This window comes from Toxorhynchites rutilus, chromosome 2 (assembly GCF_029784135.1).
Source record: "Toxorhynchites rutilus septentrionalis strain SRP chromosome 2, ASM2978413v1, whole genome shotgun sequence".
Lineage (NCBI taxonomy): Eukaryota > Metazoa > Arthropoda > Insecta > Diptera > Culicidae > Toxorhynchites > Toxorhynchites rutilus.
Genome location: NC_073745.1, coordinates 263,950,777 through 264,094,955, shown reverse-complemented (window position 1 = coordinate 264,094,955; position 144,179 = coordinate 263,950,777). Strand labels below are relative to the sequence as shown.

Genomic DNA, 144,179 nt, shown 5'->3' with positions numbered 1-144,179 from the left:
AGCGCTCCTTGTTGGCACAATAATCCGAAGTGTGACAACTGACGAAGTGGCATTTGTTGCAAGTCATGGGCTTTGGCACGAAGAGTCGCACAGGTAGTCTCAATTTGTCCACCATAACGTAGTCAGGGAGGGCGGCACCAGCAAAGGTGACTCGAAACGAGTCGGACGGCGTAAATTTAGTTTGGTCCCCATCATGGGAAAGTTTCCCGAGTTGGCGACAGTCCAAGATTTTCACTTCCATTGAGGGGAGCTTCTTGAACTTGCCTTTTCCTTCTGCTTTTATTTGTTCGCTCGTCAGACCCGTTTCAGTTATCACCCCCTCAATTTCTACGTTATGGGAGGGTATAAATGTTCGATATTCGAGAGTGAAATGTTGATCAGCAACAATCTCGTTTGCGTGTTTCCGTTCATTCACGACAACTCGCAATTTGTTCGGTCTAACCCTGCGAATTTCAGATACAGAAGTGTATCTGGCCAGATCTTTCATGATCTGAATCACGTTAAGGTTTTTTCCTTTCGGTTTTGGCCGGAGGAAAACAACCCAAGGGCCAGTTCCAGGTGCATCTTCTGGATAAACTCTGACACGTGGAGCGGAGACAACAGAGGGGGAAGACGAGGACGAGGACGAGGACGAGGACGAGGACGAGGACGAGGATTGGGTTGGATCGGAAGCATCAGAAGGGGGAAGCGAAATCGATGATGGGAGAGGGGGAGTGGAAGTAACAGTGGGTTGAGAAGGGAGGCTTGCAATTTTCTTAGAGGGGGGCTTGGTAGGATGAGCAGATTCGTCCCCAGAAAAATTATCTTCCTTATGAGGGACTCGTTAATGTTTTTTCCCAGATCTTATATGAGATTCATTATCGGAGATCTCCATCCCTGGAGATCCTCCACTATTCTCCATTTTACAAAAATTTCTGTCTTATTTCTAAATTATTATTGATTTTAACAATAATCTTAAAAAAAATAGCAAAAAAAAAAAATTATGATAATTGGGAGTGGTTTTATAATAATGGTTTGATAATAATATCAAACAATGAACAAATGAATTGAATAATAATATTAATAATAAATATGTGTACCTTAATATATAAGTTGTTCCAATAATGCGCTCTACTGCCCTAATCAGGGAGAGACAGAGGCTACGCGCTACGGAGACAACACAATAGCGCAAGAATAGCTTACGCAGCCACGTGATGATGAATCCCGTTTGCGACAGTCACGCGATGGCGATCCCGTTATGCCGAATCAGTTCAACAGCCGCAATCCGGCTCGCTGCAAGAGCGCTGCTTCCTTTGTTCCTTCGTTCCACTTCACAAAAGGTCAGGTCGAAAGCGGACAGCAATGACCTTCACTCGTACCAATAGCACAATAGCAAAAGTGGCAACGCACAATACCGACACTGAACTTTACTCGTCAAGAGTTGGATAGCGAATGAATGCTTTCTTTTGTTAAAGACCTAATTTCGCAACGAGTACAGTCAGCTGAATTACTAGAAAAACTAAATTTCTATGTACCTGGGCGTCAACTAAGAACGCGAAATTTGTTTCCAACCAAAACATCCAGAACAAATTATGCAAATAACGCCCCTATCAATCGCATGATGCGTATATACAATCAGCACTGCGAAATAATTGACACAACAATGAATAAAAAACAACTAAAAAGAAACATGTACCGCAAGAATAATATTTAACCTAAGAAAACATTGTAACATTAGTGTATAAGTGTGTAGTCTACATTTGTTTGACGAAAATGAATAAATAAATAAAAACTACAGTAAAGTAAACATCTCAGAGAACATTTTGAGCCAGAAATATTTTTTAGGGTTATTTCAAGTTTCCATAGTGTACTACCCTCTTAAGTGGAAATATGCATCTAGAGCTTGACAGTTATTCTCTAGACAAAAACTGCTTTCAACAAAGCTGTCATATATGATAGAGCACTATTGTTTTTGCTGTCGAAAATAGAGTGACCAAATTTGTTGACGAAATCAAAAATCTAACTTTCTTATCTTTATAGATAGTGGTGAACATAGTTGAACAATGTTCTAGCCCCAGTTATTTTTAGCAACTTTGTAGGAAAAAGGTTTTTTTCTATTTTTTGATATAATCGATTTAGCGTTCTTTTTCTAAGATGCATTAGGGTGACCATGAAACAACGATTTTTTTTTTCTCTAACTTTTATATTACATTTCTACATTCTACATCAAAATTATCTTCAGACGACTTTTAGAGCCGAACAAGACGAACATTTTGCGATGCAGTAGGGTAAGTTGAGGTGATTTGGACATACAGGATGATTTAGATCACCCCTTTATCTCGAAAAGTGCGACTCTACTTGAATTTTTTTTTTAAATGTCATCTCCTTTCATTGTTGAACCGTACGTACCTAGCGTAAAAAAACTTTGATAAAATTTACCAGGGTGAAGGAAACGGTAGCATGAACAAAGTAAGCACATTAATTGTCAAAAAATGTAAGTTTTTTGATCGTGGTTTCAAGGTTTTTTCCGCTGATTGAACAAACTTTTCGTGTCTTGTGCAGTAAAGTTCTGTTCACCTACAGAAGAGGAACAAATGCAGCGAAACTGTAAGTTTGATAACGATAAATGAAATTAATTGCATTTTAATTTTAGCATGTTGTGTGGGTGTGCATCCGTGCATCCACGGCCGAGTGGTTAGCGTCTCACATTATCATGCCGGGTGTTCGGGTTCGATTCCCGTTCTGGCCGGGGGATTTTTTCGTCAAAGAAATTTCCTTCGACTTGCACTGTGGTCACACGTATTCTAGAGCTTGTCCCTCGGAATACATTCAAGGCGTGTTATTTAGTTTAAGAAATCTCAACTAAGTATTAATAAATGACGCTAGTTAATGCATACGTTGAGACGACAAAAGTTCCACAGGGAACGTTAACGCCATTCAAGAAGAAGATGTTGTGCTGGGTGACATGGACTATTTTCTGTGGGGTGAATTGGTCCTACAGATTTGAAGCTTTTCTTTGGTCTTATTGATTCTATATACCGTTGAATTAAAAAAAGGATGGGCAGACAACGTTGGAAGTAGGAGGAACTAAGGAACTCTCCGCTTCCCTCACTCTCGTACAAATTACGGTTACAGCGAACCCGTATCGAGTATGTCTCGTGTTTTTAACCGTTGCTACTTGTTTTATGACAGTCACTTATCTCGCGCAAGCTTGAAAAAGGCATACTTGACCGCTCTTTCCAGCTAGGTATAGTTTTAAGTAGATATTAGATGTTGTAGGATAAGTATCATTAGGGCGCTTATGTTCAGGCCTGTTGATAGTAATAAATGAATGAATAAATGAATAAAAGAGCAACGCAGACCATCAAGGACGGATATTCTTTGACCAAACATCGAAAGTGTTTGAAAATGCTCGAACAACAGTGAAAAGATCCATGCAAAATTCGAAATGGTTTCAATGCAATTTTTCTGGTCTGAAATGTGGCCAAGACACCTTGTATCGATCCCAGAACACTGTTACTGATAGTAATATTATCTTGAATTACTTTACATAAACATAAGTATGTTTTTTTCGATGAAACACACACTGGACGAAATCACCCCGCATTGAATTTTAATGTCCAACAATCATCTCTTTCGTTTTATGATATATTTGGTAATTTGATGCTTGATATAATGATTAAACATTATTGATTGAGAGAAAACAAGTGTAGCTCAGTGTACAATGCAACAATTTTTATTTAGACCAGGGCTTCTCAAAGTGGTCGATATCGACCCCTTGGGGTCGATTTCTTTTTCCCAGGGGTCGATATAAACAAAAACTGATTTTGGAGGTCAACGCGGTCTAAACATCGACCTCTATTAACCAGTTAGCTGTGGCGTCTCCATTAAAAAGTGTGCACAGTTTTGTGTCGCCAGAATCGAGCCATGACGAGTATATTCGTCAATCACAGAGTAAGTTGCGCTGGTAAAATATTGTATGAAAAAGATGGGTTTATTCCATAAAATTAAATTTTTTATTACTAATATTTACTTCTTTGGTTAACATAAGCTTATATTACATACATATTGAACTAAAAATGCAATGAATTCAATTAAATATTATGCATATAAAATTAAGAATTCGAATCTTGCTGTGGAGTGATATTCAGCGAAACAGGGTATTATACATAATGGAACTTTACAAATCGAACACCAGTAACATGATTCCTTACTGATCTTAAGTTTTTAGCAATGCGAACATCTAAAATCATTATTATCGCAAATAATAAATTCATTATGGGAACTGGTAAACTTATTCAACCTTTTTCAACCAGTGCATACGGGGACGCATCACATCATCTCGAACTGTTTATATTTTCTATTTGTTTGTTTTATTCCGCCATAGCTTTAAAATATTCTGAACATCTTGAATTTTGAGAATATGTTTTGTTTTTCTCAAAAATTTCAATTTAAATAGCTAATGGTCTCTGATTTATACGCATGACGAGTATACCTGTCAATCACAATTAACTGGTGCTGGTGCAATTAACAATTGCTAATCATATTTTAGTAGCAAGTATTATGATTGTAATTTGTATTAATAATTACCAATTACACTTCATATTTACTAAATTTATTTTATTCTAAAATACATAATAAACTTGAATGTTTCTATCAACCAAGTTAAATCTTTCTAACCGCTCTTCAATTCCTTTTTTTATGAAAATTAATTTCTCTGCAATATCATTTTAAATAATTACTGTCGAATTTTCAACTAGAATCTACTAAAACCACGACTTTTACACCTCTGCACTCATAATAGCCAAATAATTTTAACTTTGACTCTGAAATATTTAATTTTCGCTTGAAACAAGTCATATTTGAAAAAAAGTAACTGTATATACATAATCGAGTCTAAAATTGTATATAATTGAATTACATACAACCGAAAAAGAAATTAGAGGAACAGAGTGCGAAGCAGAGCAGCAATTTGTCACTGTCACTGCATATATTTGGGCTACTATGTAGGATTGGGCGATCTCGGATCGATTCTTAGAAGATCGATCTTTTCCATTCCGATTTTCGATTTTTTGGATCGATCTTTTGTGCTCGAGAAAATCGAGAAAATCGATTTTTTTTTTGCTTTCCATCTTTTCGATTTTAAAAAAACTTTTTGAAGATTTGTTTTTCAGTATACAGGATAACTTCGATATAACGTACATTTTACTTTCAAAATTGTACGTTGTATCGAATTGTACATTATATCGAAGCATAATAAAGAACTCAGAAACGTAGCTTATATTACTTTATTGTGTTGCTGTTTGAGTTAGGTTAATGAGAAAATTCAACTAGAAGACGAAGCTAATCTTTCTCGCGGTTTCCCTTCGTACTGTAAATTAAAATTTGATTCATTTAGAAGCTGGAATCCCAAAACAGTTGTACTTCGGAATTGATTAAGTGTACAAATCAAGCTTTAGTATCAAAATACATATAATTTATTGTTCTTTCAGAAAAACTATAATCAAAAAAATATTCCTTTGGACTTTGAAAATGTGTACGTTATATCGAGGTAAAATGTACGTTATATCGAGTGACGTTATATCGAGCGAACGCTATAACGAGGGTACGTTATTTCGAAGTTTCCCTGTATATCGATTTTTTATCTCATCAAAAGCCAACTAACTTTTTTTTGAAACATAATGTCAACATTTGGATCACTTCTTCTACGATTTATTTCTGTACAAATGCTGACAGAGACAGAATCAGTGGCAGCTACTGAGGGGATGTACCTGATGCGCATAGGATCACTGAGCCTGATGCTGACAACAATTAGAGGCGAAAGGTTGTTTTTTAGAACTGGCCACAGAATCAAGAATCGGCTTCGAATAAATGACATATGTATGGCACGATTGGCTTGTATGGGATCAGTGTAAAATGAGCTCTGGGCGGTATCGTTTTAAGCTGTTGTTGAATCTAATAATGCTTTTTCAATTAATTTTTTTAAATAAAACGACTGCCTGGTGGGAAAAGATGAATACATTATGTCCTTCATGCTGATGAACAAAATAAAATGTTTTTGATGTTTGAATAGAAATATAAAAGTACAGGGTTTTCCAACTTTAAATTCCGAAAGTAAATTGAAATAAAACACACTCAGAATTCGAATTTCGATGAAACTTTTATTTCAAATTAAAGTTTGGTTTATGCCATTATGTGTGAAATACAACATCATTCAAATGTCCACCTAGAGCTTCCTCGCACAGCTTGATCCGGAACAGGTAATTTTCGATGACTTTTCGGCACATATGGGGCGGTATCTCGGTCATAACTTCACGAATGTTGTCTTTCAAATGTTCAAGAGTTGGCGGACAGTTGGCATAGACACGGTCTTTCGCATAACCCCACAAAAAAAAGGCTAGCGGGTTCAAATCGCATGATCTGTACGGCCAATTGGCATCACCAAAACACGAAATTATGCGTCCCTCAAATTTCGTTCGCAATATGGCCATGTTCGGTCATGTTGTGTGGCACGTGGCGCCATATCTTCAATTTGTGGCAAAAAAATCGGTTAACATGCGGCCATAGCGCTCACCATTCACAGTTACCATCTCGCCGTCCTCATTTTCAAAGAAATACGGCCCGATGACTCCACCAGACCATAATGCGCACCAAACAGTGACTTTTGGCGGATGCAATAGCCTCTCAACAATCACATGCGGATTTTCTGAGCCTCATATACGGAAATTTTGGGTGTTCACATAGCCACCAAGCTTGAAATGTGCCTCATCGCTGAAGAAAATTTGATGCGAAAATTCAGCATTTCGCTGCTGTTGTTCGTTCACCCAATCGACGTATGCCCGACGCATTCCATGGTCACCACGCTCTAATTTTTGTACCAGTTGGACTTTATATGGATGTAGGTGTAAGTCCAAATGCAAAATTCGCCACAATGATGTGTTTGACAAGCCCAATTGCTGAGCACGCCGTGGAATCGAAACATTCGGGTCATCCTCCACACTGGCAGCAACAGCAGCAGTATTTTCGGCCGAACGCACATTACGATGATGCACAGGTTTCACAATATCCGCTACGGATCCAGTTTGTTCGAATTTACGCACTACATTAGCGATTGTGTGCTCTGTAGGCCGTCCATGACGAACAAAATCCGTCCGTAATGCTCGAAAAACATTTGCCGGTTTTTCATCATTTTTATAGTATAATTTAACAAAATTAACACGTTGTGCGATGCTAAAACGATCTATATTGTAAAATGGCAGACATTCAACTAACGATATGACGCTTTGGTTGACAGCTATGTCAAACGGTTGTCAGCGCAGGGCTGTTAACTTTCGGAAGCCCGAAATGGAAAACCCTGTAGTATTCCCTGTTTAAAGAAAAAACGACATTCATAAAGAATAAACAGATAAATAAAAAAAAGCTTTCAATTTTTCAAAGATCGATTCAGTAAAGATCGATTCGGCGAAGATCGATTCTTTGGTACCGATTAAATCAGTGGACCGATTCCTACGCCGTTTGGAAAATCGATTCGACAAGATCGATCTTTTCGAAAAGATCGCCCAATCCTACTACTATGACGACCATTGCAACATTACCACCAAACGACGTGCAACAAAACATAAACCGACAAAACAAATTCCTCACTCTTCGATGCTAAATAGTTTGCCAGAGTGTTTTGACCATCAAAGCATGTTGCAAGTCAGCGCACTATGATCGTCAAGACAAAAAATACCATCACCTGATGTAATGGAAGTTTACACGTTTACCAGGATGCATTTGTTCACGTTGCTACCTGAATACCATTCTTATATAGAATGCTAAAACTTCGAGAAGAGCAAAGGCTATAAATGAGTCTAAACGGACTTTCAAATACGTGAATTTCGATATCGGGCAGAAAATTCAACGAAAAGAGAAATTTCTTCATTATTTCAGCATGTAGAGATTGTTCAAGCTTTGGTCAATTATATATTCCGTTGCCTAAATGGTTTGCAATCGCTCACACGTTATCGCGTGTTCGACATAGTATTTACTTCGATAACTACAAGAAACAACAACCGGAATGAAAATCGAAATTTTGTTCGATGAAAATAAAATGCAATCTGCGACAATCATCAATTCATTACGGACAATTTTACCGCCTTTTTGATCGGTCAAAGCGTATTGACAAAGTTCAGTAACAGGCAAAATGTTGCATCGTACTCTATCAGTCACCTTTTCACCGAGATTTTTGTCAGTAGGCAGTGACTAACGTGCCTCGTCAGTTGTCAGTGACAGTGACATTCATTTGTTTTTTAGAACGCTTCTGTAGGACCTTCCCACGCAGAGATATTTCCGTTTGAATTAAAAATTACCCTTTTAGTCTTTAATGATGAATAATTCAAGAGGTAATGATCGCACCACAAATCGAAAAAGAATTTTGAAAACTCCAATTAATTCTGTATAAAGTTCATTTATTGTATTGACGAAAAAAAAAAATTTAAAGTTTTCGCAAAAAGTTTCAAAAACTGGTTTTTTTGTAGTGTTTTAGAAAATTGTATAAATATTGCAGTAAATTCTAATGTTTGCTGGCAAATTTAAAAGCTAGTATATCCCTTACATTCTTGTGAACGCTTCATATTGATACGTTCAGCCGTTTTTTCCTAACCGAATTTGTAAAATTTGGAGTAAATTAGAGGAGCACTTCATCGCTGTTTGCGTTAATTTTTCACGAAGTAACAGCATGTCAAAAATTCCTTGAAGTTTTCGTTTTCACACTCTGTTTCTCTATATTTTTTTTTGTCGAGTGTATAATTGAGTCAGTATATAATCGAGTCTGTATTTAATCGAGTCCGACCTGCATTTTGCATGAATAAAATAAATAAAATAGTTTAAAGAAATTTAGCGATAGGGGTCGATAGTATCACTTTATTCTGGAAAAGGGGTTTCTTGTCCAACATAGTTTGAGAAACCCTGATTTAGAGCGTATTGGTTTGGCAATATTAGGCGATTTGCTTAGGGAGTCCAAATACCCCCATTTCCCCTACTTGTTATTATCTTAATCCTTTTCAAAGTTATTGATGGTTTTTCGCCCAAAAACTCGTGGTTTCAATTTTAGTTTACTCAAATACAAAAAATAACATAGTTTTTAAAGTCTCACATTATGTAGAGTTAAATATGCTCTAAATATATGCCGCAACTAAATATTTTTTTATGTTTGCCCCAGAAAGAACGACAAACAAATGATAGAGCGTATTTTTATCGATAAAAAAATATCGATAACTTTGAGTAGAGTTGAGGTATTAACAAATTTTGCATCGCAAAAATGTTTGTCTTAGTAAGTTCTAAAAGTCTTTTGAAGACAGTTTGCATGCAGAATTTGAAATATAAAAATTAGTGCAAAAAAACTTTTTTTTTCATGGCGACCCAACGCAACTTAGAAAAACCGCTATATCGATTATTTTAAGAGATAAAAAAACTTTGTTTTAAAAAGTTGCTTAAAATAACTGGGACTATATTGGACTTAATGTTGTTGAACTATGTTTATCTTTGATTATAAAGGTAGGAAAGTTAGATTTTTTATTTCATCGTGAATTTCGGTGTCAGCACTTTGGAGCTAACCCTACCCATCAAATCCTGGACAACACTTGCGATTTCTTACACACTTTAATCCACTCTTGCTTCCAATCCGGTTTTCGGAGCATCGGTCAGAATTTTTCTATTGGGCGAAGTTCTGGCGATTTTGGCAGATTTACCTTTTTCGGCACAAACATAACATCCTTGGCTTCGTACTACTTCATCACCGGTTTCACGTAATGACACGATCCGGCCAAAATGGAGTGTCACCTTCGTTGGACCGGAGGAAGGGCAGCAGGCGCTTCTGGGCGGCTAGTACGGCTTGCTGAATTTGTCACGCCCACAGATCGCCTGCCACACCAAGTACTGCTTGGTAAATTTGTCGACCTTCTTCTTCTGAAACTTCTCCGGAACAGGAGTAAGAAGTGGGGGTAAGAGGGACATCCTAAGAAAAACTTCAATTGTATCTTTGGAAGCTTATGTTTCCCAAAACATGAATGTAGTTTCCTACAATTCAATATTCTTTTTTTCGAAATAATCGGCCAAATGTTTTACATAAATTTGTTTTTCAATATTTTTTACTAAAAATAAAACTGACCGAAAGGTACACAATTTTTTCGATGCGGGTAATATGGGCAGGTTAGTAATATACGAAGCGTAATGGCGGGTTTACATTAGGGAGATTTATAGCTCTAGATGGATTTATTCACGTGAAAATAGGTGTAAACGGGTGAGAATAAATATGATACACTTATTCGAGGTATATATAACTTGAATAAATTCAGCATATGTAAACGCTTGTGAATTTCTCACTGGTGAGAAATCACTAAAGTGGATGCAGTTCTACTTCAGGAGAATAAATTCATCGAAAATATGAATATATTCATTATAGAAGTTCACGCTAGTGTAAACGGTTGATGCGATTTCTATAAATCTCATCATATTTCATCACATGAATATATCACTAGTCTAAACCCACCATAAAGGTTTATCGCTCATGAAAGGAATAAAGTCATTGAACTGAGCTCGTCACGAATATCCGTTAAATCATGAATAAATAGAATTTATCCATCTACAATTGATATTGTGCTTTTCAGCAATATAAACGAACAATTGACTCTCAACTATTTTGCTTTTGGTTCCAGTCAGCTTCTAAACAGTCCACTTTTGGCAATTTGATATCCGTTCATAGACGCAAGGCATTCCTTAGGAATAGATTGAACAGACTTTTCACAGCTCATACCACTCCCACTGGCAACTGTCCGTTTCATCCTACCAGTACAATTATTTCAGTAATTCAAATTTTCCACTCACAAATGAATTCACTTTTCCGTAAATACCTAATATCGCTTCTCTGTTAACTTATATACTGAAATATAACCATCAGCGAATTGTATTCTTATAATAGACAAAATGCTCAATTTCGAAGCCGCTTAAATTACATCTACACTCGAAATCATGTATGATTTTCGGATTTTGCTTCTCTTTTCCACTTTTGATCAGTATTCATTCTCTGTGTTTGTTTGTTTCGGTCCATGGCCCTCGGTCCTTTCTGATGAGCGATCCCGACCATATGGAGAAATGAAAAATACCTCGATAGCGGAACCGCCTCAAAACAACCCGAATTCTACCAGTCTTGAATCCATGTATTTCCTGAAAGATGGACCAAAGTCGAGGCATCCGACAATGATTGATTCAATGATTCAAAATACGGTGTTTGAATAAAGTATCAGTAAGTTTTGTGCTTCAAACGAATAGCTGTTTGTGCCTGGATGTAGTAGACAAGAATATCGGGAAAAACCAAAAATCGATTGTTTCTGTTTATCCAAAAAATTGGTGGACTACTACAATTTTTCGCCAACTAAGTCAATAGAAAATCTATTTAACCTTATCAATCAGATTCATTTGATCCCTATAACGTTTCTGTGGGATCTTTCAACACAAATACATTTTTATTTGAATGAAAAATCTCCCTATCGTGTTTGATGATGATTTTTTTTTCATGCTGTAATATATTATAAACTTTTTTCGGGAGCTGAATAAGAACACGTGTGATCTTGTTAACGGTTGAATGTTAAACTGACTCTATTGTTCCATCCAATATTTGTTTTTAAGAGGCTGTAAACTTTGCAGTTCATTCGCCTCTAAAAAACTTTATTGTCAAATGTCTCTGACATTTATCAGTTGACACAGGCATTACCTGCGTTACTAATGGAGTCCAGCTCCAACTACACTGTAACAATGTTATATATTAAAAGTAGACATAACACATACATTTGTATGTATGAGGATTGCAAGGAATGATGATACCGTCAATCAAAATTGTAGACCGATACATTCCTTATACTACTTAAAACCAGTGTTGAAAAAAATCATCTTCGCTAAGCTCAAATGCATAGATTTTCGGGCTAGTTTGCATCGAAAACATATATATTCCAAACGAAAATCAAAATGACAGGTCCATACAACCAGTGAATATGAGCAAATGACTTTTGTTCTTCAATATGTTTTGAAGTACATTATTCCACCCAGTGTCATCTTCGTCTTGATTGTTGAAAACGTCAGAATTGAATTTCATTTTAGCCAAATGAATATCAGCCGTTGTTTACTTTCAACCTGAGGTAGCAGTGTGCGGTTAGTGTTTATTTATGCCGTTGTTACCGTCTCGCCAAACAAAAACCTGCGCGATTCCTTGCAAAATTCGTTTCATCGAACTCTGGCGTTTTTGTTCTTCAAATGGTCCAGCCTGGCCATTTTGACGTAGGATTACGTCTTTCGGGAACATATTGGGGTACAAATTGAAAATCGAAAATCGAGCACATCGTGAAAATTCTCCAATTTCAAACGCTTATTGCTCAGTCATTTCATGATGGATTGAGGAGATTTTTGCGTCAATCAATTTCGGCACTCCATAACAATTTTTTACATTGAATCAAATAACATATGTCATGAAACTAACTATCGAATAATTGGAAAATCTCAACCCCTATCATAACTGAAATACCCACTTCTGATTGGTCGAAATTGACGACACATGCGGCGGCTCATGTACTTACAATTATTGGTCAGTTATTTCCTGATGGATATTTGAATCAATCGATCTGAGCACTCCATAACAATTCATCACAATTGATACAATAATATATCATATAAAACTCACTAGCAAACAATCAAAAAATCTCCAAACAGAAATACCTCGTTCTGATTGGTCGAAATTGAAAATACGGAGAAATTTGTTCCCACCGAAGTGTATTCCCTAACAGAGACATCAAAGCCAAGCTCTAACAGAGATTTAAAATCCAAGGTGTCCGGGAGAAATCAGCATGTAAATACCTTCGTGGTCGATAGTTCAACTAACGACGCGCGCAAATGGATAGTGCTCATTGTAACTAGCGTGGGCATTGCTGATTGCATACGTGCTGGCGAATAAGTAGGGAGCGATGAACGAGTTTTTTTTTTTTAATTTTCGTTCCAATAAGAATCATTCGATGGATTAGTTGAAGAATGATATTTCAATGAACTGAATAGAACTTATGTTTGATAGAATATGAATAAAATTTAAATTTGGAGCTTTTATGTTGGTTGCTTTGTGAAATTTCATATCAATGACCGATATCAATGTCAAATTGAAATTCGCATTGAATTTCATATCAATGACCGATATCAATGTCAAATTGAAATTCGCCTTGAGGCATGTAGCATCGTGTTCCGTTGGGTTTAAAGCAAAAATGGAAATGGGTTGAGTAAACACTCAGAAAGTAAAAATAATAAATCAAATTACCTTTTCCATTTCAAATATTGTTCGCGCCCAACGCTCCGAGTGCCGAACAAATATTCAGCAACCTAAACCACGCCCACCGAATATGCGCAACAATGCAATCCGCTATAAAAGTGGCGAGCACGATGCGCTCCACGTTCAGTTTTCATTCCACCACCAAGCAATATTCCGAAATCATCGTGCAGAGTGCAGTTTGACGACGACCACCATTAGTAAGCAAAAGGGATACAGTTGCATCTCTCCGACGGTACAGCTATCCGTGCGAACGCAGTGGTGAAATTCCAATCCGAAAATAGAATACTTTTTATAATTAATCGAGACACCATTCGTTCGTCCTTATAACGTTGAATTCCTGAGTCATAATTATCACGAGCAGTTCATTTAAAAACTACCTTTAAAGAGTTTAAGTTTTCCAGCGAGTGATAATTGTGCAAATAATTTGACGGGGTGCGCCTGCGCCCGAACAAATATATTTACTCTATAATAAAATAACTTTTTTTTCTGGTGAGAAAACTTGATAATTGTGTTCGATAATTATAATCACCTTATATTACATTGATGAGTTTGTTTTTTCTTTATTTCATCCATACATAACACAAGAGCCAGCTCGTCCAAGGCTTTCATCATATCTCATTCCACTTAGGTATCTTCTGTCGTGATACGCACCATCAAATGACTAATCACCATCTTTCTATCATTATCACTCGGGTATGGACTTTGGTGGAGTGAACCAAGAATACCTAACAACCAGACAAAACGGCCCTTTTCAGGGCCACCAAATCACTATCGAATAGTTTAACAATGTAATTCTTCAAACATATCCAAAATCAGCATGTAAGAGAAAACCTAACGGAATCCTACGTCAACTATGTGGTCGTGTCTCGGACACAACTCTCCTGTGACTTTTTTTTTTATTTTTGAATTTTGAACTTAAATTCACTGCCAGAACGAATATCGTTTCGGATGTGATGAATATCAATTTGTTGCTTTTGATATTCAAAGTATAAATAAAAGCGAAGTTATGAACCCCACTCAATGCCGCATTCATTCATTATAGCGAATTTGTTCATGCATCAGCGATATGAACAAAATGAACTCGTTTGTTATTGTCATCATGAGGGCAGTGTGTTTCAAGCTGAAAAAATTCATTTACACTGAAATAAAATCATATTCGTTACTCGTGAATATTTGTTGATATTCTAAGATACTGCTTAAAACTAAAAAAAAACTAAAGAGAGCTGGCTGGATAATGTATCCGTTTAATTTAGAAGAGGATTTTAAGAAGTTACGTAATCAAAAAAAATGTTTTTTTTATTTCATCAAACCAGCGTAGACTAAATATGCTGCCCAAATATTACAGTGAAATTTAACTATATCTTATTCTATTCAGATAGTCTTCAAGCATTGACCTTGACATTGCTACATCAATTATTTCACTGTGTTCGTTACAGAGGCTCATCACACGATTAATATGACTATATTTGGCATAATTCGTTCTTCAGTAATCTATGTAGAAAATGTTAGGGTTTCTCAATAAAAAAATTAGGTTTCCTAATATTCCTTCTGAGTCCACTCGTTGTGATATGATATCAATAATAAATAGAATCATGGCAGAGTTCCGACGTTCTTTTAGGCTTTTAATATTGATTAGCATACAGCGTGCTTCATATGGAGGGAGATGATATGAAGATCAGCCTAGTTTACGAAGTGCAAATAATAAAAATAGTTTTTGTGCAGATTCAATTCTGTCTTCGTGTGAAGTTATATAGGGGGACCATACAATACTACAGTATTCGAGAATTGATCTGACATATGTAATATACAATGTCTTTATTGTGTACGGATCGTGGAAATGGTAACTAAAACGTTTGATGAAGCTCAACATATTATTTGCTCTATGGACGATTGTATTATAATGATCAACGAAGGTTAGTTTCGAATCTAAGACCACGCCTAACATATACATTCATATTCCCATACATACACACACTTCTTGCCCACAAATTTTTGAACACGAAAGTTTTGAATCGTTCATTCTGAGGGTACGCTTAGCAGTTTGTACTTCTGGTACCATTTGCGATGAAGTCTAATTAATTCCAAACTTTGATCGATCGGCTAAAAAAACGGCTGAAGGTATCTATATGAAACGATAACAAAGGGTTTAAAAATATAAAGGGGATAAATAAGGCTGAAAGTTTGTCTGGAAACATAACTTACTGCAATATTTGCAGGCTTACATAAGATTTTGTAAAACACTACGAAAAAAACCTGTTTTTGACTTTTTTTTTAAATCGATGCGATGAAACTTAAATAATGTTTTGTCGTCAAAAAATCAATGAACTTGTACAGAATTTATTGGAGGTTTCAAAACTACCATGCTATTTGCGGTGCAATTACTATTTATTAAATTATTCATCATCAAAAACGAAGGTGAAATTTTGCATTCAAATAAAAATATCTCTGTTTTGAAATATCCTACAGACACGTTATAGGGAACAAATGAAAGCAGGTTGATAAGGTTAAATGTATTTGCTATTGGCTTAGTTGGCAAGAGAAATTGCGTTAATTCACAAAATCATTGAAAAAACAGAAAGATATCAATTTTTTATGTATTCCCTAAATATTTGTTCACTACATCTACATATATAAAAATAAAAATATGTTCATAAAATATACCAAAATTTGAATTTGAAGCTTTAAAATGATGTGCATATCGTTATCTATGTAGGATTTCCTAAAGCTTGTTTTCAACTTTCAAAAGTAGCGAAAAGAGATCTGCATGGTGATGTACGAACTCGAGTTTGAGTCACTGTATTTCTTTATAAATTTTACTTATATAGATCTAAGCATCAATAGAAACATTCGTTGGTAAAACAGCTGCTGTAAGTCGCTAAACAATTGTGAAGTAAAATTTAGATCGATGTTTATCACATAATTGCTTCGATTCTCGTGTATACAGCATATTTCAAGACTTTACATCCACTCAATTTTTTTTGATTTTCCAGCAATGATAGAAAATCTCAGTTGGAATGATGTATATAGAAAACGAAATAGCAACTATATTCATCTATTAGACTAGACTAGCTTGCAATTAATGATATTTGCTTTACAATTTACATTCAAAAAACATTGCTTAATCAACGAGAAACGAGATACAAATTTCCACATTCCACAGATTGCTTGAAAGCATGTCGAATAAATTATGGGAACCGATTAAGAATAAAGAGGACTTAGGCGTTATTAACATGCTGAAAATCTTAAATTAAAGGTCTAAGTAAAGGAGTTCTAATGTTCAGAGAGGAGTAACACCTGATTCACATATCGCCAATGTCAGAATATTAGTTTTCAATTTAAACACGATCTTTTGCGTGGTCCCTCAAGAAAATATCCAGCAGCGTCAACTCGTATAATCTCGATGGCCATTTATCATCACAGAACCATGAAGTTACGCGAATAAAACGTGAAATCCTTCCAAGGCACGTTGTTGAAAAAATCACATATTGAATATCATCCAAGTTGGACAGCAGTGTAATTAGGAGGCTACATTTAGCGAACCATGAACTAGATAACCCTGTAAATAATTTTACAAAATGATGGAAAAATCTTCTGAATGATCAAAACAAAATCATGAGCTTTCTTCGGAAATAACTGTAATTACAGACATAATGACACGTGTCATGCGGATGAACGGAGAAGAACTTGACAATCAACAACATCTACCTCATTAACGGGTCTCGTGGTCACATTTCTACATGACAAACAGCGATAATCGCCTTTTTATTCGTTCCTAATGAATGTCCATCACACCAGCTAGTTAATGAATCGTTTAAAACCGCATAAACGATCGTGCAATCGGTAGTTACGTTTATTTACAGTAAATTTAATACCATTTACAGCTTTCTTCACACGTTGTTTTTCGTCTTCCTCCGCACGAATGCACGCAGTGTCGGTCGAAGACCATTCAGATCGGAACTGAAATACCTCCAAATATGCAAACCATACCCCGAACCTCGCGAACGACTCTCGGCGACTTCTCGACCCATATGTTGAATAAACACAAATAATGATTTTGATGATTGTTATTATCCTCATCAAAGACGATAATCATGGAACCATAACTTTATCGCTATGAATTGCTGTGGTTCGCGCTGGCAAACAAGCAGCTCCGTGGTAACATTTCGCTCCCTGAATCAGTCAGCATCAGTAATACGGTAGACACGAAACCAATCATCCAATTCACAGCAAAACCATCCGCAATGCCATGATGCAAGCAGTCGAACCATGAAAAATTCGCCCTTCGCCGCGCAATTTGACGATCAAAAATGACGATCGTCATGTGCCGTTTGACAACGACAACAACGGATACCTCGCGAGCGGGTGCGCACATTGGGCCAACGTTTCCATGGTAACGCGGTCGTGATTGGTGCAACTCAGCACGGAGCGTAAACTCCTCCCATCGCATCTGTGCGCGTTTCCACGGTTCGCGTCTGTTGATAAACCATATTCCGCTTTGAGCTTTACAAAAATGGCCTTCAACAACAGCGAGTCCAACGGTACGGTTAGGTTTCGCAGAAGAAATATGTAAATCACCCCAAGAAGGCGCGCCAAATGCTACCGCTCGCTCCGTTCGAAATTGGCGTGTTCTTGTAGTGGAAACCGTGAAAATAAGCTATTGTAATCGTTGTAAACAATCCTCCCAAAATTTTCAAGATTGGCGAACGGTTTGTATATTCAGCGTTATTTTTCTCACTTTGTTGTGATTCATTGAAGAGCGAAAAAAAATCAATAAATGAACGAATCAATGAATGAGACGCGATGCTTATGAGTATTATAAAATTATTAGCCTTGCATAAGCTCCCGGAATTACAGACAGCTGTTTCACCAAATAGCGAATAACAACTGCTAACGGGTTGTAAAAAATGAAAGCCATAATAGGTACCTTCAAGCTATCATGTAATTTGATAAAAATTAGCGAATGATTCGTATTGCATTCGACGAATGCACTCCATGACATGGTTGCTCTGTGTTGTGTAGTGAGAAATGAAGGTATTTTGAAAGATAAAATCGAATTACACATGCAAATTGTATTATGAATTAATGCATTCATGTAAATTCATTCTTTTTTTAAATGAAAAAAATCAAAACAGAGGCCTCATTCTGCACGTATACATTTACCAGGTGTGCAGGTTCAAGTTGTCCGGTTTTTTCGATAGAAAAAAAACACGTAGCATCCAAGAAAATCTCAAAATATTTTTATTCAAAGTAAGTAATCCATTTCATTCTACGCATTTGGCGAACTGTGAATTCCGTTCAAATAAAACTTTTATTTTGATTCGATGAAAAACGTATGCCGACCCATTTTTCTCTGCCGAAGTGCTGCTCTGCAAGTCCATGTCCCATTATAACAAAAAGGTGATCATCCGACGAGGCCAGATCGGAAGGTTACGGTGGATGCGATAGCGATTATGAGTTGAGCGTTTTTATTGTGTCCTTCGCGGGTTGAGCGATGTGCGCTGTATGTTGTTATCCTGCAATAGCCTTTCACCGTGTCCGCAGGCCCATTCCGGTCTTTTTTTTTTCTTCAATGTAAAGTTTAAATTTATCATTTGTTAACGGTAACGATCTGTATTCGCCGTTTTATCAGGTGAAAACTATGATCTTTCGCATTTAGGGTTCTCTGAACGATAGATTTTGTTTAAAACAAAAGTAGCGAATGCCTAAGTGTTTTTCATTCGGAACGAAACTCGACATCCTTTAAACGCTGAGCATCCAAGTTAATTTGCTTTTTTACAAAATCACTCTAACATATTTTGGAAGTTTAATGTCAAATAAAAAATTGATATGACAACATTTAAAATGCATATAATCCTGGCTACATTCAAAACATCAACTGGATAACTTCGACTCGCACACCTGGTACAAAACCTTGGCTCAATGGATACCAGCCGCTAGATCCGGAGACACATTATCAATGAGAGTCGTACCTACTATGGTCTCTACAAACACTTACGGTCAAACAGACTCAGCAGTCGTGCGAAATGTTCTTTGTACAAAACGCTCATAAGACCGGTTGTCCTCTACGAGCACTTACTCGAAGAGGACCTGCGAGCACTCGGAGTCTTTGAACGGCGGGTGTCAAGAACCATCTTCGGCGGTGTACAGGAAGACGGCGTAACTCACAGGCGAACCCAGTATCCAGAAAGTGATCAAAGCTAGAAGGATACGCTGGGCAGGACATGTTGCAAGAATGTCGGACAACTATCCTGCAATAAATGGTGTTCATCGGGAATCCGGCTGGTACGAGACGAAGAGGAGCACACCGAGCAAGGTGGTTAGACCAAGTGGAGCATGACATGGTGAGCACGGGATGCCCGCAGAATTGGAGAAAGATAGCCACGAACCGAGTTAATTGGAGAAAAATTGTGAATCAGGTCATGTTGTAAAGACGTCAAGCCGAACAAATAAAAAAAAAATCTGGTACAAAACAAGCGGTGTTCAAATTTTTCAAATGCACGATTAGAAGAAATACATCAAGTTTAAGGCGATCAAATTTATATCGTAGCAATAAAAGCCAGAAAAATCACTACCTAATTTTCGCATATTCTCTAACTCTAACTAATTATTGTTCAGAATGAAGTTATGCTGTTCGTAACATTCACCAAATCTGATATCTGATAGAAAACAGTTATTTATGTTATTTATATTTTCGAAGGATATGTCGCAAACGACTAAACACTCGCAAGCAGAGATGCCAACCTTCCTGATTTTTCAGGGTTTCCCAGACTTTTTAGCACGATCCCTGATATCCTGATGAACACTCAATTTATCCTGATTTTTCTGAAATGATCCTGATTTTCCCTGATTTTTGTACTCTTTACATTATTCGTAATAGATATACTGGTTTCCATGCTAAGTTTTTTGTCATGATAGTTCTCCACTTGTATCTATTTTACATTAAATTAAACTTTGTACTTAACCTTTTTTATCTCTACCCACAATTGTTTCGTGGCTTCCCAAAACAGTGCTAGAAAAATTCATGAAATCAGATTGTCTGACCAATTTATGAAGTTACAACGAGATTAAGTTTGAGGAACAACATTACTTTATTGAGGATAATGTGTATGTAGATGTATTCCAGAGTTATTAATGTAGCAATACGTTTTAGAGTGTAAAATTACTCAAGAGAAAATTTTTGAATTCACAGTCAATATAAAAAGATTTTATATGTAATTTGTTCGTCAAAGTAGAATAAACTTTAATGATGGGACTATGGTAAATATTAGGCTGTCCTGCGGTATTTCCGCGAGGTGTCGTTGTAAGCGCGTAATTCTAGTTGTATTCATTGTATCGAGTCATACTATAGCTTGTTGGAAAGGTATTTTTGCGCGCTATAATATAGTCCTTGACAGTGTTTTGTTTGGTTAAGTCGTTCGTGAGTTATAGTGTCGCAAATATGGAGCAAAATAAAGAGAAAATCCGACATATTTTACAGTACTACTATGACAAAGGCAAAAATGCATCTCAAGCTGCCAATAAAATTTGTGCAGTTTATGGATCCGATACAGTTTTCATTTCCACCGCACAACGATGGTTTCAACGTTTTCGTTCTGGTGTAGAGGTCGTCGAAGATGCGCCACGCTCCGGAAGGCCTGTCGTCGAAAATTGCGACAAAATCGATGAATTAGCCGAGAAAGACCGGCATAGTAGCAGCCGTAGCATCGGCCAAGAGCTGGGGATAAGTCATCAAACCGTTATTAACCATTTGAAGAAGCTTGGATTCACAAAGAAGCTCGATGTATGGGTGCCACACACGTTGACGCAAAAAAACATCTTTGACCGTATCGACGCATGTGAATCGCTGCTGAATCGCAACAAAATCGACCCGTTTCTGAAGCGGATGGTGACTGGCGATAAAAAGTGGGTAACTTACGACAACGTGAAGCGCAAACGGTCATGGTCGAAGCCCGCTGAAGCGACTCAGACGGTGGCCAAGCCCTCATTAACGGCCAGGAAGGTTCTGCTGTGTGTTTGGTGGGATTGTCAAGGAATAATCTATTATGAGCTGCTTCCCTATGGCCAAACGCTCAATTCGGACCTGTACTGTAAAAACTGGACCGCTTGAAGGTAGCACTCATGAAGAAGAGGCCATCTTTGACAAACAGAGGCCGCATTGTCTTCCATCAGGACAACACCAGGCCACACACTTCTTTGGTGACGCGCCAGAAGCTCCGGGAGCTCGGATGGGAGGTTCTTTTGCATCCGCCGTATAGTCCGGACCTTGCACCAAGTGACTACCACCTATTTTTGTCCATGGCGAACGAGCCAGGTAGTCAGAAGTTAGCCACAAAAGAGGCCTGTGAAAATTGGCTATCCGAGTTTTTTGCCAATAAGAAAGCGAGCTTCTATAACAGGCGTATTATGAAGTTGGCATCTCGTTAGGAACAAGTCATCGAACAAAACGGCGCATATTTGACTTGAAACAGATGATTGTAACTAATTTTATGAACAAATGAAAATACAAAAAAAATACCACAGGACTTTTTTGACAGCCTAATATATCTATAACCGTACTAAATATCATAAAAATTAGGAAAAAATCAACAAGTCTTCCACTGCTGATATACTTTTTTCATTTTTGGAATTAAGATTTATTCCAAAGCATGGATTATGAATTCAGTGAAAATTTGAATATTGATTTCTCTGTAATTGACTGTAGTGATGCTGGAGGTTTTTCGGAAAAGTCGATCAAAAAGTCAGGCGAAACACTAGCATTTCCGCTTATGCGAGGATTTATACCATGCTTATTATTTATTTTACATATCCGGTCTTCGCCCGAAGAAAGATATACTCTGTTTCTGGTGGAATTTGGAATGGATTCTTTATTATGAGCTACTACCAAGCAACCTGTTTCTCACATGTATGGCTCGCAGCAGTTTTCGACGAGGAAGCAAACATGTTCTGGGAAAATAGAATATTTGAGTTGTGGGAAAGATGGCGAAAAATTGTGAAACGGAACTATGGATATAAAATTAAATTATAATGCTTTGATTGAAAGTGATGTTTATGTTTTCCCAAAAATCGCTTTTCGAACAAAAAAAAAACATTCAACTCTTCGGACAACCCAAAATGAGCTATCCTGATTTATCCTGATTTTTATTTTCATTCTTCCTGATTTTTTCAAATTATAGTTGGCAACCCTGCTCGCAAGACGAAAACCGGTAAATTGGAAGAGATTAAGTAGATTTCGTGAATAAATTGGAAACAAATCTCTGTCAGTCGTTCATTATAACTCGAAAACAATTTGAAAATTATTCGAACACTTACCCTTCTTCTTCACGCAGAGTCGTAAACACTTTCACACGCTCCTTCAATTTGGTCCAGAGTGAATAATCCAGTGGATTGAGGCCTGAGCTACCGGATGGCTAACCATATGCCTGATCTGATAGGTTTGATGTGTTAAATGTTTTTCATGTTTTTGCTTGGTCATGTTTTTGAACAATTTTTGATTTTTTTTGTATCGTTCCAATCTTTTTTGTTTTCTATCTGGGCGTCTATAAATGGCTCACGCGTCGAACGCATTCACGAACGACATGATGGACATTGTGCAGACTACATAGGAAAAGCATTGTTATTAAAAGTAAAAATAATCAGACGAAATGAACGAACTATTTTTTTTCCCTCAATCAATACTAGCGTTCAAAATCATAAGGGCCCAACTGACATTTTAGTAGAAACTGAAATTTTAGTATCATTGAGGTTTGGGGTTTAGTTTAGGTTAATTTCTGTATATCCTCTTTCAACGTTATTCGTTGACACATTCAATTTTGTACCATTTGAGTAAATGACTGGTATGCCTAATATGTGAACTTCCCATCTTCCTGGCTACTAATACAATCAAAGTTTAACACAACCAAAATCCGTAAATCTTCCCACCTTCTATTCTTCATCTCAACACGAATCATTCATTGACAGAAAGTGAATTGAGCAGCGAGTAGATATGTTCCGCCCAAGACGGGTCTATGGTACTAGGTGAGGCCGTTTCGTCACTAAGTTGGTTAGGGGAGCGGTATATGAAAACAGTACGGAAGAAAGCAGAAGGGGAATTACTTGCTTGTAGCGTGAAAGAGACAGACTGATCACGAGCGAGCTTCGGCACTAGCGTATTGTGTTTTGTTTACAAACAAAACACAGTAGACTTCCAAGATGGCTGAAGAGTGGTTTTAGCAAGTTGGCCCACCTTAGGATATACTTCTAGGCGCCTTGGTTCCGCCCAGGGTACGTTTATGACAAGGTAATCTGGACTCGAAGTGTGTAGGACACGATTCACTTATACACTCTCAACTATGGCATCTTAGCTTTGACGTGTTTTGTTTTTTTTTTTTGTTGCAAATATTATGTGTTTTACAAACAAATTATTATCCCGAGGGATGTGATTCTTCGGACAGGACCAAAACAGCAATATCAAAAACATGTACATTAGCTTGCTTTACTCCAGTCCAGATTATTTCATGCTTATCAATGGTTCGGAAATACAATATCGTCGAAAACTGATACCAACAGGTGAATTTTTACAAATCCAGATTATACAATTAGCACACAAACAGTTTATTCTTAGTTGGTCCTATTGTCAGAAAGGCCAACGGTTCTCATGCCTCGGGAAATCAAAACCAGACGGCTCGCCGAAAGGTTTTGATTGACATCAAGCAAAAGTTGAGTCCAGTGAAAACATCAGTAACATCTACGGAATCGGTCCAGTTCTTTAATGGGATGAAACAAGACTATCCCGAGAGGGATATTCCGTCAAAGGAAATCGGGAGCAGCACCATTAACATCTCTAATGAAATCCTAGCTATTCGGTCGGTTCTGATAGCTTAATTCAGACACTGAGGCAGGATGTATCAGAGAGCTACAACAGAGGGCTTCAGAAAGCTAAAATCCGAACTTCCGAACCACAATTTCCCCTAGATTTTGATTAGGTTTTGAATCTAAATAGATTATCTTTACGCTGCAATAAAGAAATATATACATTAAGCAGAAATACAATAGAAATAAACTAATTTAGACAAATTTACTATACCACTCTATGATACTTGCAAAGCTAACACGTCACAGCCTCACTTTTACTGATGCACTAGTCAGTCCAGACTACCTTGTTATAAACGTACCCGGTGTTTCGCCCATCTTCTCGCACTCAAGGGGGGTAGTCTAGTCCAAGGCGTTGTACTATAGGTGGACCGCAATGTCAAAATTGTTGTTCGGCCATTGCTCGTGAAAAAACAAATCGTATATTTTGGGAACAAATGCAGCTCGCGCTTTACTGTCAAATCATAACAGTGAAGCAAAATGTTTTTAGTATATCTTTTCGCTTCTAGCTGCGCAATCAATGCCTTTCTTTCCAAGCGAAAAAAAAAGAGTACTATCAGCTTATGGCGATGATGACAAGAAATAACGCTGATTGTGACTCCACTGATTTTGCTCAGGGAGGAGGAGAATACTGTGCTTATACCGGGAAGGAGATTACCAGATCCAGAAGATCCGGAAAGGGCCGTTACAAGTAATTGGCTAGAGCAAAAGGAGGTTGTGCACTATTTTTCACGAAATTCTCAGCGAGTTGCTATACAACCCTAACCACACACCCAAACAAAAAGTAAATAATTCTGAAATTTACGTCTCGCAACTCGTCTCACGTCATGTCCTGAAAATGTCAAGAACGAAACACCTATCGTTCAGCATCTTGGTCTAGTCTGGAATTTTTTAGACATTCAAAAATATATACTAGAAAGGTTTTTTAGAAAATCCCATTACTACCGAACAGTGTTGCCACATTTTATTCTGTACCAGAGAGGTTAAAATTCTTTCTCATCTGTACTTTTTCGTCTAAAAATCTGTACCATCGAAAACATTCGTTGTGGAAATTTAGCATGAAAAAATTCTCACTTATTTACTACAAATACTACATTTACATTTGTAAGTCCTTCGTGTGTTTTATAATATAAGCATAGTTTTTTTGAATCTATATTACGAACTATCATGAATTAAAATAAAAAAAGTCGCTCCAAGCAATACTGCGGCGTAAAAGTCGTCATGTACCTTAATGTTGCTTTGTTCGAATGTAAGAAATTTCACACGCGGAAAAAAACCGGTATCAATCTGTACTTTTTGACGAAAATCTGTTTTCTGTACCGTGCAGAATCTGTACCAAAGAAAACGAAAAAAGTTGTTCCGTGTGGCAACACAGCTACCGAGTTTTTTAGTGATGTGCTACCTAATCTAGTACAGCTTTGGCACAAAACTTCACAATTCGATACAGGACAATCGGACTAGACCCACACAAGGAATATGGACTAGAGATTGAAAACTCATGACATGAAACTATAAGGCCGAGGACATAGTAAACGCGGTGCGGTGCGATGCGATTTGGAGCGATTAATTGGAGCTCATCGCATGATATGACATACTGCCCAGCAAACATTAAATCGTATAATTTTGCACGTGCTAAGTCTTACAAGAAATCAGAATAAATCATAATCGCATATAATATCAATCAAAGTATGTATCGTGTATATTTGAAATCGCATAAAATGTAAAAACTCGATTTTATATACCATTATCAAATTAAGTCGCAATTCGGTATAATAAACATCAATTTTATCATGTACATTGTCGTAAAATATACTTAATCCGCATCATATGCGTATATTACGCTGATGCACTTTGTGTGTCGTATAAGCATATAATTTAAATCGATTCAGTACTGTAGTAAATCGTGTTGCATGCTGAAGAAAATCATGAAACAGTAAATCATATTAGATCCTAATAAAGAACATATTACATCATATTGAAATGTCAATGAAATGCTGATGCACTCGAAAGTTTTAACCGCTGTTGAATTAAATTTCAGATAGCCGCGCGAGATAGCTGGTGGATGATAATCCAGACGACCGGAGTTGGAACCCACATCGGAGCAGTTTTCACCAAACATCAATCTGTGCCATTTTAAACATTCATATTCCACTCCCAACACAAGTCAATTAAACAATTAAAATTTCTACAAACATAAATACTCATATATAAAAATGGCGATTCGTGAGGCTATAATAAACATTTCACGAAAATATTTTGCGCCATTTTTTTTTCTATGTCTGTAATAAATCGTATATGAGTATGGAAAAAGTCGTATTTGGTGCTTTGACAATTCATGAATATATTCATATTAGATCGCAATTCAATTTCAACATAATCGCTATTATAGCCGGTCAAAGTTGCATATTCATCCAAACAAATTCTGTAAGCATTTGCCATGTATGTATATGGCCTCCACTTTTGCATGCATATGCCAGTTAGGCGCATTATATGCCAACCAAATTTTAGGGCATATGATGTTATATATACGCTTATTATACGATTTAATGTTTGCTGGGTGATCGCATTAGATCGCGCGTTTTTTTATGTTTGATCCCAATCCATTCTACATGTAAACAACCCAGCACAAAGATGTCAGATATGCTAACATATCTTCATTTTGTAAAAATTTGAATTGTGAGAAATTTAATTTAGTAATAAATTGTATGTATGCGATACTTTTCTCGAAAAAGCTTCAACCGAACAATTTAAAGTACAGCAAATGAAACATTTTTCTCAGTGGCATTTGGTTACTTTTTCTCTATTGCCTTATATTATTTTTATTCATTCAATCAACAGCAAATTTTCATTTTCATGTGCATGTGTTTTCCTGAATGCTCGTGTTTTTAGGACTCATTGCAATACATAGAAAAAACAGCAAAAGTGGTTTTCATTATGTAAGATAGAATAGAGTTTTATGATTTACCGAAAAAAACGAAAATAATAATTTAACAAATCAATTTTCATTTTCGCTCGATGAGTTCGAATGTGAAAATATTTATGAAAATCGTCTAGCAATCATCACTTGCGTTCACTCGCCTCAAAACACTTCACAAAAAAGTTTCGCCGCATTCAAATCCGCATCGCATCGCGTTCACTATGTACTCGGTCTATGTCTCTCAACTTTCTTGTGAGCAACCGAATTATTTCGGCCCGCCTCAGAAAGTGCTGGAAAGGTTCGATGGTGCGATCTTTTCAAAGTGGCTATACCAACTACCAGAACTGCGGCAACACACACGAGCTGGGTAGAGCTTTCATCGTGATGGGGGAGGTGCAGAAACGGGTGATTGGCTGGTGACAGATCAACGGAAGAATGTGCAGACTAGGGATGCGAGCTCACTCCTTCGACATTAGTATTATCAACATGATGTGGACCATCTAGTTAGTACCGATGACGATAAAGAAGAATTCTACGCGCAACTAGAGAGTGAATTCAATCGCTGCCCAAAACACGACATCAAAATCGTCATCGTGAACGCTCATATCAGCCAAGAAGAGGAATTCAGACCGGTAATTTATAGGTTCAGCGCCCATCCGCGAGCCAACGTAAACGACCTAAGACTTATCGACTTCGCTGCCATTCGTTGCAGTTTCTTCCAGCACAGCCTCCAATACCGTTACACCAGGTGATCAACTGCTCCCCTCTCTGAATGCTGGACCACTTGAAAGCAGCAGCACAGCAGAGACCGTCATCGGGTATGAACAACGAGGACACCAGAACGAATGGTTTGACGACGAGTGCCGAGCGCTTCTGAACGAGAAGGATGCAGCACGCGCAGCCATGCAGCAACGAGCGAATCGACAAAACGTGAAACGATACAGCCTGAAGCGAAGGCAGCAAACACATCTCTTTCGTCGCCTGGAAGAGAAAGATTTGGAGAAGATGGGGCTGCTTCACCGTTCTCGAGAATCGCGGAAGTTCTTCAAGAAACTGAACGCCTCGCACAAAGACTTTGTGCCGCGGGCCGAACAGTCCAAGAACAAGGAAGAAGGCATCTTGACGAACGAACACGAGGTGATCGAAATGTGTAGGAAGCACTATGATGAACACCTGAACAACCCGCATACAGGAAACCAATACGGTGTTGTTAAGGACTACACCGGTGCAATGAACAACGACGACGTACCACCCCCGACGATGGGTGGAGTTAAGTAGTTCTTTAATCAGCTAAAGAACCCCAAAGCAGCTGATAAGGGTGGTTTTGCAGTGGAACTCTTCAAGGGAGGTCCGGGAAAACTTGTGCATGCATCTGTTGAAAGCGAGGATCTGGGACACAGAACAGCTACCGGAAGGACGGGATAATCTGCCCCATCTACAAAAGGGAGGACAAGCTGGATTGTGGGAACTACCGTGCAATCATGATCCTGAATGGTGCCTACAAAATTCTTTCTCAGATCCTCTTTCGCCGTCTATCGCCAATAGTAAGTAGATTAGTGGGAAGTTATCAGGCCGGATTCATGCCCGGTGGCTCGACGATGGACCAAATTTTTACACTGCGGCAGATCCTCCAAAAGTGCCGCGATTATCATCTACGCATAGCATCTTCGTCGATTTCAGGGCCGCATATAATACAATCGACCGACGACAGCTATGGAGGATAATAGACGAACACAGCTTTCCCCGAATACTAACAAGACTTATGCAGGCAACGATGAACGGTGTGTGGTGCAGTGTGCGGATCTCAGATGAGCTGTCGGAATCGTTTGAGACTCACAGGGTACTTCGACAAGGCGATGTACTGTCCTGTCTGCTCTTCAACGTGGCACTGGAAGGTGTCATGCGGAGAACGGGCTTCAACATGTGGGGCACGATTTTCAACAAGTTTAGTTTATCTGCTTCGCCGACGACGTGGACATAATCAGAAGAACACATACGATGGTAGTGGACTTGTATACCCGACTGAAACACGAAGCAGAGCTGACTGGGCTTGGGATCAATGCGTTAAAGACTAAATACATGCTAGCAGGATGAACTCATCGCAACAGAGTTTTTCTTGGTAGTAGTATTGTGATCGACAGCGGCAAGCTCGAGGTTGATAACAACTGACAACAACAACAGTCGTGAAATTCGAAGAAGCATAGTCGATGGAAGTCATGCCTACTATGGGCTTCGCAAATCCTTAAGGTCCAACAAACTCCGACCTCGTACGAAGGTAACCTTGTACATATCTCTAATTCGACCGGTTGTTCTATATGGACACGAAGCATGAACAATGCTCGCAGAGGGTTCACAAGCACTTGGTGTTTTCGAACGCCGAATGCTCAGAACAATTTATTGTGGTGTACAGGAGAACGGGGTATGGAGAAAGAGAATGTATCACGAACTGGCGCAACTCTATGGCGAACCCAGCATCCAGGAAGTCGCCAAGACTGAACGAGTACGATGGGCAAACATACCACCCTTATTCGTTGAATTGTTTACTTGGTTTAATATCCTCAATGTTTGTGTTTTAATCTAAAAAATTGCTGAACAAATTTCCTATTTAATGGAACAGTAGAATCCCAATTACCCGCAGAATAGTCTGACAAGTTCACCGCGAATAACTAAAATCGCGGATAACGCAATAAAGAACTAAAAATGAAGTGCAAAATACGATAAAGATGATTCAGCATGAAAAATATGTTTTATCAGTACTGAAATCATTAAACTATCCATCTATAAGGCCGTGTACAGCAGTGGCCAGGTAATTAAAAGGCCATAACCAAAACAAAAGAGCATGATTCTGCCACACAATGACGAATTCTCGGAAGCCCTATAAATTTACTATGGAATATCGATAATCGGGGTTCTATTGTGTATAGTATTAATTTCTCGTTATATTATTAGGAGAATGAACCCCTTATACAGGGTGTTCAATAAGTTGGAATACACTTTAAAATGTGTAAAAAAAAATAAAAATACAAGATATTCTTTTCTGTTTTTCTTCTTTACTGTGAAGCACCTCACCGTGCTAGCGTGTGAAACGCCAAACGCGGTCGCGCGGATTTCACACGGCCCTTGGCCGAGTCCGTCCGTCTCATGGTACGAAAGAACTAGTTCGACAAAAAGAGTGAACGAACGGTCGCTCTTTTTTGAAGAACGGTAATTCGCCCCACGAACTGATTGCGAGTGAAGTTTGTGAGCGAACTGATTCCGAAAGAACTGTTTGTAAGTGAACGGTTTGTGAACTGTTTGAGAACGAACTGATTGAGAGTGAACTGTTTGTGAACGAACTGATTCAGAACGAACTGTGTGCGAGTGAACTGCACTGTTTGAAAACGAAGTGTTTGCGGGTGAACCGTTTGCGAACGAACGAGTGCAGCTGAACTGATTTGTGCTGGATGGAATGGATGAATATAACGCTTGTAAGAAAAATAAAACGATATTGTTATTTACGAGCAAAATGCATGTAATGCAGGATTTATTTTGTTGATGTATACTCAATTTTGGGTTAAAAATAAATTTTGATTTTTAAAGGCAAAGCTATATATTTTCAATTTCATGTGTTTTTTCAATTTCGCGTAACATTCATATACTTCCTGATTATCAAAAAAAAATCTGAGGGAAGCTGGTGCGATTCATGGATTAGGAAAACATAAAATCTTCTAGTGAGGGCAAGTTAAGAATTTTTTTTTTTTACAATTTAATCAATGTTTTTGTCATGCGAAAATAATGTCAATTTTATTCGGATGTCCCTCACAGCAAATCTTTAAATTGAAAACTGCGTCAATGGTTTACGAAATTCTGCTTTTTAACCCCTTCCCTTCACTGCTCTGCTGAACGTGCAAGCGCCCTATGTTATGCGAGTACACTACAAGTGACACTCGATGTTGTACGGGAAAGGGTTAACTGGTGCAAAGACCAGTTAACGTTCGCCCAGTTAAAAAGCAGTCCAGTTAAATCAGTTTCAGTTATCGAATGATTACTGTAGCGCTAGTATTGAAAGAAATGAAACCATATTTAACTTATATCAGAATTTTATATTCAACATACACAAACAAATAAATTATTTAAAATTGTATTACTACACCAAAGAACTTTGTGCCCATTGGGATATTTCAGTCGGTAGGTTCTGCGAGCGCATTACCCCTTGATTAATCTGACCATACGTAAGAAGTAACCTTTGCAGTTGATATTCTTTTTGTACCTTAGATGTCACTCCGCTAACGGGAGCAATAAGTTCCAAGTGTTTGATATGTTCGAAGGCCTTCAGTATAACGCTTCGTTCAATACCTTGCATCGTTGAGCTCGAGTTAGCAAATTTGTTATAACGCGTGAGTATCATTTCGAAGTTGAATGGATCGCGATCGTAAATTTCAGAATGATGTTTCATCGCTATGAGCAAGCACAACTCGAGCACCGATAGCCCACAAAGCATGTTGATTTTTTCGTCACATTCAAATTGCTGTCCAAGTTGCTGGACACTCTCCACGGTGATCAGAGTATTATCTTCGCTCAGCTGGGAAACTAATTCAAACAGCCATCCTTTGAATGTACCTTCAATAACATCGTATTCGTACAAATTTTGCATAACTGTTCTCACTTTGGGACTTGAAGCAAGTTCATCAATATGTTTATTCCACTGAGTGATATATTTGGAGTCAAATGAATACATGTTTGGGTTGAAGACACGTCGCAAAAGTGGAAGTTCACGGTTTTGAAGTGCCTCCACAGAAATGGGTTTGTGAAGCTTAATGTATTCCTTCCGTTCCTAAAAAAGCAAGATTGGTATGATTTGATTCTAAAAAAATAATTGTAATTTGATCAACCTTATCTGTCGACAATTTCAATAACTTTTTAAATAGTTCAATCCTTCCTTCGAAGTCATTCATTGGTGGGAGTATGAATATTTGGCGATGAGAAAATCTAGACTTAACACGCTTTTCCAGAAGTTCAACGACATCCAGCCTTGCCGTTATTCCTACAGTGAAAATAATAGTTTTCAAATGAGTTAAAAATAAAACAACCAGGTTTTTTTTATACCTATTACACAGATGGGGGCCTGCGCGGACTGTGCAACATCGAATAGATTATACAGTAAAGTTTGGTTGTGATGGGAGCAAAATAAATCAAACTCCTCCAAAATGAAAACCACACTTTTGGACTTTCTCTTGTCGCCCGCTTTAAGACAGTCCAAAAGGAAAGCTAAATTTTCCGCAAATGAACCAAACACCTTTCCGTCTACGGCATTTTCCAGATTCATCTGGGCGGTAGCGGATTTTAGCGCTGATCGATCGTCCGTGTGCAAATACCCATTCAGGTATACAACTAGAGTATTTCTATAGAAGTTCTGGTCCGGCAGCAAGTCTGCTAAAACGGACGTAATTAGCTGCAATGTGATAAATTGTACTGAAATTGTTATGCTGCTCAACAATTACACATACCGTCGTTTTGCCACAACCTCTAGGACCCAACAGAAGCGCGCTATTTGATTCACCATGTTCGGCAGTCCGGAAAAGCAAATCACGAATATGGTCCCATTCCGTGCGGAATCCGTGAAAATTTGTCATATCCGTTTGAAGACGGCATTTCAGAAACTGACGGGTCTTTGTAACACTATTCGGTGAAATGGGCATAATATAGAATAAGCTTTTGAATGTTCCAATAATATTGTGTACAAAGAAGCTCACGAATTTAAATGCAAACAAATAAACAAACTGTTGCTGTATTGCGCCAAATAAAAGTCGACTAATTTATCGATATTGAGGCGAATGTTGACCGATCGACCGGTGGCACCAGCTATACGCGATGACAGATGCACAGTGTTGACGTCTGGCGGAGATATTCGTTTAGGGAGGCAATTTATTTTCTATCAGATTATCTGAACCGAAGGTAATTTTAAATTTTTCGAATTTTGAATGAAAATTGTTACTCTATGTAAATAACATACTACTTAAAAAATACCTTTATAACCTTTACTTATATATTTATCGATACATTTCGTAGAATTTTCACTAAAAATCTTCATTGTTATATAAAACATCATCAAACACATTTTTCGCTTGATATATTTCTACAATTTACGAAAAAACTTACTTTTCATGCATAATACATATTTGACACAGAAAAGTCAATTTTCATTCATAATTTTATTTTAAAAGTATGTTCATTCCACCGAAAAATCCGTATTGTTGTTGTCACTTCCCAAACTCGGGAAAACGAAGCTCAATGCTGTCAACGCGAATACTGCGAACACTGATCGGTTATTCACGTGGTGCAACAAAAGTTAACTCTCATTTTTTTTTCAAGTACAGTAGAACCCTGATTATCCGCGAAATAGTCGGGATAACAAAAATCGCGGATAACACAATGTTCGGACCAGCCTGGGACACCAATTTCAACAGCAGCGTTTTGTTGTTAGCAGCTTCAAACTGAAACATTTTTATTACTTTCTATTTCTTTTCAGGTTCTTATTTTTACTAACATTTATAGTTTTTTATCTAATCCTTTCTTTTCTTTTATGTTTAGGACAGCTATGGCGCTCGTGATTACGGTACAGCTATAATTTTTCTTGATGTCAATAAAAACCAATAAAGCAAACGCACCGTGTTTCGGACTCACGCAACAACCCTATAGCTCTACTTTTACCACTTCTTCGCAACTTTGAAGTTCTGCGATTTCCACAAACTATTCAGATCAACTTTTAATTCTACGCTTCCCAATTCACTTTATATAATTCAATTAACTTGCGATCATTACAATCTATGTTTTGTTTTTGTTTATATGGTGCTCGGAGGTGGGAACACACAATGAAGGATTAAAAATGTGGTGCACAAATATATTTCAGCATGAAAACTATGATTAATCAATATAGAAATCATTAAACTATCCATCTAGAAAAACGCGTACACCTGTTGGATCACACCATCGAGGAAGTGTCGGATCCTTCGGCTGAAGGAGACCTGGATGTTGATATCTCAGGATTTTTGGAAACTTCTATCACTTGGAAAGTTAAATACAGGAATACTTTTTAGCACTGGTTTATTACGCGATGTTACTCGGTTACACGTTGGAATTGGAATGTCAAATATTGCATTGGTAGGGATCGGTTCGTATGTACTTATTGTTTATATGCGTTTTATGTTGCACTTCGGGTTTTGCTTCTGTTTGCAGTTGTGTCGGACACTACACCGTGCATTGATGATGGGTGGGGAATTGATTGGATGGGAATAAGGATAGGGTTCGATATGGGAATCTTTTCCATAGGACACATGTTTCACATTTACGCTGTCAGTCGCGAACAACACCAGTCAAATGATGGAAAGCCATGACCAAAAACAAAAGAGCATGAGCTTACCACTCACTGACAAATTACGGGGCTGTCGTGAATAATACGCACCGCGGATAGTTGGGGTTCTACTGTATCTGAATCATCCACAAATTTCGATTATATATTCGAGAATGGTATGTAGCATGACACATTGTGGTTCATTGGATATTGAAAGATTTCCAAACACTGATCGATACATAGAATACGTACTTGATACGGAAAAGTAAATTTCCATTCCATTTTTTTTAACTTTATTTTAACTGTAACGGAGCGTAAACGTGGCTTGAGCGGGGCGTAGGCATGTTTCGCCACTATATTTTACGGCTAGGCGCAAATGGAGAAGCGGATAGCGCTCGTAAGCGAACACTAGACTACCAACACGACTCATGCGTGCCACAAATGTAGCGTGCTAGTGGTAGCGTGGTGGTGCGCATATGGAGTCGCAAATAACGTGCCACTCGCATACAATGTCTGATTCACACAGAATTGCGCGATATATTTATTTACTAACACAACCACCCGACCGGCACAACCATATAGTGTCAGACTCCCGGTGCTACATGATTGTTCTCCAACACATATGCAAGAGAGAAGCGGAGAAGTACAAATATCGCCTGCGTGAAGTGTTTTCGTTTGCACGCGTTTGCAGCGGGGCGTGTGACTCTTATGATTAATCGTAACTTCTCCGCTTCTCTCTAGCATATATTTGTTTGTAGTAGTGACACAATTTATTTTTTTTGTTTTTTTTTATTTTTTACGTTTTTCACCCTCCAATTTTTTAGTCGGATACGTCAACGATGTTGAAATATTGAAAAATTAACCAATTTTCATTTTTTCATTCAAAAATACACATTGACAATTTTCATAGAACACAGAATGTGAGTGAATTAAAATATCGTGGCGAGAAGTGAACACGCCAGGCTCGCGCCACGTTGACGCCTTATTGTCATTGCCGTTAACACAAATTCAAACTAGAATATAGTGCGATTCACATACAACATCCACGTCACGTTCACGTTCCGTCCCGTCACGTTGCGTCAATGCATGCAATTCCTATTGAAGCATTCACATACACCAGCAACGGCAAGTCGAAGTTGCCGTTGGCGGTGTATGTGAATGTTTGCATAAAAACTGCTTGGAAGAATAATGTGCGATTCACATAGCACGTTACGGAGAAGAACGTCTACGTTCCGTCAACGTCTCCACCAATTCACACATGCAGTCAATGCTTCCACCAGCACCGTCACGTCAAATTCCAAACGAATGATTTATTTAATTTTATTCATGGTGTCGCCACCTACAACAATTTTAAATTGCAATGCCCTCTTTCAAATCAGCATGCCTAGAATCAGTTCTAAATTTAGAAAAATTCAATGAGAATCATTGAATTCAATTATTTAAATGCTTAAACCCCGTAGTCCGACCCTTATGCAACAATAATAATAAATAGAATGATTCTTTCAACTAGTCGCGAATGATTTTCACTCCGAATGACTTAGCTCCAAAGAGATATGTTGGCATAAAAAGTACAGTAAGTTACTTATAAAGCGATATGCTGAGGCACCACTCAGTGTCGCATTGGAGTCAGTTTCGACCAGTGATTGGACATTTGCGACTGGTGGCGACTTTCAATGTGGGGCCATAATTTGGGCCCCGAACTCAATGTTTACAAAAATGTCCAACTAGAGGTAAAAATGTCTAATGAAACGTGTTGCATCACAGATCTGTTCAATTAGCTTAATGTCGATGTAGATGTAAATTACTGTGCAACCAAATCAAAACAAAAGCCCAGACAAAAATCAAACGAGCCGTCCGTCTCCGTCAATTATTCTTTTCTACAAACCCTGCCGGTCGTTTTCGTTGAACGTATGCTGACGGGTCGTTACGTTGCTGGTGTATGTGAATGTTTTCATGAGAATTGCATGGTAGAATCATTGACGTATCGTGACGTGACGGGACGTGAACGTGACGTGTATGTTGTATGTGAATCGCACTTAATTGACGCAACGCGACGGGACGGAACGTGAACGTGGCGTGGATATTGTATGTGAATCGCACTTATATCCACAAACGGGCATCATTAAGTTTAGATCCGTATGTCACAAAAAGTTGATAGTGCGAACGCACCATAAGATATATGAACAAGCAACGTTGGTTCCTCTTGCAACACACATACAACAGAGCGGCTAACTGACAACTGGACTGCCTACGTGTAGGGAATAATATAAACTTGTTGGATTTTGCTTCTTATCTGTTAGCAGTAAAATTCGTGTACAAATTCATTTGTTTACCATCCTTGAACGACGAAAAGGTAATTACCGTGATTGCGTACTTCGTTCCAACAGGAATCAAGATCAGTAATCGACAATTTAATTTATCTAGATCGTTTTTGCTGTGTACAACCCAGGACAAGTCGCCGAAAATGGTTGAACTGAGTTCCAGTAGCGATCCATTCCAGCATGGATTCCCGAATGTGGTATTCGTCATTCCAGCCATCGTAGTAGTCGGATTATCAGGTGTGTAGTTTGTTTTGACTGTGCCTCTAGCCGTAATAAGCAGAAAATTGGAAACCGGATATGGAATCGAAGCATTCCATATGGTAGCGTTGATTTACAAAGTATTCTTTAGATTGCTAAGACAGCCTACAAATTGTATTCAGGTTCGGAATCGTGCTTGAATCGTCAGTGAAGATTTTTTATGTCTTCCTGGCGGTCACAAGGAACGAAACATAGATTCAATGTAAGATGCACACAGTCTACACAATGTGTTCTCAGTTATTTGTCAGTATAGGTACCTCTGCTTCGCACTTTGAGCGATTAACGTGCGAAATGAATGTGAATTCGGCAACATTCAAATTGCTAAATCTCGTGCAATTATCTTCTATGCGATAACCGTTTCATAAAGGTGGTCCTTATCACCAATGCTCTCGGCGATTTTGTCCATTTTCTTCAGTATGTGATGTACTTTGGATCAGTTCGATCCAATAATTGACTACTATCATTGGTTTCATACGTTCGAAGTGATTTCTGAGTGAACATGGAAAACGTGGACGAGGACGTCGTTCCGGACTTGTTCGGTCAAGATGTACCGAAAGAGGGCTTTGGCGGTGAAAACAACTTCAAGCTTCCCAGCATGGACGAGTTTATGAAGATGATGGAGCACCTAAACGGGATGTCTGATGAGCAAAAAGAGCAATTCAAAGAGAGAATGTTGAAAAATTCGTTAGACCGTAAGATGGCAATAGGATTTTCCGAGTATCTTATATTCTCGACAATGGTCATCATTATTGCTTTAGTTTTTGGTAAGCGATTTGTACAGTTTTTCTTCATTGCAGTCCTGAGATTCCTAAAAGAATAGTCTAACTTATTGCTTAATATGTTAATGTTTTTTTTTTGTATAAAAATTGAACCTGAACTATCTATGTCTGTCATGTAGTCTCCCACTTTCCCATCTTAATTTTTGTTCCGAAATCATACTAATAATGGAGCAGAAGTGAACATTACTTGAAGTGAGTTCAGAAAAAAATATTGGCAAGTATCGACCCACCAAAAACAAGGGTTTTCTCGTTTTCAGGTATAAATTACAAGATTTCCAAATGGTAAACAATGTAAAAGTGAAATTGAGAACATTTCCTACAAGAATCTTCAGTTGGAGAATATTTTATAGTTGAATTCGTTTGCTGTCAGTCCAATACTTTTGTGACGAGACAATATTGGCAAGTATCGACTTTTCACGGTTTCCGACTGTTGAACATTAATGTTAAATTTTGAGTTCCGTTTCAAAACATACAAATTTGCCAACAAAACGAGAACGTAGATTTCGGTTTATTGAGTTTTTCAAAAAATCGCAAGAAGCTTGCAAAGATCGACATGCATTTTGTAACGGGACAACACGCTATGTGCGAAAAACAGTCTCCACGAAGCGTTGTCACGTCACAAAATCAATAAAGTGTATTAAATGTGAACTTCACCGTATTCGCGTTGACGGCGGAATGGTGTCGACATCTGGATACGACGTTAGTTTGTATGAGGCCAACTATTCTTTATCAGATTAGTCGGTCCTGAGGCAGTTTTAAATTGCTAAAATTTGTATGAAATTTTTTTCTTGCAGTTATTTACCTACTAGAAGTACGTTATTCTGACCCTAATTTAAACTATTTTCTATGATTTTTCAAATATTCTCTCCAAAACTTACCATTATAATATAAAATTATCTTTAGACACAATTTTGGTATGATATTTTTTCACTACTTGCAATCAAAAGTGATTTTAATTTACATGGGGTACTAATTTCATTTGGAAAAAATAATTTTCATTTTAAAAGCGTGTTCATTTCTTCTGCAAACCCATGCTGTCATGCCTACTCCTCCATTTCGTATACCGCTATACGCTTGTGTGAAGAAAAATATCTCAACAGAGAGAGCAATCCAGTTTCAAGCACGCGGTATAGAAATACGGCGCAAGCACGGCGCAAATTTCAGCGTAAACCTCAGCTTAACACTGGGTACAAATCTCTGCGTAAGAACGGCGCTGACAATCAAACATTTCATCTGTGTTTCGGAGCGTGCTCATTCGCCAGAGCGCAAGTGTGCACAAGGAGTGGGAGCGCAACTGGGTGCAAAAATCTTGTTGCGCATCAGCACCGAGTTGCATTCTGAAGACTGTTCAAAATCATAAGGGCCAGACTTTTTAACAGAAACTGAAATTTCAGTATTTTTGAAGTGTTCTAAACTTAATTTCAATTCAATTTTACTTCTCGTTACGTTGACCAAAAACGTAAACGAACAAAGTCAGAGTCACACAATCTTTTGTTCCTTTGACGGATAAACATTTGACAGTGCATGAGAAAAAATGTTGCAAGTTTTTTTTCATGTAAAATGAACTTGAAAAATAAATTTAAGTGACTCCGTATGACTTAGATTGAGACGAAAAGTTTTCCGCGTGCGTCTTAGTTTTCTGGAGTTTTCAGCACTCTAATTGTGAAAAAAGTAATAACAATTGCTAACAGAAGTCAAACTTCCATGAAGTTGCTCTAGAATTCAAACATAGTAGACATTAGAATACTATTTCTGAAATCGAAGAATAAATTAAACATTTTAGTTCGTGATATGTTCTGTTTTTTTCATAATGCGAAAAATATGATTCGGAAATCTGTAATTAGCTTCTGTATATCCTCTTTCAACGTTATTCGTTGACACATTCAATTTTGTACCATTTGAGTAACTGACTGGTATACCTGATATGTGAACTTCCTATCTTCCTGGCTACTAACACAATTAAAATTCAACACAACCAAAACTCGTGAATCTTCGCACCTTCTATTCTTCATCTCGCAGGGCGGACTTTATTATATACATGGCCTGATTCTACGCGGCTTGTGATGTGAGATGACAATTGTCACATCACCATCACTCAACTCTCCTCACTCTATTCCTACAGTCATATCGGGTGTCGTGAGAGGTTCATTTTATAAACATATGTGAGAGGATGAACTGCATGTGACAACGTGTTCATTCTGCTAGTTGCCAAATCAGATCCGAGGTGCCACATTCGCATATATGTTCACGAATTTGCATATATTTAACTTTTGTCACAACCTTTTATTCCTACTGCAGGCTACTTAAAATATTGACAAAACTTTATTTCCACATGATAAACGAAGCTGGCCATTTTCGCAGACATTAGCTCGTATTTTCAGATATTTCAGATTGTTATCGCATATAGGGTAAATGATCTTGGTTTGTCCAGTCGAAAATATGATCATGGTTTGCCCACTTTTTTGAATGTTCTAATTCAGCGCTCCTGTGTCAAATAAGGCCTTCGAATGTTTCGAAACATATAAATGAAATTGCCTTTTACATGATTTATAGTAGTTTGATAGTATATTTTTACGAAATCACATGTTTTAATGGATTATAAAATACACCTTCTATTTGTGTCAATGCGCCCCTCATTCGAGCTAACTTTTAATCGATCACCAGATGATTATTTGGCACGTATTCAGACCTTTTCTGGATTACAACACTTATAAATATTGTAAACATCATGCTTGCTCACCATTTGTATCGGATTTACATAACTAAACCATTAAATTAACGCATATTGATGAACTCAATTCTGATCATGAGTTGTCCAATTCAATAATGTTGTTTTGTCCACATGATTTCTATGGCAACCGCTTGGCGCGCTGCAGTTTGTTTATGTTTGTTTATGGTGTGCTTCGCGCATAGCAGAAGTATGGTTTTTCTGTGTTGATTGTGTTGAGGTGAACACTTCTAAAATGCCCAAGAAAAGGCAATATTCTGAAGAAAACCTAAATTATGAATGAATCAATATGATGACAGTAAACTCAAGCAATGATAAATGCAACATCTAATTGTGAATTCGAATGTTTTCATTCAAAAATGGAGATTTCTAAAACCGGACAAACCATGATCTTTTTTTTGGGCAAACCATGATCAGAGGTGGTCAAGCCATGATCATAATTCTTCTTTAAGGAAAATCGTTAAAAAACATAAAAATTTGAATAATTTCAACACCTTATGGTAGTATTAGCAACTAGAGACTTGGGGCTTTTCAACAAACCCAAACTCGTATCGATTATGTGTGATTTTCATGAAGAAAAATCGATTTGCATTTACTAGTTGCGTAAAAACACCCCAAATTGGACAAACCAAGATCATTTACCCTATTTGAGAAAAAAAAACATCACAAACATCACAGATTTTTGTTTATCTCGCTAAGAGAGATCAGATATTTGTTTTACTACAGCCAGTGCCATATCTATAGATTTGACCTGTTGTTAGCATAAACATTTTCGTTGTGTATCGGGACATTCTGCCGAATTTTCAGGTATTTGATTGAGAATTAGTTTGTTCAACAAGCAGAGTGAAAGGGTGATTGTATCCCGTCAAGTTTTACATTTTCGTTTGTTTTGGTCGAAGTTGCTGCTGCTCTCTGCGCTCTCAGTGTTCAATTGTCGTTCTGGCTCAGATCCATGTAATAGATATATTTTAAAGAAAATAAATAGATTTCATGGAATGGAAATAATTTCGGTGTGCTTATTCGTCCGATTGAGGGATAACAGATTCACTACCGATTTCACAAAAAAATCAAACCACTTGCAATTCGCTACTCGCACTGAAGATAAATTGTATTTACTGATACATACAATACCATTACTATTGATTCTATACGACCCAAAATGACACTTATTATTCCTCTTCCATTTTTCATTTGTTTTTATGCGTTGTCGACACCTCAAGACATATCGACGATTGTCACCTAGAAATCCCAGTTCATATGACAATCGTCACGTATATTTGAGAGCGGGAATACGGTGAGAGTTCATTCAAGTGAGATTTCTCACGGCATACGCCTGGTGGAATCGCGTGACATAAGAGACAATTGTTATCTCACCTCACACGACACGCAGAATCAGGCCGACAGTCTCTGATTTTTTTCACTGTATATAATCGAACCCTGTATATAATCGAGTCAAACAAGATTTTTTTTATTCGTTTTTATGCATGTTTTTTCGTTTTTTTTTTTCATATAAAAGAAACATTTGATTTTTTATTCATCTCATTAAAGTCAGAAAACACCTTTCTCACATGAAAAAAAAAATTATCCAGATTCTCTTAGAAGGTGATAGACGATCATATTTTATGAAAAAAAAAATTCTATGCATATGTTCGAATTTTAACAGTGATAGAGTTATAAAACTTTTTTTTTTGTTTCGAACCATGTTGCCTCAAACTGGCTCTACATTAACCCTTTCACTACGGCAGTGTGCTCCGTCGGAGTGCTACCGCTGAACGGAGCGTACCTGTACAAGGGCGTTTATGTTTGCGTGTTGAAGGAGACGTTGATGTTGACTTGGATCGTTGACTGTTGACTTTTGAGTGTGCATTTGTACGTGCGCTTTCTTTGTCTCCGAGCACACTGCAAACGCGTCACTCTAAGGCAACGGTACTCAACCTTTTATTCAAAGGGGCCACAAACAAGTGTTAGTCATGGAATTGCATGGAAAAAATTAACGGTGGCGTCCAAGACACGACCGCATTGTTAACGTAGGACTACGAAACTCCTTAGTTAAACATATGACATGGGCCGATGGATGTGTAATCAGTTCCCCGTCCAACTAAGGAGTATTCTAGTGTGCCATGGCGCATACGATTCGAGACCTTCTGGTTTTCTGAAACAAAAAAATCGAACAGATTCTGAAACAGTGAAGATGCCGCTGTCGTATGAACCTCGAACAAGTCAAAACCATCTTTTTTGACAAAATGGCGGCCGTTTGAAAAACAAAATGAGATTTATTACGTGTTTTCTGAAGATTCCCGATTTTTAAAAAATTGTAAAATTCTTAAAATATGATTTATTAGCGGTTCATGCGATAGAGACATGCATGCAGATTGTATTCATATAAATTCAACATGAATCTGTTCAGTAGAACTTGAGATCATGTACGCCAGTTTGAAAAACTAGTCTCGAGAAAAACGCGTTGAAGTTATGACCGTACCAGGTTAGATACCGCATCACTAAAATGGCTATGACTTGGTAAATAATAGGATTTTCACCAAGAACACTCAAAACGGCCACAGAGAAACGGAATCGAATCGATTCTGTGGCGGGACGGCGGCGGCTGCAGCAACCGTTGCGGATCAAATTTTCACGTTAGGGTTTCCACCGAAGAAAACAGCTCTCACCGCTAAAAATACCTTCTTCACACCCGGCTTGAAATGTACTGAACTTTGAAGCTACTTTTAACCACACAAATTTTCTTATCGTAGTGGGAAGTATTTTGTTCGAAAGGAAATGCTTATAAGCTTATATGCTTATATTAGTTACCTTTATTATCATATGTTATATAGAGACGAATGAACTCTCAGAGTTTAAAGTCTATTTAATCCAAATCCAATCCAATCCAATATGTTATACTGTCAGTCTCCGGTGACTGACGTGGCAGTCATTAATGTTAATGATTAATGTTCAACAGTCCGAAACAGCGAAAAGTCAGGTATTATCACGCCACAAAAGTATTTGACTGACACCGAGCCAAACTAACTTTAAAATGTTCTTCAACTGATGATTCTTGTAAGAAATTTTCTTGTGATTTCTACACAGGGTGTCGACTACCTTGAAAATCCTTGAAAATCAGGGAATATCAGGGAATTCAAACAATGTCAGGGAATATCAAAGAATTTCGTCACCAATCTGGAAAAAAAAATGAAATTCTGTCAATTAGAATTTTAATTATTGCAATGATTCGAAATTTTTTATGACACCAAAAGCTGAGAAGGTCTAGCAAGGGCGTGACAAAATGAGCTTCATGATGATGACTTTGTCCCGAGTTCTAAATCTGAGCTCGATGAAACCTTGTGAGCTATACTTTGACGTTTGTTTCGACAACTTGAACAAGACTACAAAGAGATTGCAGATGGATCTGAATGTTAAATTTTGGGAATAAAAAAAGATGGAGGTGATAAATCATTACATGATGCCATTGTTCTTGTAACGCTCTCAAGCATCAGAGATCTACTTGCAGCTTTAGAATTATATAATTTAACAAACTTCTTCTAGTGCCGATGGACGGTACGTGAATTGGTCATATTACGCGAGTTTCAACTGGACTTTCAAAATGGAGAAGAAAAACTCTTGAATTTGGGTAGGTTCGGGTTGCATATTTTACTCGGTTCATCCACAGATTGATGGTTTCAAAAAAACTCGCCAAAATTTTACTACAAGAAAATTTTGAAATTTCGTCTGGAATGCGAAGCACTGGTTTTAAAGCATTGATATATCCTTGATTTGATCGCAATTGATTCCTATAAAATGGCTGGAAAACGATTCAAGGAAGTTTTGACTATCAACCCTATTGACCTTTTTGATATCTGACGGATTTTGGACGTATAAGTAGAGCTCCAGCTGACTTAGCACTGAAACAATATTGATAGCAACAAAAGCAACAAGTTTTCTCACTATGTTCTGAAAAATGAACGACTGGACTTTTGGTAAGGAAAAGTTCACGGAACTTTTGACGTAGGATTACGTCTTTCGGGAACATATTGGGGTACAAATTGAAAATCGAGAATCGAGCACATCGCGAAAATTGTCCAATTTCAAACGCTTATTGCTCAGTCATTTCATGATGGATTGTTGAAAAAGAAAAATTGATAATTGTGTTCGGTATTAATAATTATCTTATATTACATTGGTGATTTTTTTTTCTTTATTTCATCAATACATATTACAAGAGGCATCTCGTCTAGGATTATAGAGGGCGGTTCTCATCGGTGACCGGAATAAATCGCCACAGTAAACAACTGCAACAGAAACAACCGCTTAGAAAAAGTGTAGTAGGCTAGAAATATTTGGCGCGGGAAAAACATCATGTGCCTCACATTTCTATTATAAATTTATTCTCTTGTTCTCGTTTTTCGAAATTTATTCTGAGGACAATGTAATGGGGACGAAGTCCCCATTTGGCGAGGATAAGGAATCGAGGCGGCCCATGCCGCCAAGATGACGCAATCCGAGTCCACCGCCGACCCGCCGTCGGAAGCGGCGGTGTCTCGCACGCAAACCTGGGATCCACTGATTGCCCGGTTAGTTTGAAACATAGGATACGATCCTTTAGCAATGTCCGACCGAGCTCTAGCGAGCGTCGGACGGTATACGTCTGCCCGGGGCGTTACGTTTGCCTGGGGCGATACGTTTGCCCGGTTAATTCTTGTTTTGAAATACAATACCGCGCCACAATATTTATAGCCTACTACACATTTTATAAGCGGTGGTTTCTGTTGCAGTCGTTTTCTGTGGCGATTTATTCCGGGAACCGTTCTCATCATATCTCGTTCCACTTCGGTATCCTTTATCTGTCATCATCACCCGTTAAACACTGGTGGAATGAACAAATACCCAACAACCAAACAAAACGGCCCTTTTCAGGTCCACCGTATCATTACCAAAGAGTTTAACGATGTAATTATCCAAAATCAACAGATAACCTAACGGAATCCTACGTCAATTATGCGGTCGTGTCTCGGACACAACCCTCCTGTGACTTTTTACCATAAATGGTCTTCTGTCTTCCCTGTAGAAACCGCAACGTTGAGAGGGCTTTTCCATTGACACCGAATGTTTTTAGAAATTATTTGTGAAGAAACGGTTGTGCAAGACAAGGACAGTTGGACGAAAGAAGCGTTTGCGTTAAATGTCCTAATGAGTAAGTTAATAGAACGGTTACGGGAAACAGAAACGAAATCTCTGGAAATGATACGAAGAAAACTTTGAGAGCCGATAATTGCAAGAAAAAGCATTTCGTTAAAATCGAACCAGTTACGTGAAATTGGTCCGAATCGATATAAAAAAGACTCATCCTGCACTAGTGTGTAAGGGTCCTTCAAGATAACTTTGAACTGTACTTGTATCAGTCGTCGTTTAACTCAACTGAAAATTACAAACCATTCATTTATTGGAAGATTTCGACAGACGCTCTTAAATTTCATTATGCAAGCTAAAATGTTTTAGAAACTATAGCTGAAATACTAGTAGAGAAATTAATCTGGAATTTCTCCGAAAAATTACTGAAAAATCAGGGAATATCAGGGAAGTTTTTTCGGGTTTTGTGTCGACACCCTGATACATAAAAACGCAAAGAAAAGTGTTTGTAGTGTTGTCAGGTCACGCTGGAAAGGATAGTATACTTATACGATCTGAACTAAATTTTGTGTTTTGTTTACCCTTATTGTTTGCTGAGAGAAACACAAGTATAAAAATGTTTGAAACTAATTTCATTTCATAAACTAAAAAAAAAGCTTTTTTGTGACGTGACAGCAATACAAAATACCTGTTTGTTTGTCATAAATTACAAAATTAAACCTAGGTCTGAAAAAGTCTTTATTTATCCATTCAATATTATATACACATTGAAGTTTGGTTAAGCAAGTATTTTAAACATAGTTATGTAGTTTTTTTTTAAACTCGCCCTTCTCAAAGGTTAGTGCATAAAAATTAAGTTCGTTTCAGAGAAATTATATTATAACTAATGCTTGTTCAAATAACGTTTTCAATTTTCTCCTAAAACTTGATTTGAAATTTGGTTCTTTGATGCATAACCTCATGGAATGGGTCAATCGTTCCGTGTTGTTATTTTATTCAAGGAGATAAACTAAATAGCAGCACGACGATAAGTCCTTATCAGTAAATGGTCGCCTAGTCAGAGCTATCACAAGTGTTCCATCATCCTGTGTTGCATTCTAACCATAATCACCCGACCCAAGATAACGGAGCCGACCTGTGCAAGTGCTGTTACGTAAAAGTGTCTATATTTACGATGGAACACGCTGGCACAGGTAAATAGACACGTCATCTTCGTGTAGAGATCGCACTGTTGCTACAATCAATTTGCACACCGCTGGCCAGGTTCGAATTCAATAACACCGATTCGCTGTGTTCTGAAAACTTTTCTCAGCTTTCATATGTCGTACGCACGCTAATTGAGCATAATATTCCAAAAACAATTGTTTTTTATAGTGGCGCGAAAATTCCCACCGCAGCAGCGCGAACATCTCTAGTAGACGAAGGTGCACAACACTTCGATCACCACTTAATCAAATCTTCAATCACTTGATAGTGTAGTGTGCACGGTTCAGTTGCTAGATTTAGCACCTCTCTGTTTCATCACGTAGGTCAAACATGGATTTAAGCACCGAGGAGAATCCCTTTCTCGAAGCGCTTCGTTCGGATGCGCTGGAGACTCTCCTTAAAGATAAAACCCAGCGTACGATGGCCGAAAAACTGAGGAAAAATCTGGTTGAAATGTCTGAGAAGTTTGTTAAGTTATCAGACGGCGAAAAACAGCAGTTTATCAATGAATTCAAAGGGCGGTTCGTTACCCAGTTGAATGGATTGTCAGAAATGATCAAGCATCAAACTGTAACAAACGAAAATTCCGAGGCACAAAAGTTGATTCCGGAGTTTGGGGCGGCCGCTCAGAAGCAACAATATATAAATCTCTTCATAGCGTTAGCTTTCCTTTCGCTCATTGTATTGTTCGTTGGTTCGTTCATGATTGATTGTCCCTGAAACGGTCCATTGCGTACTAACCATATTCTGTATCATTTCAGTGTTCTTTGGCTACAAACTGTATCTCTCACTAACCGAAAAAGAACGCAAGCGTGAGGAGAAACAAAAAGCTAAACAGGCTAAAAAAAAGAAATGAGATGTACCCAGCCCAAGAAACATTCCAGCACAAACTCCTGGCAGACATGCAGATATTTTAAGCTTCACTAAATGCAATCAAACGAGACTTTATATAAATATTTACTATTAATTGTTATTGTATTCTGATTTGCGACGGAATGTCCGACGCGAAGCGTTACGGACTTCCATGTCTACAAATGAATAATGATGTTTTGAAGAGAGATGTCTATTTACTCGAAAACAGGAAATTATTTTATTCTTCCAGGTTCATTCCAAATAGTTTTGTAAGATTGTACCGTATAACAATGTTAGGATGATAACAGGTTCACACATTACTTACTGAATACTAGAGTTAGAACGAACGAATTAGTGGAGATCTCTGCAGAAAATGTTTGATAAACCGTTTTCACATGACGTTACATCTTTGTCAGTAAAAGGTTGAAATAGTGATCTTTTAATGAAATATACTGTGGAAAGTAAAAAAAATACTTTGAGTTTGCATTTAAACTGTATCACGTTCTGAGAAACATAACAGGTGTAATTTTGGCTTCTAATAATCGCGTTTATAATAAACTGCATCTAATTTTTGCAACAAAAAATTAGAAAAAAGTATAGTCGCCACGGGCCGTATAGCCAAATTTGGCCGTATAGTTCCCGATATTAGTCTTCAAACATACCCTAACCACGTCGCAAAAGATTTACTTGACTGAAACTCAAATGGTTTAATAAATTATCAAGTCAATGTTTTTGGATCTCTAGGTCGGATTCCGCAGCAAACTCGCTCACAGGATTTTCTGCAGATTTCGTTCTCTTCCATACCAAATTGTCTTCCCCATAGCCGCCGTTACAAGAGCTTGAACGACCAACTCTACCGCAAATACTCCAAATCTTCTTCCGCTCTCTTTTAAAGAAGTTACGCTGACGAATGAGGGTTTCGCGGACTCACATGACTTCACTCTAAATGACTTGATTGGGCTGGATACGATTAAGATCATGTCTGAAGGGTTCGTTAAAGCTATTAAGAAACTAAAATTATCGAATAGAATGAAACTTTACCGGCGAAACGGTCGTCATGGACGACGTAACGTATTTAACGCTGGATGTCAACGACTGGCATGGAACCAGCTACTTTACGGCCCCCTTCAAGGAGGTAAGTTCCGGCGTGAAGTACATCCATCACACTAAGTTCCCAAAGAAGGTGTTTCTGTGGCTAACCATCAGCGAGAAGGGGATGTCAAAGTCGCTCTTCTTCCGTTCGGGACATGCGGTGAACGGGGAGATTTGCAGCACAAAGTGCCTGCCGGAAGTTGCCTCCTTCATTCAAAAATGTCATCCGGACGAAAACGTGGTGTTTTGGCCGGATCTGGCTTCCGCTCATCACGCGAAGAAATCGCTGAAGGAGATGAACCGCTTGAAGATAGATGTTCTCCGAAGTCGACAACTCTCCGAACGTCCCCCAGCTGCGTCCCATCGAGAATTTCATTTGGTTGAAGAGTTCATGGATCGATACTAAGCAGGATTCATGAAGGCTCGTTCATCCCGGCTGGTTGATCACGTTTGCTGTTCCACATCACCCTCGAGAGTGTTGTACTAAAAAATGGCATCGAAGAGAAAGGCACGACTTTCATAAGTGTCGTTCTGCTGCTTGGAACAGTGGCAGAAACGTACACCAGACTAAAGGCTAAGGTGAATTCTGGAAATTAATGCGACAAAAATCAAGTACACGAGAGGAAGAGACGAAAACCTACGCTTCCTACCTTGTGTTATTGTAGACGACGACGAACTGGAGGTTGTGAACGAGTTCATGTCCTTGGGATCGCTGATAACCGTAGAAAATGATACCAACAAGGGGATTCGGTGTCGCATCTAAGCGGTAAATCGTGCTTTATTCGGACTTCGCCGAATCCTACAATCGAATCAGGTGCGTCACGGTACGAAGCTGACCCTGTACTAGACGCTGATATGCCAGATGTCCACTACGGGTATTAAAAGTGGACAATGCTGGTAGAAGACCAGTAAGTAATTGGCATTTTCGAACGAAAATCGCTCATCGCGTTTCTAGACCTGGACAAAAAAACGGAGTGATTAATCGCAACAACCGTACGCTTCACCTCTGTTTTATAAGCGATGAAATGTGTTCCAGACCGCAAAAGGTTAAACCTACCTGGTTGAACTCGGAGTTTAGACGTTCGAAAAAGAGAAAACGGACAGCTCTTCGAGAACGAAAACTGAACGATCAACTGTTTCAAGCGTACCAAACACAGTTGCAACGCCATCAGAAATCCACTTCTAAGAGTTTCGGGCAAGGAAACAGGGCTCCCTTCAAGCATGATCAACGATGAAGTGGAAGCGGCCACCTTCGCTGATATTGCAGAACGAATCAGCAATCAACACGTAGTAGCTGCATCTTGCAACGTATCTTCCTCGGCCTTCTCAAGTCATCCATTTTTGATCACTGAGAAATGGTTATTTCAGCTGGGAATCAACTGAAGAGCACAAAGGGACCCGGTCCAGATACCATTTCGTTCTTGAATCTCAAACGCTGCTTGCCTGTCCTGACAACGCCTCTATTCAGCGTTTTCAATCGCTCTCTGATATCTGGTGAATTCTCTGCCTGTTGGAAAGAATCCATCGTTTTCACGATTCACAAAAAGGGTAGCAAAAGGAATGTATCCAATTATCGAGGAATAGCTTCATTAAGTGCTACCTCCAAGCTATTCGAGCGGATTATTCTCGAAAAACTGTCTCAAAACACCGCTCACTGCATTTCAGAGGATCAGCATGCCCATTCGACGACTACTAATTTAGTAAAGTTTACTTCGTTCATCATCCACGAAGTCGAACTAGACCATCAAGTGGAAGCCGTCTAAACGGATCTCTCCGCTGCGTTTAATAGAATGAATCACGACATTGCTTTGGCTAAACACGATCGAAACAAGAAGAATCGCATCGAGAGCAATAGCAAGTTGCACAATATCGTAGGTGGTACGAATTCAGAACTGCTCTGAGGCATCTTCCATGGAATGACACCAATAATTTACCCAGTTACGAAAGCCGTTGTACGCTCGTACATCTGGAACTATTGGAGCCGAGACGCAACATCGTGATGACAAGCTTCATTAGTGATCTAATCCAGGGAAAGATTGACAGCACTTCGATGTTAAGCTGTCTACATATAAACACATGCCGCCGAAATTTACGCTCACACACATTCTTGTATAACCGTCCCTCACGAAACAACTACGGATTCAACGAGCCCATGCGAAGGATGTACCGAATCTTCTACAGATGCTACGATGTGTTCGACTTCAATGTTTCTCATTATGAAAGTAAGTGTAGTTTCCGTAGTGTTTTCAATTAAGTTGTATTGAGCAAGTAGAATTTGTTGTCATTGGGGTGAATATTTTATCTGTTGACTAAACACAAATAAATGAATAAATAGATTAAAAAGTGTTACGGACAATTTTCGGCGGTGTTCAGACATCGGCCAGAGTAAGGTACAGGCGTTGGAATATTGATCTTCAAAATCTTTTCGGAGAACAGTTTGCTTTGAACCATCTATCTTACACATCGCAAAAGTGGGAGTAAACTTGACTCTTCGATCCACGAACCGTTATAGTTTTTTTATTCAAAGCTTTATGAAATTGTTTCGCACACATATTATGGAGACTTCATTGAATAGAAGAAGCAGGGAAAACGAGCCTGCGTTATATGGAAAAATCTTCTTAAAAAGTTTGAATTTTTGTTATGATTTTAGATTTATATTTATACACATACACTTTAACTCAGCTGTCGCCGTCGAGTATTTATAGCATTCTAAGCCATCTTGTGGAAACGAACGAATTAAGTTGCGCACCCAATAATTTGGAAAAAAAATGAATATTACTTACGATTGTTTGGACAGATATCATCGATGCTTGCGACAGAGAACCTTGAACGATGGTTTCTAACATCATAACCGGATTTCATTTTGGAATATTGAATATCAGAACGATCCTCGGTAGTGGATGATTAGATGAGCATAGAGTGCATCACGAGTCGGTACATTTAAACGGTGAGGCCAGCATCCAGCAAGCCGTTGAGAGCCAAACTAGTTCGATTCTGCAAAAATGGCGTTCTTTTTAAGTTCTGGTGATACAATGGAATGACAAAGCATGATTTTGTATGCAATGTGAATTAATTATGAATGAATGTGAGGTAATGCGTAAATAAGACGGTAATGAATGGAGAACGTTAATAGATGAAACGTACTGATGGATGTAAAAAATTACATGTGAAAATTGCGCAATTGTTAACCGATATTGCGAACTAAAACAAACCAACTGTTGTTTCGAATTTTATTTGAAAATACAAATATTCAATTTGAACTCTAATATTCTGTTCACAAAACATAAATTTTATTATATAAAAATTACGCGTAACCATCAAAACTGATTCGGCCACTGTTCTGACATCTTCTGTTCCTCCTTCATTAAGACATATATTTTGAGAAAAATAATCACATGCTTTATTTTTTTATGTATCGTATGAGTGCTTCATTATGTCAATTTTAACATATCCCGAAATTAACAAATTTTCAATAAATGTTTTCCATTGCTCTCGCGGATGTTTGTGTGTGTGTGATGTTTATCATACTTATAGTTTAACATTGCGAATAAGGCACATTAGTTTTTTGTTTCTTTCGGAGTAATGCAAATGTAGTGTTTACATAACAAGACTTACATTCAAAATGATTTTGTACTTGCGAAAAATCTCTTAGTCAGACTGCGCTCTTATCTACTTCACCCCTTAAACAAGAAATAACGACACGTTCAACACTGGCGATTAAATGCTACGTTTTCACCGATTTGACACCAATGCCAGTGACATTGGCGCCATGTTTTGTTGGAATCAGAAGGCAACATGGGTTCTCTTGATTTGTTTTCAAATCGACTCAATGGCACACAAGTTACGAATTTTCTCATGTCCCGTACGGCAATGGTATATGTAACTAGAATGATACGGTTTATTTGCTGTATTGAAGAATTGAAGTACTGTCGTGCAACCTGAGGCACATGAAGCATGTTTTCATAATTTTGTTGGTGGATGGTAATTATTCGAAACAAAGAAACGCATGGAAATTCATTCACAAGAGAGAAGGGTTGAAGATTCAACATTAAATATTTTCAGCGTTCAATTCATATCATTTTCCCCACTACTCCCTGATGAAGCACTATTCGAAACTGCGACTGCTTTCATAAGAACATTACCGTTTGATTTTACCTCAAGCTGGAACAGACTTTCTTCCTTGATGTTGCTCAGCACCTCATCCGTCAGCAGGACATGTACTCCATTCGGGCCATTGACCAGTAAATTAAGTCTCGGAACGGTGGACGACGAAGAAATGGGCGACGAGGGCGATGGTACCGAGGTGTGCGCATCACTGGTCGTAACGTTCGCGTATTTATTTCCACCCGCCCCAGCAGCACTCTTCAGCGACCGTTGGAAGCTACCGGACCATGGATTGGTGCTATCGGATGAGTTTAAGCCCTGTATGGCTTCAACGAAATCGGGAATTCTTTGCAAACTTTGCACAAGTTCGTTCAAGGTGCCTGTGTGCAGATAAACGGCGTGATACATGGTGCCATCGAAGGAAACGTATATGGTGAGACGAGGCATAATGGCTCTGGAAAAGACGACATTATTATTATGAGGTAATATAGGAGCTGTTCTTCCGCGAATGACGATTTTTCCATAAATTTAACTTTGGTATTATTTTTTTTAATCAAATTTTGCAGACGCATTCTTCATGACCAAAAAGGACAATTGGCATGATCGGTTTGCTATTTTAACTCTAGTCTTACCTTTGTGAAAGGTCCTAAGCAAAGATCACTTGGAAATTTTAAAAAAAATAACTAATAAATAAAAATAACGGTTGGTTCATTTGACCTGATGTCTCCCGCAATGGTTTAGGTTTTTATTGGTGCTATATGGAGAAAGTATGCACTGTCAAAAAAATATTTTTTTTCAGAAAAGACGTTTTTGATTTTTTTTATTGGTTGATATTTCGTAGCGGACAACCAATGAAGTTTATTTTATTACACAGTGCACCAAAATGGAAAAATGATGGACAAAAAAGCTGAAAATTGGATTTTCGAAAATTGTTGAAATGTTTCTTATAATTGCTTTTAGGCTCGATTTTATGAAAGTACACATAATTTGTAGCCAAAAAAAAGTGCTAGATGCTACCATTTCCGAGATACAGTGATTTTAACCCCTTTCCATATTTTATTATTTAATTTCAAACAGTATGAACCAAACACGAACACAACAAGTCGTTTCCCTACTATGCAGTGCGCGCGTACTAAAGTTTTGCGGGTGAATGAGACAAGTTTTGAGCCTTGCCTCGCTTTCCCTCGAACACCATGCGCGCGGAATTATGCAATCTTTCCACAACGAGTGAGGTTCAATGTCGTAAGTTCTGGCACAGTCTAATAGCCACGTTTTACGCGAAAGGGTTTAAATAAAATTGATTGAAAAAAATTAACTTTCAACCGTTGGTCGAACGTTATTCGAGTTTTTCAACCTAGAATCATTTTTTTCTAAAAGAGTAGATCATTTTCGGCTGCAAGCCTTGAATTAATTATGTGATGTGATTATTTTTCATGGTATAGGGTTGTGTAAAAAAATATATATCATAAGAAAGAGCAATTCTACACTAAATCGACCAATCGTTGTCCCGACCCTCTCCGTTTGATAAACTTTGTACAAATGTTGGCAACTACCGAAAATCACAAATTTCATTATCATATAACCAATTTTAATTAAGACTGATTTTTATAAGGGCATATGCAGAAACATTGAACTTTTTGTCAAAAAGTGTCGTAACTCGAAATCAAGGGGCCTGATTCTCGAATACACTTCACGGTGGAAACGGAATGAAACGTATCCGCGATGACAACGGTACGGTGTCGACATTTGGATACGAGATTAGTTCAACACTAAACTTATCATTATAATATCAAATTATCTTCAGATGAAACTTTTGTATGAGATTATTATATCACATGAAGAAAACAAAGTTTTCCACTCACGTTGAATACCAGTTTGATACGAAGAATTTGATTTTCATTAATGATTTTTAATCATTAATATCATTTATCATTTATTTGAAAAGTGCTCATTCTGCCTGAAAACTCATTATTATCTTCGACACTTCACTAACTCGTAAAATGTAGTTCAATGGCGTGTGCTCCCGTGGCCGAGTGGTTAGCGTCATAACTAACATGCCGGGTGTTCGGGTTCGATTCCCGTTCTGGTTGGGGGAATTTTTCGTCAAAGAAATTTCCTCCGACTTGCACTGTGATCACGCGTATTCTAGAGCTTGCCACTCAGAATGCATTGCAAGGCGTGTCATTTGGCATAGAAATCTCAACTAAGTACTAATAAAAATGACGCAAGTAATACTACGTTGAGACGGCGAAGTTCCTCTAGGAAAGTTAGTACCATTAAAGAAGAAGAAGAAGTTCAATGGCGTGCCGTTTATTCCGTTTCCACCATGAAGTGTATTCGAGAATCAGGCCTAAGATGTCTGATTAAAACATTATGTACGGAAAAGTTGTTGAGGAGTTATCGAACTATTTAGGAAAAAAAAACATTTTAAACACACTGTCAAAAAATCTTACTCGAAAATTGAATTAAATGTTCAAATCTTTTATATCTTAAAAGACATCCCACTCCCCTTGGATATTTTTGAATATATTTTTTAGAAAACCATTTTGATTCAACAAATTTTGACATACAGACGACATACATTCTCTATTTTTTCATTAACATGATTTCCTTTGCGAACGAACCCTTAAAACATTTCAATGATCTGGCAATGTCAAAATGTTAGTCAAAATCAACATTTTTATCATGGTGAAGTACACGAACGAGCAACGCTTAGTAATTATTAAAAATAACTCGATGGTTGCAACATTAAGAGTCCCCGCAGACCGCAGACTTTTGTTCACCGATAGTTTGGTCGGCCGACTTGATCAGTACGAAGCGATATGCATATCCGCACATCGCACCGATTCAGTATCGGCCGATAAATAGTTTGATGGACTTCCCGATTACGTTCAAACCGTTTTGTCGGCCAACTATCGGCCGTCTGTTTAACCAGTACTGGCTAGCATCGACCTACGCACACACGATCAGCGTTGCCAATGTTCCAGTTTTTTTCTCGATCCAGTCAAACAGTTAAATACTAAAATCTAAAATGTTGTTGAGGACGAATTCATTGGCTTGTGCTTCAATATTTCATGAATGAAGTTAATATCATTTAATATCAGAAAATTCACTCTAGGCTGTGCGAGAGATAACTATAAATATGCAGACCGCAATACGTTCCCTAACGCAGATTAAACCTTATCGTCCGTGTTAGGGAAACAGTATAAATATGTGGGAAATGATAAGCTCTATTTTCAACACTATTTTCTATTCGCTATTAACTATGGTAAATTTTATAATTAAAATGCAATAGAATTTTAGATGCATACGATTGGTGCAAAAATATCATAAATCCCCCATGAAATGACTGAGCAAACAGCACTCAGATTTGAACAATTTACGTGACGCGAACAATATCTACAGGGTTTTCCATTTCGGGCTTCCGAAAGTATACAGCCCTGCGCTGACAACCGTTTGACATAGCTGTCAACCAAAGCGTCACATCGTTAGTTGAATGTCTGCCATTTTACAATATGGATCGTTTTAGCATCGCACAACGTGTTAATTTTGTTAAATTATACTATAAAAATGATGGAAAACCGGCAAATGTTTTTCGAGCATTACGGACGGATTTTGGTCATCATGGACGGCCTACAGAGCACACAATCGCTAATGTAGTGCGTAAATTCGAACAAACTAGATCCGTAGCGGATATTGTGAAACCTGTGCATCATCGTAATGTGACCGAACACGGCCATATTGCGAACGAAATTTGACTGACGCATAATTTCGCGTTTTGGTGATGCCAATTGGCCGTCCAGATCATGCGATTTGAACCCGCTAGACTTTTTTTTGGGGTTATGCGAAAGACCATGTCTATGCCAACTCTCCGCAAACTCTTGAACATTTGAAAGACAACATTCGTGAAGTTATGACCGAGATACCGTCCCATATATGCCGAAGAGACATCGAAAGTTACCTGTTCCGGATCAAGGTGTGCGAGGAAGCCCTAGGTGGACATTTGAATGATGTTGTATTTCACACATAATGGCATAAACCAAACTTTAATTTGAAATAAAAGTTTCATCGAAATTCGAATTCTAAGTGTGTTTTATTTCAATTTACTTTCGGAATTTAAAGTTGGAAAACCCTGTAGTATTTGTACCTTCTATATGTTTTTGAGTAAGTGCTTTAGTAAGAGAAAGGCAAATAGTGTTATTGATTAATTTTAACGCTAACCGATGGCGCAGACTTTTACATTTTTTTGTAATCTGTAAATTCTGTATAAATCCCAAAAAAATCTATAATCCTTAACTACATATTCTTGGTTTTAAAAAGATTGGAAAATCTGTAGATATGGTAACTCTGATCCCTCCCTCATCCTTCCTTGATCATTTTTGTTGAAGATAATAAAATAATGGAAAGTAATAAAAATTCTTTCTTAGTATTGGAATGATATTGTGGGACGATTGGACATCAAGCAATAAATTACAGGCATATGTATATATTCACAACAGTTGTAAAGTAGTTGTTTATATTGGTATACAAAACAATGCTGGTGCAGCAAAGACACAAGAGATATTTCAGAAGAGAGGAATGAAGTACAAAATGAATACCAAAATGAAATATAAATGAAATGATAGTTCAGAAGAGAAGAATGAGGTACAAAATGAATACCTTTTACAAGGATTGTGTAAACGAGTTTTCGAAAAAGTGTTCAAAAAGTTGGCCAAATCTCAAGGAGAGAAATATTACCAAATTAGTAGATTTTTTGCAAAAGAAAACAAGCTTAGTAAAAAAAAAAAATTGTCGTCTGCAGTTGGCCAAACGAACTGCTATCAAGCAGTGATGATTATTCATGATAGTGAAGAGCAAGATGTTTGTATGAACGATCCCAGGCAGGAAAAAATAGAAGCGACATCAGTAATTTCAATAGAGTCAACTAATTTCAACATCAATGCTCCTATTCAGGAGACATTATTAGAAGCAACGTCAGCAACATCAATTGAGACAACGGACACTAGCGTTCCTGAATACATCCAAATAGTTAATGTTGATCTTTTAACAGAATAAATCTCAAGTATACTCGCAGCGCCAATATATAAGACAAAAATTAGATCTGCAAATTATGTGACGAAAAAAAAACTCCACGAGATAGTCTACAGCATTAGAAAACACATCTTTGTTCTAAATGCGAAATTTAAATTTGATGAAAATAAAACTAGCGAATTGTATGAAATAATTGACAGGCCAAAGAAAAGTTTACAATAGAAGGAACGAAAAAGGCTGAACAATTTCAACTGTTGTCTGTATTGCCTACTCCACGAACAGCCGGGAAAATAAAAAAAACTTAAAATACAACTTCATACGCGGCAACGGAAGCAAAAAGATTACTGAATAAAAGCGGTATGCATTCTTCTATTGGTTGCTGCTACGAATTCTACGAAGACGATGAAACCAGTCGAGCAGTGTCTGGTCATCGTGATCGTATAACTAACGTGTAACATGCTTTGCTCTACTCCGGCCAAAAAACGGTAAACTCTTGACTAGCTCGGGAACTCACAACGTGTGTGTATGTACCATTCACGAAAATATGAATCTCATAACCCACAACTTAAAGAAATGCGGCTTATCTAATGAATTGAAAGTGTTTACAGATGTTTATTAGAAGAAAAAATTGTTGAAGTTTTTTTTTAACAAATGGGTCACAACTGACAGATGCGATGAAGGGATGTTCACAAAACAGAAGGAGTCTGTTTCCTATTTTATTCAAAAGTTAGAAAAATTGATGCCACATGATTTCATTAAAATGAGAGTGCGCTCTTGTCTCCATCTTCTATCGCGGAAATTGTATATGTGGCTGTGCCGTATCGATTTTATCACTGAGGAATGAAGAATCACCAATTGCCAGCCGCGCGAGGTTTACTTCCGTTTAATTATTCCATCCTCTTTTTCATATGCATACGAGTGTTTTTGTGTTGAGTGCATGATGTAATATGCTAGAGGGGATGTGTTTTTCTGGAGAAAGAACTGACAGCTTTCCCGGAGAGAATATGGCAATGAGAAGTGGAGAAACACAGGGTGTGTCATACATAGCAAGATAAGTAAATTTGATAAAATTTGAAATTTAAATTTAATATCATAAAGCATATGTGTAGTAATCAAGTTGTTTTCTTCCTTTAGAAAATCGACCACTCGAACCAACAATAATCCAGAAAATGAGTTTGTGGCCCGCGGATAGAGGAATCTAATCACGACTGCGTGGAGATGTCTTTTCGTGGGCCTGAGGGGATGACCGGGAGAGCTCCTCTGGGACCAGTCGAAACGACGAAAAAGCATACGCGCAGTTAATAATGGAATATATCGTCAGGACGATTGTTTCTAGAAGTATTTCTCGGTGACCTTGTCAGGTTTCCCAAAAATAACACTCCGTCGTCGCGATTGAAGTTCGATACAGAATAGACGTGACTAATAATGGAACATATTGCCGGCTCGATTGGCTTTAGAGGAATTTTCTCGGTTTCCCACAGTCAAATCTCCGCCTAAGTGACTGAATTTTGATAAAAAGTACGTGCGATGAATACTAGAATAAAAACCGGTCCAATCCATTTTACAGGTTGTCCTTCTCAGGATACCATAATCTCTGACGCGTATTGTAACACATGCGGTCTTCGGATTTTTAGCTCGAATTAGCCATTTAAAGCTCGAATCACCGAAAATTGCACAACGAGAATGATTTGCTAGTCCCAAGCGTCATTTTGTGTGTTCTTTGTGCAATTTGGTTGGTTCAGGTCAATCACGGAGAGCAACTACGGTGTAAAGTCTATCCAAGCTCAAGCTCAAATTAAAAAAAATACTTGCGGGAAGGAGCATTTGTAGCTATATGTGATCTTTCAGAAAATTGCTTTTCTGTACTACAGGATGAAGTTCAAATGCATCATATAAATACTTGAATCAAAATATTTTCAGAAAAATTATAGGTAAATTTTTTTTTGTTCCGGGCCTTCTCAAAAGTAAGACTACAGTCAAAACGGAAAACCGATAATACAAATTGTCCTTTTTGGTCATAAAGAATGCGTCTGCAAATTTTGTGCCAAATAAAAGAAAAATACAAAAAATCGACCTTGTAATTCAAATGGAATCGCTCATAGGAGGAATAGAATCACTTACTTTGAATGTAGTATATTGTACATGCGTATTCCATCGGCAACGCCACAAATTTTGCACAAATCATCCTTGGAAGTTCTGAAATCAAATAGAGATCATTGTCACCTAAGAAAAACCACAAAATCAAATTGTATGTTTACCTCAACAAATCTGATCCAGAAAATTGCGAGAAAGTCTTCGCGTATGCATTTAGTCGATGATAACTCATCCACTGAGCGAGTGCGGATGGGCTCGAATCCTTCGTTATGTTTGGCACATAATCGTCTACATCCGCACTGACCTGCGTAGGTGAGAGTGCACTTTGGTCGATCAGTTTACAGAGGCTGTTCGTGGAGGAAACGTTACTGATAGCAATCGGATTGCTCGAAGCTGCCGCGGCACCCATCACCACTGATTTGTTGGTTGAGTTAACCGAACCGTTGCAAAACGAAGACATGATGTTCTCAAATTTGTTCATATGCACCGGCGAAGTAGGTGCCTTAAGCAGTGGTGATATATTACGTTTTACTCTAAAATATGATGGAAAATAAATACATAAAAACAAAAATGTTTACGGCCAACATACTGTTCGGGACTGTAACTGCCAACCAGAGGCGTAAGCATCGGTTCGGTTGTTATATCCGTCAAAAAAGTACACTCGCTGCTGCGCTGATATTTCTCTTGCTCTGCCGGTGGCCGTTTAAGAATTTTCTCGCGATCTTGTTTGTGCTTACGGTCGGCTCCTTTCAATTTAAAAACCTACAAAATGAAGAGTTATCGTTAAAAACGGCCACTAGAGTAAATTCGACTCTAAAACTAATTACCTTAATTTGACACGCAGCCGCGTGCAGTGGTTTGACGGAACAATCCAATCCACCAGAATTGCTACCACTGTCAGTGTCCAGATAAGTTTCCACTTGAATCCGGAAGGGAACACCCTTTTCGCCGCCGTGCTTCTTCGGCGTGAATTCGGTCGAAATACAGTTCACCTTGATGTAGACACCGATCTCCTTCATGGGATCCCAGTACACTTCCATTGTGTTCAAAAGATTGCTGCTGTTCGGTTGCACCTGAATCAATCCATACGAAAGTGGAATATCAACCTAAAACGAATGCGTACAGGTACAATAGATAGATCCAACATACACACACCCGACAACAACGGAGTATCGGGTTCAATTCAACGCACATCTAAAATTCTTTCCCCCGGGCGGGAAGCTTGCCACAGCTGCATCTGTTCGCGTTCCATGTATTGCAAGCGACGCTCGTGGAAGCAAATCTTTATAATACTTTTCAGTATCTTTCCTCGGAAGGTCGCCAAATCGCCGAGTTTTTTCAGCTTAATCTCATAGCTCTGACCCTGGTTTAAGTAGGTGAGAGATTCTTCATTGTTCTTGGTGGCGATGGACGTGGCTGCGGCTAGCACGTACTGGAATCTGTCGAAAAAAAATCGGTTGTTTGCATGAGATTACTCGTACAATGGTGTACTGTACTACCTGGTGTCATCTTTCAACTCCGTGCATTGGCCATTGCTGTGTGATTGAGTGAGGTTTCCTGGAAAATGAACGATGTAAAACACATGAATAGCATTTAGATAATTTTACGCTGAGTTAAGTAGTTTTACATGAGTTGGAACACAATCTCGAAACATTTTCGTCAATGTCTAGGTCAAATTCGTTGAAATCAACCGTGGATACAATCGCTTTCTCTACAAACGTTACGTCAAGAGGAGACAGGACGATCTTCGAAGAAAGTCCGAGCAGTTCTGGAGTTTCGTTAACTTTAAACGCAGAGTACGGGTTGCCAACCTCTATGCATCTTGAAGATATGTATGTTGAAACTCCACAAGCGAAGTGCGACCATTTCGCGCAACATTTTGAAAGCGTTTTCCAAATCGTACTGTAGAGGCGAATGAACTGCAAAGTTTAAAGCCTCTTAAAAACAAAGAAAGAAGAAGAAATCGTACTGAGAGCGAAAGGGCAACGGCGATCAATGTAGCCCCAAGAGACGTTATTGATTTTGACGTTTTCTAAATTACCGAAGAGATGGTAGACTTTGCGATAGATAAGATCAAGCTCTCCTACAATCCCGGGCCGGATAAGAGTGCCTCTTGCGTTTTCAAGAGATGCAGACCTGGGCGATTCGTCCTCTGCAAGCTATTTACAATCGCTCTCTCCAACACCAAAAACTTTCGAAAGTCTGGAAATCGTGTTATATGATTCCAATGTTCAGAAGGGCGACAAAACTGACATCTTCAACTACCGAATAACATCTTTGTCGGCGGGATCAAAACGTCTGGAATCCATTGAGAATGTTGTCTTGTTTAGTTCATGCAGGAGCTTCATTAGTCCTTTTCAGCATGCACTGAGAGAAATAATTAGTAAATATAACGAATTTTTTGGTAAATACTACCAATCTATAGTCATCTTCGACCGTACTAATAAACACATATGTCAAGCAGAACAATGATTCGGAAGCCCAATATCGGCTACATTTTCTCGCCGAAAATGCACGTATCAGAATTATATCCTTATTATACCTCCGTATTGCCTTATAGGAACAATGAAAATGGTTAATACGCGCTTTTCTCACCAATTTTCAGATATGACAATATCCAAGCTTACTAATGTTATCGAGTAAAATATCGAAGACCCTACGGGCTGGAATTGAAAGATCGGAGCTACTGGGTCGCATGCGCATTCATGCACCTGAACGAGTTCTGCGCTCTAGACAACTCATTCAAACTCTACGCAGGAGTACGCGATATGACTCACACGATCCTATTAATTGTATTTGTAGATGCCTTCATGTGGCATACAGTTTGTTTGATTATGTGAATTTGTGTGTGAATGTGTCAACTTGTTCATTTCATCAACGTTTATTATCCGTGTGTCCTTTTTAATTTAAAATAAGTTACTTCACAAAGTCCGTGATATCAAATGATGAATCAATAAAGACAATAAATAATATACTTAACCTGACCAACAGAATAGCAGACTGTTATGTGGGCAGTATCGAGTAGTATTGATATACCTACTATGGCAAATTTGTATATGAATGAATGTAAAATTCATAGCTCGTTTTTTTCTATAAGTTGTTGAAAGGCTGACAGAAGAATAACGTAAATCCATTGTGACCAGACACTGTACAGGAAAACAATGAGAAAATTAGCGAAGGTAGAAGGAGTAAGAGTCCATGTGGTCCAAAATGCTATCAAGTCATTTGGTACATATAATACATTGAAAAATCGGCCCGTTAAAATCGGGATGGTTAACCGGTTTTACCGATAATATCGGATCATTTTCCATTACCGATTTACCGGCAATTTTAGAATCAATAACCGGTAATTTTTATTTTTACACCATAAATAATATTTGCTTTCATGCCGCTTTGAAATATTGCTCGAGAGTCAAATAAGATCGAAAAAACACAAGTGACAGTGTTGCGACGATTCTACGACCTCGGAACTTCAGTTCAAAAATCACAGCTAGATCTGAAAACGAAACACAAAATAAGCTTCAGCGATGAAGAACTGACAGCGATAAAGGAATTGATTGATGCTCTCGAACCAGTTCTGGTCGCTGTTGAGCTGCTATTGCGGAAGAAATGAACCCTTTATGAAGCTGACGTCAGGTTGCAAATTATGGGCCCTATTCCAGAAAACGAGACAAGCAATTCGTCTCGTCTCGTCTTGGCTTCAGTCACTGTCGAGACGAGCAAAATATCCCATTCCAGTACACGAGTTTCATTGAAATGTTTTATTTGGTAGACTGGAGAGACTTCAGTCAGTATTTCTCGGTATGATCAGTGTTGTCAGATGAGAAGACATGTTTTTGTTTTGAGAAAAGCATCAAACAGTTTTAAAATTGATCAATCGATACTCTTTTCTCAGTGCCAAAATTAAAAAAACATAACAAAAAAGAATTAAGTTTCATATATCTTTTGGTTTCATTGATATTTCTCCTCGAGCATATGGTTTCATCACTCAGACGATTTGTTATTATTGATTTATTGGGGGCAATGTTTGTTCACCTAATCAACGATTTATCAAGAAAAGTTTTAGCTCTATATATATATATATGTATTTCCAATAAAGTAGTTGTTTTGAATTACTCATTTTCGTTCAATACGTGAAGACCCTTTTAGTGCCTTGTTAATATATTCAAAACAGTCATCTAGCATCCCTGGATATGAGTTCAATGTTTACATTTGATTGTGTTGTTTGGAAGAGGTCCATTTGAAAATCTGTAAAATCTTGCAACAACTGAATTGAATTTGATGTGTGCAGTTGAAAACATACATTGCTTATGCAATACTAGTTTATGCGTGAAACAATTTTTGAAGATAAAGGCGGAGCAGAAGAATACCGATGCTTTCAATCAACAAGGTGAACAAACACACCAAACAAACTAGACGAGTCGACTGATTGATCGACGAGCGCGGCCAAACGGTCGTCGAGCCAGACGAGCTACTCGTCTGTTTTTAGTCGAGCTCGGCTTCTGGAATATGAAAACAAACGAGACGAACGTTCGTCTGCTCGTCTCGTTTTCTGGAATAGGGCCCTATGCTAGAACAGCTATCGGAGCAATCATTAGAAATTTCGACGCAGCTGCTCGAATCCCTGATTGGAAGGATTGCCGAAAGACGTTTCTAATATGCAGATTTGTTCCCATATATGAATAATCATTCTGATCGTGGTCGTGACACAATTGATGATGACTTTGGTGTCTTCTTTCAAACGTCACGGACTGCGATGATCAAGCAGGCATTTGAAATTGTTTCTGACTTGATCAATTTTGACGATGATGATATTCATTCAGTAGCTGGACAACAGGAGGAAAAAATCCACTGGACTATGCGAAACCTGCCGAACAGTTGGGCATCAAGGAGCATCAAACATGAACGACGATTGCAACAATCAAAGGTATCAACGTTCAGCCCAAACTCAACGTCTATAAACGGATTGATGAATACCTTCGGACAAGAGTTTTCGTACAGAGGGCATCAGAGGCAAGTACATGACAATGGTATTCGATACTCTTCTACCCAACATAATTGGACTCTGAACGGGCGTTTCCCTCTTCTGGAATCGTTGCTAGTGAGATCCTGTCTAGATTAGAAATTCTCTGTGTCCTTAAGTATAACTTTAATCAGCAAAAACTTGCAAAATGTTTTTTTTTTTGTAAATTAATCATTATAAACAGAAGTCATTATAAATCACGTCGTTCGTCGCGCGGAATAAAGGGGAATATTTTGAAGAAAGCCTAAATTATGAATGGATCAATATGATGACAGTAAATTCAAACAATGATAAATGCAACATCTACTTGAAAAATCGATTTTTTTTTTCATTCAAAAAAAGAGACGAATGAACTCTCAGAGTTTAAAGTCTCTCTAATTCAATACCTTCCTTCCTTCCTTCATTCAAAAATGGTGATTTCTAAAACCGGACAAACCATAATCATATTTTGGACAAACCATGATCAGAGGTGGACATACCATGATCATAATTTCTCTTTGAGGAAAATCGTTAAAAACCATAAAAATTTGAATAACGCCGTATGGTAGTATTAGCAACTAGAGACTTGGGGCTTTTCAACAAACCCAAACACGTATTGGTTATAGAGTTATACCTCGATATAAGGCAACTTTTTTGTTCTCGTTACGTTAAAAAACGTTTACGATTAATAAAAAATGCGCAAAAACTAATTTTCTATCACCCAGCAGTATTTATAAAACTTTCTTATGCCCATTTAAGATAATTTTCGTAGACAAACATGATCAGTTTTCAGTAGAGGAGAAGGCCTGAAAAAATTGAAGTGACATTAATATCAATTAGGGATGAAACGAATAGTAGTTTGGTCCGATACCGTATAGTTTCAAGGGCTGATAGCTGGATATCCGGCAGTCGGATATTCGGCTTTTTATTTGCGGACACGAAACTGGATGACATTGCCTGAAGCGCATGAAGCGAATAAAGGATTACATTTTAGAAGAAATAAACACATGTTTACATAAAAATAATGATCTATGAATAAATTTCCCGTTTCCGTGGATTTCCTTTAATAGAGGTTGAAGTTTTCTGCAAGTAATCTTCAACAGGGTTTTTTTTCTGATAAGGATTTAACTACTTAGGAGAAGATCAGAATTACTTAATTGCAACCTTTTTAGATCCGAGGATCAAGTTAGACTATTTAGAAGTTCTTGAAACGTTATTGGAGTACATAGAATATCTTGCGACGAATCTTCTGAGAGTAACAGCTCATCGTCGTCTTCAAGACCTGTAAATGAAAGAAAAGAGACGAAACTGAATCAAACCTTATACACGAAACTCACTACACACTTTTTAGAACTGTTTCAACGAAGTGGCAAATGAAAATAATAGTTAGAGTCGCGTTCAGGAAAAAAAAACCCGTTGCTAACGAAATCGACGAAATGTTAATCACGTTTGCATTCGAGTCTGAATTTGGTGGTCATTAAATTCTAAGCAGTCAATCGAGGACAGCGAAGACTTCTCTGAAGATAGCCTGGTTTACGAAGCAAAGCTTAATCGGTTGCCATCATCAACTTTCAAAAATTTATTATTTTGGGTAATTTTGGTTACTGTTCATGAATTGATGTTATGAGTAATTGTTAATTGAATTCAAAAACAAAACTCTGGCATTTCAGTAATCAAACCTTATTTTCAATATTGGATGAATGATTTCGCTATGAGTCTAATGAGTTGTTTTGTTATGATTTATGTTGTTTTTTTTATATTCGCTTATTTTTTGTCGGCCTACTTCCGCCACTTCAGTGCCAATCACCGACATCAGGGAGGCGACTACATATGTTCCTACCTATTAGACTCAACAACTCAAATGTCGGGCCAACCTCATTTATATTCCATAACCAGAGATTTTTGACCTCATAAAATCCCAACGACTCCAACTAGTAACCCAGGCCCAGACGGATTGTGAGGCTGTTATGCTAACCACAAAACCACTGGCGCCGTCCGTTATTTATGTTGTGTTAATGAGAAATTCTGGATTTTTTCCAATATCCGATATCCAGTCGGATAGCAAATATTGGCCAGATATGCCGGATATCCGTTTGATCGCTAGTATCAATGTTTATTTTATAATTTCTATGTTTGACTTACTTTATCTCCAAATGGAAATTCCTCTGAATTTTGTTCTTAAAACATGTTCAAAGTTATGCTAAAAGTTTAAAAAAATGCCATAACAATACCAAGTGCGAAGACCGCCCAACAATATCAGGTTGAAGACATGCGTATTTCACAAGGGAAATTGTCGTGGACTGTAATACAAAACAATCCGTGTATTGCTTTTCCACAAGCTCGTTTTTATCAAAAAATAAAACTGAGATCCAAAATGAAAACTACCAATGCTACACCATTTTATGGTACTTATTTGTTCGAAAACTTACCAGAAACATTCATACGAAATAATTTATACTCCAAAAACTATTTCTGTATTGTTCGTTTTTACATCTCAAAAAGTTACTTTATATCGAGGTAAAAGTTACGCTATATTGAGTTACGTTATACCGAGGTTGCTTTATATCGAGGTTGCCTTATATCGAGGTATGACTGTATGTGATTTTCATGAAGAAAAAAAAAACACCTCTCTGGTTTCGACATATCTTGTGTGATAAATCCTCAGCTTTTCAGAAAAAATATAAAAAATATAGCGACTTTGGTCTTGAGACTATGAAAACAATAAAAAACGAATACAATCAATAATAACGAGAGCAGAATTCGAATTTTCTGCACGTATAGTATTTTTTCAAAAAAGACTTTGGCTGTGATTGGCTTCAATTTGATGTGTCGATCATCTAAATCGGTCTAGTAGTTCAAAAGTTATGAATTTTTGAAAAGTGATTTTTGGAAAAAAGAGGAAAGAGTTGATTTTTCGGACAACCCTAAAATGGAAATGGTCATCCTAATAAAAAAAATAAAAAATACGGGTCAAATTTTTTGCGATAAAGAACAAAACTACCTGAACCTAAACTTTTCACGAAAATCTGAGAACCACTATATCGGTTTGGCATGGAATGGCTATATCATATGCTTATAAAAATTGAGGTTCATCAACTTCTAAAATTTTTTAGTTTCGGGGGAATCAAGTGTTACAACTGATGAGCTGTTAGATTACTCATAAAATATTCCAAGAATAAGATGTACCTAAACCTCTAGCGTAACGTAGAGTGCTTGTTTTGCTGTTGAATAAAATCTTTAATGAAGGTGTCAGAGCGACTTTAAAAATTATTCAAAAATGGAGCTAAATGTGTGGTTGAATCAAGTGCAGACGTTGATCCAAAATTTCCAATTTGTTGTTTTTGAATATTAGTATTTATGTAAACGTAAGAAAATCTTGAACTACCTCAAACGAAAAAATCCGGTAATCCTGTTCACCGACAAGAGCATATTTACCGTTGATCTCGTATCAAAAAGACCGTAGAATACCGGTAAAAGACCTAGCCGACGAACATAAAAACGTGTATCTGACCAAGCATTCTGTTAGCGTTATGATGTTTGGATTGTTGGCTTCCGATGGCAAAAAATGAACCCGGTGTTCATTCCAGTAGGCGACAAAGTGAAAACGGAGGTCTACATCGGGATTTCAAGTTAGTGTGTTCTTCCGTGGATCACTCTCAGAAATATCCCCCTTGAATAAATAAACAAAATTAAAATTTTTTTTTTAATTTTTGAGATTTCTTTTAAATTTTGACATTGCTCAATAATGCAAACCATATAATGCATACGATACGACTGAGTTCCAAAGAGCAAGTGAAAGAAGTCATGTTATACACTAACATGGGGTTCAACGGAAATTTAGATTTAGATCCCAAATCGCTTTAGAAATATGTCGATGAACAACGTTAAAAGTATGGACAGTCAGAAATGATACAATTGAATGACAATGAATCCAAATAAGTGCTCTACGGTCTTTTTCAGTAGAAGGAAAGACCCAATTCATTCCGATTATCATCTTGATGGTGTTCTGCTAACCAAACTCAACTGTGTTAAGAATTTAGATGTTTGTTTGGACTGCGAACTCAACTTCAAAGCTCATTTCAATTACGTCGGAGAGGTTTCCCAATCACCTGCTCAAAGCAAGTACCGCTCTGGATCCTGTTGATGAATCATCGCCTACCGGCACACGTCAGTGTAAAATACATGCATCTTACTATAAGGTTGGTGATACAACCCCTGTTTCTGCAATTATGTGATCGTGTTTTCTGATGATCACTACGACACCATCGCATTAACGAAAACTTGGTTTGATGACCGTATACTGTTCAGTCAAGTTTTCAGTACAAAGCTACGAAATCTTCGCACGGACCGAAATTAGCTCAACAGCAATGAATCATCCGGAGGTGGTGTTCTTATAACTGTCCATCGACGTTTGAAAGCCCAGCTGATTGTAGAAAACGCATGTCTAATCAGTTTTGATACGTTACCCGAATGGAGGGATCTCATTCACACCTTTCTGATGTATGACGTTTTGACGGCTAAAACTGAATGCCCAGTAATTCCAGAAAACATAGATTTCCAAATCAAATCTCAAACTCTACGAAATCTTGCCTTTCTTTGAGTTCCCTGCCGTCGTGCTAGCTATGAATGCTTCTCAAGGTAGATTTAGAGTTCCCGTGAACGTGAACGCGAACAAACACTTTTTTGTTAATAATTCATCAGTTCATATATGAAACGCGAGGAAAACATCTTGAAACGATAGGAAGAAACATTTTCTAGTCAAAAAACATACTTAAACACAATCCATTTTGATAAAAGTGGAGTAATTTAATATTTAACAGCGATTCTGGATTTCCATCGTGGAATCGAGATGATGGTGAACTCACCATAGTTCACCGACTTCGGTGAACGTGAAGACAGTGGTGAATATAGTGAACTACATTGCGAACAAACAAATATAGTTGACGACATTGCGAACAAACAAATATACTCTTAGAGGCGAATGAACTGCAAAGTTAAAAACAAAGAATCAATCAATCAACAAATATAGTGGACTACATTGAGAACAAGCAACTCAAAAAATCATGGTGAATAGAATGATTTTGTTCACGTTCACGTTCATATTAAAAGTTTGGCAGTAAACGTGAAGTAAATAAACATCGATCTTCAATAAAGTAATTCGGATAAAATATACAGTTGTTCACGAATCAACCCGAAGCAACGAAGTTTTTCAACCCGCGCAACGATCCTATTGAATGAAATTGTATCCATATCAAAATTATCATTGAAAACTTGAGAATTGCTAAACATATCCTTTTACAGTTCACGGTGAAATAATTTTCAGAATGCCTTTAGAGGCGAATGAACTTCCAAGTTTAAAGCCTCTTAAAAACAAAGAAAGAATGCCTTGGGACATTCGAACGTGAACATGAACGGGGAAATATTTTGACGTCTATATTCACCACTGTTTTCACGTTCACGTTCACCGCAGTCGGTGAACTATGGTGAGTTCACCAACATCTCGATTCCACGGTGAACATTCAGAATCGTTGTGAAATATTGAATTAATCCACTTTTATCAATATGAATTGTGTTTAAACATGTTTTTCAACTAGAAAATGTTTCTTACTATCGTTTCAAGATGTTTTCCTCGCATTTTATATATGGATTGAAGAATTATTATTAAAAAAGTGTTTGTCCGCATTCACGTTCACGGGAACTCTAAACCTACCTTGAAATGATCGTATTATTCCACCACCTGTTCATGTTCACGTTCACGGGGACTCTAAATCAACCTTCAGCGAGAAAGCTCAACTTCAAAGATGAGTTCTCGCATGGTAAATGCCGTATAGGTTTCGATTCTGTTGACTTCAGGTTATACGGATTTCAAATTCCTGTACAGTATTCCAGTGTAGAACGAACTAAAGCACTGAACAGAGATTTCAAGCAATGGACATCGGAAAAATCTCTCACAATTCGCATAATGGACTCAAGGCAGCAGTAGTCTTTCCCGACGATGTAGTTGACATGACCTTTGAAATGGGTTTTTTCAAACAGTTTTCACAATAATATGGTGTGAGACATACTAGAAACGGCAAAAAATCATCCGGTAAGAAGTCCGAATAGCCAAAAGGCCCTTTTTAAGCCACGTTTGAATATTTCTAAATCGCCTTTATCCCAGGCCGATAGAATGCATATAAATTGTGTGGCTACGCAATTGCTCAGTCAAAAAAACCTTTTAGCGTACCCAGTAGAGTCGATAGTCACCGCTCAACCTATATAACGCTGTAATATGAACAAACAAGAGCCTTGAAATCGCATCTCTCGTTTTCGTCTTTTCATAAAGCAAAGTTCTCATCTTTTTGTCACGCATTTGAACCGCTCCTCTACGAACAGTATCGAAAATAATTTACTCAACAAAGCTGATTGATTGATTGATTCTTTGTTTTTAAGAGGCTTTAAACTTTGCAGTTCATTCGCCTCTAAGGGTGGGTTTAGACTAGGGATATATTCATGTGAAGAAATATGATGAGATTTATAGAAATCGCATCGACCGTTTACACTAGCGTGAACTTCTATTATGAATATATTCATATCTTCGGTGAATTTATTCACCTGAAGTATAACTGCATCCAACTTTAGTGATTTCTCACCAGTGAGAAATTCACAAGCGTTTACATATGCTGAATTTATTCAAGTTATATATACCTCGAATAAGTGTATCATATTTATTCTCACCCGTTTACACCTATTTTCACGTGAATAAATCCATCTATAGCTATAGATCTCCCTAATGTAAACCCGCCATAAAACAAAGCTAATGTTCAGCTAGGTCAGCTCTAAACACTTTGGCCGAACAATGGCCGATTTTCCGAGCTGATCGCAGTGCGAGTTCACAACTCCTTTTGTGGTTGCGAAGCAGCTTTAAAATTTTTCGGTCTTCGATCTTCGAATTCAAATACGTGACGGCAATGCTTCTGCTGACAATCTGTGCCAGTCACTCAATAATCCCTATCTAATCAAATCAATTTCAGTCTCTACTCACTACTCTACTATACTTTCCAAATAATCTAACAATTTCTGCGCTATTCTGCTATACACTTTTTGAAGCTAATCAGCGCGGCAGACTGCTGTTAACATGTTTGTTGGTGTTACAAACAAAAAAACTGAACATACATTGTGGTTTTGTTTTTTTTTTTTTGAATATCACCTCAAGGGAATGAGCAATGCGCTACCTTGAATGATTTATTAACCCTTTGGCACATTGAGAGATCGTTTAAGATGGAATAAACGTGATGAGCTACATGGATGGCGATTTTATACATACTGATGCTCATTATTACAAAATAATGTTCTAAGACCTTGAATTGAATATGTGACATTCGATGAGAAGACGTAAATATAGGATTCAATAGGTACATATTTTATAGTGGACCGTCAATATGGAATACGGCGTGTCCCAAAATCATGTTCATTGAAGCCGTGATTACGTCACCTTTTCAAAGGAAAAATGTGGGCGTTCCAACAGGACTTTATCAATAACCGTTCTCCGGCCCAGAATTCACTAGTATACTATATTTTGCATAACTCGCAGGTCGAAGTCGGTACCAAAGAGTACCATAGTGTACACTTCTTTCTTTCTTTCTTTGTTTTTAAGAGGCTTTAAACTTTGCAGTTCATTCGCCTCTATACTGTACACTTTTGCTTTGTTTTCTGTTTGTGCACTGCAGACAGTTCTCGGTTCTCGAGCTTTCCATGCTGAGCTTTTTCGCTCGTTTCCCAAAACAATGCTCCCTGAGGCAACACGCTTATTAATACGGTTCAAGCAGGCAGAGTATGTTAGTAAACTCTTGCATTTGTTGTTTGGCATTTACTAACTACTCACTAACATTTTTTTTCTCTTCTAAAATGAACCAAAGTATTTGATCTGGGTTCAGTTCGAGACCACGTTAAATCAGTTCATGATCATAAGAGTTTTAAAAAGTTGAGCATTTGTAGAGATTATAATTCAAGGGCGACCATTCAAGTTCCAAAGTATGTTTTCAAATCCCTTTGCATAGATTGAAGATTGACGTTTTTGATGTGAAGAATTCAGGATTTAGAAGGGTATACCAAGCTGATGCACCACGTCGATTAGTATATGTAGGACTGAGCCAAAGGTTACCAATTCAGAGGCCGATAAAACGAAATCATAATTCGAAGGTCATTTTCTAGTGGTTCTCTTTGATTGAAAAAGCAACATAGCCAGTTTTTCTGAACTTATTATCACCCATAACTGTTTCGGATATTCAGATATTATTGATCTCAGTCAATATAAAAAAACAAAATTGGAAAAATATCCCTATCGAGGAGCACACATCGCCATTATTTACCCTTGAAAAACTGATGGCAACAAAGTTCCCAGAATGCACTCACCTGTATTATCATAACGGTTTCCGTGCATGAAGTTTTGAAATCCGCCAATGCCATTCATGTTGCCTTGACCCACGCCGGCGATTTCTTCGACAAGCGTTTCGTTGCAAACCGAGCCTTGTGGAGCGCCACTGATGTTGACAACATTGTTTATGTTTTGCTGTGACCCAACCTGATTATTGTGCTGCTGTTCTTGCTGTGGATTGTCCTGACCCTGTAGCTGGTGCTGATGATGATGCTGTTGCTGGTGATTCAGCGAGTTTGATGCTACTGGACCTTTCGAACCTTTTATCACTTCTGTGCCGATTTTTTGAGGTGGTGATGGCATTTCTTGCTTGAAGACGGGAAAGTTCAGTAGTGAGTCACTAGAGGGGAAAGGTTAAGGAAAGAGTTCCGTTATCAGTTCTACAATAATAATAATAACCTTCTACTAACCTGATGTAGCCGTTGTTGGACAATTCGTTGCTCAAATCAAGGTCTAGTTCCTCATGCCAGCGCATTGCACCTGAAAATTGAAACACAGAGGAAAATTAGACGGTTGCTTATAACGTTCTCAGGGTGTTCATAATCACTCAGATCATTGCTGTTACTGCTATTGTTATTGTTTGCCGTTGCATTGAAGTATTTCAATTTTTTCCGTAGATAATCTTTCTCCATCATTTCATCATTACCGTAGGATTCACTCATTCTTGCTATCGATTTCATGAGAGTACTCACACCGACAAAAAACGGTTATAGTAGCTGTAGACTTCAATTAACCCACGTAAACATTTCGCGAGGTCTGTGAGATTAGTACAAATTAGTTGACCAAAAACCGTTTCGCTTCAACTTTGCATTTGGAACTCAGCGGATGATAACGAATTTTAGATTGAAACCGAATTATAGCCTTTTTAGTATTTTACTCTCCACTGTGCCAATGTGGCCAAAAGGACTATACTACGTCATTAATGTAAATGTCTTGCACGTGGTTCAATTGTCTGGGGCTCACTGAATGGGTTCGAATCAGTGGAATAAAATCAGCTTTTCACTCACTCAGACAGCCTCACTCCATTGGCAATAATTAAACAAACAAACAACTAACCAGCGGGGCCTAGAGGTGTGGATCCTCGAAAACAAATCAACATCAAGCGCAGCCCCGTATCAGGCACGACCCGCCATAGTAGATCAACACACGACCCACCAGCGAGAGTGAGAAATAATGGCAGCCGCGAGAGAACATTCTGTTTGTGTAGACGGTTATCACGAAAAATTTACACGTTATCAACGTAATTATTAAATAAATCAAAATCACTTTGTCACACCACCACCAGCATCACTACTATGTGGATGCTAGCGAATCTCATTTGTAATTGTTCTCCATCGCTCCTCGGTGTTCGTTCATGGTAACACAACACAGCCGACGCCGGTTTTTATTTCATGAAGCTAATCAGCTCGGCAGACTGCTGTTAACATGTTTGTTTGTTACATGTTTGTTACAAACAAAAAAACTGAACATACATTGTGGTTTTGTTTTTTTTTGAACATCACCTCAAGGGAATGAGCAATGCGCTACCTTGAATGATTTATTAACCCTTTGGCACATTGAGAGATCGTTTAAGATGGAATAAACGTGATGAGCTACATGGATGGCGATTTTATACATACTGATACTCATTATTACAAAATAATGTTCTAAGACCTTGAATTGAATATGTGACATTCGATGAGAAGACGTAAATATAGGATTCAATAGGTACATATTTTATAGTGGACCGTCAATATGGAATACGGCGTGTCCCAAAATCATGTTCATTGAAGCCGTGATTACGTCACCTTTTCAAAGGAAAAATGTGGGCGTTCCAACAGGACTTTATCAATAACCGTTCTCCGGCCCAGAATTCACTAGTATACTATATTTTGCATATCTCGCAGGTCGAAGTCGGTACCAAAGAGTACCATAGTGTGGACACTCCGAAGCAAATCATCTTTCCGGAATGTGAGAAGTAATCGAAACAGCTCCCCTGGGTAGCCTGTCGTTCTTTAGTAGCTTGTCTTCGGGCTGTAGTTCGGGCAAAAAATAATAATGATTCCAAGTATAGAGGCTTGAAACATTCTCAGTTCATTCACATCTAGCCTTGAATAAGTCTAATTTGGTGTATTTAACTATATTCTCGGTCTTGAGAAATTCTATTTGGGAGCCTCACTGGGTGTTTCTTTCCGAATAGGAAAACGTATTTGTTCGGGACACATTAATACAACAGCTGAATCTCGCTAATTTTATAAAAAATACTTTCACGATTCAGAAGCAATGGTTTTTATTTGGATGATACAGATAAAAAATCAAAACACACAATTGGAAGAACCTTCCGTCTGACACTATCACTGGTGAACAGTACGTTACATAATTAATACGTTTAAACAAAACTCTGAAGGAAAAACAACCGGAACGGGAAAATAGACACGTGAAGGTAATTTTACTTCAGGACAGTGCCAGACCGCATGTACATGAATCTGTAAAAAAATATCTAGCAAAAGTGAACTGGGCGATTCTACCTCATCTGCCATATTTCCCAGAATTTTTTCTATTGAATATATTTATTTAGGCTGTTTTTGACGTTAGCCTTACGGGGCCAACAATTAAATATTGTAACAATTGCAACAATTGACATATATACTATGTTAATTATTTCCATAACCGATTACACGTGGTTGACTCGAGGTTAGTATTACAATTTTGTTGATTTATCATGATTATACAATCAGCAATTTTTCTGTGCGTAGCCGAAGCGGGATATTTTCTATTGGGATGTATTAATTAGCATACTGTATGATTTTTTTGGGATTGATTTCCACAAAAATATCGTTATACTTTCCGATGATTGAACAAAAGCTAGTAAATTACTTCCGTGCAGCGGATTTTAACAAAACACCATTATCATAAACGGCACCATTCTATCCAAAGCTTCCGCGCAGTCATGACCTTCGTCATAAACAGTGTTTGTCATGAAAAAGGTGATGCGAAGCTGAAAAAAAAATTCCGTCAAAAATGTGCACATGAAATATCATTTTATTACTATTCAAGCTTTATTGTATCGCCGTCATATGCCCACTAACTACGTTTGCAAGTGCAACCAGATATCATTCACGAATCAGCGCGGTTTGTAAAACGTAATACGAATTTGTCATTCCGAATGTCTACTATTTTAGACATGAAGAAATGAGAAAAATTACAAGCCCTTGTAGGTGATTTTAGTCTAGCCTTTTTGTTCTATCATTTTTAAGGCCTATTTAAAAACCTTCAAAACTTATTGAGCTTGAGCTTGAGCTTGAGCTTGGGTAGACTGTACAATTCGTAGTTGCTCTCCGTGATTGACCTGAACCAACCAAATTGCACAAAGAACACACAGAATGACGCTTGGGACTAGAAATCATTCTCGTTGTGCAATTCTCGGTGATTCGAGCTTTAAATTGTCAATAACGACGCCGGCCACGTCCTTACAGTCACCAGGGGAAGGGAAGGAATGTTAGTATGATATTCGCCGCCCGAAGGCCAGAAGGGTCGCCTCTATAGCGTGGTTCCCTAGCGTTTACCATGGAAGGGATATTTGTTAGTGGGATAGGTTTAAAATCAGGATTCACTGCGGTAAGTGATGTGATTCTGTGAACGGTAACTCTAAACTGCTCGACGAAACTAGATCTAAAAAATCGAAGGTATTTAAGGTAATACACTGCCGGACGTACGATTCTATACTTTCTAATCGCTAGAATATTATAACAAAGAATATGATACGATTATATATGATTATATATGATTTCGACACCGATAACGGAGATTATCTTTGAGAAACCTGAGAAGGTCACCAAGAAACCCCTCTACAATAGGAAGGATCTACAATACATATCGTGCCTTATTTTCACATCCAACGACGGAGGTTATGCTTGAGAAACCTAAAAAGGACACTTGAAAATCTACCTACGATAAAACGAATCTATAATATACATCGCATGCTTTGTAGCTTTTGGAATATTCTAACACCAGACTTTCTGAACTCTTGGAAAATTTCAGCACTTGACCCTACATTGCCTGCATTGCACTTCGTGACCAATCGCATCGCATACATGTTAACTTACGGAATATTTTGACACCGGAAGTGAGTTGATATTCATGAGAAACATAACCGCGAAATATTTCTAAAATAAAACGGACCTACCCTGTTTTTATTTGAAACGATATATATTTGTTGTATAATAATGCGATTTGCTGTAATTCCACTGCGATTATGCGCTTGTCCCATCACCCTCACCAACATTTTACACAAAACACAGCTCTACAGTAACCAATCTAATCCACGCTTGGCAACGCCTAAACATCGTCACTACTTACGGGTGATGCAAAAATACACAAACATACTCCACCTATAGTACACACCACAGACACAACCCCAAAAGTACACAAGAGCACACAAACACCAACCACAGACAGACAAAAAGTAAGCACTTCAAGAGCTCTACTCATCCTCGTGCATACCTCATGGGAAACTTAATCATTTCAGGTTTCACCATAAACCTGACATCCACAAGCCTCTTTATTTACTCCAAAAAGAACAGTAACTTTGACGACGTCGTCGACGTCAACAAGCGACAACCAAAGTACGTTCACATTAGAGAGCGGCTTAGAGTCGTTCAGCTCATACAACTCAAATTAGAATGACAGAATACTTTGGAGGAAATTCAAGATAAAAAGGAAAAATGGGTTACACATTTGTACTACATTGAAAAGTGGGATAGACAAAAATGATTGTGCATTTTTTCTAAGTTTGTCCAATTAGAGGTAATTTATTCAATTGGAATTAATTTTGACGACATTGAGATTTATGTGTCGTTATTGTGAATATAATGATGGATTTTTTACAGACCTGAACGACATCATACAAACTCTCCTAAAATATATTCTTTTTTTTAACCTGCGAAAATAGTCTCAAGAAACAATTAATATGGCAGAACAACGTTTGCTAGTATAATATACAACGAGTACTGAATGCTGAAATCCAACTTAGAAAATGCTAAATTTAAACAACGGAAAAATAAACCGTTTAAAAATATGAATATTCGAGATGTTTAGTTTACCTCAAATTCATATATAGCCCGAAACGACGGTTTTAGATAAAACTACCTAGATAAACTTTTTTACATCCACTCTCGCAAGAATATATAAAAATGTTTCCACTAATAGGCGCAACGCGAAATAATTATTCGCGATAACAATGGTCACAAAGAGACAGTCACCCTCTATCTCTATCAGATTAGCAAATGCGAGCATACACCCAAACCAGCGTTCAGAAAGCACTTCGTTTTCGACAGAAAAGCAACGCGAACACAACGCCAACAGCCAAGAACAAACAACAGATTGAAATACATAACATAAATACAAAAAAAAAACTCCGAACTGTTACAATAGATAGAAACAAGACAAAGCTTCTATGTTCTATACTCAACCCCTCAACTAACGATTTAACCTACAAAACAGTGGAAAACTCAAACAATCTTCGAGCAATTCCACTACTTTGCTGAGCCTCCCAATGGCTTTAATTAAATAGCACATGGATGCTATATCGTTATAGCTTCCCTAAAAATTAATGACTAAAAAATTGAATTGGAGAGCAGCCACATCCAAACATCTTCAACACACATAGAAACACATAGACAATCCAATGATAGAGAGAACTCCGTAGACTCTCCTCGTTCTCTGTGACACTCTCACTACAATTCCCCGCGCTCATGAAACAGCACCATTTATATTTAATTCCTGCAAACACTTTAAGAGAATCTCATAGAATTGAATCTCTCTCGTTGCGTCTCACCACCGACATACACGCATAGTTTGTGTTAGAGGATGCACCGACTCGCAAAGATCCTCATAAAAACAATATATATTTGATAAATGAATGTAATAATTGAGAACTTAGCTGTTTTCTGACATGATTCCAATAAATTTGATCACTGAGTTGCCTTTATTGGTGATAGTACCACTTCCGATACATATAACGTGTTTGACTCGCTTCGCAGAGCACAATAAAACACACTCGCGCGGTGCAGTACACAACAGAAAGAGAGTGGTTAAAATACAAAAATACTGACGAATGGCGGACGCGAATTGCTTTTTTTTTATTTCTTGCGAAATAAAATTGAATAATTGAATAATAACGAATTTTTAGGTCTCACTTTTCATAACGTAACACCAAGCTAATATTCTTGATTTTCCTCATATGAAAACACCGGTATGCAAATAAAAAATTCACCGAAAGTAGACGCACGCAACTTCCCATTCTCTGTTTTCACTATCTGATTCCATTTCCTTACACGAAAATATGCGCGGAGCGAGAGAAAACGCGTCCGCACTCGATGACTGCCCGACGGAGACTCTTAAAAACCTTCAAAACTTATTGAGTACATAAACTTGAATTTTCAGTTAGTGTCCATCTATCCCACCCCAGGTGTCCATCTTTCCTGACTCAATCTTATTTTTTCAAAGATGCCGGACACATTCATTTTGCGAAATTTCTGCCTCAAATACAAATTTTATTATAAAAAGAGACCTAGACTATCAAGCAGGACTTTTTTGACAGCCTAATATCTATCTTACCACAGATATTAGGCTGTCAAAAAAGTCCTGCGGTATTTCCGCAAGGTGTCGTTGTAAGCGCGTAGTTCTAGTTGTATTCATTGTATCGAGTCATACTATAGCTTGTTGGAAAGGTATTTTTACGCGCTATAATGGAGTCCTTGACAGTGTTTTGTTTGGTTAAGTCGTTCGTGAGTTATAGTGTCGCAAATATGGAGCAAAATAAAGAGAAAATCCGACATATTTTACAGTACTACTATGACAAAGGCAAAAATGCATCTCAAGCTGCCAATAAAATTTGTGCAGTTTATGGATCCGATACAGTTTCCATTTCCACCGCACAACGATGGTTTCAACGTTTTCGTTCTGGTGTAGAGGTCGTCGAAGATGCGCCACGCTGAATTAGCCGAGAAAGACCGGCATAGTAGCAGCCGTAGCATCGGCCAAGAGCTGGGGATAAGTCATCAAACCGTTATTAACCATTTGAAGAAGCTTGGATTCACAAAGAAGCTCGATGTATGGGTGCCACACACGTTGACGCAAAAAAACATCTTTGACCGTATCGACGCATGTGAATCGCTGCTGAATCGCAACAAAATCGACCCGTTTCTGAAGCGGATGGTGACTGGCGATGAAAAGTGGGTCACTTACGACAACGTGAAGCGCAAACGGTCGTGGTCGAAGCCCGCTGAAGCGGCTCAGACGGTGGCCAAGCCCTCATTAACGGCCAGGAAGGTTCTGCTGTGTGTTTGGTGGGATTGTCAAGGAATAATCTATTATGAGCTGCTTCCCTATGGCCAAACGCTCAATTCGGACCTGTACTGCCAACAACTGGACCGCTTGAAGGTAGCACTCATGAAGAAGAGGCCATCTTTGATAAACAGAGGCCGCATTGTCTTCCATCAGGATAACGCCAGGCCACACACTTCTTTGGTGACGCGCCAGAAGCTCCGGGAGCTCGGATGGGAGGTTCTTTTGCATCCGCCGTATAGTCCGGACCTTGCACCAAGTGACTACCACCTGTTTTTGTCCATGGCGAACGAGGTAGGTAGTCAGAAGTTAGCCACAAAAGAGGCCTGTGCAAATTGGCTATCCGAGTTTTTTGCCAATAAGGAAGCGAGCTTCTATAACAGGGTTATTATGAAGTTGGCATCTCGTTGGGAACAAGTCATCGAACAAAACGGCGCATATTTGACTTAAAACAGATGATTGTAACTAATTTTATGAACAAATGAAAATTTAAAAAAAATACCGCAGGACTTTTTTGACAGCCTAATATATATTTGTGAAATTCACGAAAAAAATCAACGTTTACTTAAGCTGTTCATCTTTACCACCCTTTCCCTACATGAATGAAATAAGCTGGGTCTATTCACCATCTCATACGTACAAAAATGTGGTAAGAACAACATGAAGCTTCGTATAATTAAGCTTGATGTTGGTTGGGGTGGTATATTTTTCCATGGCCAAAGATGATAAGATCTATCGTCTTTAATAAACAGAATCAGGGCTCGGCATAGTCATAGTCAACTGAGGATAGTCAGCTGACTATCTGACTGACTGTATCCGTATTCAGTCACTTCCCCCAGAACGAATTCGTTCCTCTCTCTCATTCTCATGCATCATTATGCATGCGTCGATGTTCGAGTTCAACGTGGTTTGACATACGCTACAGGGGAGCTAGATTTTTTTGTATCGTACATGACAATTACTCAGATGTACAAAATAGCGTGCAGTGTGTATGCGTGATATCATCCGTGAAAAAAATTAACACGTTTTGGAAATGAAAATTATCTTTTTTTGCATCAAATAGATATTCTGTTTCGCAGTCTGAAAAGTTTTCTTCGAACAGTGGGAGAGTCTTGAACAAAATTTCATGCTGTCAATTTTTAATTAAAATCTCAAAAATTTTAATCATCCTTATAATGTTCTTCGTAAATGGTTTAAAATGTGTTTAAGCATGTTTTGAGAATTCAAAATACTATTAGCATTTGTTTTCATTGATCTTTTAATGATTTAAAACTGCCTTTTTCCACAGTTATTTTAATGGCATATGCTTGCTCCACTCGTTCAAAACGTCCCTAGATGTCGATGTACTTTTTTGTCCTAAAAATTCAGCCCACCTTATTAATAAAATGAACTCCGAACACCTTACTTTATCCACCGTTATTAATAAAATGAACGTGCCCTGCCCTATAATGGACAAGTAATGATGAACCGATATCAGAAAATCCGAATTTTCGTCATAAATCCAACTTTGATACACGATAATTTCCAATGCCATTCTGTTGAACTAATGTCAATACAAATGATAGTATAAGGGCCGCTTTAGTGAGAATCAAAACATAAAAATTCAACGTCAACCAATTGGGGGTGAAATCGACTAGGCGGTATGCTAGTGTAGATGCATGGTTTTTGGACGTTTTTTTTTTGGGCTTTGAACGAATTAAACAAATAAAATTTTTAATATCCATTTTTCTATTCCTGCTTATTAATCATTTTAAAATACAAATATTATATAAACGAAAGAAAATTATTAAAATTAAAAAAGTTAGATGTACTTTGAAGTGGGACGCTTCGTCACTACTCTTGGCTTCTTCACATTAAAATCCATTTAATTCAACAAGCCACCTCAACCTGCAGTATCTGTATGCATACTTTGTTCTCAATAAGTATAAGAATCATGTTTAATAGAAAAACCACTGCAAGCGATGAATATCAATTTGGCTTCTGTTATAATCATCTCAAATTATTGACAGTAAGGAAGGTGCGCGAATACAGGTTTATCGAAATTCATTCGTGCTGTTTTCATTCAGTATAGTAAACAAAGTTCACGCGTCCTTGACATGATTGAAATGAACTCTCGCGTTACATTCACTATAAGAGATATTATTTTGTATTTCAGCAGAGGAGAATTCATCAGACACTGGGAAAAAGTTAATTCTCACTGTCGTGAATAAATTTTGATAATTTATGGCACTGGTGAACAGTCGTCCAAACTGATGATATGTCGAAAATATCCGGTCGCGTAAACTACTTACGAATGGCTATCGGAAGAGCAATTATATTTTGATATGCGACAGTTTGAATGAATATCGCGGGCTCATGAACTGATTTATCAAATGGGCATGTTTCGTTGGAACGGTTCTCTTTTCACCGTATCCTTTCTATTCGTTTCAACGCTTTTCTCTGGTTTTTTTTTGTTTCTTTTTTACACTTCTCGGATTACTGTGAAGGAGGAGGAATTTATTTGTTTCGTTCGACTCAATACATTCCTATCACTCAAATGAGAAGGAATAGTTTAGGGATGTTAATCAATTTAAAACGATCGAGCAAGGCTTTTTTGATGACGAATTGTATTCTTTGTCGTTTTCGTCGATTTTTTTCGATTGAGTTTGAATTTTTACCACACTGGTCGAAAGTCGCACAGTTACTGCGAGTAATAGACCTTATTCTACTTTCCGCTAGTTTTACAGACGATTTATTTCTTATATTTTTATTAAATAAAACGTGAAAAATGCGTTCAATGTGTTTTAGCTCGACTCTACAACTAACAGCAAACCTGTTTTTGCGCAACTTCTCATTCGTGCAATCTTTTTTGTGTGATTTTATTATTTGCGTGATTAGTTCATACGATCCAAAAAATAAGGTAGCAATAAGTACATGTGGTGACAGCTGCTCAATATCACAATTATCATTATCACATGAACAATTTTGATTACGACTGATTTTTTATATTCATATGATTTTTTTATAAGAACGTATTTAAAATCATTGAACTTGTTTTCAAAAAATAATAAAACTCAGTGAACTATTTAGAAAACATAACATTTTGAATACACCGTTGAATGATATATTTGAAAAAAAATATTTAATGTTGAATACTTTTATACCGCAAAACACCCCTTCCTTCTATATTTTTAGAAATATTTTTATTAAACGAACATTAACGTATAGTGATTCTACATAATCAAATTTATCACGAATAAAAATAGTCATATGATAATGAAAATTTTCAAAAATCACCTTACGTAAAAAGTTTAAAAAATATTGAAATAAAAAACTGAAATAAGGAGAAAGAAGGAAGAACGTTTTCCGATGCGTATTTCAAATTCTGTCAGAATGATTGGAAACAGAAGTGGCTGAAGATGAACAATAATATCTGTAGAAGGAAGGAAATTTTTATTTTTATTTTTATTTTATTTTATTTATACTCCAACATAAGACTTGCTGTCTTTCTGGTTACAAACAAAAAAAATAAGTATACATGAAGTGCGCCACGAATTATTAAAACAAAAAAAAATCTAAACTAGTACAAAAATAACAAACTTATACAAAAAAGTTCACATTTGATGTATAGTGAATATAGTGATCCCAGAAAATATTCTATCAATAATTATGAACAGTGTTGAATCGGTAATTATTGACGAATTTCATGCCAACTCGTCTTAGGAGTTGGCAGCACCATCTCAGATAGTAGTGTAACGTTGTGGGTGTAAAGACATGGGTCATTTAAGCAACTTTGCATACTTGAAATATTCGAAAAATAATTAGACTACTTTTTGGAAAAACATAAATTTTGTTTCTTAATTTTTTTACAAAAAAATATAATTTAAAAACTATGATACCTACAAAATTCTTGTCAAAGGATGAAATGTAGATTTTTTTTTTAAATTTTCACGAAAAAATACCAAAAATTTTAAAAGCATATATTTTCAAGAAAAATTAATTTTAATTTTCAAAAATGTTTTTTAAATTCTTTGATAATTTTTAATGAAAACCAAACATTCCATTCTTTGACTGAAATTTTGTAGGTCTGATAGTTTTTTTTTGTAGGCTTTTTTTTAAATTTGTAGTTTTTTCAACTTTTTTTTCGGAAAATCTCAAAAAATTGTATTAATGTTGATTTCGTAACATTTTTATGTATAAATTATCGCAATTTACATGTTCTACTAACTTTTCTCTATTTAGAGACAGTCAAGAACATGTCAAACGTGAGAATTTACACACAAGAATGTTACGAGCAAAACATTATTTTTTTCAGGAGTCTTCATAAGTTATAAATTTTTGTAAAAAATTAAGAAAAAAATGGCTTTTTCCAAAAATTAGTCTAATTATATTTCGAATATTTCAAGTATGCAAAGTTACTTCAATGACCCATGTCTTTACACCCACAACGTTTCACTGCTATCTGAGATGGTGCTGCCAACGGCCAGTCGAGTTTGCATGAAATTCGTCTATTAGGAAGTCAGTGAGATTTTTTTTTTTTTTTTTATCTGTATTATAGTGATTTTCAACTCATTTGGCTGGTTCGTCACTTTTACTTCCATTTTTGGAAGAATGTCGGGAGTGAGAATTGAACTCGTGACCTTCAGCGTGAGAGGCATGGATGTTACCACTACGCCAGATCGCCTCCACAGTCAGTGAGATATTGTAACTTTAACAAAGTGCGAAACTCATAAAAATATTCTCGCCCTTGTAATTTCAAGTTTGTATTGTTTTTAAAATCATATCATTACCGAAACACGAATGAAACAAAAATTAAAAAGAAAAAAAGTATTTGTCTAGTGGTGTGGTAGAGCAAATAGAAAGCTAATGACCTACCAACATTCGGTCCTAATATTTGGTCGGCGTCAACAACATTATTAAGGAGGCGAAACTAAAATACGCTTTCTAAAATATGACGTAGAATTGCGTGTGAAAAAAAATCCAAAACACAGAACTGAAAAAAACCGACGCCCGCCAATATTACACCGAAAAGCAGTTGACCCTCAAGTTCACGTCTTCTCGAGAAGGACCAGTCCATTTTGCCTTGACGCAGACGGTTCCTGTTTATCACAGTGTTTGCTGATCAATTGGAAGGAAAGTTTCGCGATAGCAGAAAAATGTGCGTTTATGCATACATTCTGCGGCAAGCAATGATGTCATACCACGCACATGAAATTCGAGCTGCCCACATGCTGCCGTGTTCGAGAGGCCTCGGAAGGCCGAATCGGGCCAGTGTAGTTAATGATGATCACGCGCTTTCGGTCTCAAGGGTCTAACGAAATTTCATGAATAGGTACCGTACCTGTCACCGTCGTTATTATCGTAAGGCGTTAACCGCACAGGATAGGAATGACTGTGAATTTAATTTCGAGCCTGCTGTAACATCTAGGGGATTTACCCAACCGAAAACCTGTTTTATAATGAGGGGAATGTATCGGAAAGCGCTTTCGAAACTAACTTTAAGTTCACCAGTTTTCATCGTTTCAATCCATCTGATTGAAATGAGAGACATCCTCGCTCTTTCAATGTGACGACTGTCATCATTGTATCATATATCAGATGTGATATTTCATACACTATTTTCGATTTTTTTCGTAAGGCAATACTCAAAAAATTCCATATGTTTATATAGATTGTTTTCCGCTTAGATCATATAATTACAAGCTTAGAGCAATGCAAAATTCTCGGGTATTTTTTAACTCGAAGTCATGAAACCAAACCTATGATCAAATCGGATGAAAAAACTAAATGCTGATTATGATCGTTCGTTAATGCTATTTGAGGGTATAACAATTGCAGAGAATCTTGGATTATGTAAACCGCAGTAGCGACAAACAAAAATGACATTTTGTATCATAACGAAAATTTCCGAAGAGATTTGTTTTTTTTTCATTAAAAAATAAAAATGGTTTCCATTTTGCAACAATCTAAAATTAAAAAAATCGTTAAATGACTTAACTTGTTCGAATGGGTGAACATTTCGCCGTAGTTAATTAGATACGATTTTTTCTTCCGAATGCTTAAGTCGGTGTATTCGTGGGACGATTATTAATTGTTTAACTAGTAAAAACATCAACCACTGGAGCAGACTGGGAAGAACCAAATAAGAGCCTTCGAAGAACAGAGTCAGATTACAAAATAACAGCAGAATTATTCGCGTCAACCGGCGATAGGCAGAAGTTCCTGGTTGATTGTAACAAAGTTATCTCATCAGCGTCACGTTGAAACAACACCAGTAGCAGTTTTTATCATTTTTCGCGTTACTTGCTAGTATATCATATTAAATGCCTAAACGGACAACACAGATAGCAACAGGACAGCAAACAACAAGCAGCACATAATGCGCACCCTACTTTCGATTGAAGGTCACTCATAATCATTATCAGTCGGTTTCGCACAATGACGTATTGACCTTGTGCTACTGGTGGTAATCTTCTTGTATTTGGCAATCTTCTTATATTCATGGTGCACACCATATTGACCTACCTTTACGTTTGGCATCACGATCTTTGTCGGTGTTGGCAATCTTAGGCTCGGAACGGCCGATTTTATCCTCCTGGTTGGCGGATATCCACTCGAGGCGTCGTTTTCGATTCGGAATCGCAGCAGTGTAGGTTCCATCCTGTTGGGCGGCCACAGCCGCTGCTGCTGCTGCTGCCGCCGCCACCGCGACCACGGTGGTTGTCGGAGTTACGTTCGCGTCGCTGAGCGGTGCGTGCAACGGTTGCATTTTGCTGTACTCGTCGGGCCAATTTTCCTTGGAGTCCGGTGGTGAGTCCACAAAATTGTTCCGATAATCTTGGAAATTGTTCGGGGAACCACTGTAGGTATCGTCGTTATCGAGATTGTAGTTCTGGGAAATCTGAAAGAGAGAAAAGAAAAAAATTAAGTGATTTCCTATCACAAACAGATGAATCATCGTTGTTTGTGTTCAAAACAATGATTAGCGAGAAAAAACGAAGAAATAAAGTTACAAAAACAATTATTTCAAATTAATCGTGGAGAATCCTAGGGGAATCCCGGGAATAATATTGAAACCGTTTGTAAACAAACATCCAAGAAACGGTTTCTGACGCTGACGCTCTGTCTAAAAAATATTTCTCGAGGAAAAACCTGTTTATTATATTCAGTCAAAACCAGTCGAGCTAAAAATAGTATCGATGGAAATAGATATCCCTGATATCGTTTTTGTCCTTCCCTATTGCAAACAACCGCGCTGTTTGAGCATAAGCACGTGTGCGCGATCAATTTTTTTTGTTGTTCGCTACTTTGCGTACATTTGACGGATTTCGCGCCAACTCGACCAGATGTTGGTATGACCCTCTCAGAACTCAATGAAACTTTCTGGGCGTGAAGATCTCACCTAATTAAGCCACTTGGCATTCTTAGTTTTCCGAAAATTTATCTAGACTAACATATGGAAAGGACTATATGAGGGGCTTAGAATGAAAGGGGTGTAAGTGATTTGATCGATTTCTCTACGTCGACTCTCTCTCTTTTGGTCATAACTTAGCTGCAAATACATTCCCAGCTATATTTGACAATGTGGAAGATAGGTCAGAACCTCATCTATCGGATTCTATAGAAATCTTAAATTGGAACGTTTTTGCAGTTGAGTTATTAACTGAATAAAAAGTTGATGAAGAGAAATCGATCAAGTCACTTACACCCCTTTCATTCAAGTCCCTCATATAGTCCTCATATAGTCGACAAAGTAGCGACCAACAAAAAAAATTGATCGTAGCGACCATAAAAAAAAATTGAACCCGTTTTCAAAAACTAAAAGCCAATTTTCTCAAAATGGTTATCACAGTTTGTTTTGAAATGGTAGATAAATGGTAGATAACTGTTTATCCTACAACTCTTCCATACATCGCAACTTGTGCATATTTAAGGCAAAAAAGTTCTTCTAACAAAAACTTTTTCAAGTTTTTTTCTCGAAAATTTTCTATTTTTTTTTGTGTACAGTAGGGTGCCAATGAATGAATGGGAAAAAAACGATCCTAAAATTTCAAAAAGTTACCCTATACAAAATGTTTACCACCTCGAAAAAACACACAAGGGGGGAGTAAAGGAAATCGGGGTTTTCGAAAAAAAATATATAGGATAGGTGCGGTAGTATTGGCAAGTGCATCAGCATTAGCACCATTCTCATAAATACAATGGTATCAGTTTTTATACTCAGCCAAAACTGATGCATTTTCTATCTATTGCCAACACTACCACACGTGTGCATTATCGAACCCCAGACCATTTGATGGAACTTGTGAATTTTCAATATTTTGGTTAGTGTTATCCTCATCAGTACGTGGTTTTTTTTTGGAACACACCTATTGTGCCAAATCACTGCCAAACAAGTTTCACAAATTCGCATTGTAGCATCCAACGGATGGGTATATCCCAGTAAACGTATTTTTTCTATTTCTGTTAACCGACGTTGTTTATAACGGCTACACGGTTACTTGTTATTACCAGCACTGCATTTGTAATCCTTGCAAATCCTCATGTTGCAAATTTTTTTTTTTTGTTTCTTTATTAAAGAGATTTTCAACCGAAGGCTGGTTCATCTCTGCACATGTTGCTAAACAATGTCATACTTTTCTTTGTTGAATTGATGATTACGCAGAAACAAAATAATGCTATTTATTTTCCGTCACTTCTATTTTCTGCCGGTCACGACTCGTAATTTTCAAACAACTGCAGAGCCATTTTATTCATCCGTTGGGTATCTATACAATCCATTTATTATTATCATATCTACAGTGACTTACAGTGACCCTTAATAGATGCCTAAATCTACAACAACTATTCAATACCTGACCGACCGATCAAGAGATTTTTGGTAGATGGCTATTGTTTAAGAGCTGTCGTTGCTCTCTGAATTGAAATATATTGTATTTGACTACAAAACAAGCTGAAAACTGTACTTTAGCATCTAAGGGTCACCATCAATCCATTTGTACCTGTTATTGATTTTTTCTATAGCTGTACAAAAATAAAATTTAAAAAAAATCTTGAAAAAGTTTTTGTTAGGAAAACTTTTTTGCCTTAAATGTGCACAAGTTGCGATGTATGGAAGAGTTGTAGGGCACATATTTATCTACAATTTACCTACCAATTCATCAAAATCTGAATTTTTTCTGAATATTCACTTATTTTCCTCAAACTCTTCCATAGATCACATTTTTGTAGGACTTTCGGAATAAAAAAAAATATAAAAAATGATCAAAAATAGTTAGCCCTTTCCATATGGTAGTCTAGAAAATTTTTCGGAAAACTAAGTATGCCAAGTTGCTTAATTGAGTAAGGTCTTCACGCCCAGAAAATTTCATTAAGTTCTGAGAGGGTCATGCCAATCCCATAGACGAGTTGACGCGAAATCCGTCATTTAAAACATATATCCAAAACGATGATAATGTCAGATATCTAATGTTGTAATTTTGATTGATGTCTGACATTTAGAAATTCCTAAAATGGTGCAATGGTGCAATATTTCAGGTTTCTTTTATCACTAGCTTATGTACTCCAACAGAATGATTTTACAAGTTACGGCATTTAACGGAACATTTTTCAAACATTTTAACAATACTTGTGAATCAACATTTAAAAGTTGAAATGAAACTTTGTAGGTGTAAAAACATTTGCAACTTTGCATACATAAAAAAAATTCAAGACAACTTTTAGAAAAGGGCCTAAGGACCTTTTATATTTAATTGTTACAAAAATTCTGAAACTATAAGACCTACAAAATTTCGGTCGAATAATGAAATGTGGGAAATCGTTCAAATGAAAAATGTTTTTAAAAAAATTAAAAAAACACGCTGAAAAAAAAATTGTAAAGGGTTGTATCTAGGACACGACCGCATATTTTCGACGTAGAACTACGCAATTACATTATGCAATCCACTTGTTTACCACTTCGAATATTATTTTAGAATAATATTTTTTAATAGATTATGTTCTTCGTTGCAAATAAATTTGATGAACGCCCTTTTACATTAGATATGATGCCTAGGACTACCAAAATATGTGAACGGAAGAATTGTCAAACGATCATTGTATTTTACATTTCCCTCTGAAATTATTTCACATCTCACGTTTACGTAGTTCTCGAACCGCGGAAGTTCATTCACCTCTGGTATCTGAAATGACGATTTTCCCAGGCTTCTCAGTTTAAATGTACATTTTAAGAAAACATATTCCGGTCTGCACAACGACAAGCGAGTATAAAAGTACTCAACACCAAAAAATACCCCCGACTTGTATTTCCAAAGCGGATTTCCACAGGTACATCGATTTTGAAGTCTGTGTTGGAGAAACCGTAAATCGGGCCAATCAAAATTTGGCAGTTAGGGCGTTTAGATAACGCTTGACATTTTACAGTTATTCAATTGTTCATCTCATGAAAAATAACATTTTATTAATTGTGATAGACGCGTAGAAATATTTCCTATCATTGATGCAAACATCTTTCTGATCTGTTAACCCATTAACGACCAAGCTGTAAAAATTATTTTTTTTGACGAAAGCCATTGTTGTATTTTCGATTATTAACGCTAAAGGAACTCCAATGTACAAGAATTATTTTTTTCCCATCTTCCATTTTCCGGGAAATGACTGTTCGAAAAATCGAACATTGGCCGAAACCCGCACTTTTTTTTGCAAGTACAAACATACTGCGAACTAAAAGTCACTTCAATTAGCAAATATACGGTGTTCATAAATGCATCAATTTTGGATTCCCGGAAGAACAAGAACAGAGGAATGGAGGTCTCTAAGTATAAATCAAATTAATCTACCCAAGGTGAGATGTGGCATTTCTTATTTCTTGTAATTTAAACTTATTACTGACAGGCTTTTTCTTTCAAACGAAAGCATATGCTGTTATTTTTATTGTTAACTGTGGAGAATTTCCATTTCCCGAAAAAATCGAACATTTTCCAAAACCTGCAAGTACCAGAGTATTGCTAAAAACAATGGCATAGAGGGTTGGGAGGTTATTATTCGGTCCGGCGGAAGTATATTCACACAAACAATCTCATTAGAATCCTCGTTACACGTACTGATCATTTCCTCCAGCTCCCCCACAAAAGAAATTCTACGGGCCGCCATAACCTAAGGTTGTTACGGACAAAAATCATACAGATTTTCAATAATATTTGCTAAATTAATCGATATTTGCAAACATTCACAACTGATAATGCAAGAATAAATGAAAAACATTCCGTCTTTAAAGCAAACAAATCAAAATGCGCAGCGGAGGTTAGATGTGTTGATGTTGATTCAGCAGAAAAAAAAGTTCGTTATGGCCAACGTTCGATTTTTCGAACACTCAATTTCCCCGGCTGTTATTTTCCTGTATGCGGCTCAATCGAATGATTTTCGCTCTATATCATAATATATGTTCTTTTATCAAAGCAATACTGTAGAAAACTTCACACATTTTTGTGTTTTATTGGGGTTTTTAATTCAAATTAAAAACACCTTCCAAACATACTTGCTTTAAATCGAATTTATTATCCAATAAAGTAACTCAAAATTGAATGAAATCGATATAAGTGGTAGCTAATAAATTAAGCTATCTTTCGGTGCAAAAACATTATCATATGGTTCCTGTCCAAAGACATGAAAAATTATCAAAGTTGCTGTTCGATTTTTCGAACACTTGGCCTAAAATGGGTTAAGAAATGTTCGAGATATGAGCATTCGAAATACGGGTAAGATTAGCACACAAATCGACCGAACAAATGTATGAGAAAAAAGGAAGCATTAAATTAAAACCGTTTAAAGATTGGCGAATTGTAATGTACAACATATCAAACAAATCTTAGAGAGTTTCCGATTCGATTGGTATGCAAATCATGAGAATTCGTTCACAGTGAAAATAGTTATTAACGTTAACTTTATTTCATAAAAACGTGACCTGTTTTCTGATTTGGCACCCTTCCTGAAAGACGTAGTTTGTCAAAATTGAAATTATTTTTCACAAAAACGTATTTTTTTAAACTGTGAGTGAATAACCACTACAATAAACAACAAGTCATTCATACATCGGAAAATAGGCACTTCTACAGAGAAAGAGAAGTAGAAGTAGGTCGACAATAGAGGTAAATTTTTAATCCGTTTAATTAATAAGAACCATGAGTCTTATGTGTTGTCTCGCTTCGCGTCTTGTGAACTTAGATAGCTATATGGTGTATTTGACAAAGTTTAAAATAATATTCAAATATTATTTTTTGTTAAAAACTTTCTATCTTTCATAGCTTCTGATATATATGACACTAGCTGACCCGGCAAACTTCGTCCCGCCCAAAATTAGTTTTTTGTTATCGATACCTTCAAACATTCACGTTTTCTTACTAAGCGCAAGTTCATGAGTCCAATCGCAGAACTGTTCATTGATTGATTTTTTATTCGACCACGTTGAATTTACTTTTTACTTTAAAATTCCTAGTACTTCTACCAAAACTCATCGAAGTGTCGAACCATCTCAGAAATGTTTCTTCTCCATAAAACCTCCACATGCCAAATTTAGTTCCGTTTGTTTGGTTAGTTCTTGAATTATGTGGAAATGTATGCTTCATTTGTATGGCAGCCCCCCTCCCCCCTCAGAGAGACGAGAGGTGTGTCTTTTCACCATAGAAACGTTTAGTGTCCCCTAAAACCTTCGCATGCCAAATTTGGTATTTTCTTACCCTTAGCCATTAGGGGGCCTCCGTAGCCACATTGGTTGCGCGTTCGCTTAGTAAGCGATCGATCGCGAGTTCGAAACTCAGGGCCCTCATTGACCATCTTTGTGTTGTTACAGAATATCTACGTCCACGCAACAATCATCAGCGATGGAGATCGATCCACGGTCGAAATACGATCGATTCATCCATACAACTGCTCTGCTCTGCAAGACACATCGGGCTGCTGTTCTATAAATAACTCAACAATGATCAATCAACTGTCTCCGCTGTCCGGTCTAACTGGATAATGGAAGAACAGATAGAAAACTCTTACGCCTAAATGGCTGCTACTGTGTAAATGTGTACCATATGGAATGGTATAGAAGGAAATACTCTAACGCCGAAAAAATGGCAACTGTGTAATGTGCTAATTATAGATATGATAAATATGTGACATGTACACGATTAAAAATTCGGCTCTGTTACAGCTAAAATGCCAATGAGCCTAAAATAAATAAATGGGACAAAAAAATACCCTTAGCCATTCCATGCCAAACCGATATAGTGGTTCTCAGATTTTCGTGAAAAGTGGTAGTTTTGTTCATTATCGCAAAACATGAGACCCGTATTTTTTTTATTTTTTCAGTAGGTGGTTTTCAGTTAGGGTGGTCCAAAAAAAACCCTTTTTTCGCATTTCGCCAAAAATGACTTTTTTCAAAAATTCATAATTTTTGAACTACTCGACCGATTCAGATGATCGATATATCAAATTAAAGCCAAAAAATACTATGCCTGCAGAAAATTTGAATGCTGCTCTCGTTATAATTGATTGTATTGGTTTTTTATTGTTTTCATAGTCTCAGGACCAAGCGTGCACCCGTGGCCGAGTGGTTTGCGTCTCACATTATCATGACGGGTGTTCGGGTTCGATTCCCATTCTGGCCAGGGGTATTTTTCGTCAAAGAACTTTCCTCCGACTTGCACTGTGGTCACGCGTATTCTAGAGCTTGCGCCTCAGAATACATTTAAGGCGTGTTATTAGGCTTCAGAAATCTCAACTAAGTATTAATAAATGACGCTAGTTAATGCATACGTTGAGACGGCAAAAGTTCCACAGGGACGTTAACGCCATTCAAGAAGAAAGAGGAAGAAGTCTCAGGACCAAAGGCGCTATAGTTTTTTGTATCTTTTCTGGAATGTTTAGGATTTTTCGTACAACATATCTCGAAACCAGGGAAGCGTTTTTTTTTCGTTTTTGAGTTATGATTTTTCAAAGTTAACCGATGGTCCAAAAATCATTTTTTCCCCATTTTGTTCACTACAAAAATCATAACTTTTGATCTACTGGACCGATTCAAATGACCGACATATCAAATCCAACCCAATGAGCTAGTCTTGTTCGAAAAAATATTACACTCTGAATAAAAATGGATTGCGTTTTCGTAATTATTGATTATATTTGTTTTTTTATAGCTTACATCGTTTCGGGACCAAGGGCACCATTTTTTTATATTTTTTCCTGAAAGCTGAGCTTTTTACATAATATATCCGAATACCAGAGAGGTGTTATTTTTCGTTTTTAAGTTATGATTTTTCAAAGTTTACATGTTTTCAGTTTTCGTTCAACATTTCTATGTGACTAGACTGGAAGTATGTGATTATGATCCAATTAATTAGCAAATGTGTTATTTTTTTCAAAAAAAGCTAGCTGGTAGGCTTTAATTTGATATATCGATCATCTGAATCGATCCAGTAGTTCAAAAGTAATAAATTTTTGAAGAAAGTCATTTTTGGGAGAAAAGGGGAAAATGATTTTTTGGACCATCGGGTAACTTTGAAAAATCATAACTCAAAAACGAAAAAAAAACGCCTCCCTGGTTTCGAGATATGTTATGCGAAAAATTCTCAGCTTTCCAGAAAAAATATAAAAAAGTATAGCGCCTTTGGTCCCGAGACTATGAAAACAATAAAAAACGAATGCAATCAATAATAACGAGAGCAGAATTAAAATTTTCTGCAGGTATGGTATTTTTTCAAAAGGACCAGATGATTGGCTTTAATTAGATATATCGATCATCTGAATCGGTCTAGTAGTTCAAAAGTTATGAATTTTTTTTTGGCAAAATGCTAAAAAAAGGTTTTTTTTTGGACCACCCTAAAATGGAAATGGTCACCCTACTGAAAAAATAAAAAAATACGGGTCTCATGTTTTGCGATAATGAACAAAACTACCACTTTTGACGAAAATCTGAGAACCACTAGAATATATATATATATATATATATATATATATATATATATATATATATATATATATATATATATATATATATATATATATATATATATATATATATATATATCTTCTTCTTATTATTAGTACTTAGTTGTGATTTCTATGCCAAATAACACGCCTTGAATGCATTCTGAGTGACAAGCTCTAGAATACGCGTGATCACAGTGCAAGTCGGAGGAAATTTCTTTGACGAAAAATTCCCCCGACCAGAACGGGAATCGAACCCGAACACCCCGCATGTTAGTTATGACGCTAACCACTCGGCCATATATACATATACCATATATACATATATATAGATTTTATATTTATATCGCTCCTAAGAGATGGTAACTCGTTCGAAAAGGATCAGATTTAACCATACGGTGGAACCTCGATTATCCGCGAGCGAATAATCCGCGGCTGTTACGTCAAAATGGTTTTTCCATAATTCTCAATTGTTTTCGGACAAACATCACATGTTTATATGTTTAGCGTGTATATAACATGGTGAATTTTGGCCATGTTAGTGCTTACGTCGACCATGCATATTAGGGCAGTGTAGGTACCAGCTCCGAAAGTTATTTATTGTATTAAAAGTAAATTGTCAAAAACACATTCACACATTTTGTAACACATCCGAAAACAAAGCCATATGTTTCTAATTTACTTTCTATCTGTCAGCCCCAGCGATCAATACTCTCTTAACCAAAAGCTCAGTGTCGGTCCTTCGGAAGCACATAGGCTGTCAGTCTCGTATAATTCCAAAAGAGAGTAACATTGTCACTAATTATTTCTACCATTCTTCACTACTCCGTGAGTCCTTCCAAATGTGCATTGTTATTGTTCGTTTGTTTGATTGTGCTTCTTATTTTCTCCAATTGAATATGAAAATCACTAAAATCACTATGAAATATCACTTTTTTATTTTCTCTTACCGTCAAACCATTTGTATCGTAAAAAAAAACATGATGTTGATGAATGCTTGCCTCACAAGCAGACAATTTAGAACCATTCAAACAAAATTGACTAAAGAAACAGGTTTCCGAAGAAAGCGGGCAAATCATCGCATATGATGTTCTTAACCAATATGTGACCGGTTTGTTTTCATCCGCCTGATACGTAACAATTTATAAGTACGCACGATGTAGATGATGACTCCTTGCAGTTACAGAAAGTGCACGATACCTGAGAAGAAGTCTTTCCCTCACTCCACACCTAATGACACCGCTAGCTACACAACCTGTTTGGCGGCGTATTTTCTCACTCGCGTTAGAAGAGAAGCTGTGTTTATAATAATTGCAGAATCTGAAATAATTGCATTCAACAGTGATCACAGGGCCCTACTCCATAGCTGTTTTGGTTCATTCGAATACATGGAATGACATGCGATTAGCATGGAAAAATTCGAAACAGAAATCGCAATCAAGAACTTCCTTATGGTTGATGTTTTAGCTCTGATATTAAAAAACTGAAGAGAATACATTTTCAGTTCACGCACTGTTAGTAACTCCGTATTTGACAGCTCCATTAGTTCATTTGTTAAACCGTCTAGTAAACATTTCAGTCCATTACAATCAAATGACGATTGCAAATCTACATGTCATAAAGTTATTGGATTGCTCGGGAAACTCATGCCGCCACTCATGATGATTAAATCTGGACGCAGATCAAAAATAATCTAAACCACCACTTAAGACCATCTTGGTGAAATCTTGATTACTGAAATCACTACGAAGTATGTGCTTCATCAAAAAGTGTACCACTCCCTGGTTGGTTCTTTTACATATTTTGACAGTTGTGTTCATCTTTTTGATTCAAATTCAGAGAGATACAACATCTTGTATTTGAGTATGAGTCATTTCACGAACAACAAATGATAGAAAACGGATTGTTTGATAACAGACCGATTATCAGTTATTATTTCTTTTCTCTCTAGTTCTAGTCTATTCAAATAGAATATACTTGAAAAGTACAAAAACGTGTTTGATAACAGTTGAAGTAACTCTACAATATTTTTTAGCAAATTTCTTATCACAAAAAATACTGTCAATGTGAAAATAACCTCCCACCATGTATTACACCCCTCGTTTCATGTCAATGTAAAGCCAGCAAAGAATCGATATACATTATAACCAATAGCATCAATATTCCCTAATGAATGGTCCTGCATTCACACATAACTTCATTAAAAAATTGTTATGGATTTTGAGGTATCCCGACCAGAGACCCAAGCTTTATATCATTTTTGGATAATGTTTAATAGAAAATAATATTGAATTTCACATTAAATTTACATATTTTATGTGTAATATACAATAAAAATGACGATATTAAGATCCATTTTACATTTTTCCATATGAAAAAACAGAAGAAACTCGTCAGAGATAAAGTTTGACATGTTCATATCCAATGAATGCATCGAATTTGGAAAACAACGGTATTAAATGAGTCGTGAAGAAGGAAGTAGCCGACTCTTGGTAACATTAAAAGCAAAACAAAAGGATGGAAAAAATGTTATGGATGAGATCGGCCAGTTGGAGCTTCACGAGTCGAAGGTTACATGTGGTAAATTTATTATAATTCTTCCATAATCCTATGGAAAAAATCTGAATTTATTAAAATGAGAGCTTTAGACTTCTAACAGGCAATTCACAGTCAATCACATATTTAAAAGGCAGATTGAATGGGTTTCTACAGCAACTTCAAGTGCTTTCACATTCGATTATTTATGTGCTTATGTACTTCTGTTTCAGTCAAAACCAGTAAAATTGAGTGAATTCAGCTGACCAAACCGTTTTCTTTCTTATTTCCTACCAATATTCATAAACAAGCTATGACATATGTATCATGTTTCAGTTCGAACTGTTAACGAGCTGCACACTTGGAGACGCCAATTAAAAGTTAATTTACGAAAATAGAGTCGCTACAGTTTATAAATTTACCTGAAATCGTGATGAATCATTTTGTTATGTGGTTTTGTCGATAGCGATCTGGTCTTCGGAAAACCGACACCTTACCCTAATTCCTTAAAATGATTTGGTTAACATAAAAATATAAATAATATTGTTCCTCGCAATCGTGAGACATAGGCTTATCAGAGGCTTTTTTCCTTTTTATGATTGCAATATAAAACGTTCGCTTTTCTCCGTGTTAACTGATGACATCCTGCTCTTAGACAGAACATCGTGATCCAACAACGCAAGCAACCGGTTAAACATGTGACGACCACACGGTTCCATAGCATACAGGGTTCTTGAGAATGTTTAATGCTCATCATAGGTCCAGAGTGGCAGTGTCTGCGGGGAACTAAAAATAGCAACCCACCCGTCGTTCTCACTTTGTTGCCGTACGGACGGAACCGGTCATGTGCCGTCGGCCCCAAAGCTCTGGACAGCTGAATACGTATATATACTCGTACCATGAAATGGAATGTCACTTCAGCAACCTGCTGTTTTAGTTTATACGATTCGAAGTATCTACTATTTGAGAGTTCGTTCGAATTGAAAACAAAATTTCCATAAACTATTATGAAAACGATACGATTTTATTATTTGTGTTTCTAATCAAATCTTGTTCAAACCGTTATGCTTTCTCGTCTGGAAACGGATCATTCACAGCTAATTAAGATATCAAGGAGATAAAAAATGTTCTATAAAGCTGTGATAAGATGTCGGAAAAAAGAAGGTTATCAGTATTCGGCTCACCCACGTCATCCCGAATACAAATCTACCTGTGACTTATTCTCTTGTTTGCGGAAAAATTCACTCATTTCGGTTTAAATTAGAATAGTACTTGTAACCATATGAAGCGATATATCGTTGATGCTTTCGTGCGTCATATGGGCCTGTCCGTTTCCCAACCAATACTTATCACAATTCGAGAAAGGCTGGACATTTAATTAACAATTCGAAATTGATTGATATATTCATTACGCATTGATTGGACAACGTCAGTGGTAGTGTGGTTAGCGTGATAAGATCATTCCCAAGCTAAGTAGAGTCAACAACAAAAGTGTCTAAGGTACACAAATTACGTAACGTTCAAAATGCGGTGTTTATACGGTTTAGCCTCAAAATGTTTCGTTTCCAGTTCTCGGTCCCTTGTTTTGAGTTTTTCATCCAAGAAAGATCCGTCATAAAGAAACTCCAAAAAATAATCCCTGATATTCCCTAGTAGTAGTTAAATAGTAGTAGTTAAATTTGCTACTAGTTTTGTAGTTGTAGTTCTTACAACATTTATTTAGCAAAAACAAATAAAATTTGAACAGTTCAAAGTTATCTTGAAGGATTCTCAAATACTTGTACAGCACAAGTCATTTTTATTTTGATTCGAATCAATTTCACGAAACTGTTACGATTTTAATGAAACTTTTTTTCTTGCCAAATTTTGGCTTTCTTCTGCGCGTTTTTCAAAATTTTATTCGTTTCACATCGAGAGATGTCGCTTCTGCTTCTCGTAACCGTTTCATTAACTTTGATTCATTTGACACAAATCCCATTGTCTTCTAGATAAAGAGATTGAGCATTTCGAACTCATAGAATTAATTAGATCAACATTTTTATCGATGCTACCCTTCCAAAAAGAAGCATAGCATCATAAACTTGTCGCATAGCACAACTGTTTCCTCATGCTTCTCATGTCTCATGTCTTCATGAATACATTTGGTGTTAATGGAAAACCCCGTTGGGGTTTCACCACGAGAAACAGAAGACCATTTTTGGTAAACCTATCCTTAGCCAAAATGCTCCAGTTGTTCATTTTTCGGATCATAGTGAGAGAACCTGTAGCATTCATTGTTGGCTATATTGTTTCAGTGCTAAGTCTGTTGAAGCTCCCACTGATACGTCCAAAATCCGCCAAATATGAAAATAGTCATTAGTCTATAACTTCTCGAATTATCATAAAGCTCATTTCATCGCGCCCTTGTTAGACCTTCTCAGCTTTCTGGCTGTCATGAAACATTCTCTTACCGTTCTCCAATGTCTTTTTCAACAGTTCAGAATGATTTGTGACACATAACTGTTTCCATGCAACACAGGATCTCAGCTTTAATAGTATGGTTTTCAAGGCATTTATCGATAGTTTTCGAAGAAGAAAAAAGAAGGAAATTGGTTGAAGCTGAACTGCAGGTACTGACTGCATGAGTAAGTGATCAGTTGCAATACAACCTGGAGATGCCTGGTTTGAGCTCTTGATGTGAATGCGGAACAGTACGCGGAATCCCCGGATCATGCAGCCAAGTACCTTGGAGGGTAGATTTGTCACAGATAATAGTAACATTTTCTCTAACATAGGAATGGTTTTTTCCTACATCAAACATATATGAACATATGAAATAATCAACAGAAAATTTATATTTGTTGTTTCATGAATTAAAACCCATTAATTTCTGGAGCATATTGTGGTATGTTATAACAATGAATTATGTTCAATAGCTGGATACGTTCTTAGAGCCCAAATACTATGAAATGAATACCCAAAAAAATACTATGATCATGATTAAAGTAGTGTGATCTGTGACCAATTTTTCAAGTATTACTACTGGCACACCATCACATCGATATTTATATTAATACAAACTTCAATCAATCAAAAAGATTGTTGGAAATGATAAGAACATTCATAAAATTTCATGAACAAGACGGTATAACACGACAAACATATTAAAAGAGGTTATTTACTATAAAAAATATTATAAATTAGAAATATTTTTTTAAATATCTCGAGAATGGTTGCATTTAGAAGGAGATTGATAATAACCTTTTTTGTTTTAAATCACATCAGAATTCATAATTTGTGGCTAAGAATGATTGCTAACATACAAAAATTCGAAGTTTCGAAAATTCCTAAAAATTCGATGTTCCACAAATTTTGTCAAAAATAGTTTTACCATCTTGGGTCCATTTTTTAAATTTTCTACATGACTTCTATTTTATATGAAAAAATTGAAAAAAATATTAAAAAACACATATTTTTTGATATCGAAAATTAAAATTTTATTTTGTAAATAAAAAAAATACTAATTTTTTTCTCAGTGTATTTTTTTTTAAATTAAGCAAAAAATACTCTATAACTCTTTCTAACACACTATTTCGGTACGATCCATATTTTTTGAGATATAAATTATCGAAGATTTCTCTTGCTCAAATCGGAACGCTCTTTTCAAAAGTTACGCTTGAGTCGAAAAATGAACCATGATGATGTATTTGGAAAAGTTGTTGGAAATTATAAGCAAATTCATAAAATTTCATGAACATGACGGTATAACACGACAAACGTATTAAAACGGATTATTTACTATAAAAAAGACAATAAATTAGAAATATTTTTTCTAAATATTTTGAGAATGGCTACATTTAGAAGGAGATTGATAATAACCTTTTATGTTTTAAATCACATCAGGATTCATAATTTGTTGCTAAAAATGATTGTTAACATACAAAAATTCGAAGTTTCGAAGTTTCGAAAAAAGAAAAAATAGTTTTACCATCTTGGGCCCCATTTTTTAAATTCTCTGCATGACTTCTATTTTGTAAGAAAAAATAAAAAAAAAATATGTATTTTGGATATTGCAAATTGAATTTTTATTTTGTAAATAAAAAAAAGAGTACTAATTTTTTTTCTCAGTGTACATTTTTTCCATATTCAACCATCAATACTCTATAACTCTTTCTAAGACACTATTTCGGTACGACTCATAGCTTTTGAGATATGAATTATCAAAGATTTCTCTTACTCAAATCGATACGCCCTTTTCAAAAGTTACGCTTGAGTAAAAAAATTCTCAATTGCTGTGGAAAACTCATATTTCTTCTAACCCAAACGGAATACACACTTTCATTCGAATCAAAAATACTCATGTTTTGTCATTTGTCGATTTCATTTGGAATTGCTGTTATGTACAAAAACGTAGTATGGAACACATAACGTTTTTCATAATGAGGCTTGGTTTTGGTTGGGATGGTTGGTGAAAAGTGATATATTTGTTTTTTATCGCAAAATATTAGACCCGTATTTTTATTTTTTTCATTAAGGTACTCATTTCCATTTTAGGGTGGTTCGAAACATCATTTTTATCTCCTATTTCCGAAAAATTCATAACTTTTGAGCTACTGAACCGATTTAGATCATCGATATATCAAATTAAAGATAATAAATTGGTCTTAATTGGAAAAATACTAATACTATGCTCGCCAAAAATTTGGATTTTGTTTTCGTAATTATTGATTGTGTTTGTAACTTTGTACCTCAAACTTATCCACGTGATAATTAACGTGATAAATCTTGAGCGGATCAAATTGAGTGTGGTGCATCTCTTCCAATCATTTATTAGCCGAGCATCGAGAGACAAATTCTTTCCTGCCATATTTTTGCTCCATCAACTCCATATTAAAGCATATTTTTCGAGTATTAACCTTTAACGAACAAGCGTATTTTTCTAGAACGAAGACCAGTTGGTCGACGGATTTTTAAGAAATTAAGTTCTTTATTTCCAGAGCGAGAAAAGGTGCATAATTAATATCGCTTTATTGAATTTTTAAGAAACTTTCGGTAATAATAGGTGGTTAATGAACAGATATGTCCATTCAAAAGGATAATTAAATGGAAATTTCTGAAAAATAATGGGAGTTGAAGTAAAGGAATAGATGTGTGTGTGTATGTAATGTATTTATTCGTACACATTTATAACCTAACAGAATTCCTGAAATATAACGGAATGCTTCAGATCACGTTGCATGCATGAAAAAGCATAATCTAACAGAATTTCTGAAATATAACGGAATTTCGAATACGATTTGTTTAGAATATTTGCAATATCGCGTGTATGGCGGCATTCGTTCACTAAGGGATAAGTTTTGTCCTCATTAAATGAACTTGTTACTAATGCATCCTAGAGTCTGTTCTCATAACTTCAAATAAATTGTATAAACAATCCTTGATGATTGGAAAATCAGTTGCCGGGAGAGTTTTCTTCAAAGAAACATTACTTCCGACTTCTATCCGTAGACGCGTATTCTCGAACTTGTCACTAAGAATACTGTCAAGGCATACTACTTGGTATAGAAATCTCAATCCAAGTACTTATCAAACCAACGCACTTTACCCTTTTCACCAACCACTTTTCTCAACAAATCAAAGGCAATAATTCACCGACAATGGAGCATGGATTCATCGATCCAGTTTTTATCACTGCTCAAGAACAAGAACAGGTGGACCATTTGCTGCAGCTGGACAATCGATTCTACTGGCGTTCGAGCTGACTGAACGAAACAAAACACTTCATCTGTACAACAACAAGAAGAAGCGGATGGCGGGGCAAGACTGGCTGAATGGATTTTTGAAGAGCAATCCGACATTATCTTTCCGGAAGTCGGAAGCAACATGGAAGGCTTGAAAAGGGCCAAAGCGTATAAAAAAGTACGGAAGACCACTTTGAGAAAACTAAAAGGATGAAAGACATCACCAGTCGAAGCGGATACTTTGTGCGAAGTTTCCTCGAATTCAAATGAACAGGTTGGATGTCCTGTTATAATTGCGGAACGTAGTTCCATTCTATTTGCTCTGAATCAAACGAACACAAATCTTTTTATTCTTTTTGCAACTTTTGTTATAATTTGAGTTGAATTTGCCATGTTTGTTTTAACTTCAGTATGATTTTGTATAACACAGAAAACTTTTTATCATTTTCTACTCATTTCTTGTTTAAATATCAATATAATTTTGTATAACACAAAACTCTCTATATATCCCAAAGAATAATAAAACTAAGTGAGTGAAACATTATCATAAGGTCTCTTACTTTTTTAAACGGATCGAAACTAGAAATACCTTCTTCCGGGTCATTCAAACTTCACGTGAACATATTTTGAGTGTAGTTTATGTGTAGTTTATGAGCCCTATAACATGTTGTACCTTAGACGACACTGTTCCTGTTATTTTTACTAGGCTGAGCTGTTTGAAAATAGTATTGGTCCGTCTTACCCCATCATGGTCCGTTTTACCCCGCGGGTGGTCCTTCTTAGCCCGGCAACAAAATAAAAAGTAATGTTTTATCATTTCGAAAATTAATGAGAAAACCTAAAAAAAGTTATACAATCAACAATAACACATTTTAAGTAGTAGATTATCATATACTAAATTATATGCAGCACAACAAATAGGGGAATCCTAGAGGACGAGGCGGTCTTACCCCATCTTCCCCTAATACAAATGCTCCTCTAACAATACACTCATTGCGGTTGATATTTATTTAAAAAAAAATTAAAATTTGGATTTATTCAGAAAAATCAGGCAAAATAGAAGGCTTCAGGAAATGTGCCAAAAAATCTGTAAAAAATCAGAAGCATTGGCATCAGACGTGATGATCACAAAGTTATTCATCACACCAAATCAAATTAGGGCAATTCTCTTCTCAAACATGTCTCTCCAATATATTAATTTCTACTCAAAGGTGTGAGCAAAATCTAATATATTCTGCAGTTTCATTAGATGGCGTTTCACCCATTTCACCCGACCATTTAATATTTATGACATGCTGGCATCATCAAAGCATCCGAAATGAGAGGGAAGGAAAGAAAGCCGTTAACGTCGAGTAGCATTTTGATTGTTTGACCTCCAGCTTCATCTCACCGACGACAATTTGTAAATTAGTCGTCGCGGTCATTTGATTTGTCACCCTTAGATAATTTGGTACTTGTACTTCGACGTTAGCCCTTAATAACGTCGAAGTACAAGTCCTTGTCGAACAGTCACGAATTTTAGATTATTTGAGTGGCTATACTGTTTTTAGTTTTGAAAGAATTTCTGTAGAGATTACAGTTTTTTGTTGAATATTAAATAATTTCCGCATACCTCTTCGAAATTCTGTGGGCCTTGTTGCTGTTGTTGTTGTTGACTGTTCGGGTGCTGACTTTGCACCGGTTGTTGTTGTTGCTCCTGTCGCTGTTGTTGCTGTTGTTGTTGTTGATTGTTGTAAAAATTGTTGACGAATTCCATTTGTACCTTTTGCTCCATATGCGCACGCCCGAAGTTTTCCTGTTCGTTAATTTGGTAATAGAACTTCAAAGGCTCCGGTGTCTGACAGAGCTGCTCTAATCCACTGTTGCAGAAATTCGCCAACAATGATACCGCCATTCGTGGTTCTAGACGCACCTATCCGAATTTCGCTTAGTCCGAAAAGTTTACCACCAAGAAGATCAAGCACGGCACGACGTTGCCGCTGTATAAATTGTGTTCTATCTGTTTTCCTTCTTGCACACTAGGAGGGAAATTTCTATTTTTCTCGACCAGTGGGAATGTTGATTTCTTCGATGCTGACACGGAACCGAATTTAATTCATTCTGACCTACTTTTATCCGATGCGATAACAACACACGCGCGGCTGGTTCTTTGTTTTTCTAGAGTATTCTTTATTTTACTTCTTCCAAATTGTTTCAGGTGCAACTAAAGGTGTTATGTTTACGCGAATTTTACCACAAACGTTCAGTAATTCACATCCCCGACGAGAAAGTCATAACTTTTGAGATTGAGCGCACGTGCTTACTTATTATATAACTTAATGATATTATCCTCTAGCATAAGCTCCACTTAGATAATATATCTAAAAATTTACACTATCGCTAATATTTTCGGGACTTTTTCTGATTTTCCTCATACGATTACGCTAAGTACACATACTGGATTGGACATATACCAAACTCTCGGTCCATAAGTCAGTGAATCAGTTAAAATAGCACGAAAAAAGAATTGTACAGCTTCTTGATTCCGGTAGTCTCACGCTGTCGATGCCCTTGTAATAGAGTATTCTCAATATCAATCAGCATTTTGTTGACCATATATACGACGAATTCCGAACGCTTAGTTTCCGCCTCCATATGTCACACCGATGGCGCAAAAATTAGGGGATAATTTTCGAGCACTTTGTTCCGTAGAAACTCCACTTTCGAAAATTGTGCCAGTTTTGTACGCGAATTGTTCCTTTTGGCTTAACTTTTTCAATCACTTGCACTTGTTAGCCAACCAGCTATAGAGCATTCTTTTCGAATGGATGACTGCTCGTCTGCACTAAACTTTGTATTATATTTTCATTCCAATTTTGTAGTGATTAGCATCACCAGTGGAACCGTGTGTGCTCACTTGATTCTCTCTCTTCACAGACACGTCGAAGAATGATTTGATCCAATGGAAAAAAAACGAATGTGACTCTAGCGCCAGAGAAGGTGCTGACGTTGGTAACCGGCGCTTGCGCGCGTTGCACTTGTTTTCACTACCAATTCTGAGTTCCAACGTTCAATCGTTGATATAGTACTCGATAAGCCTGACACAATCCATAATATTGGTAGATTGCGTCCAAAATTGTCGCACACTTAAATGTTGAAGCATAGCTTCGCACAATACTTTAACGAACTGAGCATTTTGGGTATGTTATCTCGTCTGAAACACAACAACGAATGCGACTCTCGCTCACACGGCCACAGTAACTGAGGGGCTGACGACTGTTTTCCTCTGATGCGGGACCAATTCGAGGCGCAGTGATACAGCAATCAACTTATTTTACTTTAAATTAATATTTATTGAACCCAATAGAGCAGCAACAGAAGCACGGTTTGGCATGGATCCTCAACAATCATGTATATCATCCGCCTTTGTCGAGTTCTAATTTTGCTCCATATCATCACTCGACTTCAATTTACAGCCCTCGTCCTTTTGTTTGCGTTTGTATTTTTTTCTTTAATAAATAAAAACCGCTCAGCTTCTCCAAAGTGCGATATGCGTTGCAGACGAAACGCTCGCAGTTAGCGCTGTGATAACGAATGTGGCACACTAAATGGCGCTTTTTCACCGTTCTCCAATCACTCACTCACTCCCTCCCCCGATCACAATCCGTACGCATACGCGACGCGTCACTCATCTCACATAAAATATAGCAAAATTAGTAGATTTTCTTTTAAAAATACTCAGCTTCCACGTTGGCACATCGGTGCGCGTGAATTCATTCACACGACGTTGTTTTCCAATTGTTTATGTCACTCCACCACCAAAAAGTATGCGCAGCGCCTGCACTATCACAAAACTAGTAGTAGATTCTCTTCCGCACTAGCTTTTCCTCTTTTGACCAAAAAGAGCTCTTCTGATCGAAACAAGGCTTTCAACTGGGAAACCGTATCATTCAACCGAAACGCACGAATTAACTGAAAAGAGAAAAAAAAGCTGCTGTTAACAAATTATGAACACCTCAACAAGCGAACGCGACAACACTCGGCTCTATGTGTGTGATTAAAACCGGAGGTCGACACGAGAGTTAATAATAAAGTAAACACAGTGCGAGAGATATACACGACGAGAATCTACATTTTGTATTATCATCATATATTGAGAAGAAGCGAAACGCACCGTGAAGCAAAGTTAGTATTCATTCTGGGCGAAGCCTCAAATCCAACTGTTGCTTCAGCCGCCGCATGTGAGTATAGCGTCCTTTGCGGCTAAGTAGCCTTCTCGGCAGTTCGCTTTCTCTCTCCCTCTTTGTGTCTCTGTTTCTCTCTTTCTTAATTGAGCTTGAAAATCACCTGAGGTTACTACCACGGAAACACGTTCGGATAAATATACAGGTTTTTTTTTCTTTCCATTCGATTAAACACACAAGAATGAAACACCCAACAGCAATGCAAACTATGTGCTGAGATCAGTTTTTGTTTTGAATTTTGTTGTGTATTGGCTACATCATATTTTTGTAGTTGCGAAAAATATGCCTCTAAAATTATCCCAATTTTTTGAAATTTTCAAATGCTTTGATTTAATTGGTGGTCTACTTGGGAATTGAGTTTACCCATTTTGTAAATTGAAGAATTAAGCCTTGTATTTTGACAGCTGTCAAGCTAGGTTGTCAAGTTTGTCATTTAACAATAAAGGGCACTGTCCATAAATTATGTACCACTGAAAATACGAGTTTGAGACCCCCTTCCCTCCGACGCAGCATAAGACTTACTCCTAACACATTACAAGTAAGGCAACCTCAACCTCCTTCAACACGTTACGTAATTTGTGTACGAGGCCTAACAATATATTCGCGCTTTACTTCGATTCATAGTATGGTTATATAAATTGACCGCCGAAATCAAGTGAGTTGGTGTCGTGGGCTCTGACAGTTGATATGATCATTGTTGTGTTATTAATAGCACAAACAGCACGATGTTTCTTGTTGCAAGCAGCAGAGGGTGTATGGATGAAGAGAGGACTCCGACCGTGAATCGACCTCCATCACTGATCATTGCACAATGGTCCAGGAAATGCATTTAAGTGGAAATTAGCATTTAGAGCTCGACAGTTATTCTCTAGACAAAGACTGTCTTAGACAAAGTTGCTACATATGATAGAGCGCTCATTTTTATGTTATAAAAAATAGGGTGACCAAAATAGTCAATGAAATAAAAAATATAAATTTTCCTATCTTTAGAGATAGAGGTAAACATAGTTCGACAATGTTGTAGTCCCAGTTATTTGAGACATCTTTGTAGAACAAAGTTTTTTTCTATCTCTTGAAATGATCGATATAGCGCCCTTTGTTCTACAAAAATGTCTCAAATAACTGGAGCTACAACATTGTCGAGCTATGTTTACCTCTATCTATAAAGATAAAAAAGTTATATTTTTTATTTCATCGACAACTTTGATCACCCTATTTTTGATAACATGAAAATGAGCGCTCTATCATATGTAACAATTTTGTCGAAGACAGTTTTTGTCTAGAAAATAACTGTCGAGCTCTAAATGCTAATTTCCACTTAAATGCATCTCCTGGACCATTATGCATTGTTGCGTGGATGTAGTTATTCTATAATAACACACAATTGACCATCTATGAAGGCCCCCGAGTTTTGAATCGCCCGCGATTGATCGCTTAGTAAGCGAACTCACAACTAATGTGGCTACGAAGACCCTCGATGCCTTCATCCTTTTCGACAACCTCAAACGGTTTTCAAACCCGTCGCAGGCGGCACACACGACTTCCATCGGAATTCCGTCCTAAATTCAGAGGTTCACGATCTTGAACTGAACCAAAATAGACACCTTTTGCTCGTTTACCTTCAACAACATGGCCATATCGGTTCTCTTTTTTTTTCTCTCTCTATTATAGTGACTTTCAACACATTTCGGCTGGTTCGTCACTTTTTACTTCCATTTTTGGAAGAATGTCGGGAGTGAGAATTGAACTCGTGATCTCTGCGTGAGAGGTATGGATGTTACCACTACGCCAAATCGCCTCCCAACTATCGATTCTCTTCTTACTAACAATAGAATAAGTTGAAATGTAAATACTAGGGTGCCAATGAATGTATGGGAAAAAAATCGACCCTAAAATTTCAAAAAGTTACCCTATACAAAATGTTCACCACCTCGAAAAAAAACCCTATGCCGAATTTCAGCTCAATCGAACTTAAGGGAGAGTGGCGCAAAGCGGTCAAAGTTTGAGTTTTTTGAAAATCGAAAAATCACCCAAGGGGGGAGTAAAGGAAATCGAGGTTTTAGAAAAAAAAATTTTGATGCCAAATGTCTTAATGAAACGTCGAGATCTAGTGTCATCTCGAAAAAAATTTTTTTGTTAAAAATCGCCACTCTGGGACTTGGTTTTTTTTCGGCATGCGAAACGAAAAGTATGGTTTAGGGTGCCAATAAAAAAGTTATCTCGATTTTTCATTCGGAACTTGCTGCGAAATGTTGATTTGCACAATAATATACTATATGCAAAATATTAGCTCATTCGGACTCCATTTACTGGTGTCGCAGACGTTTGAGTTTTTTTGAAAATTGAAAAATCAGCGGAAATCGGGGTTTTTAAAAACAAAAATTGATGCCAAAAGTCTTAAAATTGCATGACACGTTGAGATTTACAGTTACCTAAAAAAAAATTTTTTCTTTCAAAAATCAATTTTTCAAACGAAAAAACGACCAAGTGCAAAAAAATACATTTTTTTTAACTTTTTTTCGAGATTACTGTAAATTTCGATGAGTAAAGCAATTTAAAGGCATTTGGCATTTGTTTTTTTTTTAAATCTCGATTTTCGGTGATTTTTCGTTTTTAAAAAAACTAAAATGTTTACTTTTGTGACACCGGTAAACGAAGTCCGAATGAGCTAATATTTTGCATACGGTATATTATTGTGCAAATCAACATTTCGTAGCATGTTCCGAATGAAAAATTTAGATAACTATTTTTATTATCACCTTAAACCATACTTTTCGTTTCGCAAGTCCCAGAGTACCGATTTTTGACCAAAAAAATTTTCGAGATGACACTAGATCTCGACGTTTCATGCAATTTCATAAAATTTGGTATCAAAAAAAAAATCGAAAACCTCGTTTTCCTTTGGGTGATTTTTCGATTTTCAAAAAACTCAAACTTTAACCGCTTTGCGCCACTCTCCCTTAAGTCCGATTGAGCTGATATTTTGCATAGGGTGTTTTTTCGAGGTGGTGAACATTTTTATGGGGTAACTTTTCGAAACTCGAGATGACCATTTTCATTGGCACCCTAGTAAATACATAGTAGTTGTTGAAGACTTAGATAAACTTATTTTCTCTATCCTCCGAGAGCGAGCGAGGCGAACTTGTCGAAATCACTGACTTCTTCCAATAAATGATGTACACAGATGTAGAGTTGTATGATAAGAGAGAGTTTTATTTATCCACTTCGGGCTTTTATATAATGCGATACCAATAGACAGAGGAAACAGTAGAATTCAAAATAATTCATAATATTCAAGCTTGTGTAATTTCAGTACATTGGATTGAAGGTGTTCCATACTTATAGCATGCACGGAAAAGTATTTCTGAATACATTATCGTATAAAAAATGCAATATCAAACACACAGGCCCCCGTTGAAACTCCCTAGTTTCAACACTTCGACATCCAGGTCCTCCACTTCAGTGCATCCGCATGCGAACCCTATCCTATTTTGGTTCGGTCCACACTTGGTCCTCGATTGTTCCTGGCTTCTGTGGGACGTCTATTGGGAGGATGCATACCTCGGTGACGGCGCGTTTGAACAGTCCATTTGCGGTGCGAACTAGGACTACTCTGACGTGACCATCGCTCCCTGGAAACGTTTGTACAATGCGTCCTAAGTTCCACTGTAGAGGTGGGAGGTTCTCTTGTTTGACCAATACCAAAACGCCTTCGATGGGATGGAGCTGCGTTTCGGTTTGCCATTTCGGTCGTTGATGGAGTTGACTCACGTAATCGCGGGACCACCGGCGCCAAAAATCTTGGACGGAACGTCTTAGCTCCTGGAATCGATTCAGTCGATTAAGTTCTAAATTTGATATATCTGGTTCAGGAATAGAGAACATTGGCTCTCCTACTATGAAATGACCTGGTGTCAATGCATTCAAATCTTCTGCATTGTCAGACAACTGCGTTAGTGGTCTGGAGTTTAGTATACTCTCAATTTGAGTCACAGCTGTTACCATTTCGTCAAGCCGAAGTGCTTTACTTCCCAAAATTCTACGGAAATGAAATTTAAAAGATTTTATACCTGCTTCCCACAAGCCTCCGAAGTGAGGGGAACGAGCTGGAATAAAATTAAAATTAAATCCTTGTTGTAAACAAAAACTGTTCCAAGACTCATGTTTAAATTGGTCGAGAAATTGTAAGCGAAGTTCTTTGAGCTCTCGATTTGCTCCAACAAAGGCGGTTGCATTGTCACAGTACAGGTTTACTAAACGTCCACGTCTGGCAATAAAGCGTTTCATTGCATTTATACAAGCCTGTGACGATAAATCATACACGATTTCCAGGTGGATGGCTTTCGAGACCATACAAATAAAATTCGCAACGTAAATTTTAACAGACGCACCCCGACCTACGAGTGGACGAACGAGGAAAGGTCCACAATAATCTAATCCACAGTTCGAAAATATTCGCGCTGGCGTAATCCTCACTTCAGGAAGTGGAGCCATGATTTGATTACTCATCCGAGGATTACAACGAAAACATTGGATGCATTCACGAACTATTTTTCGTGTAATCTTCCTTCCATGCAATGGCCAAAAACGTTGACGAATGGTTGATAATAATAATGTAGGACCAGAATGCAACGTTTGAAGATGAATTGACCGAGCAATTAAAAATGTAATTTTGTGGTTTGAAGGTAACAGGATCGGACATCTGGTATCCAAAGGTGCGGACAATCTTTCGAGGCGCCCTTTGATTCGAAGTAAACCAAAATCATCCAAATACAAATTTAAACCTTTCAATAGCGATTTGAAATTCATTTCAGGCTGAGTGCAGTCTTCACCTTTCATTTTATTAATTGATTTAAATTCATTCGGGAAAGAACATTCTTGTGCAACTCGAATTAATAGTTTCAGTGTAGTGTTTAACTCGTTTGGTGTTAACGGACCAGTAATTTTTAAATGCTTCTTCGAAGTATTGTAGAAAAATCTCGTACACCATGAAACGACTTTCAACAATTTCGACAGCTCCGAAAATCTTTCAAAAATGTCCCAATGCTCATGAGCACTATTTTTAGTGAGCAACGAAACGACAAGTCTACGTTCAGTTGAATGTATATCATTTTCACCTGTTGCAGATTCAATAATTGGCCAAAGATGTTCAGGTTTCAATAAAAATTCTGGACCATGCCACCACAATTTATCATTTAAAATTTGTTTCGGCTGAGCTCCTCGAGATATTTGATCAGCTGGGTTCATTTCTGATGGAACATGCCTCCATGTATGTCCGTCAGAAAGTTTTTGAATTTCTGAAATTCTATTCGATACGAACGTTTTCCAAGCAAATGACGGTGAATTAATCCAGTGCAATACCACTGACGAATCTGTCCAAAATACCACAGATCCAGAAAATTCTGTAGAAGTTAGAATTTGATTAATCAGTTGACTGCCTAGCAAAGCAGCACACAATTCCAAGCGAGGGATTGATTGTGTTCTTAGAGGAGCAACTCTCGATTTAGTGATTAGTAGGTTGCTTATTCTTCCACCACTCGTGTTAGTAGAAACTATATATACGCAGCATCCATAGCCTCGTTCGGATGCGTCACAAAAACAATGGATCGCATATGACGTACTAGTGATTACACGTCGAGGCACTCTCAACTGGTGCAGTAGCGGCAGTTGTTCGCGATAATCTTGCCACCAGTCTTTCAACTCATCCGGGAGTGGTTCATCCCACGTATGCTGACCTATCCATAAACGCTGTACGAAGATTTTAGCTGCTGCAACTACCGATCCGACTAGGCCCATGGGGTCGAATAATTGGGCCATTTCCGATACAACAACGCGTTTAGAGATCGTATCTGTGCTGGATAAATCTGGAATTTTGAAAGCAAATTGATCGATGTGAGGATTCCAGAGCAACCCTAGAGTTTTCACTGACGACGACCTATCTATTTCAATCTCACTCGGCATCTCAATTAGGTCAGGGGGTATTTCCCGTAAAACCTTCGCGTCATTAGCACACCATTTCCGAAGACTGAAACCGCCGGCGGCTAATAGCAGCCTTAACTGCGCTGCAGCATTGACAACGTCGTTCAAATTGTCACCACCAGCCAATGTATCGTCAACATAAGTGTTTTTCCTAATTATTTTTGCACCTAACGGAAACCGCGACTCTTCATCATCTGCCAATTGCATCAAAACTCGCGTAGCTTGGAAAGGAGCACACGTTGTGCCATATGTAACTGTTGTCAATTGAAATATTGAAAGCGGATCAGTCGAATTTATTCTCCAAAAAATTTGAAGCCAACGTCGATCCTCCGGATGAACCCAAATTTGTCTGAACATTTTTTCAATGTCAGCGATGAACACATACCTTGGGATTCGAAAATTTAAAACAATCGATACTAAAGTTGGTTGAACCGTTGGTCCGGCATATAAAACGTCATTTAACGATAATTGATTACCTTCATTACACGAACCATCAAAAACTACACGTATTTTTGTAGTGGTACTATCAGGGCGGATTACAGGATGGTGAGGTAGAAAAGTAAATGGTTTACCTGTATGCGTAGTGCGCTGCATGTGCCCCAATCTTGCGTACTCATCCATGAATTGATGATAGCTGTCACGGAGGTTCGAGTCCGTCCTGAAACGCCGTTCAGTTGATAGGAACCGGCGCTGAGCCAGCTGATACGCGTCTCCAAGATAGGGTAACCGGTCTTCGCGTAGCGGTAGTCGAACCACGTATCTTCCATCAGGTTCCCGCGACACAGTTCTTCTAAAATGATCTTCACACCGTTGCTCGTCTAAAGTTAACGCTCTACCGACGTCGAAATTTTCAATTTCCCAAAACCTTTGGAGCATTGTTTCTAGACTATTGGCGGTACTAATAATGCAAATCGGCGATTGATTTGCAGCAGATGAATACATTCCCGACACCACGAATCCGAATACGGTACTCTGTAATAGAGGATAACCTTGAGCAAACGAAATTCGGCTAGATTCTAGCAACGAAAAGAATAATTCCGCGCCGACGAGAACATCAACTCCCGCACTAATGTTAAAACGAGGATCAGCGAGCACTACATTCGACGGTATATTCCATTTCGAAATGTTGATGTTTTTACTGGGCAAAATCGCCGGTATTTTCGGGATAACCAGACATGACACTGCAGCTTCAAATTTGCTTACTCGAGACTTTATATTAAGCATAACTGTTTCCGTGATATGTACTTTTCCCGTGCCGACACCGATCACATCCACGTTTGTTTTACTACGCTTGAGTCCAAGTTTCATAACTAGGGACTCCGAAACGAAATTACACTGCGAACAACTGTCCAACACGATACGCACGAAGTGATTACGATCGAACAAATCTTTCACCTTGATCAAGGCTGTTGCTAGAAACACTTCACACCCGATATTACGCGACGGATACATCTGTGTTAAGGTTGACTCTGGCTTATTTTCTTCAGAGTGTGCAGATAATGAACTCACTGTGGTAGATGTAGTCGACGAGAGAGTCGCGAGGGTATGAACCACTGGCATATGCGTAGATTTCGAACCCGACGGTGATGTATTATACGATTGCGTATTGTACTGATTAGGATATAATTGTTCTTCACTTTCTACCGATTGTTCATTAGCGATAAATGAGTGCGATACTCTCGAGTTAGTTTGAGAACGATCCAAACTATCTGCTGTCGGCAGATGTAATAGTGTGTGATGCCGATTTCCACACACTCCACAATTAGCCGAGTTACAATTTTTAGCCATGTGATAACCACCTAGACAATTTATACACAATTTATATCGTTTGGCAAGATTAAAACGCTGCTTTGGCGGTAAACTCTTATATTGTACACAGTTATACAAAAAATGACTCTGCTTACACTGAGGGCATCTAATCGAAGGTTCGGTGGCGACCAATGTCGAACCCGTTTTGGTTGGTCGCTTCTCATCATTGCTAAATACACTTGCATTTTGGGATAGTTTCACCGATAGTAACATACGAGCTTGTTTTCTGACGAAGTTCACTAATTGTTCATACGTTGGTCGCTCATTATCTTTGCACTGTTTTTCCCATTCCCTTAATGTCACTGAGTCTAAACGACGACTTAGACTCTCCACGAGGACCGAATTCCAGTGACGATCTGGACCCTCCAATTGGTTCAGCACACTAACATGGCGATCAAATTGATCGAGCAATTCGGATAGCCCTGAAGCAGATTCGCGTTTCAATGTAGGAATAGAGAACAATGCAGAAATATGACGCTTAATCAATAGGTTAGGATTATCATACCTTTCTTCGATAGCTTTCAACGCAATTTGATAATTTTCGGTGGATACGAGAATTGACGAAATTATTTGATGTGCTTCACCCTTCAATGCAGCCTTCAAATAATGCATTTTTTGAACGGAAGTTAGCTGCCCATTGGCGTGAACAAGCGACTTGAAAAGATCTCGGAACTCAATCCACTTTTCCGGATTCCCATCGAATTCTGGGACTCTAATCTCCGGAAGACGAATTGCTTGTGTGATTTGTGGCTGTACCTGACCTGTCGGTACTCGAGAAGTTGAAACGAGATTATCACGAGGCAATTTTGTGATTAGAGAGGATTTGAGATCAACATAAATGTTCTGGAATGACACACGTTGTTCTGAAAGGTCCTCAGAATCTTCAGATTCCTCATATATTTCGATTTCATCCTGTATTTCACAAAATCTTTTCCATAGATCATCGAGTAGATCTATTCTAACCTGTATTTGATGAACCATGCCTTCATGGTATTCATCATTAAAAGTTTTTATAAGCTGCGCGGAGCCGAGAATGTTCGACCTACGTCTGTGTAAAATTTTTAACCGATTCACTACACTAGTGCGAGTTTTTCTCATTGCAGGTGTTGGCATGATCTCGGACAATCAACGAGATAAATGTGACGTACCTGGTAACTGAGTCGGTTTTTCGATGAACGAGATGAATAAGAGAAGTTGAGGCAACTTCACGCTTTCGGAGGTGACGACGGCTGGTCACGTGTTCTTGATGTAGAATTCGTCGATCAATTGCTTCGAGTCAGCCAAAGGGGGCTCAGACACATTCGAATTGTACTGCTGCGACACACTTTTGACCCGATAGTTATCCGGCGAGACGATTCCCGGGTTTCGGCACCACTGTTGAAGACTTAGATAAACTTATTTTCTCTATCCTCCGAGAGCGAGCGAGGCGAACTTGTCGAAATCACTGACTTCTTCCAATAAATGATGTACACAGATGTAGAGTTGTATGATAAGAGAGAGTTTTATTTATCCACTTCGGGCTTTTATATAATGCGATACCAATAGACAGAGGAAACAGTAGAATTCAAAATAATTCATAATATTCAAGCTTGTGTAATTTCAGTACATTGGATTGAAGGTGTTCCATACTTATAGCATGCACGGAAAAGTATTTCTGAATACATTATCGTATAAAAAATGCAATATCAAACAGTAGTTATAAGATAGGTTTAAGAGTTGAGTGTGAGTGAGAGTGTGAGTGTGAACATTGTCAACATATCCTTATATCCCATCCTATTCCTGATAAAATATGTCACCCTTCTAAACTCGAGTCTACCGCGAGTAACCGGTTTTCTACCTTATTAACAATAGAATTAAGGAAAATTGTTCATAGATATATAGATATAGTTAATATGTTTAGTTAAGAATCCGGCTCCTTTAAACTTGTGTAATTGAGTCTGTAAAAATAAACAAATTAATAAAAAAAAATTTATGGCCATAATCCAAGGGGCTTATATCTGGTGAACTAGGAGGCCATTCAGCTTTGGCCAAAATGTTCTGAACCAGATTTGCTGTATGAGAAGATGCTCCGTCCTGCTGAAACACATAACGATCATACCCGTACAATCTTTCCATGCTTGGCTTTACAACATTATGCATTCGAAAAACAAAATCTTGTGCATTGCGCCGTGATAGCATGAGAGTTTTCCTTTCAAACCGTTCTATCGATACTTCCAAAACACCATGAACTTTCTTAAAAGCTTGGCATGCCAGGCAATATTTGAGAACACTGTGCATTGTCCATTTCGAAACATTAAGATCAATTGCCATTTTACATACAGAGTGTTATGAATTTCGTCGAATTCGCTTCCTGACGATCTTAATCACTCGCTCAGTCCTTGCTAATCCTCATCCGCCTGTATCACTTTAAGTATATATCGTGTCCAATATATTCTCATGCGCTTTTTTGCCTCGCTGTAGTGGTGAAGCAGCAGCGCATACCCTATCTTTGTATTTGTGTAATCTTGCACTATGTTCACACAATCCATTGCCTGATCTGTATTATTAAATAATAGAGTCTATTGCTTATCAACGATGAAAGAGTTGCATATGATGTTCAAAATTTTTTATGCAAAAACACCCAAACGCTGTATTCATAAGTCTGAAAAACCTGGGAATAAAGCGTGATTTTGTTTATCGAACCATTCGGAAATATCGTGAGATTTTCTTGTTGAATGGCCGTCTTCTTTTCCGAATGGTTCGGTAACCAAAATCACACTTCACAATCTTTACTCTTATTATTCTTCTGATATCTGAATTGGCTTCATTGTCCGGATTCTGAATTTAGAAACGCCTTCTACAATTTTATTCTTGGGTCATTCACATTAAATATTGAACATAAACACATGAAATATAAATTATGAAATTACCCGGAAGCTATATCTACAGTTTAAATCTGGAATCATTACCTCAAAGCTGTTATTGAACATGAAATTTAAAAAAAAATGTCCAAAATATTTACTGCATGGACTGAAAAATCCCGGGATTTTCCAACAGTTGGCACCACTAAAAATGAACAAGATTCGTTTCAAGAGGTTAATCTGTCACTAGCTTATGTGTGAACAATCAATGCAGTGGTTGACGAAATGTTATTCCACTTCTGCTTCTTCGAGAACAACAGTTTATCGGTGGTTTAGTGAATTCAAAATGGGCCGTAGACGCACCGCAGATGCACCTCGCTCTGGAAGGCCAAAAGAGGTTACGAATCAAGAAATCGTAAAACAAATGTATCAAATCGTTTTGAACGATCGTAAAGTGAAGTTACGCGAGTTAACTGAGACCGCAGGCATTTCAAAGGAACGAGTGGGATACATTTTGGACATAAAAAAGCTATGCGCGTGATGGGTGCCGCGTTTGCTGACCATCGAGCAAGAACAGGGGCGCGTTGTTGATTCTAAAGCCGGTTGGGTTTCGACTTTTGTGACAATGGATGAAACGTGAATCCATTATCACACTCCTGAGTCCAACAGGCAGTCTGCAAAGTGGTACTGAGTCATATTTCGAAGACTTAGACGTTTCTTATTACCGAAAGGGAATCGAAATGTTGGGAACTCGCTATATCAAGTGTATTGCCCTCGAAGGAAACTATGTTGAGGAATAAATACAGCTTTGCCCGAAAACCGATTGTTTTCATTAAAAATCCTGAGACTTTTCAGCCCATCTAGTATCTCGAACTTGAACCCGTTATCCTGTCTTAGAATCTTAGTGCAGAATATTTAACTACAATTTCAATTCGGAGCTTTTATAAGGTATCTTCAACTGGAATACGAATCTGAAATCTTTGAAAAGTATATTTGTCCGGAGCATGAATTGCAATCTGTTTAACTCCTTCGCGTACGATTTAATTTTAAAAAGAGCGGACCAAATGCAAACGCTTCGATCACGCATCGAGTGGTTTCACTACTCTGCTGAGCGTCTTAGCACCTGCGATATCATTTCACATCGAGTAAGACACGATTAGGACCAAAAATCAGGATTCTTTATCCGAAAGCTGATCTAATATAATTTGGAGTCGCAATCCTTTATCCGTTTGAATCTGAATATGCAATCTTTATCCGAAATCTTTCTCTGAAATCAGAATTTAGAACCTCAATACTTAAAATGTACCTGGCGTCTGAATGTCAAACCTTAGCCCGGAGATTGGAGATTTTTCAATCTAGAGTTTTATTTTGCAGCATTTTTCTCGGTTCTGTATCTGGAATCTGAATCTGTTATCTTGACACGGACCCTTTCTAAATGTAGAATATTTAACTACCATTTCTGAAAATATTCATCTGAAATAAGTATCTGTAAACTGAACCTGTAATCTGAAACTGTAATTGTGATACGGAATCTGTCAATGGAATTTGATTTCAAAATCTGTTTCAGAATCTGAGTCGAGAATGTTAGTCAGGGATCCGCTTCGATCCTGAATCAGGAATCTGTGTTAGTATTCTTTTTCAAAAATATGAATTTAGAATTACAGCTCATCTGTTCCAGAGTTTGAATATGGCATATTTATCCGGAATATTTCTCTGAAACCAGAATTTGGAATCATTATACTTGTGTTATAATTTGGCGTCCGAATCTCGAATCTCAGTCAAGAATTTGGAGTTTTTTTTAAATCTGGAGTTCCATTTCGCAACATTTATTTCGGATCCGTATCTGGAATCGTAACCCTGGAACTACTTCTGAAAATCTTCTTCTGAAATCGGTATCTAGATACTGAATCTGTAATCTGAAACTGGAATCTTCACACGGAATCGTAAAATCGGGGGATTTTTCGTCATAGAAATGTTTTCCGACTTGCACTGGTAGCGTGTTCACGAACTTGCCACTACAGTCAAGGACTGGTATTAGCATAGAAATCTCTACTAAGTAGTAATGCAAAATGACGCGAGTAATACAATGTTGAGACGGCGACGTTCCCCATACCGCATCCATTCCAAAAGTTGGATCTCGAATCTTAGAGAAGAATCGGCTTTGTAATCAGAATTTGGAATCTGTACCATGGCAAAATATTTTCCTCGGTGATAAAACTTCGAAATTCATCGTCAAGGATCTCTTATATATTTTTCATACCATTCGGTTTCAGATCAGCTAGAGCCATTTCCATGGATGTGTAACTGTCTCTTTGTCTTTTGATCAGCAAAAACTGCTGATCAAAAGACAAAGAGACAGTTACACATGGTGGTGGTGGATAATGGCTGACAAGCCACTTCTTCACAGTCAGGCTATAAATGTAAGTAGAGTTTATGATTCTGATACTGTAATAGATAATCACAGTGCTATTCAGTGTGGTTTTGTGTATTTGCAATGATCAAGGTCAACCACGGAAAACAATTACGAAGTGCACTCAAGCCACCCGAGTTCAATCTGATATTGTTTTGGATAGGATGGAGCATCAGGTTGAAACGATCATGGTCGAAACGTACTCAGCCGGCACAAACGAAAAGGCAAGTCAATATACAGTCTTGTCCGCCTCAGAATTGATACGGTCCCGACAATACTCATGCAGCCAATCGGTCCACCAGAATTTGAAATAGACAATAAATATCCCCACCAAAAGGAGTCGAGAAATTTTCTTCTACAAAAAATTCCCAGACCCACCCTCAGAAAACTTTTTCTTAATATCTGTGTAACGTGAGGCGCTAACTTACTGGACGACAAATCTCTAATCAGGTCTTTCGTTGAAAGAGAAGTCGTACTATGTTATTGGATTCACGTGTACGAATTCAATAGATAAGGCGGACGGAGAGATGCCACCATCGCATCGATTACTGACCCCAATGTAGCCGGAATAGATCTACGAAAAATGAGCGAACAGAACTGATAGTGTAAACATCAAATACTTCATGTTTTTTGCATCATATGTATGATTTCTCTGAAAATCACTAGGCACGAAATATATTATTAACTCGAGCGGCGCCCTGCTGATTTCAAGTGTCAACTCGAACGACGTGGTCTAGGCTCGACTGACATTGTACCCAAAACCTAGCCAAATTTGGTTTATTTCTGCCTAGCATTTTTCGTCTCGAGTTGCTGGTTCGCGCAAGCGAAAAAGGTCTCCAGTGCAAAGGGTTAACAGTAATTGAATATACTATTCGATACATTGTTACTGATTCAATCTCGGTGAAAACGTCCTCTTTTTAGTCAGAATTGTTCGACAAACTTGTTGCGCATCAACATATGCTTCTTATTGACTAGCAAGACCATTTTTATTCCGTTCATTTTCTTCCATGACGGTCCTCGTGAGAGACGGCGTCTTATTTTTGTGACAAGGTTGCAAACAAGATAGACCTATTGGTATGAGGAGAGAGAATACGCAGGTTCAAGTACGTTAGTTGTACCAATTTCGAACAGGAACAAGAGTACTGTGGGACTGCCAATTATCAACGTATTGAAGATTATATCAAGAATAATAAATAAAGACCGTTTTATATTATCCAGCACGTAGCGTAAACGGCACGTACCGTCACGGGCAGACAAATACATGATGTATTTATATTATCAGGCATAGCAGCTTCACGGCAGCACAGACGGCGCGGAGAAATTTGTTTTCGGAGCGGGAGAGTTCGTTGACAAAATTGAGCTTCGTATCACGATTTTGGGAAGCGACAATTAATATAATGAATTTTCAGGTGGAATGAGCTAGGATTGGGCGATCTCGGATCGATTCTTAGAAGATCGATCTTTTCTATTCCGATTTTCGATTTTTTGGATCGATCCCGAGAAAATCGAGAAAATCGATTTTTTGCCTTCGATCTTTTCGATCTTTTTGTTGATTTGGTTTTCAGTATACATCGATTTTTTATCTCACCAAAGGCCAACTAACATTTTTTGCTGAGTTCTGAGCGGTATCGTTTCGGGCTATTGTTGAATCTAGTAATGCTTTTTCAATTAATTTATTTATTAAAACGACTGCCTGACGGGACAAGATGAATGCATTATGTCCTTCATGCTGAGGACCAAAACAAAATACTTTCGATGTTTGAATAGAAATATGAAATTTGTATTCCCTGTTTGAAGAAAAAACGGCATTCATATAGAATAAGAAGATAAATAATTTTTTTTTCCAAAGATCGATTCAGCAAAGATCGATTTTTTGGTACCGATTTAATCAGTGGATAGATCCCCACACCGTTTGGAAAATCGATTCGACAAGATCGATCTTTTTGAAAAGATCGCCCAATCCTAGAATGAACACACTTCAAAATTAAAATTATGAATAAAAAAATAACTTTCTTATATCGAATATGTATTTTATTTACACGAAAACCAGGTGTTGCAGGTGGGGAAAAATCTTCTACAAAATTACGTATGAAGAAAATTTCATATCATAATGATGTGTTTTAATTGAAACATGATTTTCCTTTATATATAAAAATGGTCGAGTAAATCTTAGTGCTATATGTTTTGAATAATCAAATAACATGAAGTGAAAATTAGAATTCAAATTTTAACAGTTTAAAACTGCCCTCGGGCCTTCTAATTCGATAGAGATTAATCTACTTCCCTAAATGAATATTACTACCAGATGTTAACACTGTAGCCAAGCGTAGCTACTGGTGATTGAACCGATGTCGTACCGAAGAGCGACGAACGCACGCATACCACGAACTTCGACGTTTGATTTGTATGTATGGTGCTACTCGCTCGTGTAGTTCGTGCCCGGCACCGGCAAAATATTCTATTCGAGGATTCCTTCATGCATTTGTCTGAAACGTGCTGTGTATGCTCGAAGCCGTTCCGCTATATATACGCATACACATTTGATACACACGCAATAATATTTGTATTGCATGAAACGTGCCGTGCCGGTTACGCTACGTGCCTGATAGTATAATATTACCTTTCAGCTTTACATCATTGAATGAGGAAAGCTCGAATCTAACGAGCAAATGTTATAGAAAATCTTATTATATTGACTTTGAACTCAAAAAGTTTCTCTTGAGTAATATTGCGGCTACTCGTACATACATATCATACAATTAGTGTTGTTTCTTAAACTTAATCTCGTTATTATTTCTTAAATTCGTCAAATATTCTGGTTTCATAAAATTATCTAGCACTCTTTTGAAAAATCGAAATAGGTGTGCGTGGTGGAAATAATTCGGGATTTTCACTCTGAAAAAGCATATTCAGTCGATTTACAACGATCATGCATATTGATAGAAACAAGTTTGCCACAGCTTCGTATCAGGAGAATTTATTTAATGTGTCTGGTGTGCATTGAACCACGCCATGGCCGTCCTGCCGAAGTGATTGGTTATTATCAATTATCACGGTCTTTTTGCAAAAGCGGCGGTAGACAATTCTGAAGTACCTCTTTGATAATTACTCTCAAAACTATCAAAATTTCACCTCCGAAGTTGCGGGCCGAAAAGTGACGAGACTGTTAATCTCACTATTTCAAGTGATCTTCTATGGTGAAAATATGGTCTAGATGATATACACGGGATTTTTTTATCCAATTTGTTTATTTTACAGGGTTTTCCATTTCGGGCTACCGAAAGTATACAGCCCTGCGCTGACAACCGTGTGACATAGCTGTCAACCAAAGCGTCATATCGTTAGTTGAATGTCTGCCATTTTACAATATGGATCGTTTTAGCATCGCACAACGTGTTAATTTTGTTAAATTATACTATAAAAATGATGAAAAACCGACAAATGTTTTTCGAGCATTACGGACGGATTTTGGTCGTCATGGACGGCCTACAGAGCACACAATCGCTAATGTAGTGCGTAAATTCGAACAAACTGGATCCGTAGCGGATATTGTGAAACCTGTGCATCATCGTAATGTGCGTTCGGTGTTGCTGCCAGTGTGGAAGATGACCCGAATGTTTCGATTCCACGGCGTGCTCAGCAATTGGGCTTGTCAAACAAATCATTGTGACGAATTTTGCATTTGGACTTGCACCTACATCCATATAAAGTCCAACTGGTACAAAAATTAGAGCGTGGTGACCATGGAATGCGTCGGGCATACGTCGATTGGGTGAACGAACAACAACAGCAAAATGCTGAATTTTCGCATCAAATTTTCATCAGCGATGAGGCACATTTCGAGCTCGGTGGCTATGTGAACACCCAAAATTTCCGTATATGGGACTTAGAAAATCCACACGTGATTGTTGAGAGGCCATTGCATCCGCCAAAAGTCACTGTTTGGTGCGCATTATGGTCTGGTGGAGTAATCGGGCCGTATTTCTTTGAAAATAAGGACGGCGAGACGGTAACTGTGAATGGTGAGCGCTATGGCCGCATGTTAACCGATTTTACATTGCCACAAATTGAAGATATGGATACGGATGACATGTGGTTTCAGCAGGACGGCGCCACGTGCCACACAACACGACCGAACATGGCCATATTGCGAACGAAATTTGAGGGACGCATAATTTCGCGTTTTGGTGATGCCAATTGGCCGTCCAGATCATGCGATTTGAACCCGCTAGACTTTTTTTTGTGGGGTTATGCGAAAGACCGTGTCTATGCCAACTCTCCGCAAACTTTTGAACATTTGAAAGACAACATCCGTGAAGTTATGACCGAGATACCGCCCCATATGTGCCGAAAAGTCATCGAAAATTACCTGTTCCGGATCAAGGTGTGCGAGGAAGCCCTAGGTGGACATTTGAATGATGTTGTGTTTCACACATAATGACATTAACCAAACTTTAATGATGAAATAAAAGTTTCATCGAAATTCGAATTCTAAGTGTGTTTTATTTCAATTTACTTTCGGAATTTAAAGTTGAAAAACCCTGTATTAGGCTCATTTTGCAATTCAGCTGTAACAACGCCGAATTTATTCGTGTACATTTTTATCTCATATAACACAGTTGCCATATTGGCATAAGAGTGCTATCCGCCGGCTATCTTATCGATACACATTTTTAACTACTACACAGTAGCCATTTAGGCGTAAGAGTATTCCTATTCTATCGATACACAGCACATGTCGCCTTTTTCGGCGTAAGAATATTCCTATTGTTCAAATGTCCACAGTTGGACTATACACTGCGGGACTGTTGATATGAGGCTTCTATTGTTGTGTTATTATTAGTACCAATCACCGATGCAGCAGACCGTAATGTGAGCGGTAAGGGACTGGAATTACCGTCCCATGATCATTGTTGCGTGGATGTAGTAGCCAGAATAACACACAAAAATGGTCAGCTGAGGGTCCTGAATTATGAGCTCATGATCATTCGCTTAGTAGCGGACACGTAATCAATCAGGCTACGACGACCCCCGGGGTCTTACGGGATGAGTCCAAGCAAACCATTTGTCATGACAATTGTCATGCGTAAATGCGAAAACAGAATAGAAACATACGGTATGAGGCATGATGTCGACGCCAACCTCTCTCAGTTTCTATTCTGTTTTCGCATTTTCGCATGACATTTGTCATGACAAATAGTTTGCTTGGATGAGTCACGTTATTGTTAGTCTTACAGGATGAGTCACGTTTTTAGACTCACATCTTTGGAGGTGGAAGTTTGTTGGTTTGTGAAAATTTTTAGAAAGTTTTCGCAATAAGGGGATGCCAACATATTAAATCCGTGACGTTCTAGCTAATTGTAACTTTGATGCTATTTCTTTGATTTTAGATTTTCTGTAATCCAAACACTTTTAAGTATAAGTGTTTTTTCGTTGTTGTCATTATAACGATCTCTCTCGAAACAATGAATTATGAACTCCTTTTGCTCCCCATCATTATAAATATTATAACGTTATTTGAAAAAATGCCTAAAAGTTCTTATGGCCTTTTAAAAAGAAATATTTGCATTGTTCTAGATTGGTCGACAAACAGGAAAATAAGAATTGAACTGAAAAAATAATTTCGTTGTCACGTCAGTAGTCACGTTGTCAAGTGTATAAATTATCTATATGTTATAAAAGAAGATATGCGAAACATTCATTCACATTTAGTAAAATATCAATATTGAACTGCTCACTAAATTTAATACGTTTTGCCATGCTCGAGAGTGTAGCTAAGCTACTAAGCTAACTTCGGAGTTATATTGTAACGGAAAGTTGAATAGACATGATTTTGAGATGCGAGTCAGGCAAATGATGACCGAGATTAGTAATTTCAGAAACAACTAATGGACGGAGAGATGGTAAACTATAATTTTACCAAAATGATAAGTACTCAAAATCTCAAAAAAAAAACACCTACATGATTCAAGCAACAGTTAGAAATTCTATGTTGACTTTGTTGAAAATATGAAGAATTCTACCGCAATTGTTTTCAACTCGATCATGTTCCTTAATTACAAATGTTAATTTCTAATAGAATAAATGCAGTTCATCGTCGCCAATCACGTATCCATTCTTCGTCGAACTTGGAAAAGTAACGCCGATAGCCGTCATAACAAACCTAGCCGAAGTGTATCCGAGTGTTTCGATCAGTTTATGAAAGCAACCTGAAAGGCAACTGGTGCTTACTTTCCATCGCTCTCTTGATTCCACACTGATTTCGTGCCACTTTGGCGCCCGGACGGGGGCGGGAGACGGAGATCGTGATACAAATATTTTTGGCCTATTCGTTGTCGTCAAAAACATAGACAAGTTTATCTGTTATTTCTTGTGCGAAAATCGATATTTCTGAGCAGACCAGACGTAAAACGCGTTTCTCTACACCATGATTCCATGAAACCTAATTCGAATCATGGCAAAAGTCGAAAACAGGTTTCACCGGTAATAGGGAAGAACAAATAACTGCCTGTTGCCACCTGAAATGGAGCTCGTACCGAGCGTCCGGCAACATCAATTATTGATACACTTTATCTGTAAACGTTGTAACGCATATTTGGAATTCAAACTTGTGATATTGATAAACGCGGATCTTCACCTTAAGAAGCTTGGTTTGGCGCTAAAAATGATCGGATTGACCACTGCCCGGTGCTGACAAATCGTGCTAATTGCTTTGCTTCTCAAATGTAGTCAAACACGTTTGGAAGGCTAATGACAAATGTAATTCAATTCAGTTCAGACGAAAACAACTCGACCTAAACATTACGCAACAAGTTGTACTGTTTAGCATGCACCCATCGTAGAGAAGATATTCCCTTGGTGCTATCGTTAATTAAGCTTGGAGACTTCATAATCGAAATTTTAACGGGTCCAATATCACCCTCATGGATGGTGTTGTCATTGGGAGAAAACCGGTTACACGAAGCGCCATAAATATTTGTCTGCACGTGATTGGCTATCATACCGATCGGACAGGACAAGCTCGTTGAAATGTAGTTGTCATCCATTACAAGGTCCGAAGGAAGATTCCTATTTTTAATCATTTGTGTACATGTAAACAGCAGACAGCAGACGAGATACAGTTATAAAAAATACCAAAATTTCCAATCGTTCGAACAATGTTTCCAAATGTTTCACGATCCCATCCCGCCTAGTACACAACCCGTTCGATTTTGGCAACATGAAATTTTGACACAAAGCCAAAATTGAACCGTGACATTCATGAATTCAGAGTTATCATCCGCATATGGACTCAGGGATTCTGTCGTCTTGCCGAATTCGAACGGATAACGTATTTACATTCTGAAGTTTAACAATTTGAAAGCGCTCTTCAAAGCAATCACACACAAGTTCGCATATTCGTTTTTTTACATCGACGAATGCTCGACACGAAAAAAAATCCCCTTATGGAAACCTTGTTGATTGCTTGTGCCTGTGTTAAGCAGCTCTCAACTAATATAGAAAATGCAATAAAATAAATGATGATCGACGAGTCAGGGCACAATTAGAAAAGGCCACCCCAATTGACCTCGTTTACAGCATACTCACGTTTTGCGTTAGTGTCATTTTGCTGCCTTCGTGAAATATTGAAATAAATTTGCTGAATCTTAAACCCGCACAGTTTAGAATGACCTATCCTCGCCTGGGAACAATCCACCCTAAAATGACGTTCGTATTACGAAAGAATTTTGTTATTCCATCGAATGATACATCCCTGAGAATCATTTTGTATACAGAGATTCTCTATTGGATCAACGTTGAAATACCAATCCTATGCCGCATTTGATGTTTTTACTGCAGTGAAAAATGTAGAAATCCAAAACAGATAATAATGAAATATAAAACAGCGATCAACAATGTAGATTGCCTGGCTTAACAATGCCCTTGTAACAAATTGCATAGTTCTATAGAAGCAACTGCTTCTTATTATGCCCACCTTAGCTAAAACAGGCCGAAACATGTACTTTTACTACATATTTCAACGATTTTTCACGTCCATAACGTAGTCACATTTGTTTTCTGAGCTAAAACGATTACGAGAAAACAAAAATAACGAAGATGCTGAACGCATTCAGATTACACCATTCTTAGGGACTGTCCACATACCACGTGGACAGAAATGGCACGATTCTGAACTCCCCCGTTTTCCTCCGTGGACAAGCGTGAACTATGGCTAATAATCGTGTTTACAAAGCAATTTTTGAGCTATTGAACCAAGTTTTGGCTCAACAAGTAGCATAGATTTTTCATCTTTCGAATGATATATTACCACTCGAAATATCCTTTCGATAAAATCTCACCACACTGCGTTGGTTTCTCAAACAAGAATAATTGGCTGATGCTAAGGAGATAAGTCAAGAAGACAATGTTTCCAAAATACCAGAACCTATCGTAGTGTTTGGTAACGTTGGTGTACAAATCAGGATGATACTATTCGGTTCATCTCTTTGCATTAATAATGATTACATATTGGACCCCGTCACAAACCAGCGGTCCACCAGGATCCTCCGTGCAGGAGTTGATTCCTCTTTGAAAATACCCAGTGCAAATTATACCCCCCACCAATTGGAATCGCCGGTCGGTTGCATCATTCGTGAACATTCAATATTGGCACTGTTGCTTACATCAAACAATGCAGTTTCTTCCGTATTGACAGCTATCGAATCTATTGCTAATCGCACAATTCACACGTAATTTATCTCAAAATATTATCTATACGTCGTTTTTCGCTAGATGCTCCATTCAAACCGATGAACTAACAAAGTGTTTTAATATTGCTCCCAGACGACAACATTCGTCATCCGTTGAAAAATCATGACTGATTGGACTGATTGGATTTCCGATGTATATAGATTTTTGTGATTTCAATTATTTGTTTTTAAAACAATTTTTGAGCTGTTGAAACAAATTTTTGGATCAATAATTAACTTGTTGACATTTAATTATCATAACACTTCATTCAGCTGGCAAAGAGAGTGAAGAGGTTATGGCATGTTTTAATGAATAGAAGCTTCAGATTCTGGACTGGTCTGTTTGTTTACCAAATCAAAAACCCTGTCAGGGACATATGAGGAGTGATTGGACGAATGGTAGATGCAGCTTACAAGCAGTATGCTTCCGTTCTACGCATAAAGGGTGTGTCACATTAAATTGCATCACGGAAAAAACGCTGTAGAAATTTAATTTTTAGGAATTATATCTTCAGCTTTCGCTTATAATCAGATAAGAGTGTATAGATCACGTTGGCCATGCTTCACTGTCAATTTTTCTTAAATTTGGAAAAATGTCGTCGATCGAAGAAAAGCGTCGTGAATTAATCCTGTGCACTCATTTCGAGAATCCGGAGTTGTCACATCGGGACATTGGTAAGATGCTGGGAATCGTCCAATCCACGGTCAGAAGAGTACTAAAACGATACTTCGAGAACCTAACCATCGACCGGAAGGTGAAGAACGGCCAAAATGGATGCACCGTCAGTGAAAAAGATCACAAGCGCGTAGTTAAGCAGTTTAGACGTGATCCGAGAAGTTCGGTCCGGGATGTCGCCAATAAGCTGAATTTGTCAAGTTCATTCGTCCAGCGGACCAAGCAGCGGGAGGGCCTGCGTACATACAAGGTTCAGAAGGCTCCTAACCGCGACGAAAGACAAAACATGGTGGGGAAGACGCGAGCCCGGAAGCTGTACACCGAAATACTGACGAAGCCGCATTGCCTGGTAATGGACGACGAAACCTACGTCAAAGCAGACTTTCGTCAGCTGCCGGGCCTGTTGTTCTTCTCCGCAGAGGACAAATTCAGCGTTCCGGAGGAGATTCGCAAGCAGAAACTATCCAAGTTTGCCAAAAAGTCCATGGTGTGGCAAGCGATCTGCTCTTACGGAAAGCGGAGCGCCCCCTTCGTGATGAGCGGCACGGTAAACGGGCAGGTTTACCTTAAGGAGTGCCTACAGAAGCGCTTACTACCACTATTGAAGCAGCACGATGGCGAGACCATCTTCTGGCCGGATCTCGCTTCGTGCCACTATTCAAAGGACGTGTTGGAGTGGTACGAAGCCAACGGGGTCACCTTCGTGCCAAAAGAAATGAACCCGTCCAACGCGCCGGAGCTTCGCCCAATAGAGAAATATTGGGCGATTATGAAGCAGGCCCTCCGGAAGAACCCAAAAGTTGTCAAATTGGAGGCGGACTTCAAGAGAAAATGGATTTCTGTTCAAAAAAACTACAACCTGACGTTGTACAGAACCTTATGGACGGGGTAAAGAGGAAGGTGCGAGCATACGGGCTTGGGCTCGAAGTATGAATAAAAAGAAAATGCCAAAAGTTGTTTAATAGTTTTTATTTTACTGTCTAAAATTTTCAAAAGGACCGGTCTACTGGGCGAATTTCTACAGCGTTTTTTCCGTGATGCAATTTGATGTGACACACCCTTTAGTTGTCCCATGTTCCAAAATCAGCAACTGAGAGAAATGCATTCAAAGTTTTCTAGCATATATGTCTACCAGAAGCTTTGAGCATTTCGGTTTAGCAATACACTGGGTACAAAACTATTGTTTAATGAAATGTGAAAAGAACCCCTCATTTGAATCAATCATTCTTGGTTACGGTCTTAAAAATTCATGGTGGGATAATTATGCCTAGAATATCAACATGGGACAATTGAACTTGATGTTGTTTTTTGATATACTGGGAACAAACAATGAGTTTTTTGTGTGTTTCTGAATGATTATGCATAAAAATATCGCTTTATGAAGAAGGGAGTGATTTGCAATACTTTGCAGAATAGAAATCTCATTGTTATTAAGCATTCTTTTTTTTTATTTATTTGTGAATTAGTTCGGTTTTCCAAACCAGAAATGAATTCATTAGGCCTACTGAAAACGTGACATAAAATTCTTGTACTTGAACCGATTTATTTGATATGGATCTACAAAAAATACATGGTGGGACAGTTATGAATAGAATATCAACATGGGACAATTGAGCTTGATGTTGTTTTTTCAAAAGCTGGGAACAAACTATAACCTTTTTGCGTTTTTCCGAAAGGTTAGGCATAAAAATATCGTTTTATGAAAAAAAGTGATAATTGTAAAAAAAGTAACATGGGACAACCATTTTTTTTATCTGTATTATAGTGACTTTCAACTCATTTTGGCTGGTTCGTCACTTTTACTACCATTTTTGGAAGAATGTCGGGAGTGAGAATTGAACTCGTGTGCTTTCCGAACTATTGAAAAACCGCAAGTTTGACATCGTAGCGCTGCAGGAAGTGTGTTGGAGAGGATCTACAGTAAGAAACATTTCGCGATGGTCATACCATCTACCAGAGCTGCGGCAACACTCACGAGCTAGGTACAGCTTTCATCGTGTTGGGCAATATGCAGAAGCGAGTGATTGGTTGGCCCAAGAATGTGCAGCTTGAGGTTTAAGGGCCGATTCTTCAACATCAGCATCATTAACGTGCACAGCCCTCACCTTGCAAGTCCCGATGATGACAAAGACGAATTCTACGCGCAGCTGGAACGCGAATACGCACGCTGCCCAAAACATGACATCAAGATCATCATCGGGGATTTCAATGCCCAGATCGGTAAAGAGCAGGAGTTCAAACCAGTTAACGAATGAAAACGGCCTAAGACTCATCGATTTCGCCACCTCTAAGAATATGGCCGTACGCAGTACCTTCTTCCATCGCAAATTCCTCCACCAATACACCTGGAGGTCACCAAATCAAACAGAATCTCAGATCTACCATGTTATGATAGACGACCGACATTTCTCGGACATAACTGACGTCAGAACCTATCGAGGCGCTAACATCGACTCGGACCACTGATTGAAGCTGCGCTGCCGGAAGAGGAACAAATTAACGAAGCTCATCTTGAGGACTGTTGGAGCATGATTAAAACAGCCATAAACAACGTAGCGGAGAACACCCTAGGACAAGTGGAACGAAGACGACGGTACGAGTGGTTCGATGATGAGTGTCAGCAAGTGTTACAGGAAAAGAACGCTGCGCGGGAGCTCATGCTGCGTCAAACTACCCGTCAGAACGTGAAACGATATAGACAGAAGCGGAGACAGCAAACCCAACTCTTCCGGGAAAAGAAGCGCCGCCAGGAAGAGGAGGAGTGTGAAGAACTCGAACAGCTACACCGTTCTCATGAGACGCGAAAGTTCTACCAGAAACTCAATGCATCCCGAAAAGGCTTTGTGCCGCGAGCAGAAATGTGTCGGAATAAGGATGGGAGTATACTGACGAACGAACGTGATATGACCGAAAGGTGGAGGCGGCACTTCGATGAACACCTGAATGGCGTACAGGCAGAGGACCAAAATGACGATGGAAGCGTTTACGTTGGTGCAGTAAATAATGAAGATGTACCACCCCAACGATAGGTGAAGTACGGAATGCTATTAAACAGTTGAAGAACAACAAATCAACTGGTAAAGATGGCATCGAAGCGGAACTTATCAAGATGGGCCCGGAAAAATTGGTTAGTTATCTGCATCGACTGATTGTCAGAATTTGGGAAACAGAACAACTACCGCAGGAGTGGAAAGATGGGGTTATTTGCCCTATCTTCAAGAAAGGGCACAAACTAGACTGTGAAAACTAGACGTGCAATCACCGTCCTGAATGCCGTCTACAAAGTGCTTTCCCAAATCATCTTCCGTCGTCTATCGCCAATGACAAACAGATTCGTGGGAGGTTATCAGACCGGCTTCATCGAAGGTCGGTCTACTACTAACCAAATCTTCATCTTGTGGCAGATTCTCCAGAAATGCCGTGAGAACAGAGTCCCCACGCACCATCTATTCATCGACTTTAAAGCCGCATACGATTCAATAACACGAAAAGAGCTATGGAGAATCATGGACGAAAACGGCTTCCCCGTGAAGCTGACTAGACTGATTAAGGCTACGATGGATGGAATACAGTGCTGTATGTGAATTTCGGGTGGATTATCTGATCCATTTCAGTCCCGCAGGGGCCTTCGACAAGGTAATGGTCTCTCTTGGCTACTGTTCAACATCGCGCTCGAGGATGCTATGAGACGAGCGGCGTTTATCTTGCGTGGTACGATTTTCAATAGATCCAGTCAATTCATCTGCTTCGCTTATGACGTAGAAATTGTCAGCAGAACATTTGAGACAGAGGCTGAACATTACACCAGACTTAAGCACGAAGCAGAGAGAATTGGACTGAAAATCAATGCGTCTAAAACCAAATACATGCTAGCTTTCGGATCCGAACACGACAGGACCCGATTAGGTAGTAGTGTAATGATAGACGGATATGAGTTCGAGGTAGTGGATCAATTTGTCTACCTTGGCTCAATGGTAACGTTTGACAATGATACCAGCCGCGAGATCCGGAGACGCATCATCAATGGGAGTTGTACCTACTATAGTTTCCACAAACACTGAGGGTCAAACAGACTTAGCAGTCGCGCGAAATGTTACCTGTACGAAACGCTCATAAGACCGGTTGTCCTCTACGGGCACGAGACGTGGACAATACTCGAAGAGGACCTGCGAGCACTCGGAGTCTTTGAACGGCGGGTGTTAAGAACCATCTTCGGCGGTGTACAGGAGGACGGCGCATGGAGACGAAGGATAAACCACGAGCTCACGTGACTCACCGGCGAACCCAGTATTCAGAAAGTGATCAAAGCTGGAAGGATACGCTGGGCAGGATATGTTGCAAGAATGTCGGACAACTATCCTGCAAAAATGGTGTTCATCGGGAATCCGGCTGATACGAGACGACGAGGAGCACAACGAGCAAGGTGGTTAGACCAAGTGGAGCATGACATGGTGAGCACGGGGTGCCCGCGGAATTTGAGGGAGATAGCCACAAACCGAGTTAATTGGAGAAAAATTGTGAATCAGGCTGTAAAGACGTTAAGCCAAAATAAATAAATAAATAAATATTTCAATTCAACCGACTTCGTACATATCTCTGGAAACTCAGAAAATTTGAGTGGGTCTATAGTTGTGAAACGCAGTGTATTACAGTATGATTTGTAGAGGAGAAGGGGGTAGGACGGACATGTTAAGGAAAACTTCAATTGTATCTTGGGAAACTCATGTTTTCAAAAATTTAAAAGCAGTTTACTACAGTTCAATATACTGGTTTTCGAAATAACTGGCCAAATGTTTTATAAAAATGTGTTTTTCCATGTTTTTTACTGAAATTAAAACAAGCCGAAAAGTAGAACATTTTTATCGGTGCGGGTATGATGGACAAGTAGTGGGGGGAAAATGGACAAGTTCATAATATACGCAGCGTAGAGGTTTATCGCTCGCGAGAGGAATAATTTTATTCTCTCTCTCTCAGTTTTTGTGCGTCCAGTAACTGAAATAGAACAAAAAGAGAAAAAGCAATATAAAAAAAGAGTTCAATATTCTTCGCTTCTTTTTCCATCATGCATTGGGGATGTGATTATGGATGTGACCGTCCATCTACCACCTCGTTTGTCAATGTTAATATCCCAAAGTTTAAAAGCTGAAAAAAGTTACAAAAGTATCCCCTACGACGGTATGCAAAAGTCTTTTGATCTGTTGTTGTTTCTTTGTTTTTAAGAGGCTTTAAACTTTGCAGTTCATTCGCCTCCATCTTTTGATCTTTATGAAGAAAATTTTATATAAAAATATTTGGAAGCCAATGAACTTTCAATGGGAAGAGCACCGCCATTTCAACACTTTTATCGCGAGGCTTCTCAGGCACCCCTCGTAGATTTATTTATAGAGCAGCATTTTGTTGACCTTTTATCAGATTTATATTTTACCGTTGCTGAATGATTTCGGATGATTCAGTATGTAATTCATGCTTCGTTTTTCATTCTTCTTTTATTTATTGTATTCATAAAATCTCAAATGCTTCGTAATGATGGTTTAGCCCTTTAGCACAGTGAACCTTTGTTATGGATGTCAACGCTCCATTGGGAGTTTTATGGTGGAAGAATACACGCCTCACCCTGCTGTGCGTCAGAGCCATCGCGCACATTATGCAAGGCTCATGCGTTAGATAAACGTCATACCCAGTACAAAGGTATGGTCCATACTTTGCCAAATTGTCTTCGTGTGGTGAAATGTTCTGTTGGTTCTCCAACTTCTTTGCTCCCATCGTTTGTGCACCAAACTCTAAATCAGGAAATTTAGCACTCAACATACGCATAAATTTGGTTTCAATGCCCTCGAAGGTATAATCGTTGCCATCAGACGAATCATGTTTCTCTTCCACGTGCCAAACACCTCCATTCTGTGAAACGGCTACCTTATCAATTAACACCATGGGGCAATGCAGCATCGGATGTTTTTCACATCTATCTACTCCTATCGCGGCGATTCGCTTGAGTTTTGGATTAACGCAAATTCCGAAGGGTTGGCTAGCGATTTCTCGAGACAAATACAGACATGCAGTCATGATTTGCAAATGGTACATCCTTTCGTTATCGCTAAAAAGTGTGTTCGTGTATAAGCTTTCCAAGTGTTTATTCGGATGAAACTTACAAGGCCAATGAGGATTAGCACACTCATACTGCCAACGTAGCTTGGGAGGAAACTGAGCTACTTTTCGTTTTGCTGTAGTTGTGTACAGTCCCCTGACTAACGCATCGTCAACATCGTTCAGCTTGAAATACTGCGCTAGACCGAGTTTAATGCGTTCCTCGAGTCCTTCATCCTCTATCGGTTTGTCATCATTCTCCGATGACTCAATACATCCTTCACGCTGCAACATCTCTCGCAGCTCTTTAACTTCCTTTAGAATTATCATACCATCACGACCGACCCGTTTCAAATGCTGCAACCTTGGAATAGACAAACATCGACCAAGTTCCGAAATTAATTTTGATATATGTCGTGAGTCGCTTATATGGCCAACATAAACGTCTACCAGTGGAATCGTCTCTGAATACTCGTCTGATAAGATGGACTTTATCAGGGACACGCCAGACTTTTCGCATGCGATTTTCGCTCGTTTCGGCTCGGACGGAATGATTTCACTCATATTTGTGAACGTTATCTATTCGCTTTCTTTTTTTCTTCTCCGAATTCGGTCCGATTGTTCCGCCAGCAGGTTTATCAGCACGCTTCTGTCTCCTTCAACTTTGCTTCATTAGTTTTTTCGGGAGCATTTCTGTCTGCAATGAGAAATGAAAATTAAAATCTACTCATACAATATCAGCAATGTCAGCAATTCACCTGAACAAACGATGATGATTACACGAAACGCAAGCGATGTTTACCATTTGGGTCAAACCATACAGCAGCCCTATCAGGAGATGTTGTGTCTAGAGCTCGACCACTGTAGGCGGGAAATTAATCCACGCGCAAACAACTTCACTCAGCGAGCGCACTACAAACTTGCCTAAGGTTGAAGATGGATTGGACAGATTTTTAGATACAGCGCGTCAACAAAACTACGTAATGAGCACTACTGCTGTAGAGCGCGAGGAAAATAAAGTGATTGAATTTCAAAATAATTTTTCGGATACTATCGGAGTCGTGGGAGACTGACGGAAATTTTCACACTTATCATTATCACCTTGCAAAATATCTTTTGATACGCGAGGCTTCTTACGATACCTCAGTTTTTCAATTTTATTTTCAATTTTTAGATTCAGATTATTCTTTGAATTTGCATCATAATTATTTGAACCATTTTTCATATGTCGTTTCTAAAAATGCCACTATTCATTAAAAGCTCCAAGCATATTTACTCTTACCATTGCACAATGGTCCAGGAGATGCATTTAAGTGAAAATTATTATTTAGAGCTTAACAGTTATTCTCTAGACAAAACTGTCTTAGACAAAGTTGTTACTCATGATAGAGCGCTCGTTTTTATGTTGCCAGAAATAGGGTGACCAAAATTGTCGATGAAAGAAAAAATCTAACTTTCTTTTCTTTATAGATAGAGGTAAACATAGTTCGACAATGTTGTATCTCCAATTATTTGAGACATCTTTGTAGAACAAAGTTTTTCTCTATCTCTTGAAATAATTGATATAGCGCCTTTTTCTATGTTACGTTAGGGTCACCATGAAAAAAAACTGTTTTTTGCTCTATCTTTTATATTCCAAATTTTACATGCAAACTGTCTTCAAAAGACTTTTAGAGCATACTAATACAAACATTTTTCGAAGCAGAACTTGTCAATATCTCAACTTTACTCAAAGTTATTGATATTTCCACCCAAAAAACACACTCTTTTCATTTGTTCATTCTTTCTGGGGCAAACATAAAAAATGTTTGTTGACGAAATTTGAAAGAACGGATTTCACTCTATGTAATATGTGATTTTCAAAACTATGTTATTTTTTGTGTTTGAGTAAATTCAAATTGATATCATGAGTTTTTGGATGAAAACCCATCAATAACTTTGAGCAGGATTAAGATATTGACATGTTCTGCATCGCAAAATATTGGTATTGATAAGCTCTAAAAGTCGTACGAATACCATTTTGATTAGTTGGAGTAAAAAAACCCGTTTTTTCATAGTTACCCTAACGCAACTCAGATAGAAAGCGCTAAAAACAACTTTGTGGGAGATATTTATTGTTTAGACAAAAACTATCTTAGACAAAGTTGTTACATATGATAGAGCGCTCATTTTTATGTTATCAAAAATAGGGTGACCAAAATTGTCGATGAAATGAAAAATCTAACTTTCTTATCTTTAAAGATAGAGATAAACATAGTTTAACAATGTTGTAGCCCCAGTTATTTTAAACAACTTTGTAGAACAAATCTTTTTTCTATCTTTTAAAATAATCGATTTAGCGCATTTTTCTAAATTGCATTAGGGTGACCATGAAAAAACGTGTTTTTTCTGCTTTAACTTTTATATTTCAAATTCTACATCAAAACTGTCTTCGTACGACTTTTAGAGCTTATCGATACCAACATTTTGCGATGCAGAACTTGTCTATATCTTAATCCTACTCAAAGTTATTGATGGTATTTTAACCCAAAAATTCATGATTTCAATTTTAATTTACCCAAACACAAAAAATAACAAAGTTTTGAAAATCACACATAATGAAGAGTGAAATATGCTCTTTCAAATGCCGACAATAAACTTTGTTTACGTTTGACCCAGAAAATATGACAAACAATTGAACAGAGCGTATTTTTTGGGAAGAAATATCAATAGCTTTGAGTGGAGTTCAGATATCGACAAGTTCTGCATCGAAAAATGTTTGTCTTAGTAAGCTTGAGCTTGGGTAGACTGTACAATTCGTAGTTGCTCTCCGTGATTGACCTGAATCAACCAAATTGCACAAAGAACACACAGAATGACGCTTGGGACTAGTAAATCATTCTCGTTGTGCAATTTTCGGTGATTCGAACTTTAAATGGGAATGTTAGTATGATATTCGCCGCCCGAAGGTCAGAAGGGTCGCCTCTGTAGCGTGGTTCTCTAGCGTTTATCATGGAAGGGATAGTTGTTAGTGTGAAGGGGTATGAATCAGGATTCACTGTGGTAAATGATGAGATTCTTTAACTCGACGAAAAGAATTTCCGATGTATTTCAATACACGGCAACCACCGAAAAAATCGTAACGTAAACTTTTAATTGTTCCTCGTGTTCAAACACTCTATGACGGATGATATCTATGGGTAACCTGAAACGGCCACGGAGAACTTATATCTATAATAAAACTCATCGACAATTTAGCGTCCCAAAATTTTTAATGTTCACAACACATTCGAACGATCGACGAAACAGTATATGTATGGGATACCTGAGAAGGTCACCGGAAACATGCCTCTATAACGAAACGTACCAACGATGTATTTCGTGGCACGATTATTTTAATTTTCTATATATTTCAACACTAGCCAGCAAATAATATCCATGGGAAACCTGAGAAGGTAGCCGGGAACACATATTTATAATAAAACGTATCAATAAAATATTTCGCGTCGCGAACTTATTAATTTTCCACACATTCAAACACTCGATGGCAAAGGATATGTATGTGAAACCTGAAAAGATCTCCGGAAACATACCTTTTATCTTTTTAATTTTCTTCATATTCAATCATCCAACGACGAAGGATATCCATAGGAAACCTGAGAAGGTCACCGTGAACATACATCTATAATAAGAAGTACTGATGAGGTACATCGCATTGCAAAATTTCTAATTTTTCACATGACCTAAATGGGAACCCTTAGAAGAATCAAACGGACTGACTATATATTTCGTGATTCTACTTGCCGCGAGCTAATTGCAGCGTTACAGACACATCTATGAGAGATATTTACGAACAACCAAAAAACATAATTGTAGACACGGACCGACGGAAATCACTCAGAACACACATAGCTATAAGAAAATAATATAAAAAAATTGTAATTGAAAGTTCCATACAGAATTTGAAAAAGCTTTTTTAACAAAAGCAACCCACTGTGCACTTGCGCCCACAGTTAATTATAAAACGTTTCCTTCTGTCAATGTTAGTGTGCTCTTCGCTTTGTTTATTTAGTAAGCGTCATGAGCGCCGTCAATTTTCAACGCACACTATATTGATGACCCATTCCCGTGCATCGTATACGCTCACAACCAGAAAGCACCTCTTATAGTATTGTGCACGGTTATTATCACTAGCACGAAACGAAATATGTATTCACTCTTTTCCTACACTGCTAGCTCTCTTCCGGCTAATATCAACACACACATACACATGCATCATCGCTTGCAAAACTTTGTTCTACAAAGATGTCTCAAATAATTGGGACTACAACATTGTCGAACTATATTTGCCTCTATCTCTAAAGATAAGAATGTTATATTTTTTATTTCATCGACAATTTTGGTCACCCTATTTTCGATAACATAAAAATGAGCGCTCTATCATATGTAACAACTTTGTCTAAGACAGTTTTTGTCTAGAGAATAACTGTCGAGCTCTAAATGCTAATTTACACTTAAATGCGTCTCCTGGACCATTGTGCATTGTTAGCACTTTTAAAAAATTACACTGATTTGATAAACATATACTAGAATCATTCACTATACTTCAAAAGCCATTTGACGTCGTGATTATTTTTTGGCAAAAATTTAAAGGCTTCACACCGTCTGGTTATTTTTGATAACTCAAAAAAATATCTCAAAAAAGATGGAAACCATCGCAAGGCAAATGATTCTAAAGGCGGGATTCCACCTATTCGATTTGATGCATGCTACAAGTCAATGCTTCTTGCTTATTGTATCATTTTACGCTATAATTGGTATTGTTGAGCGATGTTGCCCTTATCCAATGGCTTGCGGATCGGTGCGGCGTGTTGGGGCAAATACGTCATTTATTGACGATTATCATGATTTACCAGAAAAATGGAGCAACAACATTATTGATTATAAAAACAATAACATCAAGACATATGTTGGAGCAGTGCGCGATCGCACATTACTGTGTAGTGGCTGAGGTGGACACAAAATTTAAAAAAAACGTGCAAGTATCATATCCATTGCTGTTTACGTTTAACTTGTAGCATGTATCATGTTGAATAGGTCGAATTCCGCCTTAAGAAATAAACTGTAGATACCGTAGCAGATATGTGAGAATATCTCGATTGTGCTAATGAAAAAGCAGAAGCTGTAACACGATAGTGGCGCTCAACGTTCAATGAACTTTCAAAGCCACTATCAAAACATACTATACGTATCATAGTTTTGAGCTTTAAAAATTGCGGAATCCCCAGAAAATCTTAGCCGGCTACAATCGGGAAGCAACGATATTATCGACTTTCCAGATAGGCTTGAGCAAAATACCTGAAGTCCTCCTGTGGAAGAACAATGAAATTTCTCATTTGACATCAATACATCTAAAGGTGGCCGTACCATGTTTGTCCGAAGGTAAAATATTTTATACTTTTTGACAGACAAAGCTTGGTTTGAAATTTGTGCAAACACTATTTTCTTTGTCACTCTTCAATTATCAATAATGTCAAACAATGTCAAACATCGTATATGCAAAGAAATCATCTGGAATATTTAAGGTAATCTAACCATGTACCGACAGGTTCTAAGAACAGACCGAAAAAATATTTTAGGCATCCACTAACAATATGTTTTCTTGTCGTGTTTTCTGTCGAATATATTTGATCAGTATGGGAGGACGGGGTATGACGGCCACCCTTAGTATGGGGTACAATCAAACACAATGTATACAAAATTGAAGCTTTTCATTGTGTCAGTATCGATCTTTAGGATTCTTCAACAATCACGTTGATTTTCAGAAGGTTTACTTTTTATTTCATAATGTTATATGATGAATCAAAAGAGGTATAAAAATGGTGATACAGGAGCTTAATGCGCAACCCTTATCATAATAAAACATTATTATGTCTGGCATCTGAAAACAAATCAAATTCATCATGAGCACGCCTTGAGTTATCAATACAAGAAGTGTGATTTTCTCAATGAATTCGTCAATAAGGTGCGTTCAAATGATGAATGAATGACTTTTATGGCAAATCACATATCTGGCCGTCTTAACCCAGGTATGAGTCGAGTAAAAGTGCCTCAATAATTCTGTGAAACGCTTAAAAAACATACCGTTTTTTATATTAGCACACTTAACAGACCTGTGTGTTTACTATTATAATATTGGTTTCACGAGACATGTACTTATTAAAAAGACTAAATTTCTAGCGAGCAAATTTATAAATCTGTGCTCGTCGCCATCTGAAATTTTTTTTTGATGGTTTATCATAACTTTTCACCTATACACACACCTACATGAGTATATATAATTGAGGGTAATACAATACACTCAACCAATGTATTATAATTATCCAATACTTGATTGTTTCAATAATCTAGAGAGTGACCATCTTACCCCGGGTGGCCGTCTTCCCCCGCCTTCCCCTACACGGTGATCAAATTTTATCTGTCAAAAAGAGTCAAATATTCGGTCAAACAGTGTATGAGCACTCTAAGACACGCCGGCAGAGGAAGATAGCCCAAAATAGCAGTATTGTGGAAATAATACAGGAATTTAATACTTTTTGTTTTATTGTAAAGGTACAAACCTGAGACTATTCATATTACTACAAAAATAACGAAAGATTACCGAACCATCCTCATGCAGCACCAGAAATAGCCCTCTCTGAAGACACTTCTTTTTGATGAATATTTTAGTTTTTGGAAATTCCACGGGCATAAATTGTTTGCCAAATGAGAAACTGTTTCGAGAACTTTGACTTTTTTTATTATTTTGCAGCCATCTGGTGCACTTCGCCGATCAAACGAGGTAAGGTAAATGATGTTGGTTTGTCCGACTTTGGATGTTTTCATGCAACTTGTAAATGCAAATTGATTTTTCTTCATGAAAACCACATGTAATCAAGACGAGTTTTGATACCATTAAATTGTTCATCAAAAATGAAAAATGATCATGGTTTGTCCGGTTTTAGAAATCACCATTTTTGATTGTAGTAAATGTAGTAGATTGTGCTCCCGTGGCCGAGTGGTTAGCGTCATAACTAACATGCCGGGGGTTCGGGTTCGATTCCCGTTCTGGTCGGGGGAATTTTTCGTCAAAGAAATTTCCTCCGACTTGCACTGTGATCACGCGTATTCTAGAGCTTGCCACTCAGAATGCATTCAAGGCGTGTTATTTGGCATAGAAATCTCAACTAAGTACTAATAAAAATGACGCAAGTAATACTACGTTGAGACGGCGAAGTTCCTCTAGGAACGTTAGTGCCATTGAAGAAGAAGAAGAATATGTTGCATTTCTCATTGCTTGAGTTTACTGTTATCGTATTGATCCATTCACAATTCAGGCTTTCTTCAGAACATTGTGAATGAGAATGTAAATGTAAATATGAGTGTGAGTGTGATCAAAATGTGACACCCTTCTAAACTCGAGTCGACCGCGAGTATTCGGTTTCCTATTTTATT

The 144,179-nt window shown here is 37.7% G+C and overlaps 5 protein-coding genes across 10 annotated transcripts in view; 1 reads left to right on the top strand and 4 right to left on the bottom strand.

The window, feature by feature from the left end:
* Positions 1 to 31,150: 31,150 nt before the first annotated feature.
* Positions 31,151 to 32,888, bottom strand: LOC129771517 (origin recognition complex subunit 4). Of its 2 annotated transcripts, XM_055775257.1 has the most exons (5): positions 32,810 to 32,850; positions 32,576 to 32,747; positions 32,175 to 32,520; positions 31,961 to 32,112; positions 31,151 to 31,902 (listed from the first exon to the last, which is right to left on the bottom strand). In XM_055775257.1, the coding sequence occupies exons 2-5, from the start codon at positions 32,699 to 32,701 to the stop codon at positions 31,216 to 31,218; spliced, it is 1,311 nt and encodes a 436-aa protein (XP_055631232.1). In that variant the 5' UTR covers positions 32,702 to 32,747; positions 32,810 to 32,850; the 3' UTR covers positions 31,151 to 31,215. The 2 variants fall into 2 exon arrangements, with proteins under 2 accessions (XP_055631232.1, XP_055631230.1); XM_055775255.1 differs by having other exon boundaries at positions 32,576 to 32,888.
* A 3,955-nt stretch (positions 32,889 to 36,843) lies between these two features.
* LOC129771525 (uncharacterized) lies at positions 36,844 to 48,149 on the top strand. 3 transcript variants are annotated; one of them, XM_055775267.1, is made up of 3 exons: positions 36,844 to 36,977; positions 47,156 to 47,526; positions 47,594 to 48,149. In XM_055775267.1, exons 2-3 carry the CDS (start codon positions 47,163 to 47,165, stop codon positions 47,686 to 47,688), a joined length of 459 nt encoding a protein of 152 aa, XP_055631242.1. In that variant the 5' UTR covers positions 36,844 to 36,977; positions 47,156 to 47,162; the 3' UTR covers positions 47,689 to 48,149. The 3 variants fall into 3 exon arrangements, with proteins under 3 accessions (XP_055631242.1, XP_055631241.1, XP_055631244.1); XM_055775266.1 differs by lacking the exon at positions 36,844 to 36,977 and adding an exon at positions 37,023 to 37,060; XM_055775269.1 differs by lacking the exon at positions 36,844 to 36,977 and adding an exon at positions 46,494 to 46,819.
* A 3,843-nt stretch (positions 48,150 to 51,992) lies between these two features.
* LOC129771513 (upstream-binding protein 1) lies at positions 51,993 to 105,858 on the bottom strand. Of its 2 annotated transcripts, XM_055775245.1 has the most exons (11): positions 105,569 to 105,858; positions 87,254 to 87,629; positions 73,834 to 73,903; positions 73,402 to 73,763; positions 61,505 to 61,562; positions 61,198 to 61,444; positions 60,833 to 61,111; positions 60,595 to 60,767; positions 60,170 to 60,538; positions 60,033 to 60,107; positions 51,993 to 53,334 (listed from the first exon to the last, which is right to left on the bottom strand). In XM_055775245.1, the coding sequence occupies exons 1-11, from the start codon at positions 105,848 to 105,850 to the stop codon at positions 52,842 to 52,844; spliced, it is 2,784 nt and encodes a 927-aa protein (XP_055631220.1). In that variant the 5' UTR covers positions 105,851 to 105,858; the 3' UTR covers positions 51,993 to 52,841. The 2 variants fall into 2 exon arrangements, with proteins under 2 accessions (XP_055631220.1, XP_055631221.1); XM_055775246.1 differs by lacking the exons at positions 87,254 to 87,629; positions 105,569 to 105,858 and adding an exon at positions 73,971 to 74,376.
* A 578-nt stretch (positions 105,859 to 106,436) lies between these two features.
* Positions 106,437 to 117,084, bottom strand: LOC129771524 (uncharacterized). 2 transcript variants are annotated; one of them, XM_055775264.1, is made up of 3 exons: positions 116,063 to 117,084; positions 114,731 to 115,130; positions 106,587 to 107,907 (listed from the first exon to the last, which is right to left on the bottom strand). In XM_055775264.1, the coding sequence occupies exons 1-3, from the start codon at positions 116,150 to 116,152 to the stop codon at positions 107,882 to 107,884; spliced, it is 516 nt and encodes a 171-aa protein (XP_055631239.1). In that variant the 5' UTR covers positions 116,153 to 117,084; the 3' UTR covers positions 106,587 to 107,881. The 2 variants fall into 2 exon arrangements, with proteins under 2 accessions (XP_055631240.1, XP_055631239.1); XM_055775265.1 differs by lacking the exons at positions 114,731 to 115,130; positions 116,063 to 117,084 and adding an exon at positions 108,110 to 108,208 and having other exon boundaries at positions 106,437 to 107,907.
* Positions 117,085 to 136,089: 19,005 nt separating this feature from the next.
* LOC129771519 (probable inactive tRNA-specific adenosine deaminase-like protein 3) overlaps positions 136,090 to 144,179 on the bottom strand; it is a 19,959-nt gene continuing 11,869 nt past the window's right edge. Inside the window, exons 2-3 of the mRNA XM_055775259.1 lie at positions 137,465 to 137,630; positions 136,090 to 137,403 (exon numbers count right to left, since the gene is read on the bottom strand). Coding sequence (XP_055631234.1) covers positions 136,122 to 137,270 — 1,149 coding nt within the window. The 5' untranslated portion in view covers positions 137,271 to 137,403; positions 137,465 to 137,630 and the 3' untranslated portion in view covers positions 136,090 to 136,121. The remainder of the gene's footprint in view (positions 137,404 to 137,464; positions 137,631 to 144,179) is intronic.

Excerpts from the sequence above, each read along its gene's own strand:
- LOC129771517 (XM_055775255.1), bottom strand. The coding sequence starts at position 32,767 with ATGCCCATTTCACCGAATAGTGTTACAAAGACCCGTCAGTTTCTGAAA. Across the intron at positions 32,113-32,174 it reads GGCCCCCATCTGTGTAATAG|GAATAACGGCAAGGCTGGAT; the intron begins GTATAAAAAAAA and ends TTTTCACTGTAG. Across the intron at positions 31,903-31,960 it reads TGAAATTGTCGACAGATAAG|GAACGGAAGGAATACATTAA; the intron begins GTTGATCAAATT and ends TTGCTTTTTTAG.
- LOC129771524 (XM_055775264.1), bottom strand. The coding sequence starts at position 116,152 with ATGCAAGTGTATTTAGCAATGATGAGAAGCGACCAACCAAAACGGGTT. Across the intron at positions 115,131-116,062 it reads TTCGATTAGATGCCCTCAGT|AGTACCGTATTCGGATTCGT; the intron begins GTAAGCAGAGTC and ends CCTCTATTACAG. Across the intron at positions 107,908-114,730 it reads GCAGCGCACTACGCATACAG|TTAATTCGTGCGTTTCGGTT; the intron begins GTAAACCATTTA and ends TTCTCTTTTCAG.
- LOC129771525 (XM_055775266.1), top strand. The coding sequence starts at position 37,038 with ATGGAATCGAAGCATTCCATATG. Across the intron at positions 37,061-47,155 it reads GAATCGAAGCATTCCATATG|GTCAAACATGGATTTAAGCA; the intron begins GTAGCGTTGATT and ends TTCATCACGTAG. Across the intron at positions 47,527-47,593 it reads GCTCATTGTATTGTTCGTTG|TGTTCTTTGGCTACAAACTG; the intron begins GTTCGTTCATGA and ends GTATCATTTCAG.
- LOC129771513 (XM_055775245.1), bottom strand. The coding sequence starts at position 105,850 with ATGGCGGTATCATTGTTGGCGAATTTCTGCAACAGTGGATTAGAGCAG. Across the intron at positions 61,112-61,197 it reads CGGGGGAAAGAATTTTAGAT|GTTGATATTCCACTTTCGTA; the intron begins GTGCGTTGAATT and ends CATTCGTTTTAG. Across the intron at positions 53,335-60,032 it reads TACAATATACTACATTCAAA|AGCCATTATGCCTCGTCTCA; the intron begins GTAAGTGATTCT and ends CGTCTTTTCCAG.